We start from the raw sequence: 133,035 nt of genomic DNA, 5'->3' as shown, positions 1-133,035 counted from the left end.
TCAGCTTGAATGGAAAAAAAATACAGTTCTATAAATAGTTTTATTGAAAAAATGTTTTGAAATTTTTACAGAAATGTAAAAAAATTACCATAAAACAATGCAACAATCTTAAAATATAACAACAATAGTAGTAAACATACTACTACTCTACACCATAAACAGTCTAGGAGAAAAATAACTCTACACAAACTGCAACTCAATAAATAACAAACTCAAAACAAAAAGAAACTTAATTAAACTGAGTTGAACCAAGCCAAATTACATTAAGTGACAGCACTCAGTGCAATCCCACCAAAGCTCCCCATCACAGGGAGCATCAGTTGACATACCCATATTTGTTCAGAATTCTTGTTCCCAGGGGCTGCCGGGCTGCCATGCACAGCCCTCATGGCTACACAATGGCCCTAACCAATATAGCAGATAAGTTTGCGTCTATGTGGTTTGAAAAGGGCCACCACGTACTGTAAAAATATTCTGTTTTCTGGTGCACCATACTTGTAAGGAAATGCTCTATAACTAAACGACATCATCCAGAGAGTCCTGGAGGAATTTTGGATACTCAGCTCATCCGAATGTCCTTCCTCGCACAAATGAAAGAATACTAAACAATTTCTTCCCATGCGCGTTCAAACAGGGGAGATTCGGCCGACCCAAGAGGAGTGACACTGGATCTACTTTGACTTCTGTTCCCAAGACCCTTCAAAACATTCATTAAAGCGCTCCAATACCTATGAAGCTTGTGGTATGACCACAGACAATGACTAAGAGTAACAAACTCTATTTTACATTTGTGGCACATGGGGAACGCTCCTGCCTTAAATTTTGCAAATTGCTCCAGTGCCAAATAAACACTGTGGAGTACCTTCAACTGTATAGCTTGTGTCCGATTGCAAATCGAAATCTTCCTTGCGTTCTCCCAAATATCTTTCGACTTCTCTGGTGAGATCTCCACAACCAATTTCTGAGCTCGATGTCCGACGAGACACTACCTCCACATAAATGATAGAGGGTGCTGAGCGAGAGTACCTGTAGACCAAAGTGCACTCCTCTCCATATCTGACTTAGAGGGACTAACCATAAATGTAGTCTTTTTCAGTATAAAGTCCCGAATCTGAAAGTAACCAAAGAGGTCCCTCCCAGATAGCTCATATTTTGGCTCAGCTGCTTGAAAGCCATCATGACCTCCCCATCAAATAAGTCTCCCAAGCAGGAAACTCCTCAACTCCCAGAACCTAAAGCTGGAATCCATCGACCTTGGCCGGAATCCTACCAATCCTGCTTTGGGAGGAAAAGGGGAAGTTTTTTTGTCAATTGCCCTCACTTTGTTCCACTGTTCTCCATGCTTTAACTGTGTTAAGGACAAGCGGATTTCTGCAATGGTGCACAACAGTCCGCATCTTGTCCATGAACAACAGATTAACTATGGGACATTTTGCCTGGGAGGCCTCAATGTCCAGCCAAATTGATTGCGGATCCTGGCAAGTCCAATCAGCCACATAGGATAGCAGGGAATTTAGTTGTATTTCTTAAAGTCTGGAAAATCCCCCCCGCCAAATCCCCTGCAGAAGCTGCAATTTGGCAAACTTAATAAGAGGCCGCCTGTGACGCCAGATAAAAGAGCTGAGCCAACTGTTAAGCCTCTTGTAGCGCCTGCCTGGGCAGCATCAAAGGGAGCATTCGCTTGGGATATAATAAAGGAGGAAGAACATTGGTTTTAACCTGAGCGATTCTACCCAACGAAGATATTGGAAGATCCTCCCAGTGCCAAAGGCCCTGTCTTATTTTCTCTTGCAACTGCACAAAGTTACCTTTATAAAATTGATTGAAGGCTGGGGTGGTAAAAATGCTTAAATATAAGAAGCCTTCCTGTGACCATCTGAAAGGCAATCTGATCAGGTACTCGAATAAAACCCCAACAGGCATGGCTTCCAATTTCTTAAAATTGATTTTATACCCCAAGAAAGAACCAAATAAATTCATCACTTAGATTAAATGGGGCACAGATAGCGTTGGCTTAGGTAGAAAGAGAAGAACATCATCCACGTAAAGGGTGATCTTATGCCTTCCTGATCCTATCTCTCGGGCAGTTATATTGGGGTCCCTCCGGATGGCCTCCACCTACGGCTCAATCACCAATCTAAATAGCAACGGGCTGCCTCTGCCAATGCTAAAGTTGTCAGATCTTATACCATTAGTGAGAACTGCAATTTAGGTTCACAATATAACACTGCCACCCAGCTGGCAAAGACCTTCTAAGGTCACACCATTCCAGGACGTAAGAGGTATAGCCACTCCACCTGGTCAAATGCTTTCTCTGCATCCAGGGAGACTACCAAGCCCGGAATTGAACCTTGCTGGCACACCTGAATCATGTTTAGCACTCCTCTAATGTTATTAGAGGACCTGCGACCCCGAATAAAACCTGTCTGGTCCTCCTTTGCAGTGAAGGGCAAGACCTACTCCAGCCTCAACATCAGCATTTTCAACTAAGTTTTAAAGTCCACATTTAATAACGATATGGGCCTATACGAAATGTAATCCTCTGAGGCTTTCCTTTTCTTGAATTTGAGAGATATTTGCTTCTCTCAGGATGGGAGGCAGTCCTGACTACACGAATAATTGTCAACATTGCCTGTGCACACCTTATAAAACTCTCTGAAATCCATCTCGGTGGGCGTTTTATCACTCTGGAGCTGCCTCACTGCCTCCCGTATCTCTTGGATTGTCAAAGGGGCATTCAAAAGAAATGTCTGCTCTGAACTTAGACCTGGGAGGTCCAAGATCTTAAAAAAGTACTCCACCTTTGCTAATCTATCCTCACAGCCCTCCGAATGGTGCAACTCAGAGTAAAACTTCCTGAATGCTGCATTAATCTTTTTGGGATTGCAAGTGATAGCAGCACACACTCTAATAGATGTGATAGATTGGGGGACACTCTTCTTTCTGGCCAAATTCGCCAAATATCTACCCGGTTTATCACCAAACTTGAATAACCTCTGCTTCACAAAGGAAATCTCCCTCTTTGCTGTCTGGGTGAGTGCAGCATTCAGAGCAGCTAGGAGAGCTGTAATCCGCTGCAACTCAGTGACAGCTGGTCTGTCAAAATATGCTATCTCAGCTGCCTTCAGCCAAGGCTTGAGCATACACTGCTGCTGTTGCTTCTGCTGCTTCGGAGTCAGCGCGTAAGAAATAGCTAAACCCTTGCATAGGCCCAGACAATCTCCCAGAGCACTGACTGATTACTAGCTGTACCCCGAATTACTGTTCCAGAAAATTTTAAATTCCCACGAAAAATACTGAATGAACTTGCTATTTTTCAGGAGGAAAGGATCCATGCCTCCATGCACACTGCCGCATGATCAGAAATGGCCATGTTCCCACCTCTGCAGGACAGCACAGAGTTCAAAAAGGCTGATGGGCAAAAAACACGTCAATCTTAATATAGCACTTAACGTGGATTAGAAAAAAGGTGAACTCCTTACCCTCATGGGGAAGACATCTCCACACATCCACCAACCCCAGCTCCCTTTTCAGGTCCACCAGCTGCATGGATTGCAGGGATATATCCGTGAGACCTCTAAGCATCCTATCCACCTCGGTTGATAAGTCGGTTAAAGGCTCCCCCTATAATTGTGTGATGCATCCTAAGGGCTCTCAACCTGGAGAGTGCATCCATTAGGAATTTGAGAGGGTGTGCCTGGGGCAACATATAATCAAGATCCCATATACCTCTCCATGCATTGAAGCTTTGAGGATCAGAAACCACCCACATTCATCCTTAATTTGGTCTAACAACTGAAATGGTGGATTCTTCTGAATGAGTACAGCCAAACCCTCCCTGCTGTCACTTTAAGTGCTCCTTAACAGTTCGATGAGTTTCTTGGAGCAAAGCTATATCAGCCCTTTCCTTTCTGAGGCTTGAAAGTATCTTTTCTTAATTGGTGAATGACTCCCCTTCACTTTCAAGGTGCACCACTTAAACAAGTGGTTAGCCATAGCCATCTGAAGCCCATTAACACCCCCCACCCACCCCAGGAGGAAGAACCCCATTTATAGTGCACTGAGTGAAAACAGTCAGTTCATATATACTTGAAAATACAACTCAAGAAACTACCAGATCAAAACTTCTAATAACTACTTATACAATGAACTAACATATAACACAAATAAAAGGAGACTTTCCCCCTTGTTCACAGGGGTTGCTCATACTACCCAATTACCTCTCCATGGTTCCTTCTAGCTGAAGCCACGTCCCAAACCCAGGCAAAACAAAGTATGTAAAAGTCACACTTATCTTTTAGTTTAGATTAGATTACTTAGTGTGGAAACAGGCCCCTCGGCCTAACAAGTCCATACCGACCCGCCGAAGCACAACCCACCCAGACCCATTCATTCCCCTACATTTACCCATTCACCTAACACTTCAACCCATCCCGTCCATACTTTGACCCATCCTGTCCTCAAAAAAAAGAGAAAAATAAGAGAATGACAGAAGAACAAGGGATAATGGGAAGGGAGAAAAAGGGAGAGGAGAGAGAAAGGGGAAAAACAAGGAAGACCCCTACATATTAAAAAGATAAAACTAGGTAAACCAGGAAACTTTCGGAAAAAAACAAAGTGAACATGATTGTCCATATTATTTGAAGCAGCCAGTGTATTGTAACTTGTCCAGGAAGTCCTTTGCCTTTTCCAATGAGTTCAAAATTAAACACGGACCCTCGTGGCTGAAATGTAATATTGCCGGACATCTTGCAGAGTACTGAATGTTAAAGTCCTTCAGCCTCCATTTTACCTCATCAAAGGCTTTCCTCTTATGGATCACAGCCGCAGAAAAATCTTGAAAGAACATAATCCTTTATATATCAGAGCCTGTGGATCCTTCCCCATGCTCTAGCAGCTTCCAGCACCATTTGCTTGTCTTGATAATGCTGGATTGCACTAGGACCAGGCAAGGGCATTGGTCTGACCAGGGCCTGCGCATTGCAACCCGGTGGGCCCGCTCGACCCGCACCCAGTCCGTCCCAACTTGCAGCCTCAAAACCTGTGGGGGCCATTGCTCCAAGAAGCTGATCAGCTGGCCTCCCTCTTCCTGCTCCGGCAGCTCGATCAGGCAGAGATTCTCTGACAGCCTCGATTTTCAAGGTCTACGACCTGTTCAACTAAGGCTGTACCTGCCATTATAGGGCCTGGACCCGGCCCTCTGAAGATTCCACAGTGGTTTTGGAAGACGCAGCTCACTGCTCCACCTCCACGCCGAGATGCTGTTTCTCCTGATCATGCTTTTGTAGCATGGTCGAGGTCAGTTCCTGCCTGGTCTGAGTCTTCTCCATCACTGAAACAATCTTCTCTGAGTTTTCCAAACTCCGAGGCTGTGCTCCACAGGTAAATCCACAGGAGTGTTCATGGAGGCCGCGGATGTGACTGGTACTGCAGGAGTGTGCCCTACTTATTGCAATCCTCGCAGTTCTTTTCTCTTAGTCATTTTTCTTTTTTAAAAAAAAGCACTGAAACTAATTAATAACAGTTCTAGCTGTCTAAAACCAGTGGCTTACACCACAGCTGGCTAAAAAGGGAGGGATTTCTGAGCAGAGCCTCGGAGGGCTGACCGACTGGATCACCGCCATCTTGGATCTCAAATACAACTCTTTAATTTCACTGGTAGTTGTTCCCTTTCCCTAATGTTACTGTAATACAGAAATAAAATGAGGTGATCAATATGTGAGTGAAAACAGTCTTCCATGTCTGTTCTTAATGGAATTATCAGTGTTGAAAGCTCAGCCATGGTGCTACTTGTTTCAAATCAAAATTAGAATTCTTGAGCTGTACCTAATGAATCTCACAGGGTAACGTTGTAGACTTTATTTGATAAGTAAAAGTAACTTTGTTTATCACACTCTTTCCCTCCTTATTTGCCCATTATTGCATCTCTTTCTGAAGAGAACCCAAACCTTGCACGCGTTCTCAGCACAAACTCAAATCCTGGAATGAAGTTGGGACTTTCTAGTCTTCGTGGTTCATATATCAACATCTGTGCAACCCTTCCTGATTAAATTTTGAACCATCTCGTGACAGAGTTTACTCCTATGTCACCATGGCATGGGTAGCATCTCTCTCTTTGGTAAAGACAGACACAAAGTATTCATGTAACAACTCAGCCATGCTCATTGCTTCCCTCTTTGCCATTTGAGATCTCTAATTAGCTGTAATTCTCCCTTTTTTTAAATTCACTCATGGGACACGGACATCGCTAGCTGGTGAGCCTTTTTTTCCATTCCTAGTTGCCCTTGAGAAGGTGGTGGTGGTGGTGATCTGCTTTCTTGAATTGTTGCTGATTTAGGTTGACCACAATACCCTTAGGGAATTTGATGCAGTGACGGTGAAGGAACAGCGATATATTTCCAACTCATGAAGGTGAGTGTCTTGGAGGGCAATATTCCCATGTTATCTGCTGCCTTTGACCTTCCAGGCAGAAGTGGTCATGGGTTTGGAAGGTGCTGTCAAAGGAACTTGGGTGATTTTCTATAATGCATCTTGAAAATTGTACACACTAATGCTATTGGGCCTTGGTCGTGGGAGCAGGAACAGCTTGTATATCGGGTACCAAACAGTGGACTGCTTTGTCCTGGATAATATCAAGCTTCTTGCATATTGTTGGGACTACCCATCCAGGCAAGTGAGAAGATTTTCGTTGTAACCCTAACTTTATCCTTGTAGATGATGGATAGGCTTTGAGGAGTCAGGAGATTGAGTCAACTGTTGCAGTAGTCTGGCCTCTGACCTGCTCTTATAGCCACTGTTTGTGGTGAGTTCAGTTGAGTTACTGGTCAATGATAGCTTCTAGGATGTTCATAGTCGGGGATTTAGAAATGGTAATACCACTAAATGTCAAGTGTCAATGGTCAGATTGGCTCTTGGAGGTGCCAAGAGGTGCCTTGCATTTCTGTGGCGCAAATGTTACTTATCACTTGTCAGCCCAGGCCTGAATGTTGTCCAGATCTTCATGTATTTGAACATGGACTTGATGAACATTGTGCAATCATCAGCAACATTCCCAATTCTGACCGTATTATAGAGGGAAGGTAAAGAATGATGAAGCAACTGAAGATGCTTTGACAGAGGACACTACTCTGAGGAACTTAATGCAGAGATGACTGATGTCCAACAACCACAACCATGTCCCTGTGTACCATTTGCCATATGCAGATTTGTAACTCTGTAAGCTTTAAAACTACACCGAGCAATGTAATTTTATTCTTTTTGTTTCTTTGCGCTAGGCAAATCAATTCTGTCCTTGAACACACTGCGATATTCTCTGTCTCTATCAATGCAGTGGTCCTTAAAAAAAACAGTGACCCCTCAACTTTGCTTCATGCCTTGTACCCAGGAACATTTCGCATGCAGCCTTGCTCTTGAGCAAGTTCTCTGTTCATATTTCAACACAAAATTTCCAATCTGTGCTTCTAATTCCAGTCTCATTTAGTGTACACCACACGTTCACATGGATGCACGTTAATTCTGACTTCAACTTTATTTTCTCCCTTACTCAGACTTCACCTATGAACCTGGCGTTCTCTTTGCTAGCTCTTGCTGTATCTCGAAGCATTTGTTGACGTTGTTAACTCTATTTGCATGCCCCTGCCAAATGAGTTTAAAGCCCTTCCAGTACTAGTAAAATGCCCCTCTCTGCCTTGGCTATCTTGTGTAATCTTTCTGGCTTGCAGGAGTACGAGCTTGTACAGAATCATTCCCAGAGATCCAGGAATATAAAACTCTCCCTTCTGCATCATTTTTTCAGCCACAAATACATTTATCTTAATCTCCTGTTTCTGCAATCCCTTGCGCATGTGTGAGGGATAATTGGCCATCAGTGCATTTGAGGCCCTGCTTGCTAACTTCTTATCCAGCTCCCTAAATTTTGAGTGCAAGAGTCATCTCACCACCTTTTATCTAATTCATTGGGATCAACACAGAATATGACCTCTGGCTGTGCAACCTTCCCCAGAAGAAATTCCTTGACACTGGCACCATGCAGGAATTGCATTGTCAGCTCCAAAACACCTATTATCTGAACAAATCACAGAGTCCGAGAGATGTACAGCATGGAAACTGTAGCTCCTCTCTTCTCCCTCCTGTCCTGCATGTGGTGTCAAAATGCAGCTGTGACTGCACTCCATGAAGGAACCTGCACCCTCATCAATTATGAAATTGAAAACTGATACATGCTCAGGACCTCGGTGACTATTTGCCTATTTCTCTTAGACTGCCTGAATGTACATAATTTTATTTACTCACTCAGTATCAAACTTTCAGTTAAATTTACATCCCTGACCCTACTGGGAATAATTCCAATAATTTCTTATAATGTGTTATGGACTAGACCAGATCCCTCAAAACAACTAGCCTGGACCCTAGTTGTTATAAGTAGGTACACAGTGGACATTCCAGGAGTGATGCAGCTGGCCTAACTATTTAGTTTTAAACAAAACAGAATTTATTTGCAAGATTACCAAATAAAACACAAACAGAAGAGAACCAAATATGAAATAACTTAACGTATTCGAAAACCCAACAGATTATCCCAACCTAATGATGCTGTTCCAAATTCCTGCAACAATTCCCATAAAATTCCTTTGGCAAAAAACTTAAAATCAAACACTGTCTCAGGAGAGATGTCAGAGAGAGGGAGCTGCTTCTTTGGGTCCAGCAGCTTCAAAACTGACTACTTGCTGAAACCAAACCAAACCAGAGAGTTGCTGAGCTGGGAGAATGGGCCACTCCACTTTAATTTTCCTGGAGTTTTTTTTAATAAACTTTAAAGCTTCCCCAAGTAGATCAACCCAGATATTTCGGAACCTGTGTCTTTGCGACCCTCATGAAAAATAAAACCAAGGACAACATAACCTTGTTAAAGGAGCAACATAATCACAAATAGCCCTGACTTTGACAAGCTCCTGTTTCTCAGTTCATCCCACCTTTCAAAAACATCACTTGTAATCACAAGCCAGCCAATAGTACACTTCACTGTGTGAAAGCCCTTGTTGATTTTTCATTTACTTCTATTGTTTCGTCACAACTTCTTTCAGCTGTGGGAGGAGAGGAGGCGGCCATAATGGATGCAGTGAGGGGGTGCGGGGGTGTCAGCCTTTACAGCCTGGTCTTCGCTGGGCCCCTCTGCCTCAAGGCCTGTGCTCCTGACTCTGTTTGCCAACACCACCCTGTCCTGCCCAATGTCCAGAGATAGGCTGTTTGACTCATGCATGAGGCACTGGCTGCTTTGGCATGGTGGGCACAGCCTGGTGTTTGTGCCCAGTTTGGGACCCAGTAGCTTCAGCAGAGGCTGCATTACTGAGATTAACCCAGTGCTGGCTCATGGCGGCCCTGACATTGATCAAAGTAAGATGTCGAAAAATGATGGCATGATTCCAGTGGAAATGGCGTTGGTGCACAACGTGGTTGGGCCCTGCGTTTCTGACTGATGTAGTAGTGTCCCGGCTGCGGCAGCATATGGATACTCTGGGATATTGTCAAAACAAAATCCAGATCAGTCCCCCAAGTCTGCCATCAGTCCTCACCACCAGTAAAACGAAGTCACAAAGGCCATCCCCTCACAGTCAACAAACACTCAGGTACCCATGCGTATGACTTCAAGCGCAATGGATAAAATGATGACAGTGCAAAGAGGGACAAAAAATTCAGGACTGAAGGTGTTTTATCTGAAAGCACGCAGTATACAAACAAAATCAGCTTGAGGCACAAATTGAAATTGGCAGGTATGATGTGGGAGGCATTATGGAGACCTGTATACTCAGGAGAATGGCAACCTTGTGCACTTCTCAATATTCTAGTACTCAAGTATATGTGACAATAAAATTTAAAATATTTTACTCTGGAGCTGTCAACTGGGAATTGTGGGATGAAGAATAGTTGAGGAAACAACTTGTAGTGGAAGGCCAAGAACAGACCAAGTGGGCTTCCATGTGTTTGTGAGGCTCAGCTGGAGGATAGTTGCAGGCTGATTACTGATTGAGATGATTCCAAAAGACAGCAACACAAGGAAGATTATATTTAACAAGATGGCAGGAGTTGGCTAGTTGTCAGTACCAGGGAATTAGTTCTGGCAAGTCTGAAAGAATCTCTGTATTGAAAGTTATTTTGAAGCCTTAGGAAAATATGATGTGGAGGTGCCAATGTTGGACCTGAGGGCACAGTCTTAGAGGAATGGTAAAACCTTTTGAATGGAGATGGGGAGAGACTTAAGGGGCAACCTTTTCACCCAAGATGTGCATGTGTGGAATGGGCTGCCAGAGGAAGTGGTAGAGGCTTGTCCGATTGCCAGCATTTAAAAGGTATCTGGATGGACATATGAATAGGAAGGGTTTGGAGGGATGGATATCTGGTTGGCATGGATGAGTTGGACCGAAGAATCTGTTGCATGCTGTACATCTCTATGACTCTATGATTGAATGGCAGAGCAGACCCGCTGGTCTGAATGGCCAAACTTCTGCTCCAATGTCTTAAGGTCTTAAAAAGCCTCAGAAATACAACCCTGCTTTCATCATCTCGTTCCTCAAAATATTTGCCAACATTGCATTTACCTTCCTAATTACCAATTCAACCTGCAAGTTTACCTGAAGAGAATCCTGGACTAGAACTACGGAGTCCCTTTGCACTTCAGACTAATAAGGCAATTCTACCCCCTTTGCCTACCTGCCTGTCTTTTGGACAGGGTACAGCATTATGGAGACGTGGCTGCAAGGTGACCAAGACTGGGATCCAAGATGTGTATCCTTAGATATTTGGCTCCCAGTCCTGTTCCCCTTGCAGCCACATCTCCATAATGCCTCCCACATCATACCTGCCAATTTCAATTTGCGCCCCAAGCTTATTTAGTTTGTATCCCACATGCATTCAGATAAAACACCTTCAGTCCTGAATTTATTGTCCCTCTTTGCACTGTCATCCTTTTATCCATTGCGCTTGAAGTCATACGCATGGAAGCAAACCCTTTGGTCCAACCTGTCCATGTTCCCAAACTAAACTGATCCTACCTGCCTTTGTCCACATCCTGACAATCCTTTCTTATTCATGAACTTATCCGGATGTCTTTTAAACATGGTGACTGTATCTGCATCCAGCACATTCATTGAATGTTCATTCTACACACGATTCACTGTGTTACAAAAGAAAGTTGCTCCTCGTCCTTTTTACATCTTTCTCTTCTCGTCTTAAAAACATATCTCCTAGTTTTGAACTTCCCCACTATTAGAGAAAAGACTTCTGTCATTCAACTTATCTGTGCCCTTTGTGATTTTATAACCTCAATAAAGTCACTGTTCAACCTCCTATGTTTCAGTGAAAAAGGTTCCAGCCCTTCCAGTCTATATTTCAAACCCTCTATTCCCATTCCTTCCGAGAACAGGGTGACTGGAACTGCACAGAGCACTCCAGAAGAGGCCTTACCAAGTTCCTGTCCAACCTCAACATGACATTCCAACCATATAGCTTTGATCATCTATTCTTTTGTATAACCAACACCATTCCATTTGCTGTCTTATTCACTTCCTGTACCTGCATACCAAGTTTGTGATTCATGTACAAGGCCATCCAGATCCTTCAGTTCCAGATATCCCACATCCCTGTGTTCCACCAATTTTTATAATTTCTCTCCAAGTAAAATGCCATTTTCTCTTCTTTCTAGCAACATGGGTAGTTGATATTTACCACCATTTAACTCCATCTGCAACCTTTTTGCCTTTTGGATAATTATATTCTTGATTTCATGTTGTGGTTCTGTTCGCTGAGCTGGGAATTTGTGTTGTAAAAGTTTCGCCGCCTGTCTAGGTGACATCCTCAGTGCTTGGGAGCCTCCTGTGAAGCGCTTCTGTGATGTTTCCTTCAGCATTTATAGTGGTTTGTCTCTGCAGCTTCCGGTTGTCAGTTCCAGCTGTCTGCTGCAGTGGCCGGTATATTGGGTCCAGGTCGATATGGGTCCAGGGGACGTAATCTTTTGAGAAGTACAGGGAAACCCTGTGAGAAGATGTGGACTGAAATGCCAAGATATTATTCAGCAGAAATTGGGATATGATAGAAATAAGCCTTTGGGAGAGAGAGTGTGTTGAAGTGCACAGGTTTTGACAAGGAGAAAGGGATACAATATGCCACTCAAGATCTTCATTTGACATGAAGATACCCACCACATTTGAGAAGTGAAAAGTGACGGCGAAGTGATATTAGTGTCTGCCACCACTTTGTTAAGTATCGCATTAGAAAAAATTCCATAATGCTTGTCTTGCTCATGCCCTTGTTCTAGCACATGCTTCCTCAGATACAGACCCCAAACACTCTTCCAAATGCCATCTGACCAGTGATTTCTTGGTTTTGTTGTGACTGCCTGTGAAGCCTCATCTTCCAGTGGTCCAGTGTCCACTCATGCTTTTCTTTTAGCTTTTATTTATCGGAATAAAAAACCTCTTGAAATGTTCTTTTCCATTACTGACTAGATCACGCTCATATTTCATCTTCTCCCCCACCCTTATTGGCTTTTTCAGATATCCTGTGGTGGTTCTTAAAGGCTTTTTTGTTTTTTTTTTTGCTGTCCCTGACTTTCTTGTTAGCCATGGTTAATTTGTCCTCCCCTTCATATGTTTCTTCAGGATGAATTTCTGCCACTGCACTGTCATCCCTGTTAGGGTCCTCTTTCAATCAACTCTGGCCAGCTTCTTCTTCCTGTCTTTGCAGTTATTTACTCAATTGTAATGCTGTTGCATCTGATTCCAACTTCTAAAACTGCAGGGTGAATTCTGTCTTATTTTGTCACTGCCACTTGGGGCTCCTGCACCTGAAGCTTCCGAGTTTACCTCATTACACATCATCAAATTCCGAATTGCTTGTTTCCTCGTGGGCTTTACCACAAGCAGCTTCAAACATTCATCTCTTCAACGCTCCATGAGATCTGTGTCTTCAAATCTGTGACCAATCTGATTTTCCCAGTATCCCTAGCATATTGAACTCCTCCATGATTATTATAGTAATGTCTGACACACCTTTTCTATTTTGTGATTTAATTTCTGTCCCACTCTGAGGCAGCTTAGAAATAAATTCCGACAGGGTTTATTTTTCCCCTCTGCAGTTTCTGACTCTGCCCACATAGAATACTACATCTTCCAACTTGGTATCTCATCTTGACATTACTTTAGTTTCATTTGCACTAATGAGAGGATTCTGGGTAAGTAAAGATGGAGGACAGGAACAATTTAAGCTGTAAGAGTTGCTCCTTTTTTGAGGTATTTCAGGTATTGCAGATGATTTCCTTGAATTCCAGGAACAGTAATTACTCTTTTAGAAGCTGTTGCATTGTTTTGATCTCTGGGGGGAAAAAAATCAAAACAATGGCAATTTAAACAGGAGGAAGTGAAACAAAAGCAGTAACCACATGGTCAAAGAAAGAAGTCTACTCTGCTGTTTGACACAGCAGTGAATCTGCACATTTAATGCCTTTACTGTTTGAATTCAAGTATCTTTGGACATTGGAGTGTGCCTTGGAGAAATTAACCAACAGTGAAATTCACAGCTGACCTTGGAGGAACCTTTGTGGGAGAGCTCATAGCATGGGAGATATTAAGTGCATAGTTTTTAAATGTAACTCTGCTGTTAATCTACAGTCGTGAGTAGAGTGGGTTATTTTTTGAATATGTGTTTTATTAAGTTCTGTCTCTTAATGACATTTTAAAAATATAAAATATTCGTACGAAGTTAGCCTGGAGCTGTTTTTTAGAGCGGTAAGATGGTGCTTTTTTCTGGGTCTGCAGATGGTTAAGGAGTAAAGATGGCCTTTCATAGAGTGATGTGCACTTCCTGTTGTATTTGGGAGTTTAGGGAGAGTTTCCATGTTCCTGATTATTCTGTCTCCAGGAAGTGTCTTTTGTTACAAATCCCATCAGATCACATGAAGAGGCAGTTAAAGGCATTGAGGTATGTCAAGGAGGGAGAGGGTGTGATGGATGGTAGTTCTTGGAAGGAAGAAAAACCACAGATACAGCCAAGTAGATGGGTTACCTCCAGGAAAGGTAGGAGAAGGGAGGCAGGTAGTACAGGCGTCTCCTGTGGCTATCACCATCTCAAACAACTATGCTGTTTTAGAAAATGTAGGGACTTTCAGAGGAAGGTAGCGCGAACAGCCAAGTTTCTGGTACTGGGATTGGCTCCAGTGTATCGAGGGTTACGTTAGGTTCCAAGTGATTGATTGTGATATCTCTTGTCGGAGGCACAGACCGGCCTTTCTGCAGCCAGAAGTGAAAAATCAGAATGATATGTTGCCTCCCTGCTGCCAGGATCAAGGATATCTCGGAGAGGGTGCAGAATGTTCTCAAAGGGGATATAGGGTCCAGCAGGACGTTGTTGTACACTTTGGGACTGATGACATATGAAGGGCAAAGGATGAGATTCTGAAGGAAGTGTATACCAAGTAAGGGAGGAATTTGAAAAGGAGGTCCTCAGATCTAGATTACTGCCGGTGCTACGAACTAGTGAAGGTAGGAAAAGGTGTATCGAGCAGATCAGTGCGTGGCTGAGGAGCTGTTGCAGAGAACGGTTCATATTTTTGGATCATTGGAATCTTTTCTGAGGTAAAAGTGATCTTAAGAATGGATAGTACCTGATTTGGAAGGGGACTCATATGCCAACAAGGAGATTTGCTGGAGCTGCTCAGGAAGATTTAAACAAGTAAGATGGTGGGGTGGAACCCAGGGAGGTAGTGAGGAAAGAGTCTGATACTGGTACAATTGGAAAAAGGAGCAAGTGAAACAATCAAGGGAGGAAGGAACAAAGTAGGGAATGAGGTCAGACTGATGAATTAAACTGCATTTATTTCAATGCAAGAGATCTAACAGGGAAGGCAGATGAACTCAGCATGCTTAGATATCATAGCAATCATAGAGATGTGGCTCAGGGATGGACCAATGACTGGCAGCCTAATGTTCCAGCATACAAATGCTATCCAAAGAATAAAAAGGGAGGCAAGTGAGGAGGGGGGAGTGGCATTTTTGAATGAGATAACATTATGGCTGTACTGAGGAAGGATATTCCTGGGAATATGTCAAGGGAAGTTACTTGGGTGGAACTGAGAAATAAGAAAGGGATGATCACCAAATTTGTAAGGAGATCTCAGTTATCTGTAAGAGTAATAGCTTGGTTATGGTGGGAGTTTCAACAGTATATTCCTGTCAGGGTAAACGCAAGGTCAGGAGGTGTACGGAATGCTGGCTGTCCAGAGAAATTGAGGTTTTGGTTAATAAAAAGGAAGCATCTGTCAGGTAGAGACAGCAGCGATCAAGTGAATCCTTAAGAGTATAAAAGCAGCAGGAGTATACTTAAGAGGGAAATCAGGAGGGCAAAAAGGGGACAAGACATAGCTTTGGCAAATAGGGATAAGAAGAATCCAAAGTGATTTTATAAATACATAAAGGGCAAAAGGGTAACCAGAGAGAGAACAGGGCCCCTCAACCTTTGTGTGGAACTGCAGGAGGTGGGCTTATTATGGAAAAGAACGTGAAGATACTTAATGTGGGAAATAGTTGGTGACATCTTGAAAAGTGTCCATATTACAGAAGAAGTGCTGCTAGATAAATTCCCAGGACTTGATCAGGTACACTGTAGAACTCTGTGGGAAGATGGGAAAGTGATTGCTGGGCCCGTTGCTGATGCACTTGTATCATCGATAGCCACATGAGGTGCCAGAAGATTGGAGGTTTATTAACATCGTGCCACTATTTAAGAAAGGTGGTAAGGAAAAGCCAGGGAACTGGAGATGTGAGCCTGACATTGGTAGTGGGCAAGTTGTTGGAGGGAATCCTGAGGGAGTGGATTTACATGTATTTGGAAAGGCAAGGACTGATTACAGATCATTAACATGGCTTTGTGCGTGGGAAATAATATTTCACTAACTTGATTGAGTGTTTTGAATAAGTACCGAAGATGATTGATAGGGGCACAGCGATGGATGTGGTCTTTAGGGATCTCAGTAAGGCATTTGACAAGGTTCCTCATGGTTGACAGGTTACCAAGGTTAGAATACAGGGAGAACTGGCCATTTGGATACAGAACTGGCTGCAAGATAGAAGACAGAGGGTGGTGGTGGAGGGTTGCCTTTCAGAATGGAGGCCTGTGACTTGCAGTGTGCCACAAGGATAGATGCTTGGTCCACTGCTTTTTGTTATTTATATAAATAGTTTGAATGTGAAGGTATGAGGTATAGTTAGTAACAGATGACACCAAATTTGGAGTTATAGTGGACAGCATATAGAAGGTTTCCTCAGAGTACACTGGGATCTTGATCAGATGGGCCAGTGATCCGTGGAGTGACAGGCCAATGGTCCAAGGAGTAGCAGATAGAATTTAATTTAGATAAATGTGAGGTGCTGCATTTTGGAAAGGCAAATAAGGGCAGGACTTATACACTTAATAGGAACATCCGGGGAGTGTTGCTAAACCAAGAGACCTTGGAGTGCAGGTTCATAGTTCCTTCAAAGTGGAGTCTCCCGTAGATAGAATCGTGAAGGTGTTTGGTATGCTTTGCTTTCTTGGTCACAGCATCAAGTGTAGGAGTTCAGAGATCATATTGCAGCAGTATAAGAGATTGGGTAGGTCACTTTTGGAATATTGTGTGCAGTTCTGGTCTCCATCCTATTGGAAGGGTGTTGTGATACTTGAAGGTTCAGAAAAGATCAAGATAAATGTTGCCAGGGTTGGAAGTTTTGAGCAATAGGCAGATGTCGAATAGGCTGGGGATGTTTTCCTTAGAGCGTCTAAAGCTAAGGGGTGACCTTACAGAGGCTTTTAAAATCATGAGGGGCATGGCTAATGTAAATAGACAAGGTCTTTTTCCCTGGGGTGCGTAAGTCTGGAACTAGAGGGCATAGATACGGGTGAAAGAAAAATTTAAGGGCAACTTTTTCACTTAGGTTGGGACACCTATGGAAAGAGTTGCCAGAGGAAATGGTGGAGTCTAGTAAAATTACAACATTTAAAAGGCACCTGAATGGGTATGTGAACAGGAAGAGTTGAGAAGGATATTGGCCAAATGCTGGCAAATGGGAATAGATAACTTTAGAATATTTGGTTGGTATGGACAAGTAGGACCGGAGAGTGTACTGTACATTTCTGTGACTCTAAGGCTGCGTCTTCTAGGCATTTGTCCATCCTTTCCATTGGACATTTATTCTTAGATATTTAGTTCCCACCCCTGATCCCCTTGGGGCCATGCCTGTGATACTGACAGTATTGTACGCAATCCACATTTTGAGTCTGTGCTGCAAGCTCATTTATCTTGTTTTGGATATAGCGCGCAGTTAAGTCAAAAAACTCTCAATCCACTCTTGACTGTCTCCCTCCTCAGAGTTGTCCCCTTACCTGCTCTGCCTGAAGTTAGATTCCTGAGCTTCTCCATATTCTCTGTCTCGTTGTTTGTTGTGGAATCTTGAATAATCTTACCACCTCCCACCACCCCGGTTGTTTTTTTTTAAAATTCCCTAATTTTCAACGCCCCTCTTCCTCCTTTGCCTCCAACTCCCCCACCCCCCCACCTTCTATTTCATTTAAAATCCTGCCCTGATTATTGTTTACTGTTGTTCCTCTGACCATGAACTTTGGTCATTGTCAACTTCAGCACAGGGTAAAGGTCTCCTCACCATAATTACAGTTTACCAGGTTGATTGCTCTCTGGTGCTGAGGAATTTGATGAGTTCACTGTTAGCCCTGAAGTAGGATAGATTGGAAACATCTCACAAACTGTGCGAGAACATGTATGTCCACAGTCATTTGTTTTATCAGTTGAAAATATTTAATTGTGTACAATGAAAGCTGGTTAAAATTGGAACAAGACGATGGAATGCATCTTCATGCTTGCTCAGACCCATTTGAAATTAGAAAAGTGTTTGTAACGTACAATAAAATGACTGGGAAAATTTTGAAAACTTGATAAATGTGTGCTGAAACAAATAAAATTGAATGTGTTGTCAGTGGTATCTCTGATTTTAACTTCGTTTTTTGGGGGGATTTTGGGTCAAGCCTTGCAGCAAGTCAAGAGGATCAGTTCTACCCTGGATTGGCCAGCAGGAACTGGCAAGATGATAGCAGCCTAGGCCAAGGGAGTGACTTTGAATTAGAAACTGGGACAGAGAGTACCAAAATGGTGCCAGTTTTTTCGTGTAATGTTGAAATGAATCTTGTGCTGCTTAACAAGATGACAGTCCTGAATAAGTTTCCACTGTGGAAGCAATACAATATAAACTCTCAGTGAGGGAGCTGGGTCAGTGTCATGTGATTTGCACATTAAATAAAGGGTGTCTTGGTGATGAGAGACAAACCTTTGTGGAGTTTTACATAAACTAGGTAATTTTAAGTGAGGACCTCATGTATATGGGAACCTCCATGTATATTGCAGCATTGCTAAACTGCTTTGTATCCATAAGGCTGCATTTATTTACCATATCTCACGAATCTTGAAATACCATGACCTGAATGTTTTATTTCCAATTGAAGTGCACTTCTGTCATCAGCATACAAACGAGGTCTACTTCTTTGGACAGGATTTCTCCCTCAAGCACTGTAACTCCACTTTGTCCATGCCCTGGTTTCTGTTCGTGAAAAGAGGCTCCATATTGCTGGTAAATCAGTCTGCAAAACAAATATGTTATTCCAGTTTAAATTTGTTTCAACTTTGGTTGCAACTTTCTGGTTGTTTGCTTTGGAGGAGCTTGATCATTTGATCATTGATGCAATTTTGTCCCATTCAGTAAAATTCCCAGCTGATGACATTTAAAATGTTGCATTAAAATATTCAAGAATGAATAATTTAAATTTGTCATTTCAGAAGTGTTTACCATTTTTATTGCCGTACTGGGGCACAATGTACTATTTTCTGAAATGCAGATCCACCATCTTGGAAAATTAAATTCCATTTGTCAGTTTCTTAAATTGAATTGAAATTTGTGTATCATGCTGCTGAGCATCACAATTTAGCTCGCAGTCTGTGGCATCTACCTGCCCTAAAATGTTGATTAAGTTTGTAGCACTGAGACTGCTGTATTTGACACTTTGTTTGTGCCCAGTTTCCTGACATTTTACTGATGTCTTCCATAACTACTTTTAGGAATTAACACGAGCTGATCAGTTATGATTGTGACATTTGTTCCCATGTGTCAGCAGGATCTACAAAGATTTTGGTTTAATGTACAATAATTCAAGGTAAAAAAGAACTAAGCGAATGCGAAATGAGAAACAGCCATTCAGCCCCTGAATTTCTCTTACTGTCCTGTTTCTCTCCCCATCAATGTATACATGTATCCTTGATGAATTCCTTCTCCCCCATGAATTTGACAGAGGTTCTTAATCACAAACTATCAAATGAGGCAATCTCTGGCAGTTTTTACCACCCATTTATTTCACTTCAGTGCTTTTGGATGTTGAGATCAGGACTGGGAGCTAAATATCCACTGATACACATCCTGTCACAAAGACAGGCAGGTGGGCAGATGGGGTGGGATTGCTTGGTAAGTGAAAATTAAATGATTGATGTAAATGAATTAGGGTCAGATGATGTAGAATTTGTGTGGGTAAAGTTGAGGAAGTGCAAAGGTGAAAAAACCATAATCGGAGTAACCTATAGACCTCCAGCCAGTAATCAGGTTTTGGGACATGAAATATACCAACAGATAGAAAAGGGATATAAGTAAGGCAAGATTACAGTGATCATGGAAGATTTCAATGGGAACTGGGAAAATAAGGTTGGTAGTGGATTTCAATGTGGACTGGGAAAATAAGGTTGGCAGTGGATCGCAAGAAAAATAACTTGTGGAATGTCTATGAGATGGCTTTTGGAGCAGCTTCTGGTGGAGTCCACTGGAGAACAGGCAATTCTGAATTTAGTGTTGTGCAATGAAGCAGACTTGATAAGGGAGCTTAAGGTTAAGGAACCCTTAAGAGGTAGTGACCATCATGTGATAGAATTTACTCTGCACTTTGAAAGATCTGACTGGAATCAAATGTAATGGTATTACAGTTGAACAAAGGCAACTACAGAGGTATGAACGAGGAGCTGACCATATTTGACCGGGAGAGGAGCATAATAGGAAAGACAGTGGAACAACAAAGGCCAGAGACTGTGGAAGCAATTCGAGAGAGACAGTAAAAAAAATCTGAGGAAAAATCAGTATACTAAGGGGAGGATGAAGCAACCATGGCTGTCCAGGGAGGTCTATGACAGCATAAAAGCAAAAGAGAAAGCATATTAATGCAGCCAAGGGCAGTAGGAAGCTGACAAAGACCAACAGAGAACAACTAAGAAATAAGTAGGGAAACGATTAAATATGAGGATCAGCGAGCTGGTAATATTGGGAAAGGTTGCAGGAATTTCTTTATATATCTAATGGGTAAAAGAGAGGCAAAAGTGGACACTTGGCTGCTGGGAGGTAGTAATGGAAGACATGAATAATATCCCAAAAATTCAAGGGAGTCGGAGAGCAGAGCTGTGTATGTGGCCGATATTAAGGAGAAGGTGCGAGAAAAACTGAACGGCCTAAAGGTGGATACATCACCTGGACCAGATGGGCTACATTCCAGAGTTTTGAACGAGATGGCTGAAGAGATACCGAAGACTTGAGTAGGAATCTCTCAGGTATCACTGGAGTCATGGAGGGTCCCAGAGGATTGGAAAATTGCTCATGTCACCCCATGATTTAAGAAGGGAAAAACAGAAAAAAATGGGAAATTTTAGGCTCAATAGCCTGACCTCAGCCATTGGTAAGATTTTGGAGTCCGTTGTGAAGGGTTAGGTTTCTGAATACTTGGAAGTGTATGGTAAAATAGGGCAAGGTCAACATGGTTTCATCAAGGGAAGTCTTTCCTGGCAAATCTGTTAGAATTCTTTGGGAAGCTAACAAGCAGAGCCAATGGCTGTTACTTATCTGGACTTCCAGGCATTTGTTAAGGCACCGCTTAGGAGGCTGCTGAGTAAGACATGGATCCATTGTGTCTGAGGCAGTGAAGAGTGGGGATAAAGGGCTGCTTTTCAGGATGGAAACCGGTGACAAGAAGTGTTCCACAAGGAACAGTGTTGGGACCACAACTTTTCATTTTATACATTCATAATCTGCGTGAAGGAACTTGAGGGCATTCTGGCTAAGTTTAGAGATGATATCAAGATAGATGGAGGGACAGATAGCATTGAGGAGGTGGGCAGACTGCAGAAGGATTTCGACAGTTGAGGAGAGTGGACAAAGAAGTGGCAGATGGAATACAACATGGGAAAGTGTGTGGTCATGCACCTTGGTAGGAAGAATAAAAGCATAGGATATTTTCTAAACGGGGAGGAAATTTGAAAATCAGGAGCGCAAAGGGACTTGGGTGTTCTTATCCAGGATTCTCTTCAGGTAAGCTTGCAGGTTGAGTTGGTAGTTAGGAAGGCAAATGCAGTGCTGTCATTCATAGAGTCATAGAGTTGTGCAGCATGGTAATAAACCCTTCGTCCATGCCCGCCAGTTATCCCAACCTAAATTAGTCCCACTTGTCAGCCCAGCCCATAACCCTGTAAACCGTTCCTATTCATATACCCATCCAGGTGCCTTTTAAATGTTGCAATTGTACTAGCCTCCACCACTTCCTCTGGCAGCTCATTCCATACATGTACCCACCCGCTGCGTGAAAAAGTTGCCCCATAGGTCTGTTTTATATCTTTCCCCTCTCACCCTAAACCTATTCTCCCCCACCCCAGGAAAATACTTTGTCTGTTTATCCGAAATATGCCCGTCATGATTTTATAAGCCTCTATAAGGTCAACCCTCAGCCTCTGATGCTCCAGGGAAAACAGCCCCAGCCTATTCAACTGCTCCCTATAGCTAAAATTCTTCAACCCTGGTAATATCCTTGTAAATCTTTTCTGAACCCTTTCAAGCTTCGCAACATCCTTCCTTTAGGAAGGAGACCAGAATTGCACGCAATATTCCAAAAGTGGCCGAACCAATGTCCTGTACAGCCGCAACATGACCTCCTAACTGCTGTACTAAATACTCTGACTAATAAAGGAAAGCATACCAAATGCCACTTTCTACTATACGATCTCCATGCAACCCACTTTTGAGGAGCTATGAACCTGCATTCCAAGGTCTTTGTTCAGCAACACTCCCTAGGACCTTACCATTAAGTCCTGCTAAGATTTGCTTTCCCAAAATGCAGCACCTCACATTTATATAAATTAAACTCCATCTGCCACTCTTCAGCCCAATGACTCATCTGATCAAGATCCTGTTGTAATCTGAGGTAACCTTCTTCGCTGTGCACTACATCTCCAATTTTGGTGTCATCTGCAAATTTACTAACTATACCTCTTATGCTCAAATCCAACATCTGGAGAGGACTAAATTATAAAAGCGGGGATGTACTTCTGAGGCTTCATCACGCTCATCAGACAACATTGAGAGTATTGTGCGCAATCTTGGGCCACATTCTTCAGCAAAGATGTATTATCCCTGGAGCCAGTGCAGAGGAGGTTCATGATACTGATCCCAGGAATGAAAGGCATAATATATGAGCAACTTTTGAGGACTCTGGGATTATACTCTTGAGTTCAGAAGGATGAGGGGGGAATCCAATTGAAACTTCGAGAATATTGAACATTGGACAGAGGAGACGTTAGAAAGATGTTTCCATTGGCAGGACAGAGGAGGACTTGAGGACACATCCTTAGAGTAAAGGGAAGACACTTAAAACACTTAAATTGAGGAAATGTCACAACCAAAAGGACTAGCCACTCTACCATACGTCAGGAGCGTCTCAGAACTGACAGCCAGACTACTGCGACCCTTAGGACTCATAACAGCACACAAGCCAACATCCACGCTCAGACAACAACTCACTAGAACAAAGGACCCAATACCCAGCATGAGCCAAACTAACGTAGTTTACAAAATACCATGCAAGGACTGCACAAAACACGATATAGGACAAACAGGAAGACAGCTAACAATCCGCATCCATGAACATCAGCTAGCCACAAAACGACACGACCAGCTATCTCTAGTAGCCATACGCTCAGACAACCAGCAACATGAATTTGACTGGGAAAACACCACTATCATAGGACAAGCCAGACAAAGAACAGCCAGAGAATTCCTAGAAGCATGGCATTCATCCCCAAACTCCATCAACAGACACATTGACCTGGACACCATATACAAACCACTACAGCTGAAACTGACACCCGGAAACGGCAAGAACATCCATCAACAGACACATCGACCTGGACCCCACATACAAATCACTGCAGCTGAAACTGACACCCGGAAGCGGCAAGAACAAACCAATATAAATACCGGAAGAAACATCAAAGCAGCGCTTCACACGAGGCTCCAACAGCACTGATGATGTTCCCTAGCCAGGGAACGAAACGTTTGCAGCAAAAACTTCCAGCTCGGCGAGCAGAACCACAACAACGGATACCCGAGCTACAAATCTTCAATCAGATTTTAAACACTTAAAACAGAAATTAGGAGAAACCTGTTTAGCCAGAGAGTGGTGAATCTTTGGAATTCATTGCCACAGAAGGCTGTGGAGGCCAAGTTATTGAGTATATTTAAAACAGATGTAGAGAAGTTCTTGATTACCAACGGGATCAAAGACTACAGGGAGAAAGCAGGAAAATGGGGTTGGAAAACCTATCAGCCATGATTGAATGGCATGGGGCATGGCAGACTTGATGGGCCGAATGACCTAATTTCTGCTCCTACGTCTTATGGTCTTATATTATTGAAACGTTTACCATTAAAAATAAATTTGATACCTTGTTTGAAAGCACTCTGTAAACCTAAATGATAGTGTTCCTCAAGGTTCCTATTTCATCAATTTCACATTCCACAATGTCTCCACGCTGCAAGAAATTCAAATAAAATGAACAGCATATTTTTTCTATGGGGACGTGGACTTTTTAGAGGTTATCTATATTACAAAATTAAGCACATTGATTTAGATTATGAACAGTGTTTGTAAAAATGACGTGTTGGCTTACTTGTCACCCCGCTGTCGAATCAAAATAATTTTGAACAAAATGGATGAGTCACTATTCTCATCTTTTATTTAATATTTCAAAGCTTCGCATTTATTCATATGCAAAATAACTCCAGAGGCCTGTATCCTTTCACTAAGTTTCCCTTCTCTGTGGAAACGCCATGACACTGATCCTGCTTTTTCAGCTTGAGCAAAACGTCTGGCACTCTAGTTTATAACTGACCGCTAGGGCTCCCTAATTGGACTAGATTAACAGCCCCAGTCCGGGAACTCAGATTCTATGAGGTCCACTGAGCTGACCTCGTAACAATCGCTCCAAGATGTACCTATGAATTCGGAGCAGAAATGGGGCAATCAGCCCTTCAAGTCTGCTCCACCATTTGATAAGATTATGGCTGATCTGTTTATGTTCTAAATTCTATATTTGCATCAATCCCCGATAACCTTTCATTCCCTTGCCTGACAAGAATCGACCTCTGCTTGGAAGTTATTCAATGACCCGGCTTCTTCCACTGAGGAGGCGTATGAAGGTTGCACGACTGTCAAATACAAAAATTTCTTCTCTCTGTTCCAAAAGGGCAACCCCTTCAGGAAACAAATAGCAAATGATGCATTCAACAAATTTGAGAAAATTAATTCCAAATGTGCTTTTTGACAGGCGTTTGAGTTTGGGTACTACTGTGTAAAACATTTGTCCTACACATATTTCTGAAAAAATCTCCAAGTGAACTAAAATGACACTCCAGTGTGCTCTTGAGGATCTCGAAACAGTTTGTGGAAAGTGCCAGTATGCTCATGAGATGATTTGTACTCTGCCGTTTCCTTTTGTCAAATAGACTATCAATCTTTACTTTTAAAGCTGATATATGATTCATGGTTATTTGGATGAAAGAGCAGAATATAGTTGTGCTCATAGAATATTACCCACTTTACATGGAATAAAAAAAACTTTTAATTGGTGTTGAAATGGAGGGATCCTTGAATTTGCATTAATGTTGCGCATCAGTATACCTTGCAGAAATATTTCACAAAATTTCACGAACAGTGAATAATTTGGAGAAGTAACAGTCCATGTTCAGAAAGGCCAAAATCAACATAGCTTACTTTGAGGAACACGGGTGGTTTTCTAAATACTCCAACTCCAGAGGGTGTACCAGTGAGGAAAACGTCTCCTGGATTCAGGGTCACAAACCTAAGAAATCAATTGGTGACAAGTAGAAACAGTGTAAGTGTTGTTCTATTGACAAAATGCCTTGCAATGCAAATTATTTTTCACAGTCACAGCAGGTTGTGAATTCCCTCCCAAAAACCTGCCCATCTGTCAAACTTCCTTGCTCCTCCCTGAAGATGCTAACTTGGCCATGCACCAAAGTGTCTATGAACTGACTTATGTTTTGATTGTCACTGTTCCTTTGGGGTTTCTTTGAATGTTTTACTCTGTTAACAATATTCTGTGGAGGGATTAAGTAGATTCTTGGTGATGAAAGGGAAGGCTAATCACTTCAGTTTGATTTTGAACTTGATTCCTGCAAGAATCTCACTGATCATGCAGTTGGTGAAAACATTTATAAAATGGTCTAACATTTGAAATCATGTGGTTACCAGAGGCAAATTAAAGTGAAAAGAGAACTCGTTCTGAGTCAGCAACTCATTCAAAACTCAAAACGTCTCCAGTATCCTGTCCTACTTGTCAGAGAACCTTCCATAGATTGGGTAGATTGGGCCTAACAGTGACCAAAGCACCTCATGATGAGCATGGTCAGCTTCACTTCAAAGGATGAACAGAGTTAAAAATTATATATAAAAACATGTTTTACTGCTTTCTCAAAGTGGACTAAATGCCAATTTTCTGATCTTCCTCGACATTTATAGATATCCCCCACCTTTTGAAAGTTCGCTTTACGCCACTTTGCTTTTATGAAAGCCTGACATGAGTATCTGTTTTCGCAAACCGAAAGAAATCCAAAGAGGATTTTTGCTTTTATGAGAAAAGGCAAAATGTTTCCAATGTAAATTGATGCTTCTTTGCTTTAAGCCATTTTGGCTAATGAAAGGTTTCATTGGAACAACCTACTTTTGGGTAGCGGGGGATAATTATAAGTGCTTTTTAATATTTTGTTGGACAAAACATGACTGCAACATTATTTTCCTTTTATGCAGCCTAAAATACAATTTTTAAAGAAATTCTTTATAGCATCATTTTAAAAGGATATCTGCGTTTGTGGCCTTTTCATCTTGTCATCTCTGGAAATGATTAAAGGCTCACAACTGAATCACAAACTCTTTTTCTGTCCCTGCAAAGAGGCTGCCTAACCTGGTGAGTTTTTGTCCCAAGCATTTTCTGTTTTTATTCCAAGAAATTATAGTTTGGCATAAATGACAAACTATAATTTGCTGGAATTCTCCAGCCTCACTTGTTTTCCTTTTTGATATAACAGCTATCTTACACAGTACTGCCTCAATCAAATCAACAGTAGTTCTGACTTTTTAAAAAAACGCTGCTTTGTTCACTACATCCGCAGATTGTTTAAGAACTGCCTTCCCCGACTGCAGTGATTCCAGAAAGATCACCACCAATGCCCACACAATCTCTTCAGTACTCTGCGATGTAGTCTCTCTGGTCCAGGTGATTTATCCATCCTCAGATGTTTCAGCTTTCTCATCACGACCTCCTTTGTGCTGGCCATTGCACTCAATTCTTCCCCCTGATTCTCTTGCAAGTCTAGTATGTCATTGTGTCTTCCACCTTGAAAACTGATGCAAAATACCTCTGTAGTTCCTTTGCTATTTCTTTGTTCCCTGTTACTCCTTCTCCAGCCTCATTTTCCAGTGATCCATTATCCACTCTTGCCTCTCTCTTCTCTGTTATAATATCAAAAACACTCTTCATATTACCAGGTAGCTTACCTCCTCTTTTATGTTCTTCATGCATTTTTTTTTAGTTGCTGTTCCTGACTTCCCTTGTCAGCCATGGTTGCCTCAAACTCCCCTAAGTATGTTTCTTCTTCGTTGGGTTGAATTTCAGCTGTAACTGCTGATATTGTTGTAACACTGTGTTCCCTGCTTGGCTCCCTTTCCAATCACCTCAAGCTAGCTCCTCCCTCATGTCTTTGCTGTTAACTTTACTCAATTGCAGTACCGTTACATCTGATTCCAGTTTCTCCTTCTCAAACTGTTGGGTGAATTCAGTCATAACCTGGTCACTGTGCCCTTGGGATCCCTAATCTTGAGCTCCCTCATTACATATCACCAAATGCAGAATTGCATGCGTTGAGAGGACTTAATCACAGACTGTTCCAATAAATCATCACATTCCACAAATTCTAGATCTTGAGATATGCTGCCAACCTGATTTTCCCATTTCACCTTCATAGTGAAGTCCACTACTGATTATTGTAATAGTGACTGTCATACATGCAATTTCTATCTCATGATTTATTTTCTTTCTCACATCCTGATTATTGCTTGGCAGTCTGTAAATGAATTCTAACAGAGTATTTTGTCCGTTGCAGTTCCTCACCTTTACCCACACAGATTGTATGTCTTCTGACTCAAGATCACTTCTTGCTAATCTACTTGTTAACAGAGCAACTGTGCTCCCTTTGCCCATTTGCCTGTCCTTTCAGTTGAATACATATTGTTGGATATTTAGTTCCTAGCCTTGATCATCTTGCCACCATGTGTGTGTCTGATGTCCACAACATGGTACTCCTCAGTTTCAATCTGCACAACAAGCTCATTTACCTTATTTAGTATACTGTGTACATTTAAGTACAGCACCTTCAATTCTGCATTGACTGCTCCCTTTTCATAATTGTCCAGTTATCTACTTTATCTGAAGTTACTGATTTTGATGGATGTTATATGTCTCACCTGACAGGAACATCCTGAATGAAGACACACAATTCTTTGCAAGAGGAAATGTGGAAAAAGAACGAGTGAAAGCAATGCCAATAATCTCCCCAACTATTACAATCTCCCGGAGGATTGAGGAAGTTTTCTTTGTCAATCTTTTGGAATTTTCTAACCAAGGGAGCACCAGGGGCTCCCACAATTGCTTCAGCATGATCCCCTCCCTCTCCACTTCAAAAGCGACCTTTATTTTCTGTCCAAATGTATCTCTGCTCTCTTAGCTAACTTTTCTTTGGATGCACATCTGTTTCACTTCGTGCAGTGAATTATTTGCAATACAAACTTAATTTGTTTTAACCTTGTGACATTGAACACTGAAAAATCTCAAATTTCAATTCAAATTATAATGGTAAATTGGTCCATCATGAAATTACACTCACTGTGACACCCAAACGATAAGTTCCTCTGTTTTAAATATTAGCTGATTGGTGTTGCTATTCTGCATAATTTCTTTGTTAACCCGGCAGCGAATCCCAAGGTTGTGGGGGTCTGTAACATAAAGTGTGGTTTAAATGTTAAAAGAAGCTTGGAATAAAGGATCATTTCTTTCAACCCTGCATTGTTGAAAAATTGCACTTTAGAAAAGTGCTTCAAGTGTTGGTACTGTAATAGTGTTACACCCAACACATGTTCCCAGCTCAGTGAACAGAACCACAACAACGAGCACCTGAGCTACAAATCTTCTCACAAACTTTGAACTTGTTTTAAAAGTCTGCGCTGCAGAGACAGTGTCACCAATTCATCAATCGTGTTAGTGCAAATGTACACTGACAAAATTGATGTTACAATGAAACGTCCTGTACATGTCACAGACTAAGAATATTGGTTCAGCTTAATTCACAGACCAGACTTTGTTTGGATCAAGTATTAATGACGTTGGCAGCAGAGAGCTCAGGTGGAACCTAACGTGAGTAATGCCACTTTCTCAAGCGTTTTGTTACGATTCAGCTGCACGATCCTGATCTGTAGGTATCCCATGCAGGGAGGGGTGAACAGGTGAGAGGTCCTTCTCATGGTTCTGCTTCTGGACCTGGCCAAAGTGGCCATGAAAAGGTCCGGACAGCAGGCCACGGAGGGGATCATTGTGCTCAACTGTCTGCCCCAGTCCTGCGGCAATGTTTGCACTTGGGTATCCCTCCAGAGGGAGGGAGCTATGCTCACTGGCATGGTAGAAGCCTTTTAAGATGGGTGAGCACCACACCTCCGGGGATGCATCATAACACAGGACCATGTTATTTTGAATTATGACATTTGCATCAGCAGTTAATTTGTATTTTGCTACACTGCCTCGGGACTGTTTAAAAAGAAACAAACTGATAAGGAAAAAAGTGGCAGGGTTGAATTTGTTCTGTTGATGAGCACAAGATGGAGCTGGATCATTTTCCAAATTGTTGGGTAAATAACCATCATTTAATTCTTCAGTTCGATTGTTGTCAGGGTCCATATCCTTTAGAATAACTTGTGCTTTTGCCCATTTCTTGATATCACATGGAGTGAATTGATTCAGATTAACACGTATGATGCTCGGGACCCTAATTTAGGTGAAAGTGGATCATCCATTTGGGACTGCTTGCTGATAATGGATGCAAATATTATCAACCTTGTCTTTTACACTTAAGTTTTGGGTTGAAGATAGAGATACTTGTGGGGTCCTCACATCCTGTTGGCTGTCCATCACCATTCACTCTGAATATGGCAGGATTGCAGACTTCAGCTATGATACATCTGTTCTGTTGGCATGCAAATAATGCTGTGTTGTAGTTTCACCTAGTTGGCACTTCATTTTTAGCTGCTTCTGTCGTCTACTCTTACACTTCTGATTGAACTAGGCTGGAGCTCTTGGCTTGATGGCAGTGGTAGAGCAGGGGATAAGTTGGGCCTTCAGGCTGCAGATTTTGCTTGAATAGAATTCTGTTTCTGCTGATGGCCTACCGTACCTAATGGATGCACACTTTTGAATTGCTGGATCTGAGTAAAGTTTATCTCACCTACCACTCTGGTAGTGCCACACAACATGATGGATGATATACTCAGTGTGAAGTTAGGATTTTGTCACCACAGAACTAAGGTGATCGCACTTGGAGATACTGTCATGGACAGATGCAGCTGTGGCAGACAGATTAGTGAGGGTGTCATCAAGTATGTTTTTCTGTCTTATTGATTCTTTCCATACTCAATATACACTCAGTCTAGCAGCTACGTCATTTACTGAGCAATTTGTGGTGATGAACATGGATGTCCCTCACTTCAAGTACATTATGGATGTCATTACTCTCAATGTTTGCTCCAAGTGGTGTCTATTCCAGGAAGTCATCAGCTGAGGAGGGAGGTGTTGAGTGGTCATTGGCAGGAGATTTTATTGCCCATGTTTGACCTGTGCCATCAGATTTTATACAGTCTGGAGTCAGTGTTGTGAACTCCCAGGGCAACTCCTGATGGGGCAGAACATAACTGGAGATGGTGCTGGTCATGTGTGGAACAACGTCTAGAACGTATGATTCAATGTGTGTGGCTATGTCAGGCTATTGATTGACTGATCTGTGGGATAACTCTGCCAGTTTGGGCACAATCTCCCAGCTGTTCGTAAGAACTTTGCAGTTGACAGGACTGTGTTCACTCATGATGTTTGCAATGCCTAGGATGATGCCAGGTAGTACATCTGGTTTTAGTATTTTGTCGAGCTTTCATAATGATTTAGTAAAGCTGATTGGCTTACTGGGCCATTATGAGTCTGGTGGCATTCCCACAATATTACTGCTTCCCATCAATGATATCAAATGAGTGTGTAAAGAGCTTTGGAAAGAAGTGAGTAAAACAAAGATGAAGGACAACAAGAATGTGAAACTGTTCATGAAATTTATGATTTAACAAAATGCAAGATAAATTAAAATGAGAATAAGGCCACACAACACTGGGACGAATTCACAAATAATGGCAGTAAAATTTCAAAAATATTGCAGAGATTAGGAAAGAAGTGAATAGAAAAAAAGAGTAAAATAAAGATCAAGGACAACAACAATATGAAAATTATTGACGAAGTTCATTATTTAACAAAATGCAAGGTAAATTAAAATGAGAATAAGGCCATGCAATGCTGGCATGAATTCACAGAACATGATGGTAAAATATAAAAAATATTGCACAATTACATCTGGCATTAAGACACCACCAAAAACATAGTCTTAGCAAATACTTCACAGTGAGATACAGTTTGATACTGAGACACGCATGGAAATAATCAGGTAGATCTCAAATGTTTGATTTGAAAGTCAGTTTTTTGTGATGTTTTCAGGGAGGTGGAAGGTGGGAAGACAGAGTCGATTGGAAAAAGAAATCCTGAACTTAGACTCTAGACATCTGAAGGAAAGATGCGAGGATGGACCAAGGAAATCATGTAAGGTGTTACAGAGATATGTAAAATGAGACATGGACAGGTTTGAAAACAAGGATGGGAATTTAAAATCCAAGATGTTTTCAGAATGAGTACCACTGTACGTCAGTAACTACAAATGTGATGTGTCAACTACCTTTTCCATTTTAATTATATGGTCAAACAATCTAGTCTCAGATAGAGAGATCTGGGCGTACCTGAGAGAGCATCTCTAGTGACTATGGCTGGTCCTAATGGACAGAATGTGTCAAATGTTTTACCCAGGAGCCACTGCTTGCCATTCCGTTTCATCTGCCAGTCACGTGCACTGACATCATGAGCGACTGTGAATCCAGCAACATAGTCCATTGCTTCCTCCTTCTGTGAAGAGGACACAACATATTTATTGCCAGCTGTGTATTCAGATCAGTGTTGATTCTCTTAATATGGTGCGACCTAATGGTTTTCTTGGACCATACAGCAAAGGACCAGAACTTCCAGTCAGAATCGGAAATCCCTTTTTGTTGTTTGATCAGGATCACAAACGTCAAAGTATGGACTTCATTCATTAAGGTTCAGTCATCTCCTTCAGGGAAGAGAATTCCTTTTCTTGCATGGTCTGGCCTGCACAAGACTCCACATCCACACCAAATGGTTACCTGTTAACCACTGTCTGAAATGGCCTCGCAAGCCACTTATTAAGGGCAACTGGGGATACCAAAGGCCAGCACTACCACTGACGGCCACATCTCATGAATGATTTAAAATAAGGTCCCAATATTTTAGGACAGAAACTTCTCAGTCTGATTTAGTGTGAATTTTCCCTTCCTAGCAACACTGCTGGTGTGCTGCCACCAAACAGATTACTGTGGTTCAAGATGGCAGCTTAACATCATCTAATGAATAAGAATTCAAGGTGAGGAACCAATGTTGGACTTGGCAGCGATACTCAGGTTTCAAAAAAATATAATGAAACAGCCATTTCTCCAAAGTACACTTTAGGACTGGTCTGCTGTTCCTCTGATATTCCCTGTCTGACACCCATTCATGATGAGAAACTGTATGACCATATTTGGAGCGTAAAAAGCCATTCACCTCATGCTGAAGTCCAACAGGCTTCAGGATTTTTTTCTGAATGAGGATATCAAGCTGAGATCAAACTATATGCTGCTGGACCTCCAAATGAGAACACATGAATTCTATATGACAGGCATACATTGCTATCTATTCCAGGTGCTGACCAAGAATTTGATTTTAAAATTGGATGATCAACAGACTAATAATAAGGATTTCAAAACCACTCTTCTGCTTCATAAAATACAGGCTGTATACTGAATTGCAACTGTGATTTCGCTAATATTTTGTCTTGGCTTCCACCCTTGTTGGTATCCTACACAGGCAACTTTGTCTTCAGTGGTTCAGTATAAAATTAGTTTTATCTACCACCAGAAATTGTCCTAGTACACAATGCTTTTCAAGAGTTTCCACTGTCTCCTATTCACTTGGCAATGTGCACAATTAGCATTGACTCACTGCCTCATTCACCATGAGTTCTTGGCCTCTATCAGCAGACCTGTTGGTGATACTTCTTTGCTGTCAAAACCTCAATGATCCGAGTTCCAGTGAACAGAATTCTGACTGACATGAATTTCAATTCAGTATTGAATAATTTCCAAGTGTCTTCAAATGAGATGTTGCTCTCAAAAGCAGATTCAGGGACATGAAAGGTCTCATGGCGCTGTACAACAGCAGGCAGTAGCTCCCACTGTCCTGATTCTTTCTCATCCAAAATCAGATTAATTGTTCATACACCTGTCTGTTCTGCAGTTCATGGTCTGTGCAAATTCGTTAACATCTTTTGTCTACAGAGCAACAGTCCCATCAAATGAAAACAATGAATTGGACTTTGGGAAACCTAGGAACTTAGTACAGCCGAACTCACACTTACAAGTTTTATTTTTCCAATAGAAAATATGCCAAGCAACTCTGAAGTTGCTGCGTTGTCACTTCGGGAATGCTGCTTACACTGTGGACTGTATATCTCACCAATCTGGGAATGGATCTTTATTGGAAGCAGTCATATATTGGTTCGCAGACCAAAGCATTAGATTTGATGGTAAATTTTGGCAGATCCCAATTGCTCCTCCTTAAATGTAGTATTGGAGAAACTGAGAGTTTGTGATTGATGTTAATTATAAATTGCTGATGACAAGTGTGACGATACTGACACTTTGAAAAGGTGATATTATCCTGGGTTTTTTGAAGTGAGGTTGTAAAAGCCGAGATCCAAACTGGCTGTTGGAAACAACTTTTGTCAACAATTTAGGAAGGCTTTCGGCTTTTTTAAAAACAGTTGTAACAATGGAACGGGAGTGGCCAGTCCTCTCAGTTCGGGCTTTCTAATTTGTTTTGAGTTGTAGCAGTCAAACTGTTTCAGGTCCCAGAGGTATGGAAGCTTCAGGAAATGATTCCTAGTTGCTACATTCTCTGAAATCTCTCAATGTTGTTTCCTCCTGAACTGGAGAACTGCATGTGAGAATCTGTGTGTGAATTTATCTTTTTGACAAAGGGTGTGTTAATGGGATGCTACTATATTGGAATGGTAATTAGTAATAGGAACTATATATATATATATTATTTGGCTAACTTTTCCAATAGTTCAGTTGCTTTAAATTGCTCTTTCTTTTGTTTGTATTTTAACTGTAGTGTTTAAATAAATTGTGGTCTGCTTAACGTCGAGTAGTTTGACCGGTCACATCAAATCTGGAACATGCACTTCACGTCTAACTTTAAGGAAAAGTAAGGGTGTTGGATACCTTTTTGAAATATTTAGTGGGGGTCTGGTCTCGTCTATAACACAAGCAGAGTCAAAAAGTGTAGTGCTGGAAAAGCACAGCAGGTCAGGCGGGATCCAAGGAGCAGGAGAGTTGATGTATTGGGCTTTTGCCTGAAACGTCAACTCCCGTTTATCAGAAGCTGCCTGACCTGCTGTGCTTGTCTAGCGCCACACTTTTGACTCTGTCTTTCCAGCATATGCACTCCTCAATTTCTCCTTCACAAGCAGTATGCTAAGGTCTTTTGGCCAATTTATTGTTTCAGAAATCAATAAGCACAAGTACAGACCTTAATATGTTTTCCTTTCTTGCCAATAACAAATGCTAGCTCCACTTCCCAATCCACTTCCTGCAAGGAACAAAGCACAAAAGAGAACAATTGTTGGCCATTACTGAAACATGTGATGAATCACTGCTATATAACTAATGTTTATGGTCAACTGTATTCAAATGAAGAGGAACTGAAAATGCCAAATTATGTTTTGTCAAAATGGACTATTCATATAGAACTTGCTGAAAAATTAACAAAAGTAATTTTATCACCAAATCAAAGAGAAAGACTGATTGATGTATCAGGAGGATAACCAGAATTTGGTAAAATGTCTTGTGTAAATGGAAAGTCATCTTTGTCAAATGTACATACTTCAGAACAGAAATACTTATTTATTCTGCATGGTTTAATGAAAGTGGACCAAGTTTAAAGTAACACACTCTACTTGGCTGAAACTGTTGTCAGTGACGTTTCAACTCCTTCCTACATCTACCGAAGTCGTCTTTGGCTTCTTCCTTCTGAGAAACATTCTCGTCCTCTTGCTGCCAACTGTGGAAGAAAAGCACACTCACATTGCTCTCTTCTGGGTGAATGATGTCGCTGTAAGGCCCAACTATGGAACTAGCAAACTTGCTAAATATAACCGGCTCCTTTGGGACTGCTACATTCTGCTCCAGGCAGTGATCCATGTAGTTCATTCCAACACACACCACTTTGTCTGGGTTTGTTATTGGTGATAGAAGTGTTATTTCTGAGCGACAACGGGTGTACTTCCCACAATCCACAGCTCTGCAAACATAAAAATACTTGAAGGTTACTGTTAACTTGCAAGTTCTTCACATTGACCAACCGCAGACTCTCAATCATAAGTTTAAATCTGTAAATATCTGATCTGATTTAGATAAGCAGAGTGATCCAAGAGTACAGTATTAATTATGATAGACTCAGACTCTCAACTTGAAAGGGTTTGGAAGAATTTGCATGGTTATCACAAAACATATCACCAGGTAAATATGTCAAATTATCTCGCTTAATCAAAGCCAGCATCAGGTATGCTGTTTATTTCTGTGGGCGGATCTGTGAATGGGCATGTTTGATGGCTTTGAATCAGACAGCTTTGAGTTAGTAGGGTTCATCAGCCTTAATTGGTAATCTGTCTTGGAGATAGGGAGTCTGATTTCAAAATCTACAGCTATGGATTATTAGCAGGGTGTACATCAGTTGAGATGTGGAAGATCACAAATCATTGTAATGTAACCGAACAAAACAATTAAATACCTTCTCGCAGTTTCCAGAGCTGTGTCTCCTATTTCCAGAAACTCCTTCATGGTTCGAGGTAGGGAACTGTCAAATGAATTCAAATCAATAATGCTTCCTCCATCCTTCTCGACTCCCAATCTGACTCCATTCTGATCACCAACAGTCAGGAACTGGACGAGCCTCATTCTTGAACTCTTAGATGCAGAAAGCTGCCTCACTTGGAAACAGTAACTGCTCTGTGAGCAAATAGTGCCAGCTCTAAGTTGGACCAAACGGAGAAATGGAGTTGCTTGAACAAGAGCCTGCATTATAAAACTGAATATGGTGATTTAATCAACTTCGTCAGATATTCTTGATAGAAAAGTAGCTGTTTATTGAAACTTCTCAATCATTTGCAAGACAAGTTGGAAATGTATGAGTAATTTCTAATATACCACAATCAGAAGGATATCATACCAAACGTATGAATGATATAGCTTTCAAATTAGAGATGTTTTATTTCTGTGAGAAGAAAGGAGATTAAAGGAGAAATCTGGTAATGATATTCATTGAGTCAAACTGATCATCTTGACATTTCATTTCACCTAAAGCTAAACTTTAAACCCAGATATTGGACACCACAAAGAAAACAGAGGTCTACTTCTCACATCCCTTGATTTCAATTTAACCACTCACCATCTGCTGTTCAAATCCTTATCTATGCCTTTGCAACTTACCGAATCAACAATGCTAATTTCAAGGATAGATAAAAATGAAGGCCTAGGTAGCGATACTCATATCACATCAACATTTAAGTTTCTTGAAATCCGAACCTCCACAATCTGAAAACATAGAAATGCAAAACATTTACAGGACATTTTGTCAACTTGTCTGCACCTTTGCTGTTTGTGTCCAAGTGGTGGCAAAATGCCCCTCAAATATTCACCATTTCACAGATCAATATTATCTCCTTAATCCCAAAATGTGTCCATTTCTCAAATTGAAAATGCCTATTCTGAATTTGAAAGTTCCACTATTGGTTTCCTGCTCACAACCTATAACTTTCTCCAACATAATAACTGAACCCAGATTCCATTTTCGGACTATTTTGATCTCATTAGGGTCCAGCAATGTTTTGATGTTTTTCCTGTAAATCTGAAAACCCAGGTATTTTCAATCTCACTTCACTAAAAAAAAATTACTTTATATGAAATAGTAATGTTCTAGATATTGAGAGTACAATGAACCTAGTATCTTGTCATCAAACCAAAGTTTTGAAATTCCATTTTCCTTTTTGGATTGATTTGACTTCAACCCCAAAAAGGTCAACATACCCTCTCCCCAAATAATTAACTTTTTTATCCCTTCTTTTACTTTTTTCAATGTCCAAGGTAGCTGAGTTCCACTATCAAGGCAGGAAGTGGAAATCAGGATTATAAAATCATGATCTCTTGAACGCCAGGGCTGACTTGATGGGCTACATGGCCTAGTTTTGCTTCGACATCTTAAGATCCTGCAGCAATGTCCTCGAGGTGAGATGAGTGACCTGCAACAACCACAACCATATTCCTTTGTGTCAGCTATGACTGCAGTCAGTGGACAGTTTTCCATGATTTTCACAGATTGCAGTTTTGCTTGGAATCCTTGATTCCAGGATGTAGGGTTTTTTAAAGGAGAGAATTAGGTTCACCAAATTTGATTTACACACAAATCATGAACCATTGGACCTTGATGAGTGTTGAGATTTTAAATGAACTAAGAAAATTGAAGAGTTGCTCATCAGTAGTTTGTGTCCCATAGTGGTGAATGAATAGAGCGTATCAAATCACTTTAAATGAATTGGATAAATGTTAGAAAAGGAAAATATTGGCAAGTCTTTAAAGCATTGAACATTTCAAGCTGAAGAGCTATGAGACATGCAAGAACTCCTATCCTTTGTTTCATCCCTAAAACAGGTCAGATTGTTTATCCTTGACATTTTTGACAAGTATGATCTAAATCAATCAGGCTATGAATACAGAGGAGCCTTGATTATCTGAAAGAGATGGGTGGGCACAATTTCATTTGGATAACTGATTATTCTGTGCTCTACCAGAGAATTTGTTATAATCTATAATTTTAATTCTATAAAGCTAAACTGAGAAGGACTTACCTTCACATAAATATTGTATATGAAATTCCAGCATTAAACAAAGTCGTGAACAGTTTCTACGATTGCAAGAGCATTTATCAGTTTCTGGGAGCTCGGTGTCACATTAGAAAGGTAGAAGCACCACCTTCAGCATGTATTTACGTTCTTGGCCATTTTTTTTCACGAATGACCCAGTAAAGTGACGGGAATACTGTAAAACACTTACTTTTGCAAAGGGCTGTGTAACTAACACTTACCTAAAAGATATCCAGTCACTGATGCTTGAGCTGCTTGTGTTTTTTTTTGTTTTTGCTAGCAATTTCACATGTTCTTTAGTACAGATAAATCAAATACACTTACCTCTTTGATTAGATTAGATTAGATTGCCTACAGTGTCGAAACAGGCCCTTTGGCCCAATAAGTCCACACCAACCCTCCGAAGAGTAACCCACCCAGACCCATTTCCCTCTGACTGATATACCTGACACCATGGACAATTTAGCATGACCAATTCACCTGACCTGCACATCTTTGGACTGTGGGAGGAAACCAGAGCACCCGGAGGAAACCCACGCAGACACAGGGACAATGTGCAAACTCCACACAGTCACCCTGTAACGTTTTGCAGGACTTGAAATCTTCTTCAGACAATCCAAATTCGGATAATCAATATTCAGATAATTGAGGTTACTCTGTAGTTGAAATTTGAGAACACTAGGTTAGACATAATAGATTGACCTGGAATGAATTCCCAAAATTAAAGTTTTAATAAAATTTTACATATTTCTGCTCCTGTATGACTTCATCAGAAATAATATGATCATTGGGTTTTGCTTGTGCTGGGAATCCAAAATCATGAGCCATAACTCAGAGATACTAACTAATTTTCACAGAGATTGCTTCGAATGTGGAACTTGTTACTAAATGATTTGCAAGATGGTAAATAGGATTGATGCATCTCATGGGAGCCTAGTGACAGTGAGAGAGGTGAAGTGCCGGAAGACTGAAGGTTTGCTAATGTGGTGCCACTGTTTAAAAAGGGAGTAAAGACAAGCCAGGGAACGATAGACCGGTGAGTCTGACCTAAGTGGTGGGCAAGTTGTTGGAGGGAATCCTGAGTGACAGGATATACATGTATTTGGAAAGGCAAGGACTGATTAGGGATAGTCAACATGGCTTTGTGTGTGGGAAATCATGTCTCACAGACTTGATTGAGTTTTTTGAAGAAGTAACAAAGAGGACTTATGAGGGCAGAGTGGTAGATGTGATCTATATGGACTTCAGTAAGGCGTTCACCCAGGTTCCCCCTGGGAGACTGGTTAGCAAGGTTAGATCTCATGGAATACAGGGAGAACTGGCTCAAAGGTGGAAGACAAAGGGTGGTGGAGGAGGGTTGTTTTTCAAACTGGAGGCCTGTGACCAGTGGAGTGCCAAAAAGGATCAGTGGTGGGTCCTCTACTTTTTTCATTTATATAAATGATTTGTATGCGAGCATAAGAGGTACGGTGAGTAAGTTTGCAGATGACACCAAAATTGGAGGTGTAGTGGACAGCGAAGAGGGTTACCTCAGATTGCAACAGGATCTTGATCAGAAGGGCCAATGGGCTGAGAAGTGGCTGATGGAGTTTAATTCAGATAAATATGAGGTGCTGCATTTTGGGAAAGCAAATCTTAGCAGGACTTGTACACTTTATGGTTAGGTCCTGGGGAGTGTTGCTGATGAGAGACCATGGAGTGCAGGTACATAGCTCCTTGAAAGTAGAGTCGCAGGTAGATAGGATAGTGAAGAAGGTGTTTGGTATGCCTTATTTTATTGGTCAAGAGTATTGAGTACAGGAGTTGGGAGGTCATGTTGGGCTGTACAGGACATTGGTTAGGCCACTGTTGGAATATTGCGTGCAATTCTGGTCTCCTTCCTATTGGAAAGATGTTGTGAAACTTGCAAGGGTTCAGAAAAGATTTACAAGGATGTTGCCAGGGTTGGAAGATTTGAGCTATAAGGAGAGGCCGAACAGGCTGGGGCTGTTTTCTCTGGAGTGTCAGAGGCTGAGGGGTGACCTTACAGAGGTTTACAAAATTATGAGGGGCATGGATAGGATAAATAGACAAAGTCTTTTCCATGGGGTGGGGGAGTCCAGAACTAGAGGGCACAGGTTTAGGGTGAGAGGGGAAAGATATAAGAGAGACCTAAGGGGCACCTTTTTCACACAGAGGATGGGACGTGGATGGAATGAGCTGCCAGAGGAAGTGGTGGAGGCTGGCACAGTTGCAACATTTAAAAGGCATTTGGATGGGTGTATAGGAAGGGTTTGGAGGGACGAGATTGGGTTGGGATATCTGGTCAGCATGGATAGGTTGGACTGAAGGGTTTGTTTCCATGCTGTACATGTCCAAGACTCTGTGTTTACAGGGCTCTAAGATTTTGGCTTTGAGATGGCTTGGCTAGAAAATGGGAAAACCAGCAGTTGGCCTGAAACACACGTTTCTGTATTTTAGATTTAATACTTAAAATTAGAAAGTATCTAAAAGAAATGTGCCAAACAGTAACAATGTATGTAATTTCATGTTTTAGAGCTCAGCCCTCTCACAAAGTAACAATTTAAAACCTGATAATTCCTTACCATACCTCGTTCCTGACAATTCAGAGGATGCAATCAAGTAAAATAAAGAACTGGCATTTTGAGAGCATTCATCGTGCCAGAAATATGTTTCACAACATTTTACACATCAAAATACACTGATTGAGAAAAACAGAATTTTCAGGGGCACAGAAGATTGCAGTGAAAGATTTTCAGCTGTCTTTTCAAAGCAGGAGAACCATACCAAAGGCAAAATTGTCATGACTGAAAGAATGGACACCAGAAATAAATGAAACAGGAGAAGGAGTGAGAGGTGGTCCTTTCTTTTAAGAAAAACGGAGGTAGGCAGAGGCGTACTGATTTTACATTGAGAATCCTCTCATATTCATCCAATGGAGAATTGAGGTTCTCAAAGTGGAATGATACTGACAAAATGATTCCTTGGAGTCCACTAAATAAGGGCATTTTAAGTGTATTACAATTCTGACCTTGTCATAATGAACAAAGTTGGTGACTGAAAAGATTTTTCACTGAAATAATCATTGCAAAGTGTTGACTGAAGCAGAGACAGCAGCACAATTAAAAGGGATTCTCTGAGTGGAACTAAGTAGAATGTGGAGAAATAGAAATAAAATTTAAGTGTCCGTATGTACCTGAGTAACTGTCATTGTCATAGGTGTATTTGGATATATGAACTCCTGTTCTTTAGCAAATGAAAATTCAGAGTATTTAGTGTTAACCGTGTGGAACATCATACATTCCCAACGAACTGAACAGAAAGGACCATAGTTTGAAAAGGCGAGAATTTGGGCAATAAAAATGAAGGAACTCTTTCGGTGATCTAGCATCATGGTAAATGGACAAAAAGAATTGATGTTGCAGATCTGTGACTTTGTCAGAACTGGGAAAAGTTGAAGAGATGGAAAATAGCTTTCGAACAAAGGGTGGGCAGAACAAAGACAAAAGGGAGGTCTTTGATCTGATAGAAATCAGGAGAGAATTAATACGTTAGTCCCCAAGAAGCAAAGAGAGATGCAGCAAGAAAAGAAATAAAGATGTGCTAGAGGTGATGTGCATCTGGCTAAAAAAGGACAAATTAAGTTGGAGAAAGGGAACAAGGTTTGTTGCTTGAAACTGTTCAACTGATTGTCCATCCAGAGGGCTGTAAACTGTCTGACTGAAAGACGAAGTACTGTTTATGAGACTTCTGATGAGTCTCACTGGAGACATCAGTTTGCAGTGAAGTGGAGAATTAGAATGACAGGCCCCTTGAAGCTCAGGCTCACGGCTGTGAATTGATCAGAGGTGCTCCGCAATATAGTCTTCCAGTCAGTGATTAGTCTTTGCAATGTTGAGGAGATCATATTGTAATTATGTGACATGAGATTGAAAGCACTGTGTGTAAATCTCCACGTGGAAGCTATGTTGTGCCTGCCCATAAGAGTGCAGGTACAAGGGCAGGTGTTATCTCTCTTCTATGTGCATGCAAATCTAAGAAAGAGACCATGTTTCAGCTGTCACTGAGGAATAAACCAGTTCCCCTTCCTTCCCTTTCCAGAATTTGGAGGGTCTGTTCCCTCTGTGATACTCTGGTTCGTACCCTGTCAGCACCAATATGCTGTTTCTTCACCTGAATAGACAGTTAGGAGGCTGGAAGAACACAGCAAGCCAGCAATATCAGAAGGTGGAGAAGTCAACATTTCAGGTGTAACCTTTCTTCACGGCTGGGGATTGGTATTGGGGAGTCGCAGATAAAGGTGCTGGTGGAGGCAGGGTGATGAAGTGGGGATAGGTGAAAAGTGGTAGAGGGTTGGTTGGTTAATGGGAGGAATGAATCTAGTTGGTGGCAGGGAGGAGGGGGTGGGAAGGGAGGTATTTTGAAATTGGAGAACTCAATGTGGAGTCCTCTCAACAGGTATGGCAACATCTGTGGCAAAAAAGCAGTTGATGGGACTTGTAACATTTACTTTCTGTTCTTCCCACAGATGCTACCAAACCTGCTGAGTTTCACCAGCAGTTGCTGTTTTTGTTTCAGATCTACAGTATATACACATTTGTTTTTTTTTGGTTTTTTTTTAGCAGTTTTGCGTACGTGGAGGATGTAACACTGATCCTTTTTTTTCCTTTCTCCTCAGCAACCTAGGTCGCAAATAACTCCTTCCTGATGAAGGTGCGATTTATTTGCACTTAATGCAATCCATTACACTATTTGCTGGTCCCAGTGTGGACTTCTACTTGGTGGAGACTGAATGTAGATTGGGTGACTCCAGAACACCTCTGTTCAGTTTTCAAAAGTAACTCCAAGCTTCACGTGGGGTGTGAATTCAATTTCCACATTGACATTGATGATCTTGGCTGATTACTCTTGTGAGGCTCAATGAAACCTTCATAAACAACATCTCTTATTTCATTTTGGCACTTAGCAGCCTTATGAATCCAACACAGGAGTTCAAACATTCCAGAATGTAAACTCTGCTGTGTTTCATTTCCTTTCCTCTGTCTTCTTATTCATTTTTCTGTCAGCTGACCGGCTTTTGATACATACTTTGTTTCTTTTTCACTTGGAGATTAAATTTGGCCGTACAGAATAGATTTTTATCTTTTAATCACTCCTGTTTTCTGCTCAATTATAGTTTCCTTCTATCCATGTTTGTGAGAGGCCCTTGCAACGGTTGTTGTTTCTGCAAATATCATAAGGCTGAGTGATGGTGGGGGGGGGGGAATATATGATAAGCTAGATATACTTGCAAGCAGTTACAAGTAACTGTATCTTGCTTCTGCAAACATTGCAAGACGGAATCATGAGAGTATATACCAACTGAAAAGGGAGGTGGTCGACTGGTAGAAACAGATGTATTGACATGACGGTTGCAATTGTCACGCACATAGGGAGTTAGTATGAATAAGATAACCAAATAAGACCCAGTGTTTCATCAGCAAAAGTTATAAGACCCAGCTATCAAGGTTGGGGGGGGGGGGGGGTTGCACACCACCAAAGGCCACAGACAGATGTGGTAAGCCAATTAGATTAGCAACTGCACAGAGCAATACAATTACCAGATACCAAGTAAAAGGGGGAGTACCGAGAGACTCAATTGAACTGTATAAATTGTAATGTAACCTCCGGATCGGGTTGCCTCCTTGAACGGTCACCCGGCTTGCAAGACCGTATGAATAAAGACTGCTTTAGAATTTGACTCGGACTGAAATTATTGAACAGTAAGCTTCGTTTCTCACAATGTTCCACCCACCCTTTGCTCAAAACCTGTTCCAACTGTAACTTTTCACAGAAATTGAACATGAACTCTTGTCTGTTACACTTATGCTCCTTCATGCGATTGGTTTTGTATTCATTTCAGATCTCTAGCATTACTAAAATAATTTTCGATCATTATTTCGACAGTTATTTTCGACGACTCTGAAGGTTTATTAAGCAAGAATGAGCGAAGCTAGAAGCTGAGCTGAGGAAAACCTGAATTCCACTTCAGATACAGCGGAAAGAGACGAGTTCAGGTTGACGTTGATCTAAATGGCAATGGGAGAAAATAGAGAGAAGGAAATGTGGCTTGGGTTTCCAGCAACTGCGTAGGCTTGAGATCACCTGACTTAGGACGACATGTCAAATTAGTTGACACGGAATCCACTAAGTAAAAACTGATATCTTCATATTTGTCAAAATCAATTTACAGCAGCAGCAGTTCTGACTTTACAACATGTTACTTTCTGTCAACACCGCAAATTTCAGATTTCTGTCCCTCGCTCACGGGAACTGCTCTTGGCGTTTATTTTTTTCAGCCAGAGCTGTAAGTGAACCCGGCGTTTTGCTTTCTGCGTAAAGGGGCCGACACCGAAAGCGGAATTCTTTTACCATTACTGTACCTCCTTGCCTTCAAAAACAGCAGACGAAGCAGAGTTGACCTCCGTGTTCAGGAGGCAAGGGTCAATCAACGGAGGCAAAGGTCATGGCGAAGAGCGGACCAATCAGCGGTGGGTGGGCGGTAACGTGCCCGGCTTGACAGCGTATCAGCGTGGAGCAGGGACGGGCGGTTGAGAGAGGATCGCCGCTGAGCTCGAGCGGGAGTGATGGAGGCGCTTGGCTCGAATTTGAGGTGAGAGCGCGTCGCAAATCAAAGACCCCGACGCACCGTTATTTTTCGGAGCTGATTTTCTTTCGTCCTCTCCTCAGCTTTTGTTTTAACCGATCGGTGTCTCAGCTCCGTGGAGGGCGAAACGGGGATCCAGAGAATTTTCTGGAATAGGATGCGACCCAAAATTTCCCTCAGAGAGGCTGCTGGTGCTGTCCCTCTGGATGCCTGACTTTGATTCTCACTGATTCCTTTCACCCAAATAGGAAGTGCTGGAGAAACTATGCGGCTCTGGAAACATTGGCGGAGAAAGAAAGTAGCTGTTCATGTTTCGAGCCTACTGTGACCGTTTTCGAGATTTTTTTTTAAAATGGTGTGTCCCGATTATCTTTAGTGTGTACTTTTTGCGCAAACGGATTTTTTTTTATCTGCAAGTTTGTTTTCTTAGATCTTGTGCGCAGTTGTCTTCAGTGACTTGCATTTGCAAGTATCTTATCAGTTGCTCAATGCTCTGGGGTGGCTGGAGGTTGGGCAATGTTCACAATACTGTAAATGAATGCCCGTTAATACAAAGGTGACTGATATGAGTGAACATAGAACATAGAAGGATACAGCGCAGTACAGGCCCTTCGGCCCTCGATGTTGCGCCGACCGAGTCCTACCTAACCTATACTAGCCCAATAACTTCCAAATGCCTATCCAATGCCCGCTTAAATGAACATAAAGAAGGAGAGTTCACCACTGATATGGGCAGGGCATTCCATGAACTCACAACCCGCTGTGTGAAGAATCTACCCCTAACATCTGTCCTATACCTACCACCCCTTAATTTAAAGCTATGTCCCCTAGTAACACCTGACTCCATTAGCGGTAAAAGCTTCTTAGTATCTACCCTATCTAAACCCCTAATCATCTTATACACTTCTATCAGATCTCCCCTAAACCTTCTCTTCTCCAATGAGAACAGCCCCAAGTGCCTCAGCCTTTCCTCATAAGATTTTCCTACCATTCCAGGCAACATCCTGGTAAACCTCCTCTGCACTCGTTCTAAAGCTTCCACATCCTTCCTATAGTATGGCGACCAAAACTGCACACAATACTCCAGATGAGGCCTCACCAGAGTCTTATACAACTGCAACATGACCTCAGGACTCCGGAACTCAATTCCTCTGCCAATAAAGCCCAGTACACCATATGCCTTCCTCACAGCACTATTTACCTGGGTGGCAACTTTCAGAGATCTGTGTACATAGACACCAAGATCCCTCTGCTCATCCACACTACCAAGTAGCCTACCATTAGCCCAGTAATCCATCATCTTGTTATTCCTACCAAAGTGAACGACTTCGCACTTAGCTACATTGAATTCCATTTGCCACATTTCCGCCCAGCTCTGCAACTTATCTATATCCCGCTGTAACCTACCACTTCCTTCCTCACTATCCACAACTCCACCGACTTTCGTGTCATCCGCAAACTTGCTTACCCAGCTTTCAAGTCCTTCCTCTAGATCATTTATAAAGATAACAAAAAGCAATGGTCCCAAAACAGATCCTTGTGGTACACCACTAGTAACTGCGCTCCAAGATGAACATAATCCATCAACTACTACCCTCTGTCTCCTTCCAGCCAGCCAATTCCTAATCCAAACCTCTAATGTATCCTCAATGCCATACCTCCGAAGTTTTAGCATTAGCCTACCATGGGGAACCTTATCGAACGCCTTACTAAAATCCATATACACAACATCTACTGCTTTACCCTCGTCCACTTCCTTAGTCACCTTCTCAAAGAACTCAATAAGGTTTGTGAGGCACGACCTGCCCTTCACAAAACCATGCTGGCTATCCCTGATCACGTTATTCCTACCCAGATGTTCATAAATCTTATCCCTTACCATTCTCTCTAAGACTTTGCCCACCACTGAAGTCAGACTCACTGGCCTATAGTTACTAGGGCTATCCCTTCTCCCTTTCTTGAACAATGGGACCACATTCGCTATCCTCCAGTCCTCTGGTACTATTCCCGTTGACAATGACGACATAAAAATCCAGGCCAATGGCTCTGCTATCTCCTCCCTAGCTTCCCATAGGATCCTGGGGTAAATGCCATCAGGCCCAGGAGACTTATCTATATTCATCCTTTCCAATATTCCCAAAACCTCTTCCCTGCATATTTCCAGGGCATCCATTCTAATTATTTGTGATTCCATATTCACATCAGCAACAGTGTCCTGTTCCTGAGTGAATACTGATGAAAAGTACTGATTTAATGTCTCTCCAATCTCCTCCGCCTCCACACACAACTTCCCACTACTATCCTTGACTGGACCGATACCTACCCTAGTCATCCTTTTATTCTTGACATACCTATAGAAAGCCTTTGGGTTTTCCCTAATCCTACCAGCTAAAGACTTTTCATGTCCCCTTCTCGCTTTTCTTAGCTCCCTCTTTAGCTCCTTCCTGGCTACCTTATAACTCTCAATCGCCCCTACTGAACCTTCACGCCTCATCTTTACCTGAATGTTAAAGCTAAAATCCTAGTTGTGTGGAAGCTTGACCCCACCCTTGATGCTGTTTTATTTGTTCCACCTTTAAAACATTCCAAGGCCTCAAAAGCTGCCAACTTCATTAGATGGGAATAGAGCAGTCAGCACCTATCTCAACCTCTCTTCACAAAAAGAAAAAAACAGATCACTTAAAGCATTGTACTTTGTGCAATGAGCTGCGTTCCCTGGATGTCGTTCCACCCCTCACACTAGTCCTCTGCCTGTTTGTGTGTGGTCAGAATTTTACCGAGCAGTCAGACATCGATGGTTGATTGCTAATCTGCAGCTGGAATCTAAATGCTTGTCATATGTAGTAACTTGTTTTAGGTCCAGAAACTGGATCTATATTTTCTGTGAACTTAAATCAAAGAAGATTGGAGAAATGGGGAGACTTGCATATTTGATCTTGAACTTGTGTGAACATTCTGGGATTTGTAATCGTTGATTGCTAGCATTAACCCCCCCACCTAAGGCACTTGGTTTATTTTCCTCACATGTTTTTCACATATATTTAATTGAACAGTGGCTTTCTTAATCAAAAGACCTTTGGTTTCAGTTTATTTGACGTTTTTCAGATCTGTTGACTGCTCCTAAGTACATGTAATTTTTTTTAAGCTTTCTTTGTCGTTTACCAGTCTTCAAGGAGGGACAGAGGGGAAATTGCAGAAGTGATTCCAACTATTTTTTTCAAATGATACAACATATTTTTCAAACACAACTTCCTTTTGTGGCTTTAAGTGATCTGTTTTTTTCTTTTTGTGAAGAGAGGTTGAGATAGGTGCTGACTGCTCTATTCCCATCTAATGAAGTTGGCAGCTTTTGAGGCCTTGGAATGTTTTAAAGGTGGAACAAATAAAACAGCATCAAGGGTGGGGTCAAGCTTCCACACAACTAGGATTTTAGCTTTAACATTCAATAGGTGCTTCCACAGCTGGCTTCAATGATTTCTGTTCACATTACAGCTAAAAACTTGGGTTCTGTTCCTGCTGCTAAAATTGCATGTGAGATAACCTCTTTTATTGAACTTGCCTTTGCCAAGGGTGTGTTTTGGGTTGTTATTCCATTGGAACAGTTATTTAATAGTTAAATCAAATATTATTCTGTTAAGTTTTCTAGTACAGTAAATTTATTATGGTTTTGTTTGTATTTTAATTAGATTGTTTTGCTTCAAGCCTGGTAGTTTGATCATTTGAGTTGCATCTGGAACGTAGTGCCTTAGACTTGCCTTTTAAAATACAGTGTTATGATCTTGAGTGGATTTGATCTGGTCTGTAAAGACTCTTCTTAAACCAATGCTGACTCTGGCTGATCCTGTCACTATCTTCCATGTGTTCAGCTAGTTCTTTTACAATGAACTCCAGCATTTTTCCCACTATCCATGTCAAGCTAACTCATCTACAATTAAAGGTTTTCTTTCTGCCATCTTCTTAAATAGTTGATTTACATTCATTACCACCATTACATTCATTGTCCTCTTCCAGAGTCTGTAGAATATGGAAAATGACCAACAGTCTGTCTACTATTATCAAATTGTTTTGCATCAGTCACTGGGATATCATTAGTTCTCCTTGAGTTTTTGTTTTCTGTGCAGTTTGTAACTAATGGTCTTGGTCTTCAGGCCCAACTCCTCGTTAGACATGCTACCATCGTAAACTTCTTTTCTTCTTAAAGGAGATCCCCCCCTTCAGCTTATGTTTGATCACTGTCCTCATTGTGAAAAAAAAGATAAAGTATCCTGACAATGGAAAAAATTGCTTGTATTCAATTGAGTTGACTGTCAAATGACCAACTAATACAAATCACCACTGTTCAAGCCTGCTGAAATAATCAAAGTGTCCAACTGGGTAAAGCCTGTTTCTCCCTCTGCTGTGATAAGAGAATTGTTCATTCTCCTTGCTCTACAGCCTAACGAAACATAACAGAAGCTTTGCTATGTTTATTATGAAATATAAAGCAATGTTAGGTTTCCAACAAAACCCCAGAGGCTTACAATGTTAGTTTCTCATGACCCACCTGGCTCTTGAGAATGGTCAATTGTGAATTTACTACTAGAAATTGTTTGTGGCAGAATTTTATGCTCAAAGTTGAGTTTGAAACACACATGAATGAAGACACTAGAACCATTTTGTTAACAGATGTTACTTGGTTGTTTTCATTTTATGGCAGGTTTTACAGATTTTGTCTAATAAATGGTTGTTTTCAAACTTAACGTTGGAGCAGATTCCAAACTCCTCTTCAAGTTAATTTTATATTCAATTTGCAGTTAAAAATCTTCATACCTTTTTAGATTTTAGCCTTGAATTGCAAATGTTTACTGACCTTAACTGGTGGTTGAATTCATTTCATTTGTTTAGATTGGCCATGACCATAGACTACACTATGCATATTATAGCCATGCTTTGAAATGCCAGGTCATTTACTTACTGATCAACAGATGTAGTTTTTAAAACACAGAAATTACGAGTCTGTCATCTGAATACTGATGTTAGGTTTTGGACCCTTGATTCCTGCTGCTATTCTGCTGAGACTCTGTCCCTCTCTTTGTCATAAAGATTGGAGTTGAGTTTTGCTCATGCAAATTGGCTGCAACATACACTTTAAAGTGACCACACTTCCAAGAAATAAACTGAAGTGTGATGGATATCCCATGTGTGATGATAGAAATGGCCTTTAAATCTGAAGTTCAAGTTCCTTTTATTTTAAACCTGTTCACCCTGAAAACAATGGCAAACTTGGAACCACAGTCATTTTGCTCCAGTACTGGCCTGGTCTAAGTTGTTGGTGCAGTCACTGTCAAGTTGCAAAAGGGCATCTCTTGAATTGACTAATTCAATCTATAATTTTCATCGTGAGTACCTTGACATTTGAGATTGAAGTACTGTCTTAAGTATCCCAGCCTCCATTTGGTGTGCATAATTGTAAAATTAAGTTCCAAGTTACAACTTGGTGAATGCAGGAATCTGAGATTTGAGCCTTTTTTGATGTTGGTGAAATGACATCTTTAATTAAAGATGCTAACTCTGATTTTAAAATAAATTATCTTGCAGGATTCCTGAAATTTTCTTCACAACTGAGTTGCAAGCCACAGAGTGAGTACAAGATGAATGGATGTTACCTTGTGTTGTAAATACTCTCTTTGTCTTTACAAACAGAATCTTTTCTCTTTAAAAGTAGCTGTCTTTGTTCTGGCAAAAGCACCAAATTCGAGTGAATAACATGTAATTTTGTTCTCAAACTTTTCAAAAAATACTTATAATCACTTCAAATTTCTCCCAAAGCACATGAAAATGAGATGCAACTGTTTGTGGAATTCATAGGAGCCTGGTTAGTGTTGAAACAGGCCATTTGGCACAACAAATTCACACTGACCCTCTGAAGAGCTTTCCACCCAGACCATCCCCAATCCTTTTCTCCCCTGTGACCTCCGCATTTCCTAACACACGTAATCTACACATCCCTGAACATGGCCAATTTCCCAAGCTTTCCACAGAGTTTGAGGGTGCATCTGATCAGGTGCTAGAGATGTATTCACTTTTGTGTTTTAAGACATCCAGCACCTTTTTTTCAAATGTCCCCATCTATTTCCCCACGTTGTATATCATCAATGTTCTTCTCCACAGTAAACACTGATGCAAAATACTGTTATAGTGGCTGGCCATCTCCTGCAGTTTCACACACAAGCTGCCATGCTGATACTTGAGGGGCCCTATTCTCTCCCTCGTTACCCTTTTGTCCTTAACATATTTATAAAATCCCTTTGGATTCTCCTTAACTCTATTTCCCAAAGTTATCTGATGTTTCCTTTTTCCCCTGTTAACTGTACTCCTACTGCCTGGATACTCTTCAAAGAATTCACTTGATCTCTGCTGTATGTCTCTCTCTCTCTCTCTCTCTCTCTCTCTCTCTCTCTCTCTCAATGACATATGCTTCCTTTTTCTAGTCATCCAGCATTCCATATACCTACCAGCCTTTCCTTTCACCCTAACAGAAACATCATGTCTCTGGGCTCTCATTATCTCATTTTCGAAGGCTTCCCATTTTCCAGCCATCCCTTTACCTGTGAACATCTGCCCCCAAACAACATTTGAAAGTTCTTACTTAATACTGTCAAAATTGGCTTTCTTCTGATTTATAACTTAAGCTTTTAGATCTGGTCTACCCTTTTTCTATCACTATTTTAGAATTAATAGAATTATGGTCGCTGGCCCCAAAGTGCTCCCCCACTGACACCTCAGTCACCTGCCCTGCCTTATTTCCCAAGAGTAGGTCATGTTTTGCACCTTCTGTCATGGGTACATCCACAAACTGAATCAGAAAATTTTCTTGCACACACTTAACAAATTCCTCTCCATCTAAGCTCTTAACACGATGGCAGTCCCAGTCTATGTTTGGAAAGTTAAAATCCTCTGCCATAACCATCCTATTATTCTTACAGATAAGTGAGATCTCCTTACGAATTTGTTTCTCATTTTTCTGCTGACTATTGGGGGTTCTATAATACAAGCCCCAATAAGGTGATCATCCTTCGATTTCTCAGTTCACCCAAATAACTTCCCTGGATGTATTCCCAGGAATATCCTTCCTCAGTACAGCTGGAATGCTATCCCTTACTTAAAAAGGTAATCCCCCTCCTCTCTTGCCTCCCTTTTTATCCTTCCAGTAGCATTTGTATCCTGGAACATAAAGCTGTCAGTCCTGCCCATCCCTGAGCCATGTTTCCGTAATTGCTATGATATCCCAGTCTCATGTTCCTAACCATGCCCTGAGTTCATCTGCCTCCCCTGTTATGCCTCTTGGATTGAAATAAATGCAGTTGCATTTATCAGTCCTACCTTGTTCTTTGCTGTGTTCCTGCCTGCCCTGACTGTTGGACTCGCCCTTTTTTTCCCCAACTGTAACAGTCTCAGATTGATCTCTTGCCTCACTATTTCCTTGGGCTCCCCTGCCCAACCTTAGTTGTTTACATCTTCCTGAGCAGCTCTAGCAAATCTCCCTGCCAGCATATTATTCCTCTTCCGATTCTGGTGCAATCCCTGTTTCTTATACCAGTCACTTCTACCCCAGAAGAGATTCCAATGATCCAACGATATGAATCCTTTTCCCCGGCATCAGCTCTCAACTACATAATCATCTGCTCTATCCTCCTATTCTTAACCTCGCAAGCTCAGTGCTGGGAGTAATCCAGATATTACTACCCTTGAGGATCTCCTTTTTAAATTCCTCCCTAACTTTGTATATTTTCCCTTCATAATCTTTTCCCTTCCTGTCTTGTCAGTTCCAATACGTATAATGACTTCCTGCTGATCCCTCCCTCTCTGACATATTCTTGATCCTTGCAGCAGGGAGGCAACATTACCTTTTCTGATGTTTTGGTTGTGTCTGTAGAAACATTTGTGTGCGCCTCTGACTATTACAGTTGATCGCTTGGAACCTGATGTACCCTTCGTTACAGAAGAAACGTTCTCACCACCAGAAACTTGGCTGTTCGTGCTACAACCTCCTGAGTCCATCACCCTCCACATGTTCCAAAACAGCAGACTTGTTTGAGATGGGGATAGCCACAGGAGAATAGTGCACTACCTGCCTATCCCTCCTACCATTTCTGGCGTTAACCCATCTTCCTGACTATATCTGTCATTGTTCTCTCCATGTAATTGCCATCCATCATACCCCCTCGCTCCTGTAAATTCCTTATTGCCTCCAACTGTCAATCGATGCGATCTGATGGGATTTGCAACAAAAGACACTTCCTGCAGACAAAATTATCAGTAATATGGAAATTCGCCCTGAAGGCAGTCTTTGCTCCATCAGAAGGACATATCTCCTTGGAATTCAGGTGTTTGTGCCATTGTTTCACAATTACTTTCTGACCCGAACGTTTTAGAAAATAAACTTGTCAGGTGTAACCTTTTCTCCTCATGATTTTTCTTTAGAAAATAAAACAAATTTCCAAAATGTTAAGTTTTTAACACAGCTTTCATCACTTGAGAGTGCTTCCCTTTCTTCAAAAGTCTGGATTTGGTTTACGCAGTTTGTGGCTTAAGTGTATCTATAATTTCTTGAATAACTGTGGGCAGTAGTTCATTTTGCATATTTTACCTGCACTAAGGTAATGTTTCTGTCAGTTTCCCATTGGAATCAAATTGGTAAATGTTGAGAAAATTTGTTGGTTTATGATCTCCAATGATGTCAAATTAAAATAACAATGTCATGAACGTATTGTATTTTGTGGTACACAGGCCAACTTGTGATGGTATTGTCTTAGTTACCGACAGCATCAACAAGCTTTCTGGAGATCTACAACAGTTGAAAGTTCCACTCAACCGCTACAAATCTGTAAGTACATCAGTATTATCATGTTCACTGCAACTGTGAACCTGTTTTCGTTAGGTACTTGACATCCAGTACAATAGTCCTGTGGTTTGAGTAAATTAGCAACATGTGCAACTTTGACTAACTCTTTAGATCCAATTCAAAGAAGTAGAAGCCAGATTTTTGCCACTGACAAAATATTTTTAGCAACTGAAATTATCTTCTTGACAAATGATTTATAGTGAAAGAAGAAAAGCATTGCTCATTTATCAATTTGCAAATTCAACTTCCCTCATTTTTCAAGTCCCACAGAGACATATAAGTAGGAAATGCTGACATGATGTAAAAATCATGGGTAGGAGCAGAACTAAGTCATGGAATTCACTTTCTTATCAAAAATCAAGATCATCAAACGCCCTGTTTTGCTCTTAGAATCTTGTTTGTTTCTTCAGTAATGAAACAGTGTTATTTGCAGAACAATCATCAGCCTTTAGCGAACTGGTTGATTGAGCCTTTTACTTTAAGTTGTTTCCTTTTACTTGAAGTTTCAAAGTAATTCTTTCAGCCTCTGTCGATTGTAGTTATGTTGCTCTTTTGATAGATTGGTGAACAACATTCTAGAAGGAAACAGGAAGAGACGTGTTGTTGCAGTAAGGATTTGAATGTTTGTCTTTCTGTTCACATTCTCCTGATATCAGCTGTGTCAACTGCAGCTGGATACCATTGGAGGCTTTTTTTGTATGCTGAGCTCTCCTGTTGGCAGACAACTTGGCACCACAACAACTTGAGACACTAACAGATGCATGATGTACACTAGTTAGCTTCACTTAATCTTCCCAGTTGCAAATGTCACCCTGGACATTTGCCTAATGTTGTTTACCCCAGATGGAGAGGCAACTTTGCAATCAAGTCTATCATGTTTGCCTGCCTTGTATTCCTCACCGTGGCTGCTTTAGTTTATCAGGGTCTTAATTGATGGAAGTTAACTGTTTTTTAAATGAGTGATGATGAAATGTTTGCCTTCTAGATTGATGCGTCAATCGAGAACGAAGTGGTATTGGCCGATGCTTCAGATTTTCCAGGGGCAAGAGTGGTGAGTGAGCATTTCAGGTGGGAGCAGACGTTATCACCTCACTGGAGTTGCACAGCATTTGTAATACAGCCTTCAATGAGAATCTATTTGTAATGGTAAGGCCAGCATTTGTTTGCCCTGAGTTGCTGTTGAGAAAGGAGTTCCAACATTGTTACCAACGGTTCCTGAATGAGTAGCGACTAATTTTCAAGTCAGACAGTTCGTTGCTTAGGAGGGAACATAAGAGAATGCTCTTGTTCCTTTGTACCTCCTGCCAGTGTCCTTTTTGAGGTGGTCTGATTTGCACCTGAGGAAGGTGCTGTCTGAGGAACCTTGGTAATGTACTGCTGTACGCCTTGCAGCTGATGCACACTGCTGTCACTGTGTGCTTGTCATGGAGGGTTGAAAGGGTATTAAAGGGTTATAGTTTCCCATGTTATGTTTTGGGTCTGAATTCTGTTTATTTCATTGTAAACATGGCTTGTCAGAACACAGACTGGAAATGGCATTGTTGCATGTCAGGAAAGGAGAATCTTCTCCACTGCTGAAGAATAATCAGCACACCAACTGAGGAATCTGTGTTCCTCTTGCCTGAGATATGCAAGAATATAGTCACACTGGAAGGTTTACAGATCAGGATTTTTTTTCTTTTTCAAAGTTCGGATTTCTTTTATTTATGGAACATGTAACCATACTGGACACTAAATTAAAAAACAAGTCAAAGGAAACTAATTAGTATCTTTTTCCTGGAAGACATTTTAAAAAGAAGCATATTTTAAGTTCATACAGTATTTGATGACTTGGGTTCTGTTTTTTCATTGGTGTGATGTCTTTGCAATTACACAGCACTAGACAACTAATATTGGCACTTGGCAGTATTGTTATTGGTACTGTTGAGTTTCATTGGTCCTGTGCTGAAATACAAGAACATCAATGACCTAATTTCAGACTGGCAATGCTGTGAAGTGGAGAACAAGAATTATACAATTAATGGTAGGGTCATCGTTAGTGTTGTCCAACAGAGACATTGGAAATATAATGCTTTGAAATTTGCCTCCCAGGTAGACTGGATGGTTAAGGAAGCATTCAGCATGCTTGTTTTCATTGCTCAGACATTTGACTCTTTTTGAATTGGTGTACCTTGGTTGAGGTCGTCCAGGATATAAGTGAGGCCTAGTTTGGAGTACTGTGTGTTCTTCCTGGTTGCCTGCTATAGGAAGGATATTATTGAACTGGAGAGGGTTCCGAATAGATTTACGAGGATGTTGGTGAGAATGAAGGGTTTGAGTTCAAGTAGACTGGAAAGGCTGGGACTTTCTTCACTGTGATCTTTCTTGAGGTGTAAAATATCATGACGGGCAGAGAGAACATGTGTGACCAGGGTCTTTTCATGTGTGTGGACAAGTTCAAAACACGGCAGATTTTTAAGGTGAGAAGAGAAAGAACTTAAAAAGGACATGAGCGGCAACTTTGTTGCACTGAGTGTTTCATGTGGGGAGTGCCAGAGGAGGTGGTGAGATATGAGTATGGTTATATCGTTTCAAAGACTTTTGAATAAGCACGTGAATAAGAAATATTCCTAGAGATATGGGCCAAGCACAGGCCAGTGGGACTAGTGTAGTTTGAGAAGATGGTCAGTGTGGACCCTGAGGTGGATACTCTATGGAAATGTGTATACAACTTCATTGACTGGTGTCTCTCCAGGAAGAAGCTCCAAGTGCCTACTAAAACATGAATAGCTATTGGAAAAGGCAACCCAACCTTCAAACATTGAATAAGTGAGGTCCTCCTGAAAATTGACGAAAAGATGCACTTGAGAAACCAAGTGGGAATGTTGCCAAATCCTTGGGCTCAAGTTGTTGAGTTGTTTGCCCTTGACCTTTCCTCCACCCAACATACCAATTCTTCTTTGTGTATCTGTCTTTCTGTGTGCACGGAAAGGTGTTAGGAACTTGAGAATTTCAGCTAGTCAGGTTATATTTGGAGTTTCATGTTTTAGTTTACAATTGATTTGTTGGGACAATCAATACTTGCATCTTTCCTTGCCTTTCTCTTCTTCTCCACGCCACCCCCCCCCCCCCACTCCCCACCCCCAACTGATTTTGCAGTGTAAACACAAGTTGCTTCAACATCCCAGATTTTGATCTGAGAAGTCACCCACTTCTTCAAGAGCTCTTCCAAAGTTGCACTGTTTAAACCTGCTTCTCCATAATCTATTGCCCCTCTGCCTTAAAAAGACTGTAATATCACTTTTCTGGAGGAGCATTTCAAACCTGAATGAAAGCAAATCACGTGACCTCTATCTTCAGTGTGGAATGCTTTACTTTTTTGTCTGCGATCTCAAAGTTGTAGATAATCTGGCAACAGGCAGTATCCTTTCCACATGAGCACTGCCAAGACTCAGGATCTTGTGTTTCAATCAATTCAGCTCTTGGTCTTCTAAACTAGACTAGATACAAGCCTAGCTTGTCCAACCTTCGCTTGTAAGGCATCCTGTGTGTTCCAAGAGTTCATGTAATAAATCTTCTCTGAAATGTTTTCCTTGCTTTTGCATCCTGCTGAAGAGATGGAGTGCTGCATATACTCAAAATGTCATTTTGCAAACTCCTTCTGCAACTGAGGCATAACCTCTCTGTCCATTCCCTCACAAGAAAATTTAACATTCTTTTGTTTTTCCTAATTCCTTACTTTTCTTACACACTAACCTTTTGTGGTTCCTGCCCAAGGATACCCAGATCCTTTTATGTCTCTGGACTCTGTGATCTCCCTCATGAGTTATTGTTTTTGTTCCTTCATGCCAATATTGACAATTTCACATTTTTCCATCATATTCCATCTGCTGGATTGTTGCCCATTTGCTTAGCCTGCCTACTGTGGCTTTGTAACCTCCTTAGATGGTCATCATGACTTAGGTTTGGACCATCGTGTCATCAAATTTATCAAGTGTACCATCTGTGCCTCCAAGCAACTATTCCAGACATGGTGAAAAGGTGATGATTTGAAACAGATCAACCAGCATTTATTGAGTGAGTCTACCCCAGATAGGTTTCAAGGTAGCACTCTAACTCAGTGAAGATGTAACAGATATTTCTACTTTGTAGGTCACGTGTATGGCACATTACTCAAAATCTGAAATGCTTTTGATCAAGGATTTTTCCACTTATTCTAAAAAGTATTGAGGTACCTGTTAGCCCTGGTTTTACCATTCTATCTTCCCTATGCTATCTTATCTTCTCTCTGAAGCCTGTACTTTATTCCCATCCAAAGCCCCAGTGCCTAGTCTTTCTTGGAGTGATACAGAGCCGCCCTAACATTGAATTTCCAAATAAGATTTATGGTTGAGCTATTTGCATTTTCACAGAAGCTGTCTATCTATTGGATCAGCATCTGAGGTGTTGGTGCTTTTGAAGGAATTTTCTTGACTACTTTGGTGAGAAATACATTAAATTGTTATTAATGAAGTTAACTGTAACAATCCACCTCATTGTCATCCCAGCTGGTAATTTAGATCAAAGCCTTGTAACAATGTTTTCAGCACTGACTTGATAATACTTGTTGGATTTTGCCAACTAGAAAATGACTAATTGGTCACTTCTTTGTTCCTGTTAGTTTGGCTAAGAATTGGATAAGTACTGGCATGGGAAAAGATTTCTGGAGTAAAGAGCAAGGGATTGGGCTTAAATGTGTTGGTGTAATCAAGTGCGGTTATGATGGGCCAAATACTTGCCTTGGAGAAAGTGAGGACTGCAGATACTGGAGATCAGAGCTTAAAAATGTGATGCTAGAAAAGCGCAGCAGGTCAGGCAGCATGAAAGGAACAGGAGAATTGACGTTTCGGGCATAAGCCCTTCTTCAGGAATGAGGAGGGTGTGCCAAGCGGGCTGAGATAAAAGGTAGGGAGGAGGGACTTGGGGGAGAGGCGTTGGGAATATGATAGGTGGAAGGAGGTTAAGGTAAGGGTGATAGGCCGGAGTGGGGGTGGGGGCGGAGAGGTTGGGAAGAAGATTGCAGGTCAAGAAGGCACTGCTGAGTCTGAGGGTTGGGACTGAGAAAAGATGGGGGGTCAGTCCCAACCCTCTGACTCAGCACCGCCTTCTTGACCTGCAATCTTCTTCCCAACCTCTACGCCCCCACCCCCACTCCAGCCTATCACCCTCACCTTAACCTCCTTCCACCTATCGCATTTCCAACGCCCCTCCCCCAAGTCCCTCCTCCCTACCTTTTATCTCAGCCCGCTTGGCACACCCTCCTCATTCCTGAAGAAGGGCTTATGCCTGAAACGTCGATTCTCCTGCTCCTTGGATGCTGCCTGACCTGCTGCGCTTTTCTAGCAGCACATTTTTGAGCTCAAATACCTGCCTTTACTGACTTGTTGCATGACTCTGAAAAGGCAAATTCTCTGAATTTAGGATGTGTATCTGTCCAAATGGTGAGATAATTGGATCGTTGTCTTTTCTTGCACAGATCTTTTCGCCCACAGGACCCCTCAACAGGGATTATGATGATGTTCGGAGATTCAGTGATGCAGCTGTAATAGGCATCAAGCGGTATGTGGTCCAGTGTTAGGTAAAGCCAGTCTCTCTCTCTCTCTCTCTTTATGTTTCCTTTTTGTTTACTTGAATGAATCTGAAATCATGAAACTGGTATTGTCTTTGTACTTTTTTTTGAAAAGGAGCAAAATAATTGTAACTCGTTTTATGAAATGCTATTTGTTATACAGATCTGCAGCATATAGAAAGGCCTATTGGCCCATCACATCCATGGTGGCCAAAAGCAATTACCAAGTTATTTGAATCAGTTTCCAGCTCTTGGCCCACAACCTTGCATGCCTTGGCATTATAAGTGCTTATCAAAATGGTACTTCAATGGTTGGACAGTTTGTGCTCCTCCCACCCTTCACAAGCAAAGTCACTCTCTCAGTGAAAAGATTTTCCTGACATCCTGTCATGACATTGTGCCTCTTCCTTTAAATCTCGGCCTCTGGTGACACCAAGGAGACATGTTTAATTCCTGTCTGCCCTATCTGTGCTGTTTTCTAAATGTTTCATCTCGATCAAGTCTCCCCTGAATCTCTTCTGCTTGAGTTTGTCCAATCTGAAACTGTGTGTAACCAATGCAACATTCTAGTAAATTTCCTCTGCAACCTGTCCAGTACAGTCTAGGCCCTCCTATATTGTAGGTTTCTGAACCCCCTCCCCTGCCTCCCCCCTCAATACTCCTGTTGGGGGCTAATCAACGTTCATGCATAACATAGCTACTCAAAAACTTGATGCTTGACTGATCAAGGCAAGTAAACCTTCTTCACGCTTGGTCTACCTGACATGCTCATTTAAGAGACTGATGTGTATGAACACCAATATCCCTCTGAATCTCTGTTTCCCGGCACCCTCATGTTCATCATGTATTCCCTTACCTAGTTTTTCTTTCCTCAGCCATCATATGGCACTTAACCAGATATAATTCCATTTGCCATTGATCAGCTCATCTGACCAGCCTGTCTCTGTCACCCCACCAATTTTTCACAGCGATAACTAGACTGCATGCAAGGAGTGCTTTTCCAGCTTTATTTCTAAATACACTTTACTCAGACGGTGCAAAATGTGAGGTTTTGTTTAGTGGTGCAGAGAGGTTTTTGCCCTGCTTGTATCATCTACCATACGGGGACAATAAAATGGAAAGATGTGCTTGAAAAAAAAGTGATGTTGCACCAAAGCTCATGGATCTTTTGTGTCTTTCCTAGTGCTTTGAAATCTGGCATGATGAAGCCCCTCCTAGTTTGTCCCCCTGAAGAGCTGTTCAAAGAAGCTCCATTAGTGACTCTGCTTGGAGCTCTGCATGCCTTGTATGTGGTGAGTAGGGTATTGCATTAAAGGATAGAAATATTTGCAGTTAAGTTGGAATGGGGTTAATTGAAGGATCTTTGTGCCTGCTGACTGCTTACTGTGAAATAATTTGGCCTAGTCTAGCAAGAACAAGTGCTATTATCACTGGACTGTTCATCCTGGGACCTGGATTCATTAGTGGCAAATGGTGGAATTTGAATTCAGTTTTTAAATCAAAACTAGAATTAAGGGTTGAAGGGTGACCATGAATCTTGACGATTGTCAGAAAATCTCATCTGGTTCACTAATGTCAATAAGGCAAGAAAACTGTCATCCTTGCCTGGTCTGGCCTGCATGTGACTCCACACCCACAGCTCTTATCCAATGAACGATTAAAGGAAACAAAAAGAATCCAGTATTTGCGACCATTTCTTAACATGATGTGGATTGAATCGAATTTGCTGAAGATGGGCATCTGTATTGCTTGGAGCCACTGGAAGAAACAGAGGTGTATTATCCACTCAGCACTTCTGGCTGGAGCTGCCTGTGAATGTGTCAGCCTTATCACTTGCACTGATGTGATGAACCCTTCCATCATTGAATATTTGTGGAACTGTCTCCTCCAGTGAGTTGTCTTATTACCCACCACCATTCATCATTGGATGTGGTAGGACTGCAGAGCTTAGATTTGATCTGTTAGGAGAGGGATTGCTGAGATCTCTCATTTGTTGCATGTACTGTTTGCCATGCAAGTAGTCCTGTTTTGGTAGCTTCACCAAGTTTATTGCCCGTTTTTAAGAATGCCTGCCTGATGCTGCTCCTGATGTGCCCTCCTCCACTCTGCAATGAATTGGGGTTGATCCCTGGCTTGATGGTCATGGTTGAGTTTGGGATTTTCTCAGCCATGAGATATGAATGTTGTGCTGGAGTACAATTCTGCTGCTGTTGATGGCCCACAGTGTTTTGTCAGTACCTAGTCTTGAGTTCCTACATCTGTTTGTGGTCCTAGCCGCATAGCACAGTTACAGTGCCAGACATGAGTGCAGGTATTTTCAATGCAAAGGCAGGACTTTGTCTCCACAAGGACTGTACGGCAGTCACTGTTCGGGATACTCTCGTGGACAGATGTATTTGCAGCTGGTAGACTGGTAAGGATGATTTAAGTATGTTTTCCCTCTTGTTACTTACCAGATACGGGTCTGGAGTAGCATGTAGACTAGATGAGGATGGCAGATTTCCTTCCCTGAAGGACATTAGTGAACCAAATGGGTTTTTCTGATAACTGACCAAGGGTTCATCGTCATCAAGACATTGGATTTGATATTTGGTCCCCAAGACATTTGCTAAGTCTCGCGATTAATAGCTCCTGAGTCACCACCTCCTGGATACAAGGCCCATTATGGCAGCCAAGAAGTTTTGAACATAAGACCACTTAAGTTTTCTGACTGAGCTAATGACATGTTAGATCATTTGTCTTAATTCAAAATTATCTGACTGCGATTGGTACATCTGTTCGAATGTTCATTGTATTGCAGCCATTGGAGATTCGTGAGACGTGCCCAGAAAAAGCAGCTAAAGTAGATTTTCTGGTAGTATGGGCCTCAAGTCAGGAGGAAGGGAAGAAGCTTGTACTGCTGTCATCAGCATTGGAGAGTGGCAGGTAAGAATTTCCCAAGGATTGTGTAGGTTTAAAAAGCCATCTCTTAGCACTGGGATAAAATTGGTTACTTAATGTACTGATTAACCAATTCCATACTTGTTATTTGGGTCTGTTATTATATGCATTTTGCAACCACATAACAACTAATTTGGGCTGTTAGCATAAGTTTTATTTGTCTATCTTGCAACAGAATGTTCCTTGTGTTCTGGGCATTACTGCTACGTCTGCAGTTTGTGTTCATTTGCTGTTTGGTGTTGTATTTTCCAGTCCAGAGTTCAGTTGCTGCTGCTGACACATATAATCTTACTGCTCCTGATTATAATGTTTGCTTAGTCACTTGAACGCTCTTGACTGTAGAAAGCTGTCGAATTGCAGCACAGCACTAGTATATAACTAATTCACTCAACTGGTATTCCCTCTGGTCATTGGTCAGGCTACTTGAATGTAAGGGTAGTTATTTTGCTTGTAGCTTGGGGTTATCTGCAATTATTACTGAAAATCCATTGAAGCATCACATCTTTCAAAAACTTTTTTTTGGCTTGAAAACTGCTTGAGTCAACTATAAGCTACTAACTGTTAGTTGCAAATGTGGCAACCATCATCCACTTTTACTGAGACATGTAATCTCCTCTTGTTCATTACTATCAGCCTGACTTTGCCACTCTGTGGTCAGGGCTCCTTACTTCTGTACTCCTGTGAGGGACGTCATGACATGTCTTGAAGCTTGCATATCAACTTGATCATTTATCCATCGTGCTCTTAAATTAGGGCTACAGCTGCATTGCTAACAAATCGGTTCATTTCTCTGACTTAATATCATCACTTTTGTCTTTACAGAACTGTATGCAGGGATATTGGTGGATCTGACCCAGAGAGAATGGCTGCTCCAAAAGTGGCTGACTATGTTCAGAGTCTTTTTAGTAATTCTGTTGTTGCTGTAAGTTTTCTCTCTGCTGGACTTGTTTTTCATCTTTTCATGTAGCAGTTGCAAATTCTGCCCTTGTTTTCATACATCGGCTGCACTTCTGTTCTAAAATGAATGACAAGTTTAGAATGATCAAGAACAGATTGCACTCCTAATCTTTCATACCATGATCTTCAAATTAGCTCCTTCAAACTACTGTGCCAACATCAAGTCCTCAATTTTTGCCATTTTAAATATTGATACATTTCTCTTCTGGCAGTTGGATTTGATTTGCTTGTAATGTTTTCAGCCATGTGTTAAAAATCTTAAGTTGATGGATGGATTTAATTGTGTTTTTTTTATTGGCTAATAGCTGGGTGGTATTGGGCTTGTGACAACTATAGCCATATAATTTCAAGGCCCATATTTACTCCCAACGTAAGTTTCTCTGCAGAAGATTGAGATAGAAAATTGATGTTTCGGACCAGAGCCCTTGGTCCTGGCCCAAAACGTTGTTTTTCCTGCTCCTCGGGTGCTGCCTGACCTGCTGTGCTTTTCCAGCAACACACACTCAACTCTGCTCTCCAGCATCTGCAGACCTCACTGTCTCCCAGAAGATTGAGATGGACTGGTGCAGTTCCTTCTATAGTGACTTAAGGGAAAATCCAGGATATTGATCAGGCAACAGTGAGTGAATCATCATATTCCTCCAAATCAGGATGGAGTGGCTTGGAGGGAAGTATGCAGGCTGTGCTGTTCCCTGATGGCCCAATTCTTATATAGGCTGACCTCTGTATCTGCGGGTCCGGTTTCCGTTTCCATGGCCGGAACACAAAAGGGAACATTCTGGAGCCAGGGACCCAGAGGCTGCCAGGCAGGTATGTTTCCCATGTAAATGAAAGTGTTTGCTCCTATCCGTGGTTTCAGGCTTCTATGGTAGGTCCTGGAACATATCTCCTGTGGGTATTGGGGGATGACTGTAATTGAGAAATCTCAAATTTAGAAGGTTCTGTTGAAGGAATTTATGGTCCGTTGCAACTCGTGGACTGAACACACTACTTCCACAGTCAACAATGGGGGGATTAAACATCGAAGACGAAGCAGCAGTTGAAGTATGACACATTAATTCAGCGAAGAAAGGAAATATCTATCTCTGACAGAGATGAGAATGCTTTCTGGACATTGGCAGTTTAGAGCCAATTTTTATTTTTACCTGCTTCTCTCCTCATTCTGTGATAGATCCCATCAGTCCCTTTGGATGGAGCTACCTTTAATGATCTACAAGACACCCAACACCACTTCATTAATAATATTGGCCTGCCATAGAATATCAATATACCTTCCCGACTCTTAGCATCATCTGCATCTTTCTCTGTGGTAGATACCAATGTGAAGTACTGGTCCTGACCTGTTTCCTCTGGCTCCTTGCATAAATGACCTTGTTTTTTGTCCTTGATTGGATCGATTCTGGATCAGTGGTGCTGGAAGAGCACAGCAGTTCAGGCAGCTTCCAATGAGCAGCGACTTGATTGGATCGACCCTATCCTTTGCTATTCTCTTGTTCCTAGTTTTAGTATGAAAAGAGTTGGTGTTTTCCTCAATCCTACTTGCAAATGCCACTTCATGGCCCCTTTTCACTGCAGTTACCTTGATTTGTGCAAGTAAGAGGTTTTAAAATTTTTTTTCAAACAGTAGAAAGGATGAGTTGAACCTTGGCCCGGTTGTGGACTCTCATTGCTTGATTTGCCTTCAAGTATTATTGTTTGTTAGCTTCTGGGAGCTTACTATGAACATTTGGCGATTAGATCTTTTCCACATGACAGATTTTTAATGTAAAATTAGAGTAAACAGTGGGACTGCTTCAAAATCTAAGTTATGATTCAGTGGGTTTGTCCTTCTTGCAGAGCCTAATGCCAGGGCTTGATGGTCCAAGGAAGATGAGTTCACATTACAGTCAAATAGTTCGAGTATCCCCATGGAATTACTGTGGTAATGTCACTGAACTAACAAGGCAGAACCCCAGGCTAATGTTTTGGACATGGGTTGAAGTTGTGCTATGAAGTTGAAACCAAACTAAGCCTGGGATTTGGAGAAAGGTGTAATGCCAAACATGTATTCCCTTTGGATTTTCATAAAAGCTCTTGTCCTTCTCCCATGCCCTTTTTTTTTTAGGGAAATAAATGTACTTTTCTTACTTGACTCCACGCCCACAGCAATATGGATGAATTTGAACTCCCCTCTGGACAGCTAGGAATGGGAACTAATTGCTGGACAAGCCAGTGATATTCAAACAAATCAATGAAAAAGATTATGGTCTTGGTTCCTGAGCAGCCACGTAATGGAAAGAACATTGCAGCCGTGGCCATTCAGAGTAAAAATTCCAGATGAGAAAGGGTACATAGAGGTGTATGCTACCACAGCATTCCTGGTTGCTTGCAGGGGCATCTTATTACTTGACTACAATTAGTAAATGGATCAGATTGGCAGCACCAGTGCAGGATTTGATCCTGTGCATGCTAAAGTGCATTTGGGTGCTGCCTCCATGCCCTGCCTGTGGGGGGTCTTTTTGATATGGGTGAAATCTGCATTGGGTCAAGAACCATTTTGCAAGCCATTTTCAGGAAGTCAAGGCAAAAGGTTAAGAAGCCTAAGTGAAAAAGTGAATTATCTGTTGGAATTATTTGGAATTTATGAAAGCTAAGAGCCAGATGGAAAATAAATTCTTCATCTTAATTGCCAGGTTTCAGTCACAAGTGATTCTATGATTCTCAAGGAGCAGTACCCGTGCTTGGCAGCAGTCAATCGCTGTGCCAAAGGTAAGTTGGTGTTCCACTCAGCTGAGTCTTTACCCTCGTAAAAGTCAGTTAGATTGCTGAAGTATTTTGTTAGATTGAATTTTATCGATATCTGCTCAGCTGTTTTCACACAAAGTTTCTTTTGGTATTCCAAGATGATTTTTCTCAACATGTTTGAAACATTTGATTTATGGAACAAAAGCATTATTCAGTGTACATCCATATGTGTTAGATGAGGTGCAGATGTGGTTTGTTCCAAGCCCAAGGTGGATTCAGTGTGTCCCTTGGCCAAGGATTGGAGGTGCAATGGTGGGGTACGCTCTTGGATGCAGGAGGACAGATTGGGACAGGGCATGGCACCCTCTGCAAACAACAGTCAATGGGCTGTGTGCCGAATGAGGGTTGTTGGGAGGTTGCCACCCTTGGGTCTGTGAAGGAGGAGGGTTGGCGATGTCCTTGTGTGCACAAGGGCTGTCATGACCTGAGGTGCACGCATGCTCACTTGAGAGCCAAGGTGGGGGTTATGGCTTTCACGAGTGAGCTGTGCTAGCTTTTTCTGGGATGAGTTGGTGGTGGGCAATGGGGTGGTACCGACTACAGTTGGGATGTGTGCCCATGATGGAAGAGACTGGGTTTGTACAATTGTAGTTATGAGGAGGCTGTCATGGGCCGCAGGTTTGGGCTGTTCAGGTTGTGGGGGACACTCCTTATGCATGGAGGCTTGTCAGAGGTCTTTAGATTCTCCAATCCTTGGAACCTCACACATCGGATTATTTTTCTGTCTGTCTGCCATGACCACCTTCCACCCCAACTTGCTGAGTCTTCAATTCAGAGTACATGTGCTATGATTTTTCCCTTTTCATTCCCACAGATGTTGAGCGGCATCGAGCACGTGTTATTGAACTGCATTACACAGGAGAGGGTGCCACTGATAAAACACTGATGCTTGTAGGCAAGGTAAGTATCGTATCACAGAATTGTGAACTGGCTTACCTTGTCCTTCACATATTGTTAAGTGTATACAGCATGTGTCAAGAAGTTTATAATAGATTGCAAAACCATGTCTCTGTATGGGTATAGCTGCATGCCCCTGTTGTAAACAAATTACATTTTGTGTTCAATGAGTTTGGAGGTGAAAGTCCTTTTTCACGTGAAAGTCAAGGCAGTTCAATATTCATGTGAGAAATTCCAAGTCCTCGTAGCTACACAGTACATGAAGTTTAGCTGTCTGGTGCTAGAATGGGACTTACTTCTAACATGAATTTAGCATTTTGAATTGTTGTATGAATAATTTTTAACACCTGAGGTGTTTTGTTAAATTATTCATGTTTTCTACAAACTTGCATGTTGCGCAAAGTTGGTGAAAATGCTTGAATAATCAATCACTAAACTTCAGGCATTATTTTGACCTTGCAGCTAAGTAACGGTCAAAATAACAAACATGAAATGATCATCTTTCACAGGGGGTAACCTACGATACGGGAGGTGCAGACATAAAAGCTGGAGGTGTAATGGCAGGAATGCACAGAGACAAATGTGGAGCTGCCGCAATCGCAGGCTTTTTCCAGGTATTTACTCTGTTTTCCTGTTCAGATGAAGTTTGCTTATTTGTATCAAAACTTGTGATCAGCTTGGCTCAGCCTTGTTTCCTGAGTTTTGGATGTTTAATTCTGTATGACAGCAGGACCTTGGCTGTGTTTCTCTTTTTTTGAGAGAGAAGGGGTAATACTCAAACGTAGACTGCTGTGATCAAGAAACTGAATCTGATAAATTCTGTCAATCAGAACAAAACATTGTTACATAATGATGAGTTCTGTGTCCTTGTGGCTGTCTATCCTGCCAGTTGCTTCAAATCTGTTCTAGCGCAAGTAATGCAATCTTATTTTGTGTTTCGTTGATCGTGTCTTGTTTCGACGGCTACTACTTTATGTGCAGCATTATTATCGCAGGAATGATAGGCCATCTTTACAAGTTGTTTGCTGTCAAATAGCTTGTATTTATTTTGCAAACTCATTTGCCCTGTCCAAATTGTTTTCTTGTGCTGAATGAAATGAAGCCTCTTTGCACCCCTTCTTAGTTTGCAATTAAGTTTCACCTTCCATTCTTCCGAATGCACAGTGATGTTTTATTGAATGTTGTTGTTGTCCACAGGTGTTGTCCATTCTGAAACCAAAAGGAATCCAAGTGATAGGAGCAATGGCAATGGTTAGGAACAGTGTTGGTTCAGGTAATGTGAATCAGAGAAGCATGGCACTTATAAATGGATGATGACAAATGCATTTGTTCAGTACAGCTGCTGTTTGTCCAAATTTGCAAGGATGAGGGAGTTTATTTTGTAAGCTGTGATGCTTGTGTTGCTTTTGGATCATCATGGGAGGACGAAGAATGTAGTGTTGGCAATGAAATCAACTTCAAAACTTTTAAAGATGGTGCTCTGATTGCACTTTAAGTTTCAGATGAGGAACAGTTAAATGGAAGGCAGAAAAATAAAAGGAGAAAGTGAGGACTCCAGATGCTGGAGATCAGAGTCAAAAAAAAAATGTGGCACTGAGAAAAATAACAGGCAGTTTCATCCGTTTGTTTTGGTTTTGTATTTGCTTGTTGAGGCAACTGATCTGAAGTGGCATTTCAAGTTGCCTTTCTCTGATGGGATTCACCTTCACTGACCTGGGACCAATGGCTGGTCACAGGGACTTGAAAGGAGTGATCAGGGAGGTCTCAAGTGAAGTCACTACAGTTTCAAAATCAAGTAATAGGACAGAAAGTGAAGAAACAATTATAAATCCTACTTCAGGTATGGCAGGTGAAGGCAACATTTAACTAAGTGTATTCTTAACCATTTCTCTCTTGTGGTTTTAACAAGTTATTAAAGCACCAGTGCTGAGTGACAGGTTACACTGTGTCTGGCCCAAATCATAGTTATTACTCTCCAGTTGGAAGAGACTTGGAACAGACCCTTTGGTCCATCCAGCCCAAACTGACCATAATCTCAAACTAAACTAGTCCCACCTTCATGTATTTGGCCCATATCATTCCAAAAGTTTCTTCATGTACTTTAAAACATTATAACTACCTCCATCCACCACTTTGCCTGGAAGTTCATTGCACATAGGAATCGTCCTCTGTTTTTAAAAAAAATCTTGCCCTTCATGACTCTTTAAATATTTCTCCTCTCACCTTAAAACTATACCCAAGTCTTGAAATTCACCCACCCAAGAGAAAAGACACCTGCTATTCACCTCATGCATAACCTTGATCTTGCCTCTGATTTCACATACCTCTGTGAAGTCACCCCTCAACTTCCTACAGTTGTTAAGTTGAAGGCATGTATTGTGCCTTTGAGGGAGAGAATGCTGTTCTGAGCTGAGAGCTTCTAAACACCTGTGTATATGACTAGATGGCAGTTCCAGAGTGTACTGGAAAACTGAAAATATGTACCATTTGGCTGTGAAATGCTACCTGAGTTTTGGTTGCTGCTGAGACAACAATTCAAATTTCACCAGTTAAATTATGCCCATGGATTCTAAAACCCAATCTCGTTTGAATTTATTTGATCCAATGAGATAATCTGATGTTGGCGGAGTCAAAGAATATGGACATGTTGCAAAGTGGTCAGAGAGAAACTGCTGGAGAGTTAATTGCCCATTTAACATCATGCTGTCCAAGAAATTAGAAAATACTGTCCGTCAAAGGTACTTTTCACATGAACCCATATTAGCAGTAATCACAAAGAAGGTGACCCTGAGAGATCAGCAGCAGAAACATTGAAGACAGCAGAGAAGGTACAGACTGTGTGTGGTTTTGAGATTAAGCTTAATGTAATTTTAATAAGTGTCTTATTGGGACAGCATACTGTTCCAGAGTTGGAGTCAGAGTAACCAATTAAGAAGGGGGGGGCTTAGATTTGTGATTTTTTTTTTTCTTTAATGTTCACTTTTCAGGGTAAGAAAACGTGATGTTACTTTCTTTAAATGATAGAATTTAGGAGTTATCTGTCAGTCACATTTTAACCCATTACAAGGCAAGGCTCGTGATTTAGTTAACGGAAAAGGTTCATCCCAGTGGAAAAATGTCCTAGCCTATCCAGCCTCTCCCGACAACTCAAACTCTTCATTTCTGACAACATCCTTTTTAAATCTCTTCAGCTGAGTAATATCCTTCCTATAATGGGACAACTGCAACTGGACATAGTTAATTATAAGAAGCCTCACCAATGTCCTGTACAATCACAACATGCACCAACTCTTATACTCAAGTCTGAGCAGTGAAGGGAAGCATGCTATGCACCTCCTTCACTACCCTGTCTGTATGTGCCAGAATCTTCAAGGAATTATGCCCCTCAGTTTCTCTGTTCAACAACACTGCCCACTGCCCAACTTTTAATTGTAGATCCTGTCCTTGTTTGTTTTATCAAAATGCAACATCTCACATGTATCCAAATTAAACTGTGTGTCACTCTTCGGCTCATTCATCCCATTGATGAGCATATCTTCATAATCTTAAACAGCATTTTCTTCATTGTCATCTATGCCACAAACTTTGCAGTCAGCTGCCAAGTTACTATCTGTGCCTTTGAAATTGTCATTGAAATCATTTAAATAAATGACAGACAAAAATTGGCCCAGCGCTGATCCCTGTGGAATACTTCTGGTCATACACTTCTCATTTGAAAATGAACTCCTTGCCACCACTGTTGGTCTCCTGCATTTAAGCCAATTTTATATCCTATCAGCAAGTTCACCCTGAATCCCATGTGATCTAACTCTACTAATTAATCTTCCCTGAGGAAGCTTGCCCAAGTCTTTGCTGAAAACCAAGTAAACCATGTCTACCGCTCTGCAATCATTAATCTTACAGGTCACATCCACAAAACATTCTATCAAATTTGTCAGACACAATTCCCTCACACACAATCATGCTGACTGTGACTAATCATTTCTTGTCTTTCCAAAGGCATATAAATTCTATCTTTTAAGAATCACCTCAACAACTAAAACTGCCACCAAAGTCAGACTTTTAGATCTACACTTCCCAGGCTTCTCCTTCAAACCCCTTTCTAAACAAAGACCCTCTCCAGTCATCTGGCACCTTGCCCATAGCTACAGAATATATTTCTGCAAGGAGCAGAAACAGTTGGTTAACTGTGAATCTGAGATGCATAGGATTTTTGTTCAACAAAGGTATTAAGGGATGTGGGCCAAAGGCAAGTGTATGGAATTAGGGCACAGATCAGCAATGATCTAAATTGGAAGAGGCTTGAGGTACTGAACGGCCTACATCTATTCTTGTGTTCCCATGCAGAGTAAGATTTACTTAGTTTTAAATCATTACAATTACAACTTGGTTTGGGATTGTTTCTTAATCATTTTACTGCTTCATGTGGGTTTTCTATTTCAATGTGGTGCTGTCATTTTTCAAGACAGTTGAGGCGTTTTATTTTAGTCTTCAAGAAGCACTGGCTATGGCTCTCTGAATCTTGAGTTTGTTATTTTTCTTGTCTAGATTGTTATGTAGCAGATGAGCTTATCACATCCCGTGCGAAGAGAAGAATTCGGGTGGGAAATACAGATGCAGAAGGACGGATGGCAATGGTGGATCTGCTGTGCCACATGAAAGAATTGGTGTGTATATCCTCTGGATTGACAAGAGAATGTGTATTTTTTTTTCTTCAAGGTTGTAAAGCACTTAAGTTGCAGTTGGCTGTTGTACAACATCTTTCAAGTACTTGTTGCGTGAAGTGGAGGATGATTTTTTTTTAGCCTCCCACAAAGACCTGTTCTCCAGTTTTAAACATGGGTTGAAGAATGAGAAACTAAGGCTGAGACGTTTCTTGCTGATGTTAGTTTTCCTTTAACTTTGCTCCCTCATGGTCAAAACAGTTCGCTTTTAAGTTGTTGTGGTTCATTTCAGTTTAATAAGCAAATTATGAATCATTTTAGCCTCTGAGGATAAGGTGGACTTCAAGTTGGAGATTATAAACATTGACACTGACCACTATATAATTTTATGAAGATGTCGAGGTCCTGGACCTTGAAGAGGGTTGAAAAGCTAGCAAGGTTTCCAAACTCAGCACCAAGAGTTCTGAACAAGTTAAGAATGTAACATTTGGTCAAAACAGCTAGCCATGAGACAGAATCAAATTCAAATTTGCCCAGTCTGTTGAAATTATGCTCCAGGATACTCAAGTCCAATCAAGTTTCAATTTAGTATTTTGATTCATGTGTAATTGGTTTTATTAATCTGATGTTTTTGGGTATAAAACCAGACATTTCTCAACAGTTGAGAGAGAACTGCTAAAAGACCAGCAATGTCGGCTGTGGGTTTAAGAGCTCTTTGAGAGGTGCATGTCTGTGGAAGAAGTCTGCGCAGCAGAACATTGCAACAGATCTGGAGAGAATCAACCAAAGGAGGTTTGGCAAAGCTGACCGATTTTGAAACTTGTTTTTTTTAAATCAGACGAGAGTGGGAGATAAAAGGTAGATTTAAAAGAAAGTAGTTATGAGGGAATCCAAGATGGTGGCAATCTAGGAGGATCGCATTGCAGAGCTCCGCACTGCTGCAGAAGCAGGGAAGAACTTCTAACCCACCCACCCCGGACCAGTGTGACATCCTGGGACTCTGGAAAGGTTGTGGAGTCCCAGAAACTGTGGAAAATCAACTTAGCTGCGTTTTTGCCATCCAGGCATGCCAAATAATAAAGGAAGAGTGTCCGAGGCCAGGCCCACGGCCCAGCCTGCAGGATCTTCGGACTCTATTACCTACCAGGCCCTGGTGAAGGACCTTGCGATATGTTGGGGAAGCAGAGAGATATTTGGGTCAGCAGAAACATGAACAGCAGGTGGGAGACCTGGAAAAAAGGATGGGTGAGATTGAACACACAGTCAGTCGTGGAAGCTGATGCCAGTTTCTCCACTGATCAGATCCAAACCATGGAGACGCAGGTTTGTAACTTGCGTGACCAAGTGGAGGGTCTTGAAAACGTGGGCAGGAGAAAAAATATCCAAATTGTCAGTCTGCTGGAGGATAAGGAAGGTAAGCGGCTGGTGGAATTTATTGAGGATTGGTTGTTGAAATTCCTTAACTTGGAGGCTGGATTGCAAGGCTTGAAGGTTGAGAGGGCGCACTGGGTCATGGTGCGGAGGTCAGATCTGGGTCAACATCCTTGTCCTTTTGGTGCTGTTTTATCATTATCACGACAAGGAGAGAATCATGGAAGTCCCAGAATCCAGGGGAAGGGAAGGTTCTAATTTACGGGGGCTCCAAGATCATATACTTCCAGGACTTCTCAGCGGCAGTGATCCTGTAAAGGAATTCTATGACAGTGTCAAGAAAAGACTGAGGGAGCTTGGAATCCAATATTCTGAGGAATCTGGCAGTGCTTTGGATCATCTTAGATGGATCCGTACATTTCTTTGACAGGTCAGAGAAGGCGAGAGACTTTGTTCAGATTAAGTTAATTTGTCACCAATGTAGTATATACAAATAGTGTCTTTGTTTTTTTTTCTTTGAAAAAAAGCAGGAAGTGCAGTTGGGGCTTTCTTGTCCTATTTTTCTTGGTAATAATCTGGTTGAAGCTATGTTTGGAGGCGGTTGCGATGTGTACTTTCAATTTCTAAGTTCACTTATATCCAAGGATGGGTGGGATATTTACCCCTTTTTTTTATTTCAAAATTTCTCTGTTCACATTGCTATCTTGAATTTGCCAAAACATTTGAAGTTGGGCTTTCACCAGCATATATGGTGTTTGTGGATCAGTAACTTTGTAGCTTCTCCTGTCTGTACCTCAATTTTCAAGTGAGAAACCTTTTATGACTTTAAACCAATGGTCGTCTGAGCTGTCAAATATTTGTGTCCCAGCATAGGATTTAAAATTGCCATTCCTCTGTTCCTTTTAAAATCGATCACTTGACAGCTCATTGGGATATAAATACAGTATACATTTCCTGTGTTTAGATTTTAAAATGTGGAGAATTTCTTGACAGAGGGTAGTCAATCTGTGCAATTGTTAACTATTGAATGCTGGAGAGGTGGTCATGAAATACGTTCAGAGCTGGTTGTTAATCCATCATGTCATTGAAGGTGCTGGTGGTATGGCAGGAAAGTGGGAGTTTAGCATTAATAGGTCAACTGTCATCTCATTGAATGTTGGAGTAAACTTGAGGGACCAAATGGCCACTTCTGTTCCGATTATCTTAGGGTGTAACCTGCTCCTTAATGAAGTGGAGGTAATCTGTGTCCTTGAACTGAATTTCACTGTCAATCTATTAACACCTTTGTCTGTAAGTATCTCTATATATTCTCAAGCTGCTCAACACCATGCATTGTTGTCCACCGCCTGTAAGGAAGCAAATTGCATGTTAGCTATTTGGACAAGATGATTTCTGGTTTTTATCTTTGCTCAAAGGTAAAAATGTTTGCCCCTTTCTCACAGGAAGTAATGTCTTTGTATTCAGGTTATTGTTTGACATTGACAAACACTCAAATTCTTTTGATTTGAACCCTTTGACTCCATTATTTTCCTTTTGGAAGGACAAGTGGTGAAAAGTCTTAATACTGCAAAGGATCTTTGCACGATGGGGCAAGGAACAAATATCCAGGTGCATGAATTTGGACATCCTGACTGTTTGTTTTTGACATGACTGTGTGCATTGTGTTTTCATACACCAACAATTTGGGAGCAGGCATTAAATTCTTTATTGCTCATGTCGGCAGAATTAGTTTCAGCTGTATTTAGGGATTTATGCTTCATCACATTTGGCAAACTAAGGATGACAACATCCAGTTATTAGTTGTTGTTAATTGAACTTGCACTCCTTCAGTACAGTGATCACCAACGTTGAACAGATTGACCTGCATCCACATTGGATTATGTTCTGCAATATTTGAATTAGTTAGTCTGTATTTATTAATGAAGCCGGGATATGATTGTACTTCATGGAAGCTTTCCAGCTTTTGAGCACAGAGCATGGCATTGATTAGTAATTTTTGAATGTTGCTCTCTTTCCAAAGGCTCTTGAGGATTATGATCCCGACCGCTTTGAACTGTTCACTATTGCAACACTAACTGGGCATGCTATTCGAGCTGTTGGTGGCAACTACTCGGTGAGTATGATCAGGTTTATGATTTCCACACATCCTGAAGTATGCTGAATAATGCAACAAATCTCCGCTACCTGGAAAATAAACTTGCTAAGGGAGTTTAAGGTGAGGGACCCTTGGTAGGCAGTGATCATAATATAACTGAATTTTCTTAGCAATTTGCAAGGGAGAAGACCAGAATCAGAGGTAACAGTATTGCAGCTCAATAAAAGCAATCACAGAAGCATGAGGGAGTAGTTGGGTAGAATTGACTGGGACAGCAGGAAAGACAGTGGAACAACAATGGCAGGAGTTTCTGGGAGTAATTCAGGAGATACGATAGAGGTTTATCCCGAGGAGAAAGAAATATAGAACAGGGAGGATGAGGCAATCATGGCTGGCTTGGGAACTCGGGGACAGCATAAAACCAAACGTGTGTGTATATAATGTGGCGAGGGGTCGTGGGAAACCAGAGATTTGGGAAGTTTACAAAGACCCAACAGAGGTCAACAAAAAAAAAAGAGAAAATGAAGTATGAGGGTAAGTTAGCTGTAATATAAAGGATGACGAAGAGTTTCTTTAGATATAAAGGGCAAAAAGAGGCAAAAGTGGACATTTGAGCCACTAGAGGGACAGTAGTGGGGAACAAGGAAATGACTGAGGAACTGAATAATTACTGTGCTGGAATCTTTGTGTTGGAAGAAATGAGTAATATCCCAGAAATTCAAGACGGTGAGGGGGCAGAGCTGAGCACCGCAGCCATCACCAAGGAGAAGGTGTAAAAACAAAGTAAGTGGCCTGAAGGTTAATAAATCACCTGGAACAGATGGACGACACCCCAGAGTTCTCTGAGACAGCTGAAGAGATAGTGGAGGCGTCAGTGGTGATCTGTTTGAAAAGGGAGTCAGGCAAAAGATGGAAAATTACAGACCAATTAGCTAACCTCAGTCATAGAGATGTACAGCATGAAAACAGACCCTTCAGTCCAACCCGTCCACGCCGACCAGATATCTCAACCCAATCTAGTCCCACCTGCCAGCACCCAGCCCATATCCCTCCAAACCCTTCCTATTCATCTACCCATTCAAATACTTTTTAAATGTCCCAATTGTAGCAGCCTCCACCACATCCTTTGGCAGCTCATTCCATATACGTACCACCCTGTGTGTGAAAAAGTTGCCCCTTAGGTCTCTCTTATATCTTTCCCCTCTCACCCTACCTATACCCTCTAGATCTGGACTCCTCCACCCCAGGGAAAAGACTTTGTCTATTTATCCTATCCATGCCCCTCATAATTTTGTCAACCTCTGTAAGGTCACCCCTCAGCCTCTGATGCTTCAGGGAAAACAGCCCCAGTCTGTTCAGCCTCTTCCTGTAGCCCAGATCTTCCAACCCTGGCAACATCCTTGTAAATCTTGTCTGAACCTTTTCAAGTTTCACAACATCTTTCTGATATGAAGACCAGAATTGCATGCAATATTCCAACAGTGGCCTAATCAATGTCCTATACAGCTGTAACATGACCTCCCAACACCTGTACTCAATACTCTGACCAATAAAGAAAAGCTTTATAGGAGCTATAAAGGAATAAAGCAATAAAGGAGCTATGCAGGTTCATAGCTCCTTGAAAGTGACTCCACTTTCAAGGAGCTATGAACCTGCACTCCAAGGTCTCTTTGTTCAGCAACACTCCCTCGGACCTTACCATTAAGTGTATAAGTCCTTCTGAGATTTGCTTACCCAAAATGCAGCAGATCACATTTATCTGAATTAAACTCCCGCTGCCACTTCTCAGCCCATTGGCCCATCTGGTCCAGATCCTGTTGTAATCTGAGGTAACCCTCTTCGCTGTCTACTACACCCCCAATTTTGGTATCATCTGCAAACTTACTAACTGTACCTCCTTATGCTCGCATCCAAATCATTTGTGTAAATGACAAAAAGTAGAGGACCCAGCACCGATCCTTGTAGCACTCCACTGTTCACAGGCCTCCCGTCTGAAAAACAACCCTCCACCACCACCCTCTGTCCTTCTACCTTTGAGCCAGTTCTGTATCCAAATGCCCGTCAGGATTCCCACCACTGAGGTCAGGCTCATCAGTCTATAGTTGCCTGGCTTGTCTTTACCGCCCTTTTTAAACAGTGGCACCACGTTTGCCAACCTCCAGTCTTCTGGCACCTGACCTGTGACTATCAAAGATACAGATATCTCAGCAAGAGGCCTAGCAATCACTTCCCACAGAGTTCTCGGGTACACCTGATCAGCTCCTGGAGATGTATCCACCTTTCACCGTTTCAAGACACCCAGCACTTCCTCCTCTTTAATCTGGACATTTTCGCAAGATGTCACCATGTATTTCCCGACCGTCTATATCTTCCATATCCTTTTCCACAGTAAATACTGATGCAAAATGTTCATTTAGTATCTACCCCATTTTCTGTGGCTCCACACAAAGGCTGCCTTGCTGATCTTTGAGGGGCTCTATTCTCTCCCAAGTTACCCTTTTGTCCTTAATATGTTTGTAAAAACCCTTTGGATTCTCCTTAATTCTATTTGCCAAAATTATTTCATATCCCTGTTTTGCCCTCCTGATTTCCCTCTTAAGTATACTCCTACTTTGTTTACACTCCTCTAAGGATTCACTCAATCTATCCTGTCTATACCTAACATATGCTTCCTTCGTTTTCTTGACCAAACCCTCAATTTCTTTAGTTATCCAGCATTCCCTATACCTACCAGCCTTCCCCTTCACCCTGACAGGAATATACTTCCTCTGGATTCTTGTTATCTCATTTCTGAAGGCTTCCTATTTTCCAGCCCTTTACCTGTGAACATCTGCCTCCGATCGGCTTTAGAAAGTTCTTGCCTAATACTGTCAAAATTGGCCTTTCTCCAATTTAGAACTTCAACTTTTAGATCTGGTCTATCCTTTTCCATCACTACTTTAAAATGAATTTTGGTTGCTGGCCCCAAAGTGCTCCCCCACTGACACCTCCGTCACCAGCCCTGCCTTATTTCCCAAGAGTAGGTCAAGTTTTGCACCTTCTCTAGTAGGTACACCCACATACTGAATCAAAAAATTGTCTTGTACACACTTAACAAATTCATCTCCATCTAAACCTTTAACACTATGGCAGTCCCAGTCTATGTTTGGAAAGTTAAAATCCCCTCCCATAACAGCGGGAGATGGGCAGAAGTCAAGTCAGAGCGCAAAGACGGTCGGGAAGGTAAGTGATTGTTATTTGAGTGGGTGTGTTCTAGACCCCAGGTCCTACAAAGTAGGGCCTCCCATCCAACCTCCTCCTCTAACCTAAATTAGAAGTCCACAGATTTGCCCCAATAAGAGGGTCTAAGGAAGTTCCTGGGATTGAAGAGTGAGGTTTTAGCTCAGGAGTCTTTGACAGGGAGGTTGAGTGAAGTGATTACGCCACAGCTGAAGAGGGTGAAGACATGACTGCCAAGCTGGTTCAGTGTGCTACGTGCTTGATGTGGGAGGTGAGCGACTCTGGTGTCTCTGGCTCATATAAGCGTGGAAAGTGTGTGCACGTTCACCTCCTGACAGAGCATATTGCAGCACTGATAAAAGAACTCGAGGACCTTAGGCTCATCCGAGAGAATGAGATCTTTCTGGACAAGACCTTCAGCGAGGTTATTACACCGACCATACCAGTAGAGAGCAGAAAAGAGCAGACGATGAGGAAGGCAGAGAGGAGACAAGTGCAGGAGACCCCGGGAGAAGTACCTGTCAGGAACAAGTTGAATCTTTTGGAAACAGTAGAGACAGATGACACTGCCTGTCCGAGAGGCGGCCAAGTCTGTCAATCAAAAGTTGGCGTGGAGGCAGAGCGGAAGAGTCGGACATCGCACAGAGCTGTGGTAACAGTGGACTCCATAGTGAGAGGAACTGACCAGGGTTTTTTGTGGCAGCAGGCGGGACTTAAGGATGGTGTGTTGCCTTCCTGGTGCCAGGGTTAAAGACATCACAGACAGAATGCAGGACATCCTCAAGGACGAAGGTGATGAGCCAGAGGTGGTGGCACATGTTGGCACAAATGACGTCGGGAAGAAGAGGCGGAACATACTACAGCAGGACTTCGGAGAACTAGGAAGAAGGCTGAAAAGCAGGGGGTCCAGGGTGGTTATCTCCGGTTTGCTTCCAGTTCCTCGGGCTGGTGAGGCCAGAAACAGGGAGATAATGGACTTGAACGTGTGGCTGGGGAACTGGTGCAGGAAGCAAGGATTTAAATTCTTGGATCACTGGGGTATGTTTTGTGGTAAGCATAAATTATGTAAGAGAGACGGTTTGCACCTTAATAGGTTCGGGACCAGCATTCTGGCAGGCAGGTTTGCTACTGCAACACAGCTACGTTTAAACTAAGTGGAGGGGTGGGTGGGGGGGGGACAAACTGGATGTTGAAGAAGGAAATTGAAGGGAAAGTTAGAACAAGGGAAGTCAAGAAAGACAACTATATCAATGAGGCAGAAAATTCAAAAAGGGATCATGCTGTAAGGTTGAATGAAATAGGAGTTGATAAGAAAAGTGAGGGCAGTAAAAAATTAAAACTACTATACATGAATGCACGAAGCATTAGAAATAAGATGGATGAGCTTGAGGCTCTTTTGGAAATTGGCAGATACCATATTGTGGGGATAACTGAGACGTGGCTTCAAGTGGACAGGGCCTGGGAAATGAATATTCAAGGCTACACATGCTTTCGTAAGGACAGACTGACGGGCAGAAGGGGTGGGGTGGCCCTGTTGGTAAGGGATGATATTCAGTCCCTTACGCGGGGGGACCTAGAATCAGGGGATGTAGAGTCAGTATGGATAGAGCTGAGAAATACTAAGGGTAAAAAGACCCTCTTGGGAGTTATCTACAGGCCCCCAAACAGCAGTCTGGATGTCGGATGTAAGTTGAATCAGGAGCTGAAATTGGCCTGTCGCAAAGATGTTACTACAGTTGTTATGGGGGATTTCAACATGCAGGTAGACTGGGAGAATCAGGATGGTATTGGACCTCAAGAAAGAGACTTTGTGGAGTGCCTCCGAGATGGATTCTTAGAGAAGTTGGTGCTGGAGCCTACCAGGGAGAAGGCAATTCTGGACCTGGTATTGTGCAACGAGCCAGAATTGGTCAGGGATCTCGAAGTGAAGGAGCCATTGGGAAGTCGTGACCATAATACAATAGGCTTCAATCTGCAACTTGAGAGGGAGAGGGTACAATCGCAAGTGACAGTACTTCTGTTGAATAAAGGGAACGATGGAGCTATGAGGGAGGAGCTGGCCAAAGTTCAATGGTGCAATACCTTAGTAGGGATGACCGTGGAGGAACAATGGCAGATATTTCTGTGTATAATGCAGAAGATGCAGGATCAGTTCATTCCAAAAAGGAAGAAAGATCCTAGGAGGAGGCATGGGATGCTGTGGCTGACGAGGGAAGTTAAGAAAAATATAAAGTTAAAAGAGAAAAAGTACGACATAGCAAAGATAAGTGGGAAAACAGAGGACTGGGAAGTTTTGAAAGAACAACAGAGGATTACTAAGAAGGAAATACACAGAAAAAAATCAGGTACGAAGGTAAACTGGCCAAAAATATAAAGGAGGATAGTAAAAGCTTTTTTAGGTATGTGAAAGGCAAAAAAAATGGTTAAGACTAAAATTGGGCCCTTGAAGACAGAAACAGGTGATTATATTATGGGGCACAAAGAAATGGCAGAAGAATTGAATTGTTACTTCAGATCTGTGTTCACTGGGCAAGACACAAGCAATCTTCCTGAGGTAACAGTGGCTGAAGGACCTGAACTGAAGGGAATTTATATTTGCCAGGAATTGGTATTGGAGAGACTGCTCGATCTGAAGGTTGATAAGTCCCTGGGGCCTGATGGTCTACATCCTGGGGTACCGAAGGAGGTGGCTCGAGAAACCGTGGATACTTTGGTCATTACTTTCCAGAGTTCGATAGATTTGGGATCAGTTCCTGCGGATTGGAGGGTAGCTAATGTTGTATCACTTTTTAAGAAAGGTGGCAGAAAGAGGAAATTATCGACCAGTTAGTCTGACCTCAGTGGTGGGAAAGATGCTGGAGTCTGTGATAAAGGATGAAATTACGACACATCTGGATAGCAGTAACAGGATAGGTCAGAGTCAGCATGGATTTATAAAGGAGAAATCATGCTTGACTCATCTTCTGGAATTTTTTGAGAATGTAACTCTGAAGATGGCAGGTGGATGTTAGGAGATTACAGGGTGACCTGGACAGGTTAGGTGAGTGGTCAGATGCAGTTTAATGTGGATAAATGTATGCTTATCCACTTTGGCAAGAACAGGAAGGCAGATTACCACCTAAATGGAATCAATTTAGGTAAAGGGGCAGTACAAAGAGATCTGGGTGTTCTTGTACCACCAGTCAATGAAGGTAAGCATGCAGGTACAGCAGGTAGTGAAGAAGGCTAACAGCATGCTGGCCTTCATAACAAGAGGGATTGAGTATAGAAGCAAAGAGGTTCTTCTGCAGCTGTACAGGGCCCTGGTGAGACCACACCTGAAGTATTGTGTGCAGTTCTGGTCTCCAAATTTGAGGAAAGACATTCTGGCTATTGAGGGAGTGCAGCGTAGGTTCACGAGGTCAATTCCTGGAATGGAGGGACTATATTATGGTGAAAGACTGCAGCGACTGGGCTTGTATACCCTTGAGTTTAGAAGGCTGAGAGGGGATATGATTGAGATGTATAAGATTATTGAAGGATTGGACACTCTGGAGGCAGGAAACATGTCTCCGCTGATGGGTGAGTGCCGAACCAGAGGACACAGCTTACAAATATGGGGTAGACCATTTAGGATAGACATGAGGAGAAACTTCTTCACCCAGAGAGTGGTGGGTGTGTGGAATGCTCTGCCCCAGAGGGCGATGGAGACCCAGTCTCTGGATTCATTTAAGAAAGAGTTGGATAGAGCTCTCAAGGATAGTGGAATCAAGGGTTATGGAGATAAGGCAGGAACAGGATTATGAACAACCATGATCATATTGAATGGTGGTGCAGGCTCGAAGGGCAGAATGGCCTACTACTGCACCTATTGTCTATTGTCTTATAGTCTACCCTATTATTCTTACAGATAGCTGAGATCTCCTTACAAGTTTGTTTCTCAATTTCCCTCTGACTATTATTAGGGGGTCTATAATACAATCTCAATAAGGTGATCATCCCTTTCTTCTTCTCAGTTCCACCCAAATAACTTCCCTGCATGTATTTCTGGGAATATCCTCCTTCAGCACAGCTGTAATGCTGTTCCTTTGCAAAAATGCCACTCCCCTTCCTCTCTTGCCTCTCTTTTCTATCCTGCCTGTAGCATTTGTATCCTGGAACATTAAGCTGTCAGTCCTGCCCATCCCTGAGCCACGTTTCCGTAATTGCTACGATATCCCAGTCCCATGTTACTAACCATGCCCTGAGTTCATCTACCTTCCCTATTCGGCCCCTTGCATTGAAATAAATGCAGTTTAATTTATTCGTCCCACCTTGGCCCTGCCTGCCCTGTCTGTCGTTCTCAGCTGTACCCGTCTCAGATCGATCTCTTTCGTCTCTATCTCCCTGGATCCCCCCTTTTCCCCCCCGCCTTACTAGTGTAAATCCATTTGTAAGATCCTGGAATCCATTCGAAGAATGACATTTCTGAATACTTGGAAGTGTATCATAAAATAGGGCAAAGTCAACATGGTTTCATCAAGGAGGTCATGCCTGATAAATATTGTGGAATCCTTTGAGAAAGTAGTGAGCAGGTGAGACCAAGGAAAGCCAATGGATATATTTTACCTGTACTTGAAAGTATTTGACAAGGTGCTGCCACAGGAAGCTACTCAGTAAGTTAAGGGCCCATGCTGTTAGAGGCAAGATATCCAGCAGAAAGCAGAGTGGGAATACAACAGTCTTTCTCAGGATGGCAACTGATGACACTTTGTGTTCCGCGTGGTTTTGTTGGGACCACAGCTTTTAACTCTATACATTTAACGATCTAGATGAAGAAACTGAGGGCATTGTGGCTATGTTTACAGATGATACAAAGATAGTTAGAGGGACCGGTAGCATTGGGGAGGCTGTCGAAGGGTTTGGATAGATGAGCAGAATGGGCAGAAAAGTGGCATGTGGAATACAACGAATTCAGAAGTCTGACATGCAAAGAGACTTGGGAGTTCTTGTCCAGGATTCTGTCAAGGTGAACTTGCAGATTGAGACAGCAGTTGGTACGCAAATGCAACAATGGCATTTTACTGGCGAGGGATGTACTTCTGAGGCTCGATAAGGCTCTGGTCAGGCCACATTTGGAGTATTGTGTGCAGCTTTGGGCCGTATATCTCAGGAAGGATGTACTGGCCTTGGAGCATTTTCACAGGTGGTTCACGAGAATGAAAGGCTTCACATGTGAGCAACATTTTGAGGACTCTGGGGCTCTCCTCGATGGAGTGTAGAATGATGAGGGGGGGGAATGTAAATGAAAAATACCGAATACTACATGGCATGGACAGAGTAGGTGTTGGCAAGATGTTTCCATTGATAGGAGAGATTAGGACCTGAGGACACAGCCTTTAGAGTAAAGGGAAGACCTTTTGGAACCGAAATAAGGAGAAACTTCTTCAGCCAGAGATTGGTGAATCTATGGAATTCACTGGAGGCCAGGTCATGGAGCATAATTAGGACTGAGATAGTTCTCGAATATCAAGGGTTTTGGGGAGAATGCAGGAGAATGGGGTTGAGAAACTTAATAGCTATGATTGAATGGCAGAGCAGTCTCAATAGGCTGAATGGCCAAATTGCTGCTTCTGTATCTTGTGGTCACATGGTCTTCATATCCTGTTAAGATGCTTTATAGAATAGGACTGCCTTTATTGACACACAGTACTGTGAAATGTTTTTAATGTGGCCTCTCAGCACCATCTTAGTCACAGAATTGGACTAGTATCAAAAATATTAGCATGGCAATATACCGTTCACAAGTCCAGAATGAGAACCAAAAATACCATCATAGCACTTGAGTTACAGACTCCAACATGAGTCTGTGTCCGCCAGGCTTAAGAACACAAGGCCTGCTCCTGGACTCTTCCTGCACTCAATCTGCTGTCACCCAGACTCTGGCCATGACTCGTCTCCCATCATTTCGCTTCCATTCTTTCGATAGGGTAGGGGAGTTTAAGAAGTGAATTGTTGTTGGGGCTGAAGGAAAAACTGGCGCAAAGTGAGGAGAAAAAGGGAAAAGGAATTGGCAAGCAGAAGGGCTTGACTGGAGCATCTTACTTTGCCACCATCTTGTCCAAAGATCCCAGGACTGTATCACTCCATTCACAAAAGGAGCAGGAAAATGTGCTGTGTACGCAAGGTCAATTGCAAATCCAACCAACACAAACTATTGATGCCGATGATGTTGTTATTGAATGTTTTTTTTTGGGCTTGTTTTGTGGGAATGGACTCTAGACAACTTGTCCAAGCTGATTCAGTGCTGAGGGGATGCTGCATGATTAAATATGTTAGCATTTTCATGAAATATAAAGCAAAGGCCCTAGTACAAATTTTAGAATCGACCAGTGTTTTTGGAAGAGTTGATAACTGGGTGTGTGATTGCTGGCCTATGAAACAAAACTCTCTCTATGTAACTCTTGTGTTTAAAATTAGCTGAGTTTGTAGACATTGCAACAACAATTATAATTGACTAGCAAATATTTTAAGACTTCCTTGATTGAGCTGTAAAAACTTCCAAAACTGAAGTCACTGCAATCCATTGTCTCTATTTAATGTAAGTCTCCTTAATGTATTTCACATTAACATTTGTATTCTTCAAGCCTTTTTTTTTGTGCTTTGCCTTGTAGTTTTCATTTTAGCATCAGTTGTGTGTTTTGTCAGTGTTTGTTACCCTCACAAATGAGTATCTCATGGTGAATTGCATGCATTTTGGATGCATGCCCAAGCATACTCCTCTGTGTGGAGGTGAAGGGTTATGTACCTTTCTTGGCCTTAATTCCCAGTTCCTGTATGACCTGATGCAGGAGACCTCATGTTCCCTTTGGCTCCCTCTCCCAGCTTGCTATGGCTCTATACCATTTCCCAGTCTCATAATTTTAAGTTACCTTAGACTTAACTTTAGCCCCTAAGTCTTTGGCTGCTGGCACCACTCCTCCTGGCTGCTCACTTTGTTCCTGAATTCAAGTAGACATCCTGTGTTCCATGGTCTTGGGAGTTCAGCTGTCCTGTGTGACTTGTGCTGCAAAATGAAGCTTGGTCAATCGAAGAGTGCCTTTTGCATCTTAATTTGTTTAACGATTATTTAACTCTGTTTTAAATTGTTTGGAAAATCACTGGTTTACTTCTGATTTCATGCGAAAAACCTGATTTTCATGAATGTATTCCTGGCTGCTTTCAGTGAGAACATCGGCATAATTTTTCTTTGAAACTTGGTTAACTTCATATGTTCCTGTGCATTTTTGCGCAGTCTTAATGTTTTGAACATAACTTTGTACTTTGTGCTGAACTGAGACATGTCACACTCATTGCATTGTCTCTCGCTTTAATCTAAAGTTACTTTCTCTTTAATAGACTGTCAACAAATGTATGTGCTTTCTTCCTTTGGTTTAGATCATCATGGATAATGGTCCTGCCCAACAGGCTAAGACTGCATACCAACTTCAGTCAGGTAAAGCCTGTTTGTCCTCGCATATCTTCACTGCATCGTGTATACTGAACTCCATTTCAAGCAGCTAAGGCTGTAAATAGCTTTCCTGCTAAGTCATAACTGATAGTTTTATGCAGTTTCTGTGTGCATTGGAGAGGAATGTAAGTCGCAGAATCTCTGCAGTGCAAAGAGAGCATTTGGCCCATCAAGTCTGTACTGACCCTGCAAAGAGTGTGAGTTGACAGAGATAACGTTGGACATTTCCAAAGGCTAATCTACCTAACCTGCGCATTGAATACTGCAGGCAATTTAGCATGCCCAATCCATGTGACTTTCACATGTTTGGATTGTGGGCAGCAATTAGTGCACCCAATAGAAACTCAGCCATATGTGAGGAATATATGCAAATTCCATGCAGGCAGTTACCCAAGATTGAATCAAACCTGGGTATTTGGTGCTGTGAGGCAGTGTGCTAACCACTGAGCCACCATGCAGCCCTTCAGATTCTCTCCATTTAAGGGCATCTTTAATGGGCAAAACTTGTTCCACTTGCTAGGAATTGTTTGGTTTTTATCTTGGTCAATTGTATGCTTGATTGATGGCTAAGTCTTACCCCAGGATACATAATAGCATTTAAGTCAGACAGAAAGGTGAAGAGGTCTTGACAAGTGGCACCAGAATAGTCCTCCAATGTTTTTAAATGGACTATTTAACTTAGCCAATCCACCTAACTTGCTCATCTTTGAATTGTGGGAGAAAAGAACCTGGAAGCAATCTGTGCAGACGCGAGGAGAATGTCTCTGTGCACGCTCCACAGAGACAGAGGCAATCACCCAAAGCTGAGATCAAACCGAGATTCTTCGCGCCATGCAGCAGCACTGATAATCACTGTGCTACTGTGCTGCCCCATTTGTGTTTAAGTGGAAGTTAAATAACTGCATGAAAACTTGGGGGCATAGAGTTGAGATGTGTGACAAAACTGCTCCTTTTAGCAAGGTTATGCTGTCCTTGGCTTTTTTTTTGCCAGAGAGGCCAATGATTCTGAAGTTGAACTACCTGAAGATTTTTAGAGCCAATTTGATTACAGCTCACAGATACTGCCTCAGACAAAACGCTTTCAAATTAAAAAAAAACAGTTGTACAATGAAAGGGGCCTGGCTCTCAGCTCAGCTTTTCTGAGTTGGTTTAGTTTTAGCAGTCTGAAAGTGGGCAGTTTGAGGCTGCTGGTCCAAGAAACAGCTGCATGGAAGAAGGTCTTCCAAGCTGAATCCCTTTGCTAGCACTATCTCGTGCGTGACGTGTTTTGATGGGGTCTGGCCTTATCCATAGCAAATGATGTAGTTAGAAGTTTCTGAACTGCCTATGTTGTGCTGTGCATGAAAGAATGCACCTTGTGCAAGATATTGTTCCATAACAATGGGAAATACTCAAATCAAGAATTTGATGTGAAGTCAAGGCAGAGGTGTGGTAGAAGGCTGTATGGATGCTTTGTTATTAACTGACCAATCCTATTCAAAGTTTGCTCGAGTCCAAGTTCCCACTTTAATATTTTCTGTGTATTTTGGTACTGTAGTCAAAGGTGTGCTAAAATTCAGATATGACAAACTTTAAACCACGCCAAATATTCATTTCCCATCTACTCCCATCCTTAAAACTTTGTGTTTTCCTGGACAAATTGTTCACATGATTTGAGACCAGTTTGGTTATCATCACGGAATTTTATTCCCATGATTACTCTCAGAACTAGGTTATTGAATGTTTCCTTGATTTGAGCTATCAAAGAACCGAATATAAATCCGTGTGAATTGAATGCTGTTTCTTTGCTGTTAGCTGGTGATGAAGTGGCTGATCCTTTCGAAATCTCCACCATTCGACGTGAAGATTACGATTTTCACAAGGGGAAGTCTGAGTATGAAGAGATTCTGCAGTGCAACAACCTGCCATCCAGTGCCACACCCCGCGGACATCAATCGCCTGCAGCTTTCCTCATCATGGCTTCTGGCCTGGATAAGGTAACGTTCTTTGCAATCTGATCATTAATTGTGCTAGATACCTTTAAAATTAGAAATGTTTTCAAATGACCTGTTAGGTATGTCATGTGGATTTGTGATGCAGATGGAACTTCAACCTCCACCTTACTGCCCAGTGGCCCCTGGTTTTAAATTGTATGTTTCGGGAAGATATGACAAATTAAAATATCCCTTTCTTTAGACTAATCTTACTTTCTCACCCCAGTCCCAAAATAGACTTTACAATTAGCTCATGGGAGGTATTGAAGTTGGCCATATCTTATAGTATTTTTGCAATTCAACCTGCAGCACTCAGCCCAAAACTCTGACTCTTAATCCAAATCTTGCCTTTTTTTTTTGACTGTAATGAGGATGAGTAAAGCATCAGAATTGCTGTGATTACAAACCAAACCTTGATTATCTGTTTTATCTAATTATTCTGCCAGAGCAAGATCTAACATTGTGTTCTTTAGGAAGGGGGGAGACCTGCTTCAGCAGAGCAAAACCTAATTGCAGCAAAAAAAACCAAAATTACTTGACATAATGGTTTCTTCCTTTTATATGGTACTGTTTCATGGAGTGGTTTTGCTTTTTTTCATTGCAGCAAGTTGCAAACCATTTTATTGATATCATTTCTTTGTTTCAGCATGGAATCGATTCTGAAAAACCCCTGCACTATTCTCACATTGATATAGCTGGATCCTCTGGCCCATTTCCTGGCATACCCACTGGATCACCAGTGGTTGCCCTGGCAGCAAAATACGTGCTAAGTCGTATTTGAATAGCTGATGGAAAGCACAAAGGCACATGGAGATAAGAAATGTCACATTATCAACTATTGGAGGCCATGCAGTGTCATAAGATGTCTTAATAATGGGCTTTGTAGTTTCACCTGACATGGGAACAAAAAATGAAGTTAAACATGAGGTGTTGGTATAAATCAGTCAGTGCAGCCTTCCTAGAACTGACTGCAGACAGTACTCCAAAGTTCCTCAGGTAGGCGAATGAATAAGTTACTGTCTTTCAGTACAAAATTGTGTTGGTACAATGTAAACATTTCTGCAAAGCTCAACTACCAGTGCTCTAAATTTCAAGTTGAGCTGAGGTGGGAAAAAAATTACTTGGGGTCACACGATCAGAAGAAGGAAATTAGTGATTGTGACAGAAACAATCACCGAATGTATTGTTCAGAAATAAATAAAGATTAAGATGGCCTTGTTTGGGAGGGTCTTATTGGAGATGATTAAGCCAGTGAATACACATGAAATGCCAGTTCACTTGGTATCTGTGGTTGACCTTGTCCTGCAAAAATAATTGCAGTTGTACTTGTTGTTAAGTATCATGATTTGCATTCTGGCTCTTGCTTGAATGTATGATTTAAACCAAACTAAGTATTAGAAAGTACTTGTTCCAAACTTCTCTATAGTCACGAATGGACATTTGCATTGGTAGTGGATCATTTTCAGCAAATAATGTTCATGAAATAGTGCAGCTGTGATGGCCTTGTGGTATTGTTGTACTGTTCATTGGGAGACCCAGCAAAAGTTCTGGGGACATTGATTCAATTCTACCAAGGCAGATGGTGGCATTTGAACCCAGTAAAAATCTGGATTAATGATTCTAATGATGTCAATGAAACCATTGCCAATTGTTTGCTCATGTCCATGAGAGATGGAAACGGCTGTTTTTATCTGGTCTTGCCTACATTTGACTCCTGACCCACCGCAATGTAGTTGATTCTTAACTGCCATCTATACTTAAATTGTCCAGACTATATTTGCTGGCGTAGCCAGTAATGTCCTGACCTTTTCAAAGTACATGCCTCAAAAGATGAGGACATGCTATCATTGAACAGGACAATTAATTTCCTTGAGGTGCCGTAATTCTCACAACATGACATTTCGATTACGGAGCATCACTTGTTTGGGCCATTACTTACTGAATACATATACTTCGGGTTTCAGTATAGAATTGATGCAATAGCACATGTTTTGGTGAATTTCTTGGTTTTCACTGTCCAACAACAACTTCTGTTATACTTAAAAGATCCCATGACGTCATAAATGTTAAATGGTTTTTCTAAGTTGCCCTTTGAGGAAAATTTTGGTCTAAAATTTCATTCTTGTGATGGGTGGAATTGAGAGCAGTGTTTTCGTGAGAGGTGCTGATTTCTCAAATCGGAGTCACAAAGCTTTGCATAAAAGCATGCTCACTGCTTAAAACCAGTCATAAACTCAATTTGAGATTGCTTCAATCCCTGATCTTTAGTGTTTCATGAAGAAGTCATTGCAGAATCTCAGCATGCTCCAGGTACTTGTGCTTTGTAGCAGGTTTTATGCTAAAGTTAGTAATTGTGCCTTGGATCTAACATCAGTTGAAGCGTGCGGCTGATTTAATAGGAAACTGGCCTACACTGTGAGGAGCTGGATTAATTGTCAACTGAACCCAGCAGCATAATTCTTAGAAGTTTTGAATTGAGGTGCTCTCATATGGGATGTCAAAAAAGAGGTAAGACAGCATAGTAGAAGTTTGTTTTTGTACTTTGTTTTTTTTTGAAAGGAGTAAAAAAAAATTGTTCACCACTTGTGACCAGAACAGAACTATCAAATGCAAAGGCTGTTCCCTCACATCAGGAACCTGGGACTGCTTTTTACATCAAGGCTTGCAGATAGGGCTTTAACTTGCATCATGATTCTCTTGTCTTCTCGTGCACGTTGACCAGGATAACATTTTTTGGATCAATTTGCTGCAGACTCGAGTCTTGGTTAATTGATGCTGAAAGACCAAGTCTTATCAATAAACCAAATGTTTGTACAGAATCCCTGTTATTTGTTTGTGTGACCTGATCACAAACTACTCTGATTGTTGCTTCTCCACAATGTCATGATATTGTTCTGAGATCTTCAGGTAAAAGAAGAGCTAATGATTTGTGCATATTCATCACTGCAGATTCCAAAAGAAGTATGTCAATGAGATATGAACTTTGAACATAATTAACAGAAATTTAGTTTGTAAATGCACACTTAGTTATGAGCGAAGTAATCTTTTTATCCTGCAGAGAAAAGTTACACCAAGCAGATGACTGTGCATGATTTGCAGAGATCGTTATCTTAGCTTGAAGCACAAGCATTTAAAAAGACACCATTTTTGAAAGGACTTGTGGATCATAAGATCAAAAGCCATTTTGGAACTGACCTGCGGCAAAATGTTCCTGCACATTGCTGAGACTTGGTGCTGGCCTTGTGGCTTACAGATTGGTGGACCACCACTGTAGCTCCAGAGCCCAGATGGTCTGTGGGCAACTACCAAACCTGAAAGGTGAGGAATATATCCACTTTTTACGACTACAAAAACAAGAAAGCCTTTCTCACTGCCTGGAGTCTGCAGGTGAGCAGGCAAAGGATAATACAATGGTCACGGAAAGCCACCCCTTCTCTAGCCTCTGCTATTCCTGTCCCTCCTTTTTCTGTACACACAGAAAGGCACATGTCATTTTCCTCTCTCTAACCCCCATCTCCCCTCATAATCTTCTGAAAGGGAAAAAAGCAAAACTAGTTGCTCCTCTACCAAGTCTGTCATGGTGATGCTATTTTAGCTTCCATTCATGTTCGCAGGCAGGTAATTTTTGAAATGGAGACCCTTATAAATGCATGAGAAACTTTCTGGACACAGGTTGCATACTTGAGTTGTGCTTAGCATGCAATAGAAAAAAATCCCTACAGTGCGGAAACAGGCCCTTCGCTACAACATGTCCACACCCACCCTCCGAAGAGTAACCCAGCCAGACCCATTACCCGACCCTACATGAACCACGGACTGATACACCGAACCTACGCCTCCCTGAACATAAAGGGCAGTTTAGAATGGCCAATTCACCGAACCTCTACATCTTTGAATTGTGGGACGAAACTGGAGCACCCAGAGGAAACCCATGCAGACAAGGGGCGAATGTGCAAACTCCACAAAGAAAGTTGCCTCAGGCTGGGATTGAGTGCGGTCCCTGGCGCTGAGGAAACTGTGCTAACCACTGAGTCACCATGCTGCCCGGTAATTGACCAATGAGCTCTTGCTGATGGGATTGGAGAGTTGGTTGTCCTCTAACTCGCTTGCAATAAAACTTCTTTACTCAGCGTAGTAGCATGAATGGCCTGCCTGCAGCAGTAGTAGACTGGCAGACGTTAAGGGCATTTAAATGGGCTTTGGACATACATATGGAGAATAATGGAAAGTGTTGGTTCGATGGTCATCAGATTAATTTTGCAGATCAGCGCAACATCAAGGGCCAAAGGGCCTGTACTGTGCTGTAAAATTCTATGTTCTCATACGTGATCCATAGACCATTAATCGGTTTCCTCAAAACATCCAATGATAGCACAGGGCCAGGATTTAAAGAACAGGACTAGACATCAATCATCGTGCTTTTTAATCTGGGTTTAGATCTGGGGCTGCCTCCGTCCAAAATAGCATATGATCAAGACACATCAAGCTTATTAACCTTCCGTAGTCATGACTACAATTCATTTATCTTGCATTATCTGATGCTGACAACAGCAATTTAGTTTGAGCAAATCAAGTCTTGATTGTTATATCTTAATCTGTTTATCATTTGTATGCCACACAAAAGAGCATCGGCAAAAGACATCGTAAGGTGATGTCATTCTGGTCTGAGGCAACCCAAAGGCTCAGGGAGAGAGATGACTGCTTCAGATTTAAAAGGAGGATCACCATACTTTAGGTCAGGGAGCGGTTACAAAGCAGTCGTTCATTGTACCCACAACAGGGACAGGGATCGAACCCCTGCTGTTTATATAACTCTGCATTACAAACAAGCCGTCAAACCAACCAAACATGGTGCTGACAGCAGGTGATTCTTTGCGGTCTCCCTTTCCCAGGTCGTCTTCTAACATTTCTTACAACTCTTCTGCACATCATTGTCTACTATGATCTGCCAGTACTGTATGCAAAACCACGCTTTTCACAGTCCTTAGGTACATGTGATTACAACAAATCAAATTGCATTAACCTCGCCCACCAAAAAGAGAGGTGGCGTAAGCAGAGGTCATGATGAATGAGAAGCAAGGGCTGGGAATGGGGGGCACAAGCACAGGAAGGCGGGAGTGAAAAAGAAATAATAGGTCCTGACCAGAGGAGCATAAACTGTGTGAGATGAATAAGAGACGATGAAATGCAGGAGTACAACAGAGAGAGGAGAAACAGTGGACAAGAATCAGGGACATAAGCCAAGGCCAATAAATGAGTGCAGAAGACGGACATCGTGGATGTGAGGTTACACTGCGGGTGAAAGAGAGAGCCAAAAACATTCGCTCAAACAGGAAAACAGATGGGAACGTAACTGTCAAAATTGGGCCACAAAAAGAGAGAGAAATAGAGAGTCACTGATATAGATGGAGAAATAGGAACACAAAGAGGAGAAATCAAAGGTCATTAACCACAGTATATACAAAGGGGTGAAATGGAGAGACACCAACAGAGGGCAGACCAATTGGAAAAACAGACAAGCACAGTGGAAGGAATAGAGCAATACAAAAGTTGAAGAAATGGCACAAACAATTGCAAAATTGAGGTCGAGAACCAGGTGGGCAATAATTGGACAACAGGGTCATAAACAAGGTGAGAAACGGGCACAAAGATAAGGAACGGGCTCATTTGAGCACAACAGGAATTCAGTCATTAGTTGGGTAGAAACAGCTGGAAAAGCAGAGGGACACACACTTAAGGGGAGAAATGTTTGGGCAGGATGGGTACAAAGATGAAAGAAACTGGGAAAGAAAGACTGGGTGAAAGGTGCAGTTGAACAGAAGGAGAGAAACATATTGACACTGGTTGGGGAGAAACGGACAAAAGCCATGGCATAAACAGAAGTTCAAACAGAGGAAGAGAAAAGGGGCTCAATCGGTAGTAACAGATAGGCAGAAAAAGGTGGAGAAGCAGTGGGACAAACAGAATGAGACAGAGGGGCAGCTTCAGTAAGAAAAAGTGGGAAGAAACTCAGATCATAAGTAATAAGACACCACAGCTCTCAATGCAAGGTATTAAGAAGTCTCAGTCATCAGAGAAAAAGAATCCTCCGTCTTTTGGCACCCCTTTAGTTTGAAGTGTGCCTTCTGTTTCTAAAGCCTACCATGTGGAGAAACATCATATCAATCCTTTCAGAATCCTATATGTTTCCAAGAGATTACCTCATTGTTATAAACTCCAATGAGTGGAATAGGTGGCCTACTGTCTAATTTTGGTCTCCCTAATTGAGAAAGGATGTACTGGCACTGGAGGCTCTGTAGAGGACGTTCACTAGCTTATGTGCTCAGGCCAATAGTTAACTGCCTGTTGCTTCCTTCCTCTTTGGAAGAGGAACTTCACATTGGATAGCTGCCAATCTTCTGATACTTGTCCAGAACCCAAGGGTTTTTGGAAAATTCGAACCAATACATGCTGATCTCTGTTGAGCATCCCAGGAATCAGGCCACCAAGGTCAGCACATTTAACTGCCTTCAAGTGAAAGTGAGGACTGCAAATGCTGGAGATCAGAGTCAAGATTAGAGTGGTGCTGGAAAAGTACAGCAGGTCAGGCAGCATCGGAGGAGCAGGAAATTCGACATTTTGGGCAGGAGCCGGATGTTGCCTGACCTGCTGTGCTTTTCCAGCACCACTCTAATTTTAACTGCCTTTAGCCCCATTTGTTTGTCTAATACTAGTTCTCTTGTGATGGTGTTGGTACTTCTTTTTCCCCATGTTTTTCAGTATTAGTGGTATGTTCACTATTAAGACTGATACCAAGTATCACTTTAGTTTAATTCTGGTGTTTCCTTGTTCCCCATAACTGTCTCATTTAATTCACTTTGACCCCTCTTTTTTTTATATTTGTAAAAAAGATCTGATTGTCAGGTTTTTTTTATTCTCTGCTACTTTGTCTTCGCAGTTTATTTTCTCTCTGTTCACTTTTTTAGAATTCTTTTGCTGGATTCTTAATTTGATCCCAGTCTTCTGATTGTTGTAGATGCAGCACAGAAAGCATCCTTTCTTGATGTATCACCATTTGGTATGGCAACTGCTTTGCCCAAGACCACAAGAAATTTGACTTGTGACCACAGCCCAGCCCATCAAGCAAATTGTCCATTGACTCTGCCTATACTTTTTTTGTTGCCTCGGGAAAGTAGCCAACATAATTCAAGACCTTTCCCACCCCAGTTCTACTTTCTTACGTCAGGCAGAAGATAGAAACATTTGAAAACACAGGCCAAATAATTCAAAAGCATCTTCTTCCCTCCTGTTGACAGACTTATGAATGGATCTCTCATTTATTAGAGTTGATCGTTCACTGGACTATCTTTCTTGCTGTAACACTTCAGTTGGTATTCTGTTCTATTACCCTGATGTGCTGAAGTAAGATGTGATGTCTCTGGATAGTATGTAAAACAAGATGTTTCACTATCTCATTATATGTGACAAGAATAAATTGAACACAATAGGAGCTCTCTTTGCCTCCTCACATGGCTTTTCGTTCCTCGTAATGCTGTTGTCAACTTTCCAGGTTCACCTCTCTCTCGAATCTTTCTTCCTAACTGGGATATAGTTTCACTGAGAGTCATCAGCTAACCCCTTAAATATCTGTCACTGTTTGTTTACTGTCTTGCCTGCTAATCTATCCATCAAGTCTATTTAAACTTACTCTGTGATCATTTTATTGTTTGACTTAAATGAAAGGAATTACATAGTGGATTCTGATACATATTTTTCATTTTGAAACTGAACAGACTAGCAGCAAACAAAAAAATTTGTCATCATCATTATTTCTTTGGATAGCTGCTACTTTGAGGTAATTTACTAGACCTGCCTCATGACCCATTACAGGAACCAAGATATCTTGTTCTGTGGTTGGAGAGACATATACGTACACAGCACGGAAACAGCCCCTTCAGCCCAACTCATCCATGCCAAACAGGATTCCTAAGCTAAATTAGTTCCTTTTGTCTGCATTTGGCCCATGTCCCTCTCAGCCTTTCCTATCTATAAACCTGTCCTCCCTGTTTTTTAAACATTTATCATTGTACAAACCTCTATCACTTCCTCTGGCAGCTCATTCCATGTACACACCATCCTTTTGTGTGAAAAAGTTGTCCCTTGAGTCCCTGTGAAATCTTTCTCCTCATGGAGAAAAGACCTTGGTTATCCAACTTAACTCTGCATGTTACGATCTGTCAAACTTCCAGTTAGGCCATTCCTCTGCCTCTTACTCTTCAGGGGAAAAAGTGCTAATGTATCCAGCCTCTCCCTGTAGCTCAAACCTCCAGTCTCCGTAACATCCTTTGCAAATCTTTCTTGCACCCTTTCCAGTCCAGTAGCATGCTTGCTATAGCAAGGTGACCAGAATGAAATGCAGTACTCCAAATATGGCTCTATCTGTGCCTTGTACAGCCATAACAACACAACGTCCCAACTCCTGTACTCAGTATTCTGACTGATGAAGGCAAAGGTGCCAAACAACTTTTTCACCACCCTATCTACCTGTCACACTATGTTCACGAAACTATGTACCTGCACCCTTGGTCTTTCTGTTCGACAATGCTCCCTAGAGCTCTACCATGCACCCTGTAAGTGCAACCCCTTTTCACGTCCATCCCCAATCAGGATGGTCACAGGTCTCTCTGCTTCTTTCTTGAAATAAATGCCTAAACTGTCTCCATCCACTACCATCCACCTCTGAGCCAAGCTCATTCTCACCCTGAACAAGGTTTCTTTTAACTACTCTCAGCCAGCGCAGAAACAGACCCTTCGGTCCAAGTCGTCCTTGCTGACCAGATATCCCAACCTAATCCAGTCCCGTTTGCTCGCACCCAGCCCATATCCCTCTAAACTCTTCCTATTCATATACCCATCCAGATGCCTTTTAAATGTTGTAATTGTACCAGCCTCCACCACTTCCTGTGGCTGTCCACTCCGCATACACGCGCAACTCTGTGCGTGAATAAGTTGCCCCTTAGGTGTGTCCCTTACATCATTCCCCTCTCACCCCAAACCGATGGACTCCCCTCCCCACCACAGGGAAAAGACCTTGTCCATTCATCCTATCCACTCCTTCAGGATCGAGGAGCAGCCATAAGTCCTGACCTGAGCCCCAGTTATGCCTGTCTCTTTGTGGCATATTTGGCATATTCCTTTGTTCTAGGCCTATTCTGGCAACCACCCACAACTTTCTCCAGTATTTTAATGATATAATTGGTGCTGCTTCCCTCAGTCATGTGGATGCTCATTTCCATCCCTCACTTTGACTTGGTCCATCTGCCTCCTCCCTTCCCTTCCCTTCCTCAACATCTGTTTCCATTTCTGGGGATAGGCGAGCCATCAATATCCACAGCAAACCAATCGACTCCCACAGTTCTCCGGATTGTACATCCTTGCACTCTGCTTCCTGCTAAGACTGGCTTCCATTCTCCCAGTTCATCCGTCTCCGTTGCATCTGTTCTCATGATACCAGCTTCAACTGAGGATTCCCCAACACTGAAGGTGACAGGGCCCTCAGCTGGGTCTTGCCCATCTCCTGTACTTCAGCTCTCAGTTTCCCCTACCCCCACCATTTCCCTCCCACTACAGCAATAGAGGCTCCCTTGTACTCATTCAATGTCCCACCAGCATCCACACAGCTGCCATTTCTACCACCTCCAGCAGATACCACCACCATACAAAATCGCCTCACCTCCCTTGTCAGCCTTCTACAAGGACCATTCCCTCCATTCCCAACATTATTCCCAACATCCTTCCTGCAACTGCAGAAAGCTTAATATCTGCTTGTTGACTTTCTCCCTCCTTAGTATCCGAGGCCCCAAAAACACCTTGTAGTTGAGGCAACACTTTCCCAGCACTTCATTCAATCTAGTCTACTCTGTTTGCTGCATCTCTGTGAAAACTGTCTTGTGTCCTCCTTTTGCCCTCCTGACTTCCCTCTTTAGTGTGCTCCTACAGCTCCTATATTCCTCAAGGGATTCACTTCATCCCAGCTGAAATAACCTTGTCTTTGCCCACAGCCTGACTATCTGTTGTCATCTGGTGTTCCCTACTCCTGCCAGCCTTGTTTGTTAGTTAGTTAGTTAGTTAGCCAGCAGTTAATCAGAACTTGGTGCATTGCAAAAAAGGTTCCATGTTTAAGCAGATGATGCTTGCCTTGAAATCTCTCCTGGCTGTGTTTGAATTTACCTTTTGCCAAGGAGTGTGTTCATGGGGTGTTGCAGAAATTGGAACAGCTCCTAACTTAAATTTCAGTTACAAGTCAGTTGAGTTTTCAAATAATTAAGTTTTCTAAATTCTGTTTTCTTTTGTTCGTGTTTCAACTGTAGTATTTAAATAAGTTCTGTTTTGCTTAAACCCATGTGATTTGACCAGTTGCATCACATCTGGAATATCCACTTCCCATCTGCCTTTCAAATCAGAAAAAGTTAAAGTCTTGGCTGCCTTCTAGAAATATTTTGAGGGCCTCTGGCCTGGTCCATAACACCAAATAGTTCAAGCAAATCTCCTTGCCAAAATGTTGATTCCCCCAACAATTCAGGTGCAACCCACCTGTCTTGAACAGGTCACTTCTACCCCAAAAGAGGTCCCACTGATTCCCCAAAAATCTGATTGCCTATCCCTTCCACCAGATCCTCAGCCACACATTCACCTGCCCATATCCTCTTATTCTTATTCTGACGAGGGTGTGGCACAGAGTGTAATTGAGACATGACAACCTGTTGTGATCCTGCGTTTTAATCTGCCTAATTCCCTGTATTCACTTTGCAGGACCTCATCCCTTTCTCTGCATATGTCATTGGTAACAATAAGGGCAAGACATTCAGCTGTTCAGGCTTCCCTTTGAGAATTTACTGCAACTACTCTGAGATATCATTGACCAAGGCACCAGGGAGATAACACGTCATTCTAGAATCTTGTGGCCACAGAAACACAATCTATGCCCCTAACTGGTGAGACCCCTGTCACAATTGCTTGTTTGGACTTCACCATATCCTGCTTGACAGCATAGCCAGTCATGCTGTGAAAAGACCTAGCTGCTGCTACTATTTACCTCTTAAGTTATCTCCCTCACCCACTATCTCAACAGTATCCAAAACAGTATACTTGTTTGAGAGGGGTATAGCCAGAAAAACTCCTGCACTACCTTTGATGACCATCACCCATCTACTTGTCTGTACCTGCAGTGTGAGCACCTCCGAAAAGCTACAATCTGTATACTGCTCAGTGTGCTCTGTATGCTCCTTATTGGTTCAACATGCTGCTTTGACTGGTCTCTTCAGTTTGAGAAGAGCTACAAACAGACACACATCCTGCAGACATAGTCTCCAGGGCAGTTAGTTGGTCTGTCATCCCCCCACATCTAATAGGAGGAGCATACCACTGCTTTGGCTGCCTCTTGTTTCTACTTACCCTCCTCAAGAAAGCCTAGTATTCACCTTAGCTCACTCCTTTGTCTAACCACCAGCAATTGACCACAAAGCAGCTCTGTGCAAAAATGATCAGAACAAGACATAGCAGTGCCTTCCTCTCCCACTTGCCTAAACTCCCATATTTAGCTAAATTGCCAGCGTTTGCAATCTTTTACGGATTTCATTCCATGGTTGGCTCAGTGACATATTGCTCAAGGAAAGTATCTTCTATGTACTCTATGAATCTATTGCCCTGCTACCATTTCTAATTTGATGAACCCAGTCAACAAGAACATTTACGATTTACATTGTCATTGCTCTATTCTTTTTACATTGTCTGTTTATTTTTTGATTTACACTCCTCCTTCATATACTGTGACTCCTGTCTGGGGAGTCTGTTACCACTCCTACCAATATCTTCTGTCCTCTGCTGTTTTGTCACCTCCAACCCAATGGAATCTGTCATTCGAGTCCAGCTTGTCTCTTGCTATCCTTCATTTCATCTTTTACTCACAAAGTTACCCCACCACCTTTTCCTTCCTTCCTGAAATATCAAACATCCCTGAATGCCCAGTTCCCAATTTTGATCTTGACACTATACCTCTGTAATGGCAACGACATGATACATTTACCTCAGTTTGCATTGTCAGTTCATCTACCTTATTCCAAATGCTTTATGCATTGAGATACAAAGCTTTCAAATTTGTTGTCGTTTTGGATTTCCCTCCACTTTCATGATTCGTACTTCAGTATGACATTGACACATGCTGTCCATTGCTTTTATTTTCTGGTTTCAATAAGTCTCACCACTAATCTACCCTCCTACCTCTTTTTCTGATTTATTTTGTTGGACATTGGCATTGGCTGGTCAGCATTTATCGCCCATTCCTTGTTTCCCTTGAGATGTTGGTGGTGAACTGCTACCTTGAACTGCTGCAGACCATGTGCTGTAGGTAGACCCACAGTGCCATTTGGAAAGGATTTCCAGAATTTTGATTCATTGACCATGACTGAATGACAATGTATTTGCCAGTATTTGCCATGATTAATGGCTGGGAGGAGATCTAGCAATTGGTGGTATCCCCATGGATTTGCTGCCATTGTACTTCTGGTTGAAACTCGTTAGAGATTTGGAAGATGGTAAGGATCTTTGGTGAATTTCTGCAGTCCATCTTGTACACAGTGCACACTGCTGCTCCTGAGTGTTGGAGGGAGTTAACGCTTGTGCATGTGGTGTCAATCAAGTGGGCTGCTTTGTCCCAAAGTTCTCGAGTATTGTTGGAGCTGTACTCAATCTGGCAAGTCCTCCATTATACACCTGACTTGTGCCTTGTAGATGGTGAGCAGGCTTTGGGAAGTCACATTTTCCAAGCAAATGAACACCTTTCCCTGCAATTATTGATTTTCAAACCATATTTGCAGCCCAAATTATGATTCACCAGGTCTCTGGTTTCAGACTGATTCTCATGGAGTCCATCCTTCTCCAGTTGTGGTATCAATATCCCCTTAATTCAAAACCACCTCTTTGATCAAGTTGACCCTATGCTATTAAGAGTCATTGCCCTACAGCGAGGAAACAGGCCCTTTGGCCTAAACTGGTCCACGCTGACGAAAATGTCTGTCCGTGCTAACATTTCAATGGCATATGTACCTTCCCGAAAGCTTCCTGGTCCCTGGTTCTGGAAGGTTCCCTCAAATATGTTCGGACCGCAGAAAGTGATTCGCAGATACGGGGGTTGCCCTGTGTATTTTATCCCTCAGAATTTTCTCAAGTAACTTCGACACCACAGATAATAGACTTACTCGTCTATAAATCCCAAGCTTTTCTTTCCAGCTCTTCGTTAATAAGAGCACAACATTCGTTACCCTCCTGTCTTCTCGGATCTCACCTGTAGCTAACCATGATACAAAAATAGCAAACACAGCCCCTGCAATATCTTCTCTAGCCTTTTGCAGTGTTCTTGGATACGTTTGGTCAGGACCAGGAGATTTATCCACCTTCATACATTCTAATGCATCCAACACCCCCAACACTGTGATATGGATTGACCCCAAAACATCACCAGTAACTTCCCCAAGTTCCCAAGTCTTTGTGTCTTTCTCCATGGGAAATACAGAGGAGAAATACTTACTAAGAATCTCTCCCATCTCCTGTGGTTCTCCACATTCATATCTACTTTGGTCTCTCCCCAGTTCTTTTTACTTTAATATACTTTCAAGTACCTCTTTGGATTCACTCTAATCTCAGCCAAGGCTATCTCATGTCCTCATTTCACACTCCTGATTTCCCTATTCAATAAATTCCTGTATACCTCCAGAGATTCCTTTTCATTCCAGCTGTTTGTACCAGAGCCCTTTTTTCCCCTGGTCAAAGCCTCAATATCTCTTGACATCCAGGGTTCCCTATTCCTGCCAACCTTGAACTCCAGCTATCTCAGTTTTATAAGCCTCCCATTCGCCAGAAACCCCTTTGTCTGCAAACAAACTACTCCAATCAACCCCTGCCAGCTCCTGTGTAATTCCATCAAAATTTGCCTTGCCCCAATTTAGAACTTGAATCTGTGGACTTTTTTAAAATTAATAGAACTATGGTCGCTGTCCCAAAGTGCACCCCCACTGTCACCTCAGTCACCCGTCCTGCCCTATTTCCCAAGACTAAGTCGAGTTTTGCCCCTACCTGAGTAGGACCCTCTTTACTACTTGAGGAAACTTTCCTAAATGCACTTAATAAATTCCACCACACCTGAGTTTTTAATGCTGTGGCAGCCGCAGTCAATGTTAGGAAAATTAAAATCCTCTACTCTGACAACTCTATTGCTCCTGAAAGTCTCACCAATCTCCCTGCATATTTTTTTCCTCTGACTCTTGTTTATTATTTAGTATAAACCTAATAACGCCAGCATCACCTTCTTATTTCTTAGCTTCACCCACAAAGCCTCACTGAATGTCCTTCAGTTATTTGTTGTGGTTCTGTTTGCCGAGCTGGGAATTTGTGTTGCAGATGTTTCGTCCCCTGGCCAGGTGACATCCTCAGTGCTTGGGAGCCTCCTGTGAAGCGCTTCTGTGATGTTTCCTCCGGCATTTATGGTGATTTGTACCTGCCATTTCCAGTTGTTGGTTCCAGCTGTCCGCTGCAGTGGCCGGTATATTGAGTTCAGGTCAATGTGCTTATTGATTGAATCTGTGGATGAGTGCCATGCCTCTAGTTATTTCATCTCTGGCTGCTGCTGTGATACTCACCTGAATGAAAAATGCAATTTCTTCTCCCCTCCTTCCACCATCTGTGTTCTGCCTAAAGCACCTTTACTCTGGCATATTAAGCTGCTAGTCCTGTCCCTCCTTATAGCCATGTTTCTGTAATAGCTTTAGTATCCCAGTCCCACGTACCTATCCAGGCCCTGAGTTCATTAGCTTTACCTGTCAGCCCTCTTGCATTCAAATAGATGCAATTGAATCCAACAGGCAATCATTGCTCCCTGTTGTGTTCCAGCCTGACCCGTCTCTCCAACTTAGCATTTCTGATTACTGTATCTCCTTTAAGCCTTGCGCTGTCCTCCCTGATGTGGAGGATTCCCCGCCAGTCAGGTTTGGAGTACCTGCAAACCTGCCAGCAAAGATGTTGGTCTTCCTCCAGTTCAGGTGCAACTCATCTGTCTTCAACAGGTCACCTCTGCCCCAGAAACGATCCTGATGATCTAAAAATCTGAATCCCTTCCCCCTGCACCAATTCTTTAGCCATGTGTTCATCTGTCATGTCCTCCTGTTCTTACCCTCACACGCACATGGTACTGGAAGTAATCTGGAGATTATCATTGATGAGGTCCTGGTTTTTAAACTTGCTTCTTAGCTCTCTATAATCACTCTGCAGGACCTCATCTCTATTATGTAATTTGTCCAACGTGTACAATAACTTCTGGCTGCTCACCTTCCACCTTGAGAACATTCTGTAGCTGCTCTGAGATATCCTGGGCCCTGACACCCTGGAGGCAACACACCATCCTGGATTCCACACACCATCCTGGATTCCAGTTTGTGGTCAAGGAGTCTCCTATCTGTCCCCCAAACTATCAGGTGTCCTTTCACTGAGGTCCTGTTTACCTTTCCTCTTGCCTGCTGTGCCCTAATGCCACTGACTTGCTGTTTTCTCCTGAGATGTTCTCTGAAGCGCTCTGCAAGTAGGCGTCCAATCTCCTCAATATGCAGGAAACTGCATAGGGAGCAACAGATACAGTAAATGACATGTGGAAGTGCAGGTGAAGCTTTGATGGATGTGGAAGGCTTCTTTGGGGTCTTGGACGGATGTGAGGGGGGTGTGTGGGTGCAGGTTTTGCAATTTCCACGGTGGCTGGGGAAGGTGCCAGGAGGGGAAGGTGGGCTGTTAGGGAGTATGGGCCTGACCCGGTAGTCCCAGAGGGAACAGTCTTTACGGAAAGCAAATAGGGGTGGGATGGAAATATCTCTCTGGTGGTGTGGTCCGTTTGGAGGTAGCAGAAGTAATGGTGAATGATGCGATGTATACGGGACACCCACACCAAGCAACCCCACCACCCCATGGCCAAACATTTCAATTCCCCCTCCTATCCTACGGAGGACATACAGGTTCTGGGCCTCCTCCATCGTCACTTAGTTATCACCCGATGCCTGGAGCAAGATCACCTCATCTTCCATCTCGGAACCCTTCAACCCCATGGCATCCATGTGGACTTCACCAGTTTTTTCATTTCCCTTACCCCACTTCCAACCTTCCAACTCAGCACCGTCCTCATGACCTGTCCCACCTGTTAATCTTCCTTCCCACCTATCCGCTCCACCCTCCCCTCCGACCTGTCACCTTTACCCCACCTTCATCCACCTATTGCACTCTCAGCTCTCTTCTTCCAAGCCCCAAGCCCCTCCCATTTATCTCTCCACCCCTGCAGCTCCCAGCCTCGTTCCTGATGAAAGGCTTTGCCCCGTAATGTCAATTTTCCTGCTCCTCGGATGCTGCCTGACCTGCTGCGCTTTTCCAGCACTATTCTAATCTTGACTCTAAATTCCAGCATCTGCAGTACCCACTTTTGCCTCACAGAGAGACAAGTCTATTTTCATGAATTTGTATTTGCCAAGGGTGTGTTTCTGGGATGTAACTATATTAGAGCAGTTCATGAGTGGTAGTTAATACACATTATTTTGTTGAGCACTTCAATGGGTTAGGCAGCATCCTGTTCCTTGGATACTGCCTAACCTGCTGTGCTTTAACCAGCAACACATTTTCAGCTCTGATCTCCAGCATCTGCAGACCTCACTTTTTACTTGAGCACTTCAATGCAAAGATTACAGATAAGCCAATGCTTTCATTTTTATTTTGTCTGTATTTTAATTACCGTGTATGAATGAAGTGTGTTTTGATTAAAGTGAGTGATTTGACCAATCGAATTTCATCTGAAATACCTTGAAAGGAAGAAAATGTTATGATCTAGGCTATTACTTAATATACTTTGAGGGTGTGTGTTCTGATCCAGAACGAAAGAAGCAGAGGGAGAACCATGGGTTGCGAAAGAGATGGGCAGAAGCAGAGATTGAGAAAGAAGGGGACAAAAATTCTGCCCCTCTGTTTCTCAACCTCTGTTTTTGCACCTTATGTCCTCTAACTGTTTCTATACTGTTGATGTGGCCCTTTTTGTTTTTCCATCTGTCTGCCCCATCGTTTCAGCCACCCCCTGTTTCATCAATTATGTTTTTGCCCTTCTGCTTCTGCCCCTCTGTTTCTATCCTTTTCTTTCTGCCACTATTTCTTCCCTTATGTTTATCCCCTTCTGTTTTTTGTACTCTGATTGTGCCCCTCTAATTCTCTGATAATGTTTCTGCCCACCTGTTTCTGCTTTGCTTCCACCTCCCTTTCCTGATGCCTTTAGTTTGTTGGGATCTAACAACACTGACAAAGCCACAGTTGTTCTTGCCCAACATATAGCCCTTTTCCTAGTCTCTGTTCTTTGTACACATGCAATACACACAGTCCTACCATCTCTGGCCAATTCGCAGATATGCTTCAATTCCATGCATTTTTCAAAGAATGCCAAATAGAACATTCGTCTATTCAGAGAGAAGTTTTCTTATTTTTTGTTTTTGGTAAATTTCAAACCACAATCGAGAAAGCAATTCACTTTCTTTCAGAAGACTCTGCAGCCCACTTTGGTTTTAAAGAGGCAGTCTGCCAGAAGAAATACAGTCCTCCTCAAACAAACGGTCATTAGTTAAATAGTTTTAGGTTGAATTGAATATTCAAGCCTATTGTTTCAGCTCATATTATTGTAGATCCCTGACATGACTTGAATGGACTGAAGTGGCAATATTTTCCAGAGCGACTTCAAAGCGAAAGCTCAAACATGCCAAAGCCACATCCAGAAGATGCTTAAAATCTGAAATGAAGAGAAAATACAGGATCTTCTCAGCCCCTCATTCAACATCTGTGGACAGAAACAAAGTTCATATTTTGAGTTAAGGGTGAAATTTGCACAATTATATATAAAAGAACAAATTTTGTTCACTGTCTTGAAATGGTCTGTAATGATAACTATGCTATGTGCAAACTTTGACACTTATTTGTAATACAAGACTTGAAGGTTGAAGTTAGTTCCAAAGAAAGAAATTCTTGAATTGTTTGTTTCTTGTATGATATTGTAGAGGTTGTCTCCATTTGGGCAAGATTACTGGGCTGGAGACAAAAAAACAACGAGGCAGGTGCTGGAATCCAAGGTGGACAAGCAGGAGCCTGAAGGAACACATCAAACCAGGCAGATCCAAGGGATGGAGAAGATTACTGGACTGTGCTGCCAATCACTGCCGTTGTTTGAAGTAATTAAAGCTGTTGTGTGTTCACTAAATTATATGAAAATATGAACAAAACACAGAAGTCCCACTTGGACTCTTACAAAACATATAAAGATGCTTTCAGATTTAACCTTATACATAAAGGAGGATTGAGAGATACTGTTTTTGGTGGATCACCTCTGAACAGAAGGCAAAATATTCATTGCTTGAGATCATGGAAAAAATGAGATGAACATTTTTTGAGTGGAAGAAAAATCTTGCATGATAATTATTTTAATGAATAAAGTACTATTCTGTATTGTGTAAATTTGTAACTGCTTATATGAATTTTTTAGAATTGCTATTTTTACTGGAACTGATGTTTTATTGCCAGTTCTGGCATTGCAATTGTGAAGAATGGGCAACTCTATTATACATGTCAAAGCAATCCTACAGATGAACACATTCTACACAAAATGACTCTGCTGCAAATTGTTCCCACCAGCAAATTGACTTCTCAGCCTTTTGGCCTCAACTAATTCAAACAAAATACTGTGGATGCTGGAAATCTGAACTAAAAAGTATGTATTGGAGAAACTCAGCAAGTCTGGTCTCATCTCTGGAAAGAGAAACAATTAACTTTTCGATTTTGGTATAACTGTTCTTTGGAACTGAAAGTAGTTGAAAAGTTATATTTGCTATGCTCGTGACTGAGTGTGGAGGGGAAAGTGGAATAGCTTGGACCAAAAGACAGTGATTAGTAAAGGAGAAATAGATTGGAAAAGAGCTGTCCAAGTCGGCTGTGTAAATTGGGAAATGGGTCCACTGTGCAGAGCTCCTCCTGAACCAACCAACCAATCTCCTCTTAAAGTCTTTAAAACATCCTTTTCACAGTTCCATATTTTTGAAGAACTGGAAAATCTTCAATGTGCTTGATCTTCACAGTCTGGCAGCTGCAAGAGAAATGTAATGAACAAGAAGCTCACTGTATATTTGCCTTTTCGATCTCACCAAGGCATTTGATCAAGTAAACAGAGCAAAACAATATGTCACTGGAGAAAACTGGCTTCCTGTCAGAGCTGCTCAATTTCCTGTCCTCTTTTTCAAGACAACATGATGGGTAAGGTCAGTTTGGGAGAGATGAGGCAATGTCAGAATCCTTTGAGATCTGCAGTGGGGTCAAACAGGACTGTTTCTGATAAGGTCTCTCTTTAGGTTTTCGTTTATTTGTTGCTGTTGTGTTTCTTCAATTCTTCTGCAAATGAAAACTGACACAAACTGTTTGACTGTGTTCACCTGAGATCTTAGACAAAGATATGTCAAGTCCTCATTGGAAAGTTGTTTAATGTTGGTGATGAAGGCTGAAAATTCCATCCTGCTGAATTCTGTCAGCAGCTAAGACACTTTTTTGCCTGTGAAGAATTTGTCTTGAGAAGCAACGTCAGGAAGACCGAAGTCCTGTTCTGGGATGTTGCTCTGACTCTTATCTATTGGCATTGACCAGGCCAAGTTGAAGGTTGTTGCAAGCTTCATGTCCCCAGGCTTCACAATCACTGGCAATCAGCCACTTGTTGCTGAGATCAATGGACTCTTCCTAAATCATGTCATTGTTCAGTCCAAACTGAGTAAGAGGGTTGGAAACATCAGTGACATAACTGATCATCAATCTGCAAGTCTGCCAAGTGTGGTTCTCAGTGTTTTTCTGTATACTGGTGAGACTTGGACAACATGTGCTTGGTGGGAGAAAAGGCAGGAATAGTTCTAACTTCGCGGTCTGTGGTTTCACTCAGTAAATTAAGAGATTTTGAAGTACACTAATTCCATGAGCATACACTCTACGCTGAATCAATAGCATTAACACTTATTTGGTCATGTTCAATGAAGGAGAAAAACTCATTGTGAAAGACTTAGTTTGTTTCTCCAATTCAGAAGGGCACTTGTTCAGGCTACTGTCTTCTTCTGTAGAAAATGCTACAGACTTTCTGATGGTATAACTGAGGTAATACAAGCATTGCAGAAAGACTTGACCACCACAATGCTCACTATTCTTGTGGGAAATGGAGAGCTGCCATCTCAGCAACAGTTCAGAGACTGCTGCAACAGAGTTTTAGACAGCTAGACAGGCTCACCTTGTTTTGTGCCAACAGAAATGCAGCTCTATGCAGTAAGGCTCAGGGTGGAGGTCTGTATGTCTACATCAACACGAAATAGTGCAAAGACTCTGCTCGTCTCCGGTTACTGCTCATCGTTGGTAGAATATGTGACTGTTTGATGCAGACCATTTTATTTGCCTCAGGAATTCACTGCTGTCTTTATAGTTGGGGTGTGTATTCCTCCCAGTACTAACGCTAAGGAGGCACTCTGAACTATATGGGGCGATTACCAGCCTGCAGAACACACACTTTGATAGACTGTTTATTGTTGCTGGAGATTTCAACCATGTGAATCTCAAGATTGTGCTCCCTAAATTCCATCAGCAAGTGGACTTTGTGATGAGGAGGGGGAAACACACTGGATCTGGTTTATACAAACATCCTCAACGCATACAGGGCAGAGCAATGGCCACCCCTCGGCTCCTCAGACCACATCTCTGTTATGCTAATCCCAGTATATAGACCACTCGTCAGATGTGTCAAAGCAGTTCTGAAGCCGGTGAAATTCTGGTCGGCAGGAACCGTTTCAAGACTATTTTGAGCGCACTGACTGGCGTGTGTTCAGGGAGGTGGCAACTGATGGCGACTCCATCAACTTGGTGGAGTACATGGTGTCAGTGATTTGGTATATTAGCAAGTTTGTTGACAACGTTGCTGTGTCCAAGACCGTCACTTCTTGATCCAACCAGAAGTCGTGGATGACCGCAAAGGTGTGTGCACTGCTGAGGACCTGTGATTCTGTTTTCAGAGCAGATAACAAGGTGGCTGTAACAACAGCAAGGGCCAACCTGACCCGGACCATCAAAGAGACAACGGCATGCATGCGCACAGACAATACGTGACCTATTTCAGGACAGCAGTTTTACACAGAGCATGTGGAAGGGCATCACCAACAACAGAACAGCATTGTCTGCTTGTACTGGTGATGAGTTGAACAACTTCTTTGCACATTTTGAGGCACAAAAAAGACACAGCAGTGAGGAAGCTCAACCCCCTCCCAGTGACCAGGTGCTGTGTCTTACCATGGCCAACTGTTAGACGCAGACCATTTTATTTGCCACAAGAATTCATCACTGTCCTTATTGTCAGGGTGTATCTTCCTCCCAGTACTAATGCAAAGGAGGCATCTGTGAACTATATGGGGCAATTAGCAGCCTGCAGAACATACATGAAAAGCCGTTGGACCAGATAACATCCCAAAGTGCTCAGAGGATGCTGTAATGTACTGTTGGATGTTCTTACAGACATCTTCAATATCTCCCTTACCTGCACCATGGTTCCAATATGCTTCAAAGCTCCCATCCCCATGCCAAAAAAGTCTTCAGCGTCCTGTTTCAATGACACTGCCCCATTGCGCAAGTATGTCCCATCATCATGAAGTGGTTCGAGAGGCTCATGGTGAGACATATTAAGAACCTGCTGCCCCTTACTGATACCCTGCAGTTTGTGTATCATCTCAGCCACTCAATAGATGATGCAATTTCCATCACCCACCTGGAGAAGGACACCTCCATCAGATTACTGTTCATAGACTTCAGTTCTGCATTTAACAGTATCAGTCCTCAGCACCTGATTAGAAAGCCGAATCTGCTGGGCCTAAATACCTCCCTTTCTAACTGGATCCAGGACTTCCTGACTGGGAGACCTCGGTCAATCTGGATTGGGAACAGCATTTCCAAAACCATCACACTGTCATGGGTACCCCTCCAGGGCTGGGTGCACAGTCCAGGGCTGCTGCTTACCCTGCTGACACACGACTGTGTGGCGATGCACAAGTCAAATCACATCATCAAGTTTGCTGATGACACGACTGTAGTGGATGTCATCAGCAGGAACGATATGTCAGCATCCAGAGAGGAGGTGCAATGTATAATGGACTGGTGCAGAGCCAACGACCTGTCTCTGAATGTGAATGAAACAAAACCAATGGTTGTTGACTTCAGGAGGGCACAGAGCGACCACGCTTCACTGGACATCGATGGCTCCCCCGTGGAAATCGTGAAGAGCATCAAATTTCTTGGCATCCACCTGGCGGAGAATCTCACTTGGTTCTTCAACACCAGCTCCATAACCAAGAAAGCCTAACAGTGTCTCTACTTTCTGTGTGGACTGAAGAAAGCCCACCTCCCACGCTCCCATCCTCACCATGATCTACAGAAGATTCATTGAGAGTACCCACTGCAGCTGCATCACTGCTTGGTTCAGGAATTGTACTGTCTCAGATGATAAGACCCTACAATGGATAGTGAGGATAGTTGAGAAGATCACCGGGGTCTCTCTTCCCTCCGTTACAGACATTTGCACATATGCTGCATCCGAAGAGCATTGCAGAAGCCCCTACTCACCCCTCACTCAAACCCTTCTCCTTTCTGCCATCTGGCAGAAGAAACTGGAGCATTGGTCTGTCATGGCCAGACTGTGCAATACTTTCTTCCCCCAAGCCATCAAGCTCCTTAACACTGTATGATCGGGCTCTTTTCCATCTGAAATTCTTCGCACGACTTCAAAATGTTGCCAGAGCAATGTCTATTAATTATCATTTTTTATGACACTGTAATTTGCATGTTTTGTACTTCTTGTGCACTTTATGCCGCCCTTTGTATGATCATGTATTTTGTGCTGTCCATGTAGCACCTTAGTCCTGGAGAAACGCTGTCTCGTTTTTTACTGTATCAGTTGTACAAGGTTGAAATGACAAATAAATGCTACTTTGCTCTTAAGAAAAAGTCACTCTGCAATAATGATGGAGACAACAAATGCTTATTTTAGATGCTAATCAAGCCAATATGGAGGAGTTTTTGTTGAAATTCTCCACTCCTGGGAGCATACATTTTAAGAACATACCAGTCTCTAAAATTCATTGTGATATATTGCTGATCTGAAATTATTGCAGGAAATTGTTCCTTTTAATTGTTCGCATTATGAATTACAAAGAGTGCAATGGTTCAGCTTTTGTGCAGTTGGGTCTCAGTGGGATTGCTGATGTAGCATGCTGGAAGTTGTCAATGTTCAAGACTGGCAAACCACAAAATTAACATCCATATATGAATTGAAGCAAGTATTTTTTTTGTTGCAGTTAGACGCAGTTTTCTATAGAATAATGTAGTGTGAGAGTCAGCACATTGACAGGAAATAAAAAAGGGCATGCAATGAGTTTTTCCTTTTTTTTCTGAAGTTATATTGCAACTTAAGTACTTATTTTTGCAGTTTAGTGTGAATTTTACAATAGTTTAGCTGCTCATGACATTGTTTTGTGTAAGAAACACAACAAAGGGTTTAAAAATTGGTCAATCTTGGATGACAGTAATTTCCCATGACCTTCCAGAAGCCTAAGGGTTAAGTTCATGTTCAGCTATTTGTTATTTATTTTAGCTTTAAGTTAATAGTAATTGCTCAAATGTACAAGGGTTCATCAACCGAAGTGTCTTTCCAGGGAGCTTTGGACTGATTTATTTCCTTGAGACTTCATACAATCTTAGATATTTATCATGCATATTGAATTTCCTAATTCCTGCAACTGTAGTGAATATTTCTACTTCATAGAGGGGCTTGAAAACTTCATCTGGCTGTCTAAGTTTTGATTTTATTATCTCTAAACAAATAAACTGAACATTTCCCATGCAACAGTAGAAAGCGAAGTCCTCCGTTGTATGGCATATATTTTTGATCACCCTTTTAAAATGAACCTTCCTTGGTCCTTTTCCGGTTAATAATTTATGAGGATTTGAGAGGCCTCTGCTATAGTGCCTTGTTCTGTTTGGATTGCCTGCTGTTCTGTACGGTTGTGATGGAGCAAATCTGCTTGAATGCAAAATTCCAGTTTATCATTGCCAGTGCAAGATCATGGACCTCATCACAGAACAACACTCAGAACAACACTTCCACCACATCTACTGCAACTATCAAAGTAATCAACTCGTGGCCTTCAGAAGTGAACCTAGATTGTGTCATTAAGGCTTGCATTAAGAGCAATGCCAATATACCAGAATTTTAAAAGGTCCACCTGGAAGGGGTGCTAACTGTAGTCAAGCACCCCTTGGCCATAAACCTCAGAAAATAATGGCAGACTTTAGGTTGGGCAGCAAGTGCTGAACAATCCCAGGTGAATTGAGTGTGACACTGAAAACCAATTAATCAGTCAGGCTTGCAATACAAATCATTTAGCCTTGCTACAAACCATGTGTACCCAGATGCAGGGCCCTATTGCTGCTAGAAGAAAGAATGTGCACAGGATTGTTCCTCTTTTAATTAAGTTCAAGGATGGGAAATAATTCCCTGACACATTTTACTGGCTAATCAGTTCGTACCTTTTTTGCATTAAATATGAAAACTCACTTGCTATGAAATTGATATCCTTGGTTCTAATGAGTACAAGACAAAAACTTTCAACCCCAACTGGAATTTCCATTTTGGACTGCAAGGATTGCCTTTGGTAACTTCAGTGTATCACATCGACAATGTCTCATGATGACTTTATTGGATGGATAATTTGCTTTTCAACATATTTTATACACAAGTGAATTTGATTCTGACATAAATGACAAATCATGTGCAGCTGGGAGGCAGAACTACTTTCTCCGTTTGAAGACACTGGTATCAGATTTCAAGAACCCTCTGCTAATTAAAACTCGCACCCAGAACTCACCTTGCAATCTGCTAAAAAAGTGAGTGAGTAAAAGAAAACCGCCGATTTCCACTGTTTAAAGAAAAAATAATTTATTTTCCTAACTCAAACAGTGAACACTAAATAAAAACTATAAACAACTCCAAGCCCCTTTTTTTCTGAAGTAATCACCATCTGGCTCAAACTCTATTAAAATGCTACCCCAATAACAATTACTAAACATTGAATTCACTTAATCTCCCAAAGTCCTTACAGTCTCTTATGCTGTCTCCCTATCATCTTCTGAATCTGCTGTTTTTCCCAGGCCATCTTCTTCATATTTTACTGTTGTTACTGGAAAAGGTACTATTGATTTATCGTGCCTTCTGAGAAATTTATTTGAGAGCTCCTTCAGAATAATGTGCTCTCCAGTTCAGTGGGCAGTTAGCTCTGACTAATTTTTGAATAGCCTTTCCTTTTAAAGCTCCAAGACTCATACCTTCCCATTAGTCCAACGTTGCAAATAGTCAAAATTCAAATTCAATTGGGTTTTGGTGTTCTGGGCATAATTTAATTTAATTGCTTAAATTCAAATCCAGTTGCCTAAACATCAAAAGACAACTCCAAGCTGATTGTTACATCTCATCATTTCTCTGCAGTCTCTGTCAGCTATTCACAGACACATGTATTGTCACCATCTCTCTGATCAGAAAGGCATCTCTTTCTAAAGTGGTCAAACTGTCTTTCAACTTTGTAACATTTACTGAGGTGGAGTAAATATGAGCAATGCTGCAAAGGTGGAAGTAGTCAGTTTTTGTAATCAAGAGGATATGAGCACTAAATCTTAATTCATATTGAACTTGATATCCGGTAAGGAGATAGTTGTTGAGAGAGGGAGCCATGGTTTAGTAAAGAGGTTGAAACTCTTTGTCAAGAGTCAGAAGAAAGTTTACGTGAGAATGAGGTGTGAAGGCTCATTTTGGGGGGATTGAGGGTTATAAGTTAGCCAGAAAAGATGTAAAGAGAAGGCTAAGAAGAGCCAGGAGGGGACATGAGTAGTTGTTGGCGGATAGGATCAAGGCAAACCCGAAGGACTTCTATAGGTAAATCAGGAATAAAAGAATGATTAGAGTAAGATTAAGGCCAAACAAAGACAGCAGTGGAGAGTTGTGTGTGGATCCTGAGGACTTAGGGGAAGTGCTTAATGAGTACGTTTCATCAGTATTCACATTGGAAAAGAGCAATGTTAGTGAGAATACAGAGGTACGGGCCACAAGATTAGATGGGATTGAGCTGAAAATGTGTTACTGGAAAAGCACAACAGGTCAGGCAGCATCCAAGGAGCAGGAGAATCGACGTTTCAGGCATGAGCCCTTCTTCAGGAATGAGGAGAGTGTGCCAAGATAAAAGGTAGGGAGGAGGGACTTGGGGGAGGGGCATTGGAAATGCGATAGGTGGAAGGAGGTTAAGGTGAGGGTGATAGGCCGGAGTAGGGGTGGGGGCGGAGAGGTCAGGAAGAAGATTGCAGATTAGGAAGGTGGTGCTGAGTTCGAGGGTTGGGATTGAGACAAGGTGGGGGGAGGGGAAATGAGGAAACTGGAGAAATCTGAGTTCATCCCTTGCGGTTGGAGGGTTCCTAGGCAGAAGATGAGGCGCTCTTCCTCCAGCCGTTGTGTTGCTATGGTCTGGAGATGGAGGAGTCCAAGGATTTGCATGTCCTTGGCGGAGTGGGAGGGGGAGTTGAAGTGTTGAGCCACAGGTTGGTTGGGTTGGTTGGTCCGGGTGTCCCAGAGGTGTTCTCTGAAACGTTCCGCAAGTAGGCGGCCTGTCTCCCCAATATAGAGGAGGCCACATCGGGTGCAGCGGATGCAGTAAATGATGTGTGTGGAGGTGAAGGTGAATTTGCGGCGGATATGGAAGGATCCCTTGGGGCCTTGGAGGGAAGTAAGGAGGGAGGCGTGGGCGCAAGTTTTGGATTTCTTGTGGTTGTAGAGGAAGGTGCCGGGAGTCGAGGTTGGGTTGGTGGGGGGTGTGGACCTGACGAGAGAGTCACGGAGGGAGTGGTCTTTTCGGAACGCTGACAGGGGAGGGGAGGGAAATATATCCCTGGTGGTGGGGTCCGTTTGGAGGTGGCGGAAATGACGACGGATGATGTGATGTCAACCTCCATATATATCACATCATCCGTCGTCATTTCCGCCACCTCCAAACGGACCCCACCACCAGGGATATATTTCTCTCCCCTCCCCAATCAGCGTTCCTAAAAGACCACTCCCTCCGTGACTCCCTCGTCAGATCCACAACCCCGACCAACCCAACCTCCACTCCCGGCACCTTCCCCTGCAACCGCAAGAAATGCAAAACTTGCGTCCACACCTCCCCCCTTACTTCCCTTCAAGGCCCCAAGGGATCCTTCCATTTCCGCCGCAAATTCACCTGCACCTCCACACACATCATTTACTGCATTCGCTGCACCCGATGTGGCCTCCTCTATATTGGGGAGACAGGCCGCCTACTTGCGGAACGTTTCAGAGAACACCTCTGGGACACCCGGACCAACCAACCCAACCACCCCGTGGCTCAACACTTCAACTCCCCCTCCCACTCCGCGAAGGAATTGCAGGTCCTTGGACTCCTCCATCGCCAGACCATGGCAACACGATGGCTGGAAGGAAGAGCACCTCATCTTCTGCCTAGGAACCCTCCAACCGCAAGGGATGAACTAGATTTCTCCAGTTTCCTCAACACATTTTCAGTTCTGATCTTCAGCATCTGCATTCCTCACTTTCTCCTGGATGGGATTGAGGTTTGACAAAGAGGAGGTTTTAGCAATTTTGGAAGATCTGAATATAGATCAGACCCCTGGGCCAGATGGGGGTTATCCTCAGATTCTCTGAGAAGCCAATGAGAAGATTACAGAGCCTTTGGCTTTGATCTTTTTGTCATCATTATCGACAGGAGAAGTGCCAGATGATTGGAGGATAGCAAATGTTGGTCCCTTGTTGATGAAGGGGAGTCGGGCCAACCCTGGTAATTATCGGCCAGTGAGCCTTTGGTTGGAAAAGGTTATTCAAGATAGGATTCATAATCATCTAGAAAGGAATAACGGTTTTGTGAAGGGTGGGTTGTGCTTCACTAACCTTATTGAGTTCTTTGAGAAGGTGACAAAACAGATGGATAAAGGTAAGGCAGTTGATGTGGTGTATGGACTTCAGTGAGGCAATTGATAAGGCTCCACAGAGTAGGCTATTGCACAAAATATGGAGTTTTGGGATTGAAGGTGATTTAGTGGTCTGGATCAGAAATTGGCTAGATGAAAGAACTCAGAGGGTGGTGGTTGATGGAAAATGTTCATCGTGGAGCTCAGTTACCAGTGGTGTGCCCCAAGGATCAGTTTTAGGGCCATTGCTCTTTGTCATTTTTATAAATGATCTGGATGTGGATGGAGAAGTTTGGGTTAGTGAATTTGCAGATGACAGGAAGGAAGACAGAGTTGTGGATAGTGTCAAGGGATGTTGTGGGTTTCAGAGGGACATAGATAAGATGCAGAGCTGGGCTGTGAAGTGGCAAATGGCGTTTAACGTGAAAAAGTGTGAGGTAGTTCACATCAGAAGAAGTAACAGGAATGCAGAGTACTGGGCTAATGGTAAAATTCATTGCAGTGTTGATGAACAGAGACATCTTGATGTCCTGGTGCATAAATCCCTGAAAGTTGCCACCAGGTTGATAGGGTTATTAAGAAGTTATATGGTGTGTTGGCATTTATTGGTCAGGGGATTGAGTTTCAGAGCCATGAGGTCATGCTTCAGCTGTACAAGACACTGGTAAGGCCGCACCTGGAGTATTGCATGCAGTTCTGGTCACCGCATTACAGGAAGGATGTGGAATCTGTGAAAAGGGTTCAGAAAGAGATTTACTGGGATGTTGCCAGATGTGGAAGGAAGGTCTTATGAGGAAAGGCTGCGGGAACTGAGGCTGCTTTCATTGGAGAGAAGCAAGTTGAGAGGTGATTTAATCCAGATATATAAGATGACCAGACGGTTAGATAGGGTGGACAGTGAGAGTCTTTTTCTCAGATGGTGAAGGTGAACACAAGGGGTGATAGATTTAGGATAGATATCAGGGTAGTTTCTTTAGTCCGAGCATAGAAGGGGCATGGAACGGCCTGCCTGCAACAGTAGTAGACTTGCCAACTTTAAGGGCATTTTGGTGCAGGTTAGAGTTCTCAGGTCAATGCAGCATCGAGGGCCAAAGGACCTCGACGGTGCTGTAACATTCTATGTTCTATGTCTCTGTTCTGTGTAATAAGTAGCCTTCAGCCTGACACACTGACCAAAGGATGTGTCTTATTTCAGAAAGCCAGATGGAGGATCTTTCCTCCATCTTGCATTTAGTTAAAGAGTGAAGCATAAAAGTATACACCTCCTCTCACAACCTTCTAGTTTTACTTATTGTCACTTGCAAATTTACTCTGAAAATGGAGAGACTGAGACAGCTAATGATGCTGTCTTTGTAGGTGTAGGGATCGATACCAAGTGGACCTTATTGAATACCAGGTTCCAGATTGAGGTTGTTAACCTTAGCCAATCACGACAGCATGGCTGGCTGATATAATTTGAATAAAGCCCATGGATTTCCGACAAAAACATAACCAGGATAATTCGAATTGCCTCAGTTCAAAGGGCTGACTTTGAGCTGGCTGGCCACACAACGAGTGTGTATTGCTGGAGAACTGATTTCTGTACTGGCTAGGCTATAGCCAGTCTGTTATTGTTGGGTTCTTTTTTAAGACCTGATTGCTGAAAAATAAAACCAGTAGATTAGAATCTCTTCAGTTGAGGACTCTGTGTTGGCTGGTGCTAGAGTCAGTGTTTTACTGTTGGCTTCTATTTTTCTTGGTGGGGGGAGCAACATGATTCCTCAACTGGCAGAATTATTTAGCCAGTTTGTTAATTGGTATTCCTTCTTTATTGAGAACTAATTTCGAAACTGCCTGATGCACACAGTCAAGGTGTTTCAGGTGTAACTCAGTTCTCATTTGGGGATTGTTGTTTCATTGGCTGGTTACAGCCTGTGTGTTACTCTTTTCTCCTTTCCTTTGAGAAAAGGACAATGTTGATTTTGTGGCGGGGCTTAGCCCTTGCACTCTAGTTTTCTTTGTTTTTTTTTGTGTGTGGACTGAGCCCTTGTGAGAAAATACATCATACCAGATGAGCTGTTCCTGTGGGAATGCCTAGCCCTGGGACTGAGCCTCTAGAAAGACTGAGCACCTGTGTGTGTGCTGAGTTGTGAGCACTTGCTGCATCCTGGAGTTTGGGAGTGGACCAAACCCCTGGTGAGTATGCCACCCTGATGCTGGTCACCTTGAGAGCTCAAAGATGGGTAGACTGTTCTGAGCGCTGTCATCTCAAGAAGGGGTGATCGGGATGGGCTGTCCTAGAGGTGGTTGAAAGGTGTGTCAGAGTGGCCAAGAGTCAGAAGGTATGTAGGGCCAGGCCAAGATCCGGAAAGCTTCTGAGCTGCTCTAGGGAAGGGGACGGGTTGTCCTAGAGGTGGCCTGAAGGTGTCAGGGTGGACTGAGTTTGAAGGGGCTTGGGGTAGACCGACAGCCGGAAGGGCTGCCTTGGAATAGCCGGAAGGTGGGAGGGATGGGTAGTGTGCTGGGGGTCTGTACTTTATGCACTGTGTTTTTCTGAAATTGGACTGTCTTATATGTACAAATGTTATTTGTTACTGTTTTGTAATGATTGAAAATGTGATTTGAGGTTTGTCCTCATATCCCTGAAAACTGGTTGAATGGTAGGGTTTGGGGCCTGGCTTGCTGCTCCTCTCCCTTGTAAAATTGCTGTTTCTCTGTATACAGTGTTAATGTTAATTGTTTTGTAAACTGTGTATTGTTTAACAAAATTTTAAAAAAACACACAGCCAGTGTGTGCTGCTGGAGAACTGATTTCTGTGCTGGCTGAGCTATAACCAGTCTGTTATTGTTGGGTTCTTTTTTGAGACCTGATTGCTGAAAAGTAAAACCAGGAGATGAGATTCTCTTCAGTCGAGGACTGACTCTGAGCGTGCTGGCCACACCTGATGTACTGTGTACTAATAAATAGTGACTTGGTGGTGGGATGCCAGCCTCTGTGGAGTTATTTCAGTGCTGACAAGAGGAAACAGGGTGTGACGGAAGACTATTCAGTTGCTACATTCATCTTGCTGTTTTGAAGCTTGTCTCATTTCACCCTGCTGTTGAAGACTGAACCTATTATGTGGAAAGAATGTGATATTTTTGCTGGGAAATGTCATTGGGGCAGGTGAGTAATCATTCTGATTGTGTGTGGACTGACAGCACTTCAGACACTAAAACCTTCCAAGAGTTGGTTAAGGAATATTATGACACCAAAGTTATTGTAATCTTGACACTATTGGTTTTATTCGACTGTTAGAGAACTGGGGGAAGCCATAATTGGATTTTTGAGGTTACAATGAATGCCAGAGGCATGTGGTTTTGGGTTAACTCTGAATGAGATGCTGAGAGACTGTTTGTTTGATATATGGGATTAATAATGTAACCCCACAGAAGTGTCTACTAGCTGACGTCCAACTGTACTTCAAGCAGGCCCTGCAGCTGGTCCCTATCAGTGAGCTTGGAAGATCCAAGTCCAGTTTCCACCTGCTCCTAAAGCATGTTGTAACATATTTGCACAGTTTGAAAAATGTGTGTACAGAAATTTAGATTGGGACATGACAATACTTTCTTTGATTCATGAGCAGTTGCTGAGTTTGCAATGTAAAACTGAATTGTTAAAAATAGTAGTTTGCAGTGAAAAGTAACAAACCAAATCTTAGAGAGGTTTGAGCAAAATGGCCTGGTCTGATATTTATGGTAGAATTGGAAAAGAAGTTCAGCAAGGCCTTTTTAACATAGGGAGCACCTCACTGTTTCATTTATGCTTTTCACAACTAGCATGGAGGGTTTCTCAAGGTAGCAGCAAAGGTTACCTCCGATTACAATGGGTTGAGAAATGGCAGATGCAGTTTAATTTAGATAAATGTGAGGTGCTGCATTTTGGGAAAGCAAATCCTAGCAGAACTTGTACACTTAATGATCAAATCCTAGGGAATGTTGCTGCACATAGAGACCTTAGAGTGTAGGTTCATAGTTTCTTGCAAATGGAGTCGCAGGTAGATAGGAGAGTGAAGAAGGCATTTAATATGCTTTCATTTATTGGTCAGAGTATTGAGTACGGGGGTTGGGAGGTCATTGTTGCGGCTGGACAGAATATTGGTGAGACCACTGTTGGAATATTGTGTGCAATTCTGGTTTCCTTCCTATAAGGGTGTTGCCAGGGTTGGAGGATTTGAGCTATAGAGGTTGAATAGGCTGGGGCTGTTTTCCCTGGAGCGTTGAAGGCTGAGGGGTGATCTTAGAGAGGTTTGCAAAATTATGGGGGGCATGGATAGGATAAATAGACAAAGTCTTTTCCCGGGGGTCGGGGAGTCCAGAACTAGAGGGCATAGGTTTAGGGTGAGAGGGGAAAGATATAAAAGAGACCTAAGGGACAATTTTTTCACACAGAGGGTGGTACGTGTATGGAATGAGCTGCCAGAGGGAAGTGATGGGGGCTAGTACAGTTGCAACATAGGCCTATCCAGTTGCCTTTCTATGAATAGGAAAGGTTTGGAGGGATATGGGCCAGGTGCTGGCAAGTGGGACTAGATTGGGTTGGGCTATCTGGTTGGCGTGGACGCGTTGGACCGAAGGGTCTGTTTCCGTGCTGTACATCTCCATGACTATGACGATTAGCAGATAAGTACTATCTATTGAATGCTTTATTAATGGCCAGCTCAGTTCATTAGTTTTCAGCTTCCATCTTAAGAAACTTACCAACCAATCTACATATTGGGTGAACTTGGACATGGAAACCAGAGCTTGTACGTGGCATAGTCACCTCACTGTTCACTCCAAATGACCCTCATGCCAACAACTAAACGGCAGACCAGGCCACAATCTGCAGGCACCAGCCACATGGGCCCTTCCTCCATGGACAATGGCATGTGGCATCCAGCATCCCTCATGACCATCCTTGCAATTCTTTGCACTGACCATGCACCATTAAAACGTAAACTTGCACACCAAGGGGCACCCAGCAATTGACAATGAGAAGTTACTCCAAGCACACTTTGTGTACAGGGACAGGCACCAAGCTCATGGATCTCAGGGATACTCACTTGCTCTCTAAGTAGTCATATATTTTGTGCCTATATGCCTGCAGTGCACATGCTTTGTTATTAGCACAGACATGCAACCAGACAGCTTATGTTGTTGCTCTGCAAGGAATGCTCATCTCACTAGGTGCTACATCCATCTCTCATCTGCACCATGTGCCAACAGCTTACTGCATGGAGAGTAAACAGTCAGCCATGTATCAGTAAACCTTAGTCCTGAATTATGTAGATTTTTTTGGCTAAGGCCAAGTTGTAATCAAATTTTTGGAACAAATCTTGCTGCAAGGTCAAGTGAGTTCTCTTGCTTTGTCTTAACAAACTGCCTCATTAATTATCTTCCCTGACACTATGACATCTCTCAAGCCTGATTTCCACCCGTCTGACCATATTCCCATAACGATTTGCTACTTCTCGAATCTTAGAATTCACAAGTATCCCTTGTGCCCACACCATCTTTGAAAGCCTGTTATAAATCCAGATAAGCACTGTCATTCCAGAGTCGCGTCCACCATTCCTGGCATTTGCCCAGAAATAGCAGACAGTAATCAGCAATCCTTTTGCAGGAAGCTACCTCAACATCCTGTAAGACTTGGTAATATACAGGCAGGACGTTCTCTTTTGCCAGGACCAGAATTAGAGGCAGCTACCCTTGTCCTTGCCAGCCTGATCTGAGGTACTATCTGGGTGAAAGCAGTCTCAGTTGTCTGGAGGAATGCTCAGCACTGTTGGAATACGGTCTTTGTCCTTCTCCACTCTGCCACGGTAAGGTCCACCATGTTGTCTCTGATACTTCACCTCCAACTGAGGTTGTAGTAAATCCTGTTAAATAAACTAAAGAGGCAGCGTGAGTATTACTCTCTGCACTAAACAGCTGTGGAAGAGAGTGCGGTTCCACGAGAGAAACAGTACGGTTTTGTTTTACAACACTGTGCTATGCATTTAATGTATAGGTTACAATGAGAATTAAATGTAGTTGAAAGACATACTTGCAGACTTGGTCCAAACATAGACAAAGAGATGAGATGAATATGCCTTTCATTACAAGGCAGCTTAAACTGACTATGGCATCAAGCACACAGCAAAATAAGAGTGAAAAGGAAATCTCTCTGCTGGTTAGGATTCATTCTAAACACAAAGGAAATTGGTAGGTTGTGGTTCTTGAAGGTCAGCCATCTCAGTCCAAGATCATCAATGCAGACATTCTTCTTCAATCTTCAGCTGCTTCATCTGCTCTCCAGAAGTGGGGATATTTGTTAATGAATGCACAAGATTCAGGACTTTTTGCAACTACTCAGATATATCAGCAATCCATGTTCAGACGCATCAAGACAGGGCAATGTTCAAGTTTGGGCTGACAAATGCCAAGCAGCATTCATGCCATACAAATGCAAGATGTTTGTTCGCAATAAGTCAAAATTAAACTATCTCTCCTTGACATTCAGCAGCATTATATCACTGAATCTCTGACTACCCTGGGGGTTACCCGAAACCAGAAGCTGAACCTGACCAGCCAGATAAATAATGTGGTTGCAAGTAAGTCAAAGGATTGGGACTCTATGATGTATAACTCACCTCCTGCCTCCCCAAATCCTGTCCACCATTGACAAGCCTCAAGTCAAGAATGTGACTTGTGTCATTGAATGCAGTTCCACTGACACTGGAGAACAGAAGATGCCACCCGAAACAAAGCAGCTTCCTTGATCGACACTGATCCACCACCTTCAACATTCACTTCCTTCACTACTGACATACAGTGAGCAGTATCTACAATATGTACTGACATACTTGCCCAGCATCTCCCAAACTAGATTAGATTACTTACAGTATGGAAGCAGGCCCTTTGGCCCAACAAGTCCACACCAACCCTCTGAAGAGCAACCCACCCAGACCCATTCCCCTACATTTACCCCTTCACCTAACACATATTATGAGTGACAAAAGCAAAATAGCATTCCTGCTGCTACTGAATAATCTCATAAATCTTTGACTGTTAGCTAACCGAGCCAGTATATGGAATTCGTCCACACAAAACAATCTCCCATCTGACCACACAGACAGGCAATATCCCAAGAAAAACATGTATCAATGGAATGTTTATGTTGATGTGTGGGGAATCAGATGGAAATCCTTTTAGTAAGATCGTGTGAATCAGATCAGTTATATACAGGAAATGTAATTCATTTAGGACTGCAGTAGAAGTTTTGCTACAGTTTCAAAAGTTTTGGCAAGTCTTTCATACTTTGCCCATGTGGCCATTCTTCAGGTGAAAGGTATCACTGCTGAATCTGCACTTGTGCTCATCTGATTTCTGTATGAAATTTTCATCAAACTTTCTGCTCAAACACTTCCATCTCTCCATTTCCCTGTCCTCAAAAACGACCCTTCCAAAAGTCAAGCTTTGTGATCACATTTTTGCTCATTCTTTTTAACAGCTTCCCTGACAGAGATCAGTTCTGATGCTTATGTCTCAATGAAACTTCTCAAGTGATTTTCTACAATAAATTGTTTGCAAGTTGCAGAAAGGGTGGGAATAAAACAGTAATTTTAATTTGTTGCTGCATTTTTCCTGCTGCATTGAAAATAAACCTCTTTGTGCCACAGCACTGAGCCTCTGAGGCAATATTGCCTCAATCAGTTCTTAATATAGTCTTGAAGCAGGAGTGTCCTCCTGATAAAAGATGTCGAGGAGCCGGTATTGGACTGGGGTGGACAACATTCAAAATCACAAAACACTAGAGTATGGTCCAGTGATTTATTTGGAAGCACTAGCTTTTGGAGCGCCGCTCCTTCATCAGGTAGTAGTGGAACAGGACTATAAGACACAGAATTTATAGCAACTGAAATGATATATTGAACAAACCTAGGTTGTTGTTAAGTCTTTCATTTTTTAGATTGGGTTGCACGTTTCAGTTCACAACGATGTAAATCCCAATTTGTGCAATACTCTTTAGCAGGGAAGGTTCAGTCAGTGAGGAGCGTGTGTGTCTGTGGTTAAATAGTCTGAACAGTGTTCTGATATTTCAGGCATTCCGTTGACATGTTCCTAAGTGACGGATGATGTGCAAGCTTTCAGGAGTTAATGTATGGTCTATTCACACTCCGCTGCAGGATTTCTCGAGGAAAGCAGATAGTATGTGCCAGAAAGTACCATACAGATGTGACCTGATATATTGGGCATATGACTACAACTACATGGTATTTAGCTGCAGCCTCTCACATATTACAACTGATATTTAATATCAAGCACTTCAGTACTTTTGACCTTGCTGACCAAGGATTTGCCATTAGTACAATACAAGAACATTTTGAACCCTTTGACATGAAGGGAGAATTAATGCACCATCTCTTCAAACTGAACTCAAGTTAATCAGTCAACATACACAATTCTTCAACACCAACTCAGTGTGGGAAGATTAAAAACTTGCTAACTGTGCACAACATAAAATGTTCACACCTCGACCTGATATTGAATATTGATCCCTCTGGGCTGAGTGTTAAACGTAGATCCTTCTGCATCAGAGATTTAACACAAGGAGTTATGTACCTGACAGCTCTACCTTGATATCCAGATAATTAGAGCTATTAAACACCATAGAGGCATTTGAGACATTGAGAAAATAATGGTCCTGTTTTCAGTCAAGTTGCAACATGTTTGGAATATCTTTTACCAGTGGTCAGGGGAAGTTTAGTAATTATTAAGAGATTACATTGCCCACATTTATTTTTACCCAGCTGTAATTGGTTTGTGCACATGAATTGAAACACTAATTCAATCAGATATTGTGAGATCGTTCTGGTAAATAAATTGAGGCAATATTTTTCCCAGCAGAAAACTTCCTTTGTGATATCAGTCACAAGAAGCAACCACTGGTTGGTCCTCAGTCACAGCATTTACCTCATGTGGATGAGCGCTTAATTTGACCACTGATCCTTCTCCACAACAGAAACTAAACAACCAATTGTGAAGAAGGACAAATGGACTGTTGCCAAATGTTTAAAAGCTTCCAGTTCAGCTTGATGGTGTATGTAAAATCCTGGTCTTGGAATTATACAGCATAGAATCAGGCGCTTCGGTCTCTCATGTCTATGATGACCATCAAACACGATCCTGTTTACCTGCAGTTGGTCCATTACCTACTATGCCCTAGCATTTTAAGTGTTCATACACATACTCACATGTTGCAAGATTTCCTGCCTCCATCACCCTCTCAGCACATTCCATATTTCAACCACGCTTGGCATGAAAAGAGTCTTCTTTGACCTCCTCAAAACTACTTAATTCTTCACCTTAAACTTGTGCGCTCTGGCTTTAGACACATCTGCCATGGGAACACATTCTCATGATTTACCCTGTTTATGCCTCTCATAATTTTGCATCCCTCAACCAGATCCCCCCCTCAACCTCCACTACCCCAAGGGAAACAAACCTAGCATATCCAGTCTTTCCTCATAACTGAGACTTTTTATCCCAGACAATATCCTGGTGATATTCCTCTGCACCTCCTCCAGTGTAGTCACATCTTCATGATGGTGTGGCAACCAGAATGGCACAATTAATTCTACCTGTGGCCTAACCAGTGTTTACCAAGTTTGAACAAGACTTCCTTGCTCATATATTCTATACCTTGGCTGATGAAGACAAGCATCCCTTACACCTTCTTCAATTTCCAGACTACCCTTGCTGACACCCTTGTACACCTTCTTTTCTGCTCAGTCTTCCCTCAGGGCCTTCTATTCATTGTGTATATTCTTCCCTTATTAGACCTCCCAGAATGCATCATCTTGCATTTATCAGAATTAAATTTCATCTTCCCTTGCTCAGCTATACCTATCAGTTGTTCTGATGAAGGGTGACTCAGCCTGAAATGTAAACTCTGCTTTCTACCCACAGATACTGCCAGAACTACTTACCCAAATGTCTTTTAAACATTGTAATTGTCCCTATATCCACCACTTGCTCAGGAAGTTCATGCCACATACAAACCATATGCATTGAAGTTCTTTGTACTTTTGAATGTAGTCAGTATCATAAAATAGAAAATGTAACAGTCAGCTTGCACTTCAAAAGCTCCCATCAGTAAAGATGAAATCACCATCGTCCCAGAGGATTGCTTGCTCAATCGAGAGAGATGACTGATGGTTGTTTAACCTGAGGGTCACCACAAAGCTATTCAATAAAATGGCCAGTATGTTACTTGAGGGCTAAGTATTGGCTCGATATTGGGAGAACTTTGTTCATCTCCATATCCTGCTGTGGAACCTTTTATGTTCATGTGAGAGGGCAAACTCAATGTCAGTTTAGCATCTTAACCTGAAAGATGGCACTTCCAACCATGCCAAATTGACATACCAACCTTGCGTTGTTTACTGAAGTCTCTGGAGTAGAACTTCAAACCACAACTTTTCAACTCCGAGATGAATGTACAACCAATGAGCTATGTATCCTGTTACTCTAACTGCAATTTGAATCCTCTGCAAAAACTTAGAAACTAAATTAACGCTCCGAGGATGATTCGGTGCCAGATGACAGATCCTAAAATTAGGATTCATTTTTACAGATGATTTTGATGAAATGCAAGTTGTCATTTCTGAACATAAATATGAAAGATGAAACTGACGAAGTAAGAATTATAGCAAAGCAAAGGGAAAGAGAGATCTGATAGTGGTTTAACCTGAAAGTCACCACTCAGGCAAGGGGAGAGGTTGAGAAGGAGACTCTTTCATGGCAATCTCAGCCAACACAGGAATTGAACCCACGATGATGTCATCGCAAACCAGCTGCTTACATTTTAACTGACTATGTGAAACAAAAAAAACCAACAAAACAGAATTTAGGATTGAAACACAGTTTTCCTATTTGTATAAACATTTGATACTGAAAGTTGAGATAAAAACCACAGAATTAAGTTTGTAAATAGATGCTATGGGACTGGAGTTTAATTTGTGGAGAGGGACTTGTGGACAGCACTATGGATGAACAATCTGCCTAGGCTCTTATATATCTTATGATCTTGGTGGTTGATGATCTATTTGCATTCAGGCAATTCATTAATTATCAAGATTCCTTCAATTTTATAAATCGGCAAATATCATTGAGCTATTACTAGTACTACCAAATTCGTGCTGACTTTTAGGGTGGGGGGGGTAAGTAATCTAATCTAAACAAACAACTGGAACTGATAACCGGAAGCGGCAGGGTCAAATCACTATAAACGCGGGAGGAAACATCACAGAAGCGCTTCACAGGAGGCTCCCAAGCACTGACGATGTCACCTATTTTTCCCAAATTAAAGCCGCTCCCACTGAGCTGAAATTTGGTTATATTGGTAGCTAAAACACAGATCTTCATCATTACTGCAGGCCGACCACAGAAAGGAAGTGCCATCCTACTTTTAAATAAACAGATCCGGTATTCTGATGTCATGTGAAATCCACAAAAATCACTATAAAATAAACCTGGGTGTGAGCTGGATGTTGGGTGAGAAGAGGTGAAAGATCCCAATGTCAAGGTCTTGATGCAAGGGAAAGCAATGGCCTAATCTTATTATCATTGGACTATTTGTCCACAGACCCAGGACATCTTCTGGAAAATCAGATTTCAATCCTGCTGCGGTAGATGGTGGAATTTGAATTCAATAAAATTTGGAATTAAGAGTCCAACAATGAGCATGAGTGCATTGTTGATAGTTGTAAAAGCCCATCTGGTTCACTAATGTCTTTCAGGGAAGAACACTACCATTCATACCCGGTCTGCCCTGCATGCCACTCCAGATCACAGCAATATGGTTGACTCTTAACTGCCCTCTGGGCAATTAGGGAGGGGCAAAAAATGTTGGCCTGTGAATGAATAAAAACAAATGCTTTTCTGAACTTTCTTCCAATTCTGCCACTGAGTCTATTCTGTAGGATAAATTTACAAAATATCATGATTAATTTGAGGCTTGGTGTCTCATTAAATTAAAACAAAGAACCAGAAGATTTAGTTTTTCACATTTTGAAAATTGATTCCCCAGTATCAGATTATTTGAAAAAAATGGAATTCCCAGTGTTTGGGTATTTTTACATTTTACATGTAATGGGGAGATTAAGTACAGAATAGCCCTCAGCACATCTGTGTCAGTCCTCAAGTGAGATTTCATGAAATTGCCTGGAAGTAAATTGACTTTTTTTTTGTTTGGGCTCTGTGCCTACAACCCCCCCCCCCCCCCCCCCCACCACAGACTCAATCACCAGCATAAATACAATCCTTTCCCAGCTGCTTTCAGTTCTGAAGAAGGATCATTGGACTTGAAACTAGAGGAAACTCATTTCACTCTCCAGCACTCCCTGTCATTGTTTCAGAAATGTATTCAGTCCCAATATATCCCTGCTTTTGGCCCAACAGCATTTGGGAGATGTTTTTTCAAGTACTTACTCTTAACTCTTTGACCTATGCACTAATTGTGTGGTGTTTAGATAGGGGTGAAGGTTAATGGAAAATTTTCTGTCCCCTGTAGGAGATGGAAACAAGTTATGATGAGGTTTACCTTCACAAAATATTCATGCAAATATAAAGGTACTCAACAACATGGGGTAGCACCTGGAAATGTAGTCGGTGTGATAAATCCTACAATCTTTGTCATAATTTCACGAGAGGGGTTAGCTGCAAATGTGTTGCTGGTCAAAGCACAGCAGGTTAGGCAGCATCTCAGGAATAGAGAATTCGACGTTTCGAGCATAAGCCCTTCATCAGGAATAAGAGAGAGAGAGCCAAGCAGGCTGAGATAAAAGGTAGGGAGGAGGGACTAGGGGGAGGGGCGATGGAGGTGGGATAGGTGGAAGGAGGTCAAGGTGAGGGTGATAGGCCGGAGTGGGGTGGGGGCGGAGAGGTCAGGAAGAGGATTGCAGGTTAGGAGGGCGGTGCTGAGTTGAGGTAACCGACTGAGACAAGGTGGGGGGAGGGGAAATGAGGAAGCTGGAGAAATCTGAATTCATACCTTGTGGTTGGAGGGTTCCCAGGCGGAAGATGAGGCGCTCCTCCTCCAGCCGTCGTGTAGTTGTGTTCTGCCGGTGGAGGAGTCCAAGGACCTGCATGTCCTCGGTGGAGTGGGAGGGGGAGTTAAAGTGTTGAGCCACGGGGTGATTGGGTTGGTTGGTTCGGGCGGCCCAGAGGTGTTCTCTGAAGCGTTGCGCAAGTAAGCGGCCTGTCTCGCCCCTCCCCCTAGTCCCTCCTCCCTACCTTTTATCTCAGCCTGCTTGGCTCTCTCTCTCTTATTCCTGATGAAGGGCTTATGCTCGAAACGTCGAATTCTCTATTCCTGAGATGCTGCCTAACCTGCTGTGCTTTGACCAGCAACACATTTGCAGCTGTGATCTCCAGCATCTGCAGACCTCATTTTTCACTAGAGGGGTTATCAGAGGATTCATTTTCATCAACAAATCATCTTTGAAAATTTCAAACATGATAAAATGTTTCATCATTAGTTTCTTTTAACTTTGTCTCATACTTTGATCCCTTGCTGTATTTTATGAGTGTCACTGCCCCATCATTTATATTCTCACAGTGAATATCCATAAGTTATTTCACTGTAGGTGGACAGCACAGCTATTCATGCCCTCACCTGACAACCTGGGCACCAGCTCTAATAGGTGATAACTAGATAGCAATCAAAAGCGCAATGCTGGACTGATCTTTGACTCTAAGCCATCGAAGAAAACAACCAGGGATCTGACATTGCTTCTTTCAACTGCATTTCTCAGTTTCCAACTTTTACCATTAAATGCATTGTTTGCCAAGAGCAGCTTTGAAAATGTTCTCTGTGTCCTTAATCAATAATGTTCGAATGGTTCAGTACTTCAACATATGTCAGTAGAGGTTATGCTTACGCAGTCAGATAAGGTGCCATCCTTCAAGATCTGTAAAATTTTCTTGCCTGCTTCTAAAACGTGATCTCAACACACCAATCATGTCTTGATTGCAGGTTTCTGATGCAGTCATTGCAGCGAGGTCAGGTCAACCAGGTGGAGTTCCTAGGATCTGAGTCCCTTGATTGGGGCTGTTAATCTGGGAGCCCTGGCTGACATAAAAAGATTGAGTGTCATAAAGACTGACCTTCAGGGGCCTGACTCTGTGTGTGGCAGTATGAAAGTCAAGGACTATTCACGTGTAACTAAAGGGTGACTTAGTGACCAGGATAACTTTGTGGAGTTATTTCATCTGCCAATTTCGCTCGAGCTACCCAGACTAAGAATGAGAGCTCATCATTTAGTATGTGTTCACAAGGGATTATTGGAGCTTGCCAATGATTTTACTGGGAGCTTCGTTCCATCATGATGAGCTTTTTGTTTGCAGATGATCGTGGGAAGAAGCAGGAATGTTGATGATTTTTGTCCTGTAATAAAACCAGCAAACTATTCTTTTGTCTCACTCTACTGATAAATCTGATAAATAATCATTATTTAATGTAATGTAGCATTGTAGTTGAAAGTACTTGAGATCCTGCCTTGGTGGAGTCAAGTACCAAACCTCTCCGGTACAAAATTATATTAATTAGAGTGGTCAGATGTAAATCTGTTCCAAGCATGATTTGTATCAGAGCAACTTAAAGGTAACTTACAAGTCACATGTTGAATCACAATAAAGGATGATTTCCAACAGGTAATAACTGTGAAAACTCTGAGTTTGGGATGATCACTCCTGGATGAATTATCTAGATGCTCTATTTCAGATTTTGTTGTCCCAGGGCTCAGAATTCTCTTGATTGTATTTCAAGGAGGCAAGCTGTTGAGGTTTTACATCTTTAGCTGGCGATCTGTGACTCACCAGGATTTTCATGTGTGCCAATTCTGCAGTCAGAAAGATAGTAGCAGTTTTCATGTTCTGCAGTGTCATAAGAGTCACAGAGATGTACAGCATGGAAACAGACCATTCGGTCCAACTCGTCCATGCCAACCAGATATCCCAACCCAATTTAGTCGCACCTGCCAGCACCCGGCCCATATCCTTCCAAACCCTTCCTATTCATATACCCATCCAAATGCCTCTTAAATGTTGCAATTGTACCAGCCACTTCCTCTGGCAGTTCATTCCAAACCCGTACCACCTTCTGTGTGAAAATATTGCCCCTTAGGTCCCTTTTATATATTTCCCCTCTCACCCTAAACCTATGGCCTTTAGTTCTGGACTCCACAATCCCCAGGGAAAAGACTTTGCCTACTTAACCTATTCATGCCTCTCGTAGTTTTGTAAACCTCTGTAAGGTCACCCCTCAGCCTATGATGCTCCAGGGAAAACAGCCCCAGCCTGTTCAGCCTCTCCCCATAGCTCAAATCCTTCAACCCTGGCAACATCCTTGTAAACCCTTTCTGAACCCTTTCAGTGATTTGATCTTCTTGCCATATCACTCTTGAGCTGTTCCCAGTGCCTGTAAACAATCCATCAAGGGCTTGAACTCCTGTTGGCGATTTGCATAATGGCCAATTGATGACAATCCTTCTTGGCTAGAAAGCAGGTGGGAAATCTGTGGTGCTGAGGGGCTCCAAAATGACATGCCAAGCAAAGGAAGTTTGGCAGCAAAGTAGCCTTTTTTGGCAAGCTTAAAAAATCCAGTGGCTGAACCAGGACAGTCTGTAGTGCTCCATGGCAGAGTTGATCAACAACTTGACTCATTGACACAAGAGGATTTGACCTGTCACTGGGGCAAATGTCTTTTCCATTCAGCTTCAAATAGTTTGGAAGGTAAAATTAGTTCAGAGGGATGCTTATAACTGCTGTGGTGCTGGTAACCCCAGTGGTTTTAACTGGTTAGAATTCACTTGTAACAAGGCCCATACACTTTGCCAACTTGTGTCTACATTTACTGGATTTAAGATAATTGGAGTACGTTCCCACAGGCAGATGAAAACAAAATACTTTAGATGCTGGAAATCTGAAATGACTACAGAAAATGCTGGAGAGTTGGCACGTTGGCAGAATCTGTGGAGAGAAAAGCAGAATTAACGTTTTGAATCTGATGTGACTTCTCCCGAACTGCTGAGTCAGCAGATACATGTTGCTCTATTCTTTGACCGGATCCTGCTGGGCATCTCACAATTCTCTGGAAATTGAAATAATTTCTGGAAGGAATAAGACAAAGAAGTGTGGATGCAGAAAATCTGAAACAAAAACAAATTTCTGGAGGAAGTCAGAATAAGAGTCACTGGACCCAAAATGTTAACTTTAATTTCTGAAAGGTACTGGTGTATACATGGTCTGTGGTGGACTGGGTGAACAGACATTCTTACGTTCTGTTTATCTTGCTATGTTATGTCCCTAGCTCTTGTATATTTTATGTTAGGTCTGTTGAGAATTTTTTGTTGTATAACTATGAGAAATTTGCATACATTCAGTATGATAAGATTGAACATAGATCAATTCAGAATAAATATTTATAAGTTTCCATGTTGAAGAGATTTAGGCTGAGCTAAATTTAAACTTTCAGTGATAGCATTGTGAGTGCTGTGCCCACTCACAGAAGGCTGAGATCACTGGTATCTGTATGTTCACATGGGATGTGGGAGCTGATTGACCTGAACCTCGACCCCCCCCCCAACCAGAGATCACCATCACAGAAATGCTCCAATATTCTGGTACAGGGCAGAACTAAGCAAGAGGAATGAGATTTTGGGGCAGAGAAAGTGACACTGGGCTTTGTAACTCGGATTATACGTGACAGCCGCCTCTGCAGTAAACACTGACATATTAATACTCCCACAGACAGCTTGTAAAACTCATTTACTGAACTGACCCCTCTGAATGTTTATTTCCTGTGAGAATGACTGAACTTGGGATTGGATTGTTAGCTCTGCAGATTCTGCTTGTCATATCTTTATCAAAGGCTAATATTAAACAAAGCCAAGGGGTCCCATTCCAACTCGTTGCTGTTTTGCATCATGTATGAGAACTTTTCTAATTTTGGAATGCAGTGTTGTTCTTCATGTGCCATGCACATGTGCGCCCAACCATATCCTGCATTCCAGTCTTTTGAAACACTGATGTTCCTTTTCTCTCAGGATAATTATTTTGTGCTGAGTTTTGATTTTGAGTGAGATCGTTCTGAGAAGGTCGTTGAGTATTGCTTCAATTTTATACTAGATGTGGATCGTTTGTAGTTCAGGCAAGGTGACAGATTGTTGTCTCCCTTGAGGAGACATTCATACTTATGGAACAATGTAACTCGTCACTGGCCCATTTTACAATGAACTAGTTGTAATGAAAAGTGAAATATTCATCACATTAATTCCATGGCTCCATCAACATTTGAACGCCAGATTTTTATTATCCGCGTGTTATCCACCCTTTACTTAAAATGGTTCAGGGGTTCTAGTTGCAAATATAGCAGTAGTCTTTTCATTTACGGACACTTCTGCTGAATATTTGTGCTGAATCATGCTTTTTAGTTCCTTTAGAAACAAATATTGAATTTTTGACTTTGAGAGCCTATGATGGCTGAGAATATGTTAAAGTTTGCATTTGGTGCTGGGGTTTA

The 133,035-nt window shown here is 42.1% G+C and overlaps 2 protein-coding genes across 6 annotated transcripts; one reads left to right on the top strand and one right to left on the bottom strand.

Annotated features, from left to right (window-relative positions):
- Nucleotides 1-18,503: 18,503 nt before the first annotated feature.
- fahd2a (fumarylacetoacetate hydrolase domain containing 2A) lies at nucleotides 18,504-44,367 on the bottom strand. 5 transcript variants are annotated; one of them, XM_060856411.1, is made up of 10 exons: nucleotides 44,270-44,358; nucleotides 36,418-36,522; nucleotides 35,720-35,959; nucleotides 35,014-35,230; nucleotides 34,460-34,519; nucleotides 31,555-31,717; nucleotides 28,347-28,455; nucleotides 25,159-25,246; nucleotides 23,831-23,917; nucleotides 18,504-18,672 (listed from the first exon to the last, which is right to left on the bottom strand). In XM_060856411.1, exons 3-9 carry the CDS (start codon nucleotides 35,884-35,886, stop codon nucleotides 23,855-23,857), a joined length of 867 nt encoding a protein of 288 aa, XP_060712394.1. In that variant the 5' UTR covers nucleotides 35,887-35,959; nucleotides 36,418-36,522; nucleotides 44,270-44,358; the 3' UTR covers nucleotides 18,504-18,672; nucleotides 23,831-23,854. The 5 variants fall into 5 exon arrangements, with proteins under 5 accessions (XP_060712394.1, XP_060712395.1, XP_060712391.1 ...); XM_060856412.1 differs by lacking the exon at nucleotides 36,418-36,522 and having other exon boundaries at nucleotides 35,720-35,937; nucleotides 44,270-44,367; XM_060856408.1 differs by lacking the exon at nucleotides 36,418-36,522 and having other exon boundaries at nucleotides 35,720-36,016; nucleotides 44,270-44,348.
- Nucleotides 44,300-90,151, top strand: zgc:152830 (uncharacterized protein LOC767682 homolog). Its single transcript, XM_060856407.1, has 17 exons — nucleotides 44,300-44,499; nucleotides 50,071-50,112; nucleotides 53,263-53,359; nucleotides 54,363-54,428; nucleotides 58,872-58,954; nucleotides 60,148-60,256; nucleotides 61,765-61,889; nucleotides 62,727-62,826; nucleotides 65,534-65,609; nucleotides 66,460-66,545; nucleotides 67,052-67,156; nucleotides 67,740-67,815; nucleotides 71,091-71,209; nucleotides 74,598-74,690; nucleotides 85,287-85,344; nucleotides 87,154-87,335; nucleotides 87,979-90,151. The coding sequence occupies exons 1-17, from the start codon at nucleotides 44,474-44,476 to the stop codon at nucleotides 88,111-88,113; spliced, it is 1,578 nt and encodes a 525-aa protein (XP_060712390.1). The 5' UTR covers nucleotides 44,300-44,473; the 3' UTR covers nucleotides 88,114-90,151.
- Nucleotides 90,152-133,035: the final 42,884 nt, after the last annotated feature.

Source organism: Hemiscyllium ocellatum, chromosome 48 (assembly GCF_020745735.1).
Source record: "Hemiscyllium ocellatum isolate sHemOce1 chromosome 48, sHemOce1.pat.X.cur, whole genome shotgun sequence".
NCBI lineage: Eukaryota > Metazoa > Chordata > Chondrichthyes > Orectolobiformes > Hemiscylliidae > Hemiscyllium > Hemiscyllium ocellatum.
This window is presented reverse-complemented; position numbering and strand designations above follow the sequence as displayed.

Excerpts from the sequence above, each read along its gene's own strand:
- fahd2a (XM_060856408.1), bottom strand. The coding sequence starts at position 36,009 with ATGCAGGCTCTTGTTCAAGCAACTCCATTTCTCCGTTTGGTCCAACTT. Across the intron at positions 35,231-35,719 it reads GCTCTGGAAACTGCGAGAAG|AGCTGTGGATTGTGGGAAGT; the intron begins GTATTTAATTGT and ends TTATGTTTGCAG. Across the intron at positions 34,520-35,013 it reads TTCACCCAGAAGAGAGCAAT|GAAGTGGATTGGGAAGTGGA; the intron begins GTGAGTGTGCTT and ends TGTTCCTTGCAG.
- zgc:152830 (XM_060856407.1), top strand. The coding sequence starts at position 44,474 with ATGGAGGCGCTTGGCTCGAATTTGAG. Across the intron at positions 50,113-53,262 it reads ACTGAGTTGCAAGCCACAGA|GCCAACTTGTGATGGTATTG; the intron begins GTGAGTACAAGA and ends TGTGGTACACAG. Across the intron at positions 85,345-87,153 it reads TGCATACCAACTTCAGTCAG|CTGGTGATGAAGTGGCTGAT; the intron begins GTAAAGCCTGTT and ends CTTTGCTGTTAG.